Raw genomic sequence first — 144,179 nt, 5'->3', positions numbered from 1 at the left:
TGATGAACGACTGTCCTGCAAATTTTTATCTCCAACCCGCTTCAGCTCACCTGATTTTTCAAGTGATCCTTCAGGAGTGGGTCCACAGAAGACCAATGGTGTAAATCATACATTATGATGCACTTTGCCTCCATTTTCCTAAAAATTACGAAAATTTGTTTCCCGTTGGTGCGGCTAATGATTAATTATAGCAATAAAGTTATTGTGGAAGCATACGGCAGTCCCGCTCAGCCCTGTGAGGGATCAAACTCACCCCATTGAGTCACCAATGCTGCTTTTGCCCTCTCCTTTTTATCTCTGATAATGAACAGGTGTTTGCCCACATGACCAGCCCGTTATATTTCCCTTTTGATGACTCCTGGTTGATTCACAGGCGCTGTACAATATGTCACCAGAGGTTAGCTGGCATCCAAGCATATGTTCATGCTGACATTAGAGGCATGCCGATCCATTACCACTATCAGATGCACCGCTCGCTCATGCTAATGCAGCGTCTATGATGCGTGAGCTAACAAAATGTTTGTTCTGGTTTTGTTGATGTAATGACAGCTGGTTGGAATGATTATGCACTCAACCCCAAATTTCTCAAATAGAGGATCTGATTAGATAAATGAGGCTTCTGGATCAGGGTTTCACAACTTCACAACGCATTAAAATAGCAAGAAAGACTTGTTCACCTGTGGAAGAAACAAGGTCCAGCATAGCAGTTTAACAGCAAGATCCACTCTGAAAACCAGATGTTAAATAAATAGTTCGCCAAATGAAAGTCATGTGGTGCGACCGATACAGTAATGGTCCAACCATGTACAACAGGCCCTTGCAGACCCCAAGGCCATCAAGGTCAGTAAAGGTCTTTAAAAATATTATTTGACAATGAAAGTTTTTTAACATCCTAGCTAATAAAATGTCCTCTGGTGCAACTCTACAAAACTGGTATACTATTTAAACCATTAATAATAATAATATTAATAATGATAAGACAGTTTTAATTTCTTATATTTCTTATATTCAAATAACACACACACACACACTTGGTCTGTCACATACTGTATGTGTAACATTAGTTACCTCTTACATCTACATAATTACAAACTAATTACAGGCTGTTCCATAATTTAGTTACATGACAAGTAGATTTTATTTCATTCCTAATCATGACACCTTAAAATAGTGTTACCCACTTTGTTTTAAAGTGTCTTTGTAACATGTTACATGTACTTACTACTATATTTTAGTAAGTGCATGCAGTTAATTAACATTACTCGGTATTTAAATGTATAATCACACTGTGATAAGAGCGCCTTAAAATAAAGTGCAACCAACGCTGATAGCATTAATTTGCTATTAAAATGCGAAACAAAACAACCAACTGCATACACAAATTTAAATGCAGATGACCACCTTTTTGGTCATTTCAAAACAAGTCATGCACAGTATTTGGCTTACCATGGACTGAGATCCTGCTGGCGTCCCTGTTTGTGGGCATATATTGGCTCGGCTGCATGTTGGCGTAATAAATCCACTTTTTCAGTATAAACACACGCTCATAGCCTAACGTATGGAGGATGTTCAGCAAGCTAATACATAAATGATGAGGCTGACACACACACACAGCTCAACAGGGTCTGTGATTTGCTCAAGTAGGAGTATGGGTTGAGAGTAGGGTCAGTTTGGAAATTTAACACAGCCGTCCACTGTGCTTCACAATGTTTTGATGTGACTCAGATAAGGTTTGGTTATGGCTCAGTGAGCAGAGTTTTATTAGTACAGAGAGAATAGGCCAGTATCCCTGAGGGGTCATGAAAAAGCTTCTCATTGTACTTTAAAATAGCAAAGCTGTCATTCAGTGCAGATCTTCGGCGTCAGCTTTGGTGCGTGAATAAGGGGATCTGGCATTTCTTTCACTTAGCATATATATTTAAAGCATGTTAAGCTCGGTGTCCTTAATACAGTACATTGTGCTGGAGAAGATTCATACATCGATTCAGATGAACGACCGAAGCCGAGCCGAGTGAGCTGTCGGTCTCAGAAGGGCTCTGGGATCACTGCCTTAAAGCTTCTCATCAACACATAGATGAATCCTGAGATGGCACATCTTACGGACCACCCGCAGTCGGTTCACCGATGGTCTTAAAGGCTGTGACACACCGAGCCGACATCAAAGAAGCGGCAGCTTGTGTCTGGGGCCAAAAAGTTGTGCTTGAACACACAACGACAACAGTCAGCGTGCCAAATTAGCACATTCTGTACCTGAATGAGAGGAAATAACTCTCCACGCCAGCAGGTGGCAGTAGCATGTATTCCACGTTCAAAAAGATCGAAAGAGCATGTGCTTACCATTTTCAGTATAATTGATGCTGACACTATTTCTTCACTTTCATGTGAAAATCATTACATTTTGTACGGTGAAGATTAAAAACGTAGCTTACAGATGCTCGGAAATGGTCGACTGACGAGCAAAATCAACATTTGCTGTCCATAGGGTTGCAATATGTGCCATTTAAGGAATGACTGCTTGCCACAGCTGCAGGTTTAAGATAATTTCAATAGCGATTGCATAATTTATTTATTAGTCAACACACATTTTGATCAAGATCAATGTAAGGAGGATGAAGCCCAGATGAAGCAGATTTTTATTATATATATATATATATATATATATATATATATATATATATATATATATATATATATATATATATATATATATATCATTAATTAGTCTGGAAAGAACTGACCTGTTTTTTTTTACTATCTGTTGCAAGGGAATATATTTATTAGTTAATTAAAGTTTAATTCAGTTCAATTAAAACTGAATTTCTTCCACGCACCTGAACCTTAATATATGTTTTACTTGCATCAATAGATAACAGAAACCTTTGGCGAAGGACCTTCAAGGAGCATTAAAACAGTTTTTGGCTGTTTGTTTATTTATTTATTTATTTTTTTATGTGTCACTGCAGTTCATTACAATTCAAATCATTCAAATCCATTATTGAACACTGTTGCAGAAGCCTGTTTTCAAAATGGGCTTGAAAAGCTTATTGACTGTTTACAGACAGACACACACACACACACACACACAAATACAAATAAAATGCTTCAATTTTCCAGATAACATTTAAAATAAGCTGCGCTCATGTGGCATTTTGGCAGTGTCCGTGACTAAAGACCATATTTACAAGAGGCATGCGTGTACTGCCTACTCAGAGATTTGAATGAATACACTTACAGGCACACAACCACATTAAAATATGCTATTCATTTTGAAAAAACAAACACAAAAAAGGGAGGTCAGTGGTAGGTTTTGTCACTACCGGCCTTATTATCGTAAGACTGCAATACTCAGAATGTGTACGAGAAGAAAATCGAAGGAGTACGATATCTGTGAAACTTACTGCATGCATCAAATTAAAACTTGACGAAAACTTCAACATTAGCATTCTGGGTTAACATGAAGCTGTTACTGGAGGGGGGGGGGGTGATCGGGTTTAAAAAGTCTTGTTTAGCATAACCTTAAGTTTATTGATTTGTAGGAATGATATGCAAGCTGAAAAGTCTGATATCCCTTATCACCTGGGTGTCCTTGAGGAAGGCACTTTCCCAGAGTTTCTCCAAGAAAATATCCCATGAATTATAAATCTTTTTTGAGTAAGAATGCAGCTGCTGAACGACTGAGATAACTGTATCTAGCAGATCTCTGCAGACCGCGTACTTGGGTGTAAATGTGCATTTAGAACATTTAGGACAACAGAACATCTTTATTTATCTGTATGCTTTTATACTTCCAATTGTGTTCTCTACAGAGGAACTTTATCGCATTGCACTAGAGCTTTATGTATCGCACAAATTACACCGAACACAACATTTATTGCACTTTAGCCTCTCCGTCTTCGTCTGCGGTAGAAACATCCAACTGCAAGTGACTTGTAGAGTAGTTCTTTTATGATAGACGCGCTTCGGCGGCGAGCGTGATTTCACCAAGTACAGGATGTTCCTGGATCAACGGTCTTGTTGATCCTGGAACGGCATTTTAATCAACCAATCAGATTTGAGGGATAATTATTCAGGAAATATTTGTTTTAGGCTTATGATCAGGGTTAGTTGCATCTACACCCTTGGTAATCTCCACTGATTTTAGGAATTAATTTTGGTTAGGGTTAGGGGTAGAGGGGTAGGGATAAATCTATATTTTTGGATAATTATGTTGATCCAGGATCATGTCTTGGCAAAATCATGCCGACCGTGCTTTGGCACTGCTCTTTTGCATGAACGAATCTGATGGTTTGAGTAAGATATTTCGAGCAAAGAGCATATGAGAAATGATATCTGCTGCTGTGGAGCAGATTTTGTTTTCCTACAGACTTTGTTTTGACAGTGGGTCATTCCCAGAAGTCAACGAGGACTGTTGTTTTGAACATTAAATGCTAGCTAGTTTGAATTTTTGAAACGAGCTACAACTAGTACCCACACACTGAGAATACTGACTTATAAATGGTTATAAACCAACATCTTAAGGTTAAAAGCTGATTTAGGACAAAATCTTAAATAGTGGGCGTGTCAGTCCTAAATTTAGGACTCCTAAATATTTTAGCGCTAAAATCAGCTCCTAAATCTGTGAAACGTTAACGAGTACTTTTAAGTCACTTTAAGTCACTTCTAACTCAAGATTACGTCTTACTATCAGCTATGATTATTCTAATTAAAACGTCTCAAAATATCCAACGTAGTATTTGATATTCCCCGAACTGCTCAGATTCATAGTCTGAAAAAATTAAGTGATTTTCTTTGAAATCTGTCAACTCTGACTGACCAAAATCCAGATTTACTTAAGGCAAATAGTGTTGATGCACCGAGATTGAAAATCGGGCCAATAATTTGCCAGCAGTCTCTGAAAAAAGAGTGTATTCCAGCTTTATTCACAGAAGAAAAGAGAAAAACTAATTCCCACCACTGCAGCTCTTCAATTAGTATTTTCCGTTTGGCGTATTTACATTTTCCTATGCGAAATGCATCGAATCCGGCGAAAAATGGCAAGGTTTTTTTTAGCTGAATGCGAGCGCGAGGGCGGTTTCGAGAGGAAAAAGAGAAAATTACAGCAATGGCATGGCAGGAGAGCTGTGCCCCTAATGATGTGTTTGGCCTTGAACTCAGTGGAGATGAGGAACAAGAGAAACATTCAATTACTCTCAATCAATGCATTAGCGCTAATCAAGGGGAAGAACACAGCTGCGAATACTAGGGAGAAAAAGGTCAGGATGAAAATGTTCCATGTATTACGCATGTCTACATCCGACATTTAAATGAGATTAAACAAATTATGCTGTCTTAACAAAGTCAAATTTACTGTCATTGTAGAAACCTGCTAATGTACACGCTTAGATACGTGTTCCAAATGGATCCAAATTAGTAGAAGAAGTTGAAGGTGAAACGTACAAGCATCTAACCTACACACATTCAAACTCACACTTGAGTTTCACCTCGTGAAATAGTTTTGCTTCCCTGTGATATCATGTTGGTTCAAATTTCGAATCTCTCTTCAACCTGAGTATTTAAATGACGCACAGCCTTCAGACATCAAGCTAAAACATCCAAGGCTTGACTTGACAAACCCCCCTGTTCTAGTTTCTAACTGAAATTTTTATACAAACTACACTGTGCAAGTTTAAAATACATCCGATCCAACCTTCACTGTCTGAAAACAGCATCTTAACAGGATGTTTTCAAAAATACTTTAAAAGTGCTGTACAAATGATGATACAGGACTAGTTTTGCCAACTTTGTGACCCGTGTACAGGAGGCCAGATGGTGCTATATTTCCAGCAGCAGCTGTTCCTTGGAGAACCATAGAAACGGCTTCTGCTAATGAGAGGTTATCCACACATACTGATGCTCTGCTGCTAGTACATTAAGAGACCGGCCTTTGCTTTCATTAACATTTTCCCAGTATGAACATAAATATGAATTTGTCTTCACATTACAACCTTCGCCAAGCAGGTTTATACTTCTCAAGGCTGATGACGGTCCCTAGACCAATTCCATTTGAACTCGGCCTCGGTCTCAAAGGATTCCTGCCTCAGGCAATACGTCCACTGCCTTTTTGCTATATTTAGTGACTTAAGCTCCTTAGTGAATTAATTTTTGATTAATACATTTAGGAACGAAGAACTACTTCTTTTTCAGAACCTTTTCCATTTTGTGCGAGAACCAAACGTTCCAACCACAGAAACAGAAATGAGAATCTTCAGGATGAATCAATCTACGACAATATGAATCAGTTTAGCATGAATCGACCCCACACGGTATGAATCAATGACCGAATCAGCAGATCTTCTAATTGATAAACCAGAATAATTAAGTCCAATGAACACGAAAGGTATTTTAAGATTCTCGTCTCTAACAAGGTTATTAGCTAGAAGCAAATCTGTAGTTTTTCCTGCATTCTTTAGTGCGAATTGTAAAGAGCAAAAAGACTGCAGGGGAAGCTCAGTGCTGCTGTTTCTCTGGGCACATGGCTAAATTGGCAGTACCGGCCCGAGTAGAACACTACTGTCTCTCCATATCAATCCAGTTAGCGGCTCTCTAGGTTTGTTGTCACGCTCAGTGGACGCTGGTTGGCTGCCGCGACGGTTCCTTTCATCTCTAGGTTATCACCAATACACACTGCATTCAGCACGATGAGCTTGAAAGCACATTCTGTAGGAATGCACCGCTTTATGTGGCATCTACGCAGCATAGGCTTCACAGAACCAGTTCAGTTTCTAAAGAGCTTCTAATGGAAAGCGAATAATGAAAGCCTTTTCTAAACATACAAGTCGATTATCGGAGACTGCAGAGCGTTCAGCAATATCTCAGAAACACTGCTGTTACGAATCAGTATTTTGGTAAGCAATCATCGTTTTGATACTAAACTGTTTTACCATCATTTCCATCACCTGTTTTCCAGTTCTGAGTCATTACACATTTATTTTAGTTCTTTTAACTTTATTTTATTGATTATGCTCTCTTGGTTTTGTGCAGGAGTTTTTTTTTTGGATTGTTCTCTGAACCGCATTTTATAATGACTGTAATACTGGATTACAGATTTACTCTATGGAGCCACTGTACGCGGATTCCAGCACACATTACAGTCTGCCTCATTACAAGCTTTTATTCAGATGAAATCCAATTAGCTACAACACAGTCCATGCAATTCCACTTTCACAAGAGGGCCAAAAAGTAATGGCTCGAACATTTCTGACCTTCCTGGAAAGTACATGTATTATTCCAAAAATGGATAATGAATGGAATTGGACATTAAGTCTACTGGCTTCTTTTTTTTTTAAATTAAAAAAAAAAAAAAAAAAAAAAAAAAGATGAGCCCTTCAAAATGTCCTGGCCCAAATTCTTGTTTCAACGGGAAATTAAACTGTCTTTTACAAGTGCTAATTTTGGACCCTTCACATGAACTGAAGCAAGAGTGATCTGTCACGGGCACCGCCACTGCCAAACGCTCGCTATCAACATCATTTTAAATAACAGTTTCTCCTATTGCTCTGAGAGCAATCCTGATGAATTCAATTATACACTGCGCTTTTATTAGAGCCACTGAAGGACGCCCATGGGCTCGGGTTTATTTATCTGTTTTAAACAGTCATTCTTTAGCACGAGTTTCTCTGAGGAACACACACGCATGCAGTCCAGTCTAATAATTCATACATAAACCTTGAAGGCGCCTATCGCCGTTGTCTTTGCGCTGAGAACGACAGATCCATTTGTTTTATTGATGTTTTAGCACTAGCGTGTAGACAGATCTTTATTCTGAGACGGCTGAAAACATTAGCCCTGCTTTCAGAACACTTCAAAATTACGACAGTGTAGGAGGACAGAGAGACGGAATTGTTGAGTTAATGTGATTATGTATTCACGGGATAGTGGAACAAATGAAAGGAATAGTTCTGCCATCATTTACTCACTCTCATGTCGTTCCAAACCCGTATGGCTTTCTTTCTTCTGTGGAGCACAAAAGGAGAAAATCTGAACACATGACGGAAAGCCTACGAAAAGCGAACATGAGTGTAGTTCTTATGGAAGCAGCTCACTATATTCCAGGTCTTCTAATGCCACACGATAACAGTATTCACTGTCAATATTCAGTCGATGTGTACTGACAATCTGTTAACTGCAGTGACTGAACCGTTGACTGTAAGGACCCTGATCATTCAAATGCGTGAAATAATAATTCAGATCAGATCAGATCAGCAATTCTTGAGCTATCGTGTTTCGTAGCGCAAACACACATTTTTAGATACATTTTAAATACATTTCAAAATGAACACAAATATTGTTAACACAGATGTTAAAATACGTATCTTATATTCAGATCTGGAGCTGGGGATGAAGAGGGTTTCAGAGAGATTTTAATTGCATACTGCAGGACCAGCTTTCAGAATCAGCATCGGCCAATGAGCTCAATGATCGTAACAGATTGCATTTAAACAACCATTTAGACTTGCGATCATAAACTATTTGAAAAGACTTAAAATGCACTTTTTGGACCCTTAAATGTAACTAACTAACAAAAAAGAAATAGTTAAAAAAGAAATGCATATGGAATGGCCATTTTATGGGTCGCTCCTATAAAACATAAGATGTTTCTGTGTCCTTTTTGGAGCTTAAAATCTTCTAAATTCCATGCAATTGCACAGAAATGACAGAAACGCGCATTAATGAAGGCATAATTAAAATTTTGTTGACCTATCCAATTAAAATGATTCAAACAAAACCTTACGGCGAAACTAATGGCTCCATATTCAGACTAAACTCACGACACTGGCGCATATAAGCTTAATTAGATCTTAGAATATATCAGCACTATTGATTTGTGAAAAAAAAGATGTAAATGTCAACTCTTATTGTCATTTAGTCATTATTTTATGGCCCGGTCCTGTGTGTGAGGCATATTGAAGATTACTTAGTAGTAATAAGAAAGAAAAAAATCCCTCCTGCCATATTGAACACATCAATCATCATGATGAATATGTTGCTGATTACAAATTCTAATGAAACAAGGATGGGGCTTGCATTGACCCATACAGTGAATCTACCGGAGTAAAAATGAGCACCAGACGGAAGCTAGACTTTCATTACGACATAATAACTGAGAATGAATGATCACAGGGTGGTGGGAAAAGAAATTAGCTTTGACCTTTTGTATGGTCGAGAGGTTCGAAAAGTTTTTTTTTTCTCATCTACAGTCAAACCAAGAACATTCATTTCTTAAAGGTCTGAGGCAGATTGCACGAGGAATTGTAAGATCTCTGTAGAAAGCAAATACTGTTTTTGATTGGCAGGACCAGACTCGCTTGCCTCTTCCAAAAAGTATCTTTTTTAACCATTAACAACTATTCAAAAATACTAGCACAGTGTTTCACATCTCTTTGTAGGTTCTCAAACGTGGCCTTCAATCTCCAGCAGAGTTAACTCACCTGCGTACAGCTTTCCAGAATTCCTGAAGACATTGATTAGCTTTTTCAGATGTGCTTGATTAGAGCTGAACTCTTCAGGACCTCAAGGGCCAGAGTTGAGAAACCCAGTCCTAATCAAACACATCTGATCAACTCATTAACTCAGTGCTTCTGGAGGGCCACTATGCTGCAGAAATTAGCTCATCCCTATCTGAAACAGCTAGTCAAGGCTTTTCTTTTAATGTTTGCCATTTTAAAAACCCAGGGGGATCCTGTAGGCTTGGCTTGCTAGAAACTTCCAGCTAAGTGTGTTGGGACAAGTTGGATCTAAACTCTTCAGGTGCAGATACCTCTACATCAACAAGAAAATCCAATTGTGCATTCTAAATGGCTATATTTAGAAGTCTTTTAAAGCAATGCTGTCTTTAACACAAGCTCAGAATAATTATGGTAAGGATTTGAGACTGTGGTTGTTTTTGTGGTAAGAGTAATAAGTCAAATGGCATTTACAGCTCAGGTAACTGAGTTAAAATGAACTAAATGCCCCTGAGCAAAAAGTGCTTCCATCCTAGCAACACCTCCAGGCAGCTGTTTTATAGGAAATAGATAAATAAATTATCTGTTTATGTCAAGCTCTGCAATATTCGAAAATATAGTCTCAAATATTGGCAGAAATATCTGCTTGTAATTAAAAATGCCCCATAAAATGAGCTCAAGCATGACTGAGAACTCGAGTGAACCCTGAGGTATAATACGTTTAGGTTATTAGAGTTAAGCAAAGCTAAATCAAGCAAATTAATGCATTTAGTTTAACCTGACATACTAACAAATAAAACTAGAAGTAAAATAATAATATAGGTAAATTTTTTTTTTTTAAATAATTAAATAGATTTAAAAAATCTAAAAATAAGAATGCCAAATTATTGCAACTTTTACGTAAATTAATATGAAAGCAGAAAACATTTAGCTTAATACTTAGCTTTGGACAACGGTGAGCCTTGGAGCCCAAAAAAGTTCAAGTTAGCTAGAAAACGAAACTGCAATGGTTTTTCCTTTTATATTGGTATGTACTGTATATCCAAGTCAAACAAAGACAAAATTAAATCAAAAACTAGTTCTGTCTGTATTAATGAACTTATGAGTTGAATCAGGTGTGCTAGATTTAAGAGACATCCTAAATATGCAGTGGTGACTTCCTCAAGATCAGGGTTTGACATTCACTGTTCTAGAGTGAAAAGACAAGGCATTGTATTTCTCAATTATGTGATTAACAAACTTATATAGTATATTTTGTACAACTATTACACACTATTATTTCTCTGTCCTACAAGTCTCATCCTCATTTTGTGTCTGGCTTGTCCAAATATTTAAATAGTCAATAGCTATTAGTTTAAATCACAGCTTGACAGAGCCATTATTCATTACTCGCTATTAGTGAGCTGCAGTAGGTGTCCTAAAAAGAAAAACACCAATTTTGGTGTTTAAATTCAAAAGTGTTCAGTAGAGGCATTCTCGTTGAATACACTGCTTATTGCCTTTTGTTTCTGGTAATGTCACTCTTTTTAATGAGACAGTGGCTTTATTTGCTTTTTTACAGAGTAAGCTTAGTCTAAGAATGCACCTCGCTCTACTTGCAAGGGCTATGGTCCATAACGAATTACAGCTTCAGTCTGATTAGTAATTGTTCTGAAGAGAAAAGCAAGATCTAAAACAGTCTCGGGTGTCGGATCTTCTGAGCTTTCCGAAATAATTAAGACTGATAAAAGCAACACATAACACATGCATTGGATTCCTCATCTGTTTATCTGGATAGAAACCTATTGAAGTTCAAATGTTCACTGCTATTTAATTTAAACTACGGAAGCCCATTTCCGCCACAGAAAAAGTTACTTTATCCCACAATTCAGATTTTTTTTTTCCTCAGAAAAGACTGATACGTTCGTAGAACTGCGACTTTATATCTCACAATTCAGACTTTATGATTCACAATTGCGAGTTTATATTATGCAATTCAATTTTTATATCTCACAAATGTGATTTTATTTCTCAGAAATGTGAGTTTATATCTCACAATTTCTTTGAATTAGCAATTGCAAGAAAAAAAAAAGTCGAAATTGCCGCAATTACCCTTTTTATTTAATTTTCGCATTCAGTGGCGGAAACAGGCTCCAGAAGAAAACCCTTTAAAAATTGTGAGGCAAGCATCATTTTTCGTCCTGTGAGGATTTCCCGTTGTATATTTTGTAAACAAAAACTTTATTAAATCTATGCTTCATTAATGAACCTTTAACAACCGTGGAACATTTCAAATTTCCTTTTAGTGGAATATTAATACTTTAAGATTAAGATCTCACATTTTTACTTTTACATCATAGCTGTTAAAACCCCCTTTGGGTGACTATTTCATTTAAAGGGTGAAGGACATTTTTATTCCAAAAAGCGTTGATTGGACAAAAATTGCAATTATGACTGGAAACATTGCCTCACATTACAACAGAGAATTATACAGATTATGTAATGAACGGAAGCTAATTATTTATTTTCGGAATTATCAGTATAGTTGCCTTCTCTCTCCAACAACAAAGCAGTTCAAAAAGGACATTAGAACATTAGTATTACAACTTGAGAAGATTTGAGATGAAGCTTAAGCTATTAATACAATGCTTATGACATTTTTAATGCTTTTATCTGCAAACGTTAGAAGCGCACTATAGCATATAGTGCTCTATTATTAGCAGGGTAGCGTGACAGGACAGTGCTTCTCAGAGCAGTCCTGGAGACCCCCACCGCCGCACTTTTAGGATGTCTCCCTGATTTAACACACCTGACTCCACTCACCAGCTCATTAGACAAGACTGCAAGGCTTGAATTATGCGTGACATCCATGACATCCAAAACGTTCAGGAGCTCCAGGAGAGCTTTGAGATGCATTGCTTGGGGTTGTCAAACACGTCCTGGAGGCCCTCCAGAGCCGCACAATTTGAATATCCCCCTCATTTAACACACCCCCAGGACAGGTTCGAAAACCCTTGGGGTGCATCATATGATAAGTGCAAATTCATTGGAGAGGATATACTTTATGGTAGTCTCTGGGATATGGAACAAAGCAAATAATGTATGACAAAGACTAGGCTGTTTGTTTCTTATTTAGGCATGATCAAGACAAGAGGTGAGGATAATAAATAATTGACCGAGAACAGAAAACCAGGGAACAAGGAACAGGAACCCACGAAAAAAAGAGACTTAATCAAAGGTGTCAAACTGGAGTGCCACAGACTCATAGATTTTAAGATTCAACCGTAAATAATTAAATTACGTTAAAATGAATCACACCTGATCCAGCTACAAAAGCTCTTTAGGCCTATTTGAAAAATAAAAACTGTGTGTTGGAGCTAAACTCTGCAAGGCTGCAGCCCTCCAGGGATAAAAGGAAATGTGGACACCTGGAGACACAATCAACTCGGGAGACAAGAACCGCAGCATTAGAGGCCAAACACAAGACAGTATTTCTCAGCCATTATGATTCCAAGGCCTGTTTTTGTCCTTAATAATATTTAAAGACCCGAGACTTTCTGTAAATTAAATTTATGGACAGGACGCCATAATGGGTGGGACGTTAGAACGATTCCAATGGCCTTATGAATGAGAGTGGATTTCTACCAGAATGTAATTTCACTCACTGAAATATTTTAGAGCTTAACATATTAGTTCTGGTCTGAAAAGTTTAGCACTTTTATCTAACTCAGGCTCATTCGTAATATGTGCTTCTAAATACATTTCTGCAGCACAGTTATTACGTACCTTACCTGCAGAAAGAGAACCAGTAAGAAAGGGAATAGTCCAGTGAGTGGCGCTAAAATGCTGACCCTGGCACATGTTTGTTGACAATGATATAGGCACGTATTACTGTGTTTGGATAATGTTGCTAGCGCAAGGGTTCATAATTCAAATATTCGAGGAGTTTCACTAAAAAGTAATTCTCTTTCGCATTGGAAATATCTCTTACACCAAATCCAGCCCCTAAACCCTATTAATTTAATTGTTTTTTAATTCATTAGTTTATTTAGCGAATAAGTAAATGTTCAATCATTTAAAGGTAGCAAGCAACAAACTTAAATCTGTCAAACAACATGACAAGGTTAGCATCGTGAAGCTATCAACAGTAAGTTGCAAACAAATAAGGCCCTATTTTCTAACGTCTCTTCGCTGTATTGTCTTCTTTGTTGAGATGTGCGATGGAAAAGATCCATCTCTAGGGGTTTCACTGCTGCGGCGGCTTTTATGAGCTGGAAGTATTATAGAGGCATTTCATGAGCGAGACTTTCTCAGAATGAAGATCAATAAATAAATAGCCTTCAATGTCTTCGGCGTCACCCGAAATAGCTTTCAGCAGCTCATGCTGTACTTGAGCTCATGTGACGAATGTCAGCATTTGTTTGCTTGAAACTATTAAGCCAGACGAAAACCAGCAATGTTGTTTTAGAGAGACGGAATCGATAATTGTAATCCACTCTCAAACTTTAAATCTATCTAGCTGTAAATTAGTCCTGTCAGTCTGATTTCTCAGCCTCATCTTGGATGGAGGGATAGAACGATCAGAGTGACACCGGCGTTTCTTATCAGTATGACCACACAAACACACACCCTCTGCTTAATGTGAGAGAAAGTCTAGACGACACATGAGAAGAGCCCATTGTAATGCTAAGCCGACGCTGTTTTTGTCTCATGCTACTCTAAAATCTGTTAAACTTGTCGAGAAATCTTTTCAGTTGCTTTGAATGGCCGTTAAACTGATTTTAAACTATAGGAAATGGGGAAAAAGCTTTATGATTGAAATATTTTTCTATTCAGTAATTAGTACACTTTTATTCAATTCAGGCTCATTAGAGAACCGTACCTGTGGTGAGATTTCTTCGAAATCGTATCGTGTTTCTTCCATGTTTTGAGACGCTTTCTCGAATAAGAGGTATTAAAAGCACATCCAGCTTTTATCTAAAAGAAATCAACGTAAAACTGTAAATGTCAACGTGCAATTACATGTCAGTTAGCAGTCACATGAGTATGAGTATACTGTCTGCTTAATATCTTCTAAGACTTTATTCTGACTCTAAGAAACTTTGCAAGTATAGCTCAACTTATTCTGCCAACCCTAAACCTACCCTAACGGTCTACTCTGAGAGTTAGTAGTTGCAAATTTATAAGAATCAGTTGACATGTAGAGTTACGTATAGTTAGTAGAATGTCTATTTTTTTATATTGTTGTATGTATTTCAGTTTGAACATGAAATGTTCAGTGAGTAGCGCTAAAGGCAGAGACCCACCGAGCTAACTTCAAAGAACAAGCGACAACAAAAGCCAACAGTCTTGTTACCTCAAGGCGGCTGTATCTGGACCAAAAGCCTGTGTTGAACATACTGCAAAGACTACAGCCAACTGCAAAATAGCAGGTGACATCTGTGCCAGCGTAGAAGCAATTAGCCGTCTCAATCAGTAGGCTATATTCATCGTTAAAACAGAGATACCAAATATTTCAGTTGTTTAGATAACGTTTTTCCATTTTAAGAGACTAAAGTTAACTATATGCTTATGTTGGAATGCTTGGGTGAGATAATGCGACGATAGAAAGTTTATTTTCCTCTTTTCTGTGTCGAACATCCAATCTCGCTGTCACTGACGACGCAAAACAAATTCAAACATGCATAGAATTAAACAAAAAAATATAATGTTTGTAACTTGTGTTTCATGATTGTACCTGACCTCAATGGAATACTGTACCAGGTAGGGTACCAATCAAGTTTACTAGGTTATACTTTATTCGATGGTTCACTTTAGACATTCTAATAACTATTTGTAGCTACTTATGTATGTGTGAAAAGTTGATGGTGTTTTACTGTCACAGCTGGAACTGTACGTAATGATTCGTTTTTATCTTTCTGTATCATTAACAAAAACACTTTCAAGACCAGAGGACTGCATTGCATGTGAAACTAGAGCTTAGATATGACAAAATCACAAATGTGATGCTGGACTTCTACTGGACAAAATGAAAAAAAAAAGATTGGTTACAGAATCGTCACGAATGACAATTGGTGTTAAGCTGCAGAATCTGTGATAAATGAAAATGTTTGGTCCAGATAATTTTTGTTGGGTTGTGGATGACATTACATGTCAAAATGGCTGAAACTATGAATGAAAATGGAAAAATTGTGCATGTGGGAAAATTGGTGGCACTCTAGCTTTAGCAGGCAGCTCGCAAGGCAGCTGACCTTTGCTATTTCCCTTTGTTCCTCACAAATGGGTTTGAGGTTGTGGTGATTATTTGATCCTCTGGGAAGCAGTATAGTATAAAACCGACGAAAGTATTGAAATTAGGTCATGTGGTTGTGTTTTTGAGCCACGCAGGAGCATCTAGACAGTTGCTGTTTGGAAGACACCCAACTTCACTGCTGTTTACGCCAAAATGAAGCATTAGGAAGCATCACCTAAAGCGTGTTCGCTATACGAAACTGGTGCAGAATGCTTCACATACGCACAGTCTAATTCTGCCAGTTGCGCTGGCTCTGTGCCTATAGCCGGCTGGGAGTGTATCTGAGCAATCATAATTGGTGCATGGAGAATTCAGTCACACTCTAAGCAGTGATAAGAAACAATGTTAGTGCCAAATACAGCAAACATAAATAGCCGTTCTTCAGAAATGTGGGTTTTGTCTCTGTGGGAAACATCAGAACGTGCTGGAAATGCAACATCAGCTCAGTTTTGTTTTGTTTTTTAATCCTGGGTCTTTAAATAGTGCAAGTGTATACACATGTATGAAGTATTAGCATTTAACCTTCATGTTTTGTTTGGTGTAGTTTATAGATCGAGGGTCATTTTAATACATTAAAAAAAAAAACCTTGAGTCAGCTTACAGGAAACGTTTTCTGAATTTTAGCTAATGTTCTGGCAAGGTTCTCCCAAAGTTACGAACGAATCGATCCTTCAGTGACAAGTCTTTTGATGATGTTCTTAAAATACCGAAATGTTAATACAAAAACATTTGTTTATAGTTTGTTCATGAAACATTTTCAACATTTTTTTTGGTTATTCAAGCATGTTAGTTTACCTCGAAAATGAAAAAACGCTGTTCATTTACTCACCAAGATGCAGGTGACCTTTTTTTTCTTCTTCTACGGAGCTGGTCCGCGGTGGTTCAAGCTTGTTGGAACCAAACAGACTGAAAACCGACGAGTCAGTGATACGCGCAAACGTGAACCAATCATTGGAATGGAGAGGAGAAATGTACGTTTTTTTATGGTTTCTCATTGTTTATGTGAAAAGCTGAGCTGATGGAAACCAATTTATTCAGTTTTTATGTAAAACATCCACCTTTCACATCGTAATTTCATGCTTTATTAATTAGGAGTTCAGCTCGGTTCAGCGTCTTGCAAAGATTGATTGTTTCACTTCATAAGACTTCATATCATCAGGAGCCACGTCTATTAATTTCGTGTTCCTTGATACGCTTTTTTATTCTCAGATACATGCAGGCACTGACTTGGATTTTATGAATCGCCAAGAATCAGTTTTGTTCTACTCGAGAAAAAAAGTCAGTGACATCTTGGATGGTCTGATTTTTCTTTGAACGTATTTTTGTTAGCTGGGAAAGTATTGAGAAAGACATTTACTACTTTTACTAACTTATAAACAAAACTTGGCAACCCACTTAACGGACATCCTCTATGAAAAATTGATTCGGACTTAAAACAATAAATAGGTGTAGATGACGTCTTCATGCAAAGATTCTAGTGCACACATGCTATTTTTTTTTAAATAATGCTTTTTTTGTTGGATTATGCCAGTCACATTTCGGAAAATGCTTAATGCTTGGTGATAAGAGAGACGGTTTCGTTTAGATCAGATGAACATCGTAAGGGGAAAATGATCACATATTTTTTCACGCAGTCGAAAACTATTTTAAGACATTAACGTAATCTCAACAGAACATGAGCGTTAATTAACTATGGATATGCCATAGATGTAGCCACGCAAAAGCAATTCTCATAAATTATATGGCTAACAGTCTGCATACAGCAGATAAAGTATTATACATGCTTTTACATGTTTTTATGCAGCCACCAAAAGGAATCATAAAATATGGATTTCTGGCTTAATGCATGACACTAAAATCCCCTTTAAAGACAGCAAGAGGAACATTTCCCTTTAGCTCATCACTCATTGATGCAAATTCATGCTAATCAGACTTCTGTAAAGCTACACCCTTTGCTGACCCATTTAACAGTTTCACAAGGGAAGGATATATAGCTCTGTTTCCAGTGAACTGTATGTATATTCATTTTATGGATGTGCGAAGAATGACAATTTGTTTTAGGTGTCACGGTTGAGGCTAATAATCAGAAAGTTGCAGTAGTCGGAGCTCTGCAGACTGAGTGAGTCACTGTGACTTATTAAATGAATGCGTTCAATACAGGTCGAGCCCTATTGACGGCGTTTGTGGCATAACGTTAATGAATACCGCAGAAATGCATTTGTCCCTAGGTTCACATAGTTATTTCCCCTCATTAGCCATTTTTTTTCAATTCTTTCAATTGCTAGAAAACAACTGTACTTAATGAACACAGTCAAAGATTTTTTTTTTTATGCTCGCATTCATTCATTAGCAAAACAATTAGAATCTGCAGGGCATTTGAAATACATTGATACGTTGTTTTATATAACTCGTACTGTACATGTACTGTAACTAATTTAACACTGAGACGTTTGAGTAATTATTTGACACTGAAGAATATCTGCATCTATAGAAGATCTTAAAAAAAGATGTCACAAAAGCATGGTCAGTTAATAATGCACTTGCATCTCAAACGACATCCATGTTAAAGAAATGGAGAGTGGCCCGTAATTTCCTAAAAAGTAACTGAGAGGGTTTCCCTCTGCTTAAGACTTTAATGTCTCAATGTTCTCCACCAGAAATGTATTTTTCCTCAGCCTTGCTCAATAAATCATAAGAACGAGTGGGCAAAGAGAAAGAACTCGGCTACATACTTTGATTGTGCCCCAAAAACTTTCTCCCCATGGGATCACGCTACGGTTTTTGTAGAAAACATTTGTTGTTGTTTAGCTTTAGGCCATCTGGCGCTGTTTTACATTGAACTTTGCTGTTTCGTTGAGACCGAGTCAAACGTCAAAGGCATCGGTCTGTGGGCTGCATGTCACATTAACAAAGACCTCAAACGAAGAGCGCTTTATGGGTCTGAAAAGACTCTCTAGATACAAGAACATCCGCCTATAGCTGTATCTTGCGACCAGGATTCAGTTTCCCACACCTGCCGATGGCATGGATCGAAAATACACTGACAACTGAATTTATAATTTGTTTTGCTGCCTTGCATTTCGATGTCAAACAGACATTGAGTTAATCATCGGCACCTGTCATAAAAAAGTGAAAAACGCCCATTGAGATTTCGTTTTTTACTTTGCTTTGCTGGTTTTATGAGGAATATTCCACAGATGTGCCGCACTTAGGCATTTCATATTTTCTGGGCAAGGTTATTTACTCCCCAAATTCATTTTTACTCACATTTGGCGTGCGCTGATGGTTCATTTTACACCCTGTTTGTGACAGGCATACAGTAAATCCTAGCAAAAACCGAATACAATCAAATTCTTCTACCTTTATAAATTGTATTCTGTCGTTCCAGACACTTTACGCTTGCCTATCTCTCTTTTTTTTTCACTCTCTTGCTCTTTTGTTGCTCTGAAGGTTGTCAGAATGAGTGGCCATCAGCTATACTGCAGTGTCGGGTCAGGTGACAGTCTGCACATAATAATGCTTTTTCTCTGCTTCCTTTTATGCGCACACAGTAATCTCCACATCTCCTACAACTGAAGAAGTCAGATGTTTGGGAGATATTGATCTAAATGCACTGTCTGAAGGGAATGTGAACACGGAGAACCAAATTCAACAATCAAATATAATCCATTTTTTTTTTACATAGTATATGTCATGATTTCAGTCTACGTTCCCCTACCTTGGTTTTTGTGGACTCTTATTTTGAAGTGTTTGTTCCCCATTGTTTCTGTGTTTGTTGCCCGTCTTGTCAGTTTCCTTGATAATTGATTAGCTCCTCCCCCTTGTTAACTTGTTATCCTGTCTATTTAAAATCAACTATTGTCTAGCATTTATCACTCTCCTAGTGATAGCGGCTCTACGAAGCCATGTTTATTTTCCGTTTCACACACTTTAGTCTACGGTATTGTTCTACGTTTGTCATTCTCTTAGTGATAGCTGCTTTATGGGGCCAGTTTTCGCAGCTGGTTTTTAGTTTTCTTAGTCTTGTGTCAGTTCCTAGTTTTCATAGTTTAGTTATTATCTCTCCTTGCCTTGTATTTTGGTTGTATTCTGTTTGTACCTTGTAATAGTAATTAAAAACATACTTACCATGGGGTTAGGTCTTGATTTTGGTTTAATATATGCTAGTTGCTTGCAATTATATACATTTAATTTAATTGAAAGTGTACTTATATGCTTGAGTAGCCTTTTATTTAATTTATGTGTCATCCGCCGGTACAGTTTTTCCATTTTTTAGTTGCACCATTCAATACGATTAATTGCTCTTCTTTTTCACAAGAGAGTGCCGACCTATAATTGTGGCGTCGAGAGAATTTACCAACGCCACAATCCTGTATGTTCACTGCTTCAATCACAAGTACGCATATCAAAGAATTTAAAAGAAGAGGATTTGTCAATTAAAGATAAAAAAAAATAACAGTGACATGGCCGGATCGTGACATAAGCCTCGACCTTCATGGCACTGAATCATATTCAGCGTATCATTAACATTGTTTAACGGTAGTTTGACACCCATCAGAGCGGCGGTCGAGAGCCATTCACAACCCATTAAATTTCCAGCAGCTGCAAGGTCAAGGTCCTTGGCCACGATCCTAGACACAGTCAAGCACAGTGGAAAGCGTAGTGGAGAAATTAATTAGCTCATATAAAATGAAAAAGGATCCATTCCCCTCATTTTGTGATGATGGGTTGAATGACAGACAGTCATTATGCGGATACGCTGGGTGAATACATACAACGGAGAAGATCCGTGCAAAGAGTTTATTGATAGCAATGAACCATCTAATAACAAACAGGTCGTAATACAATCCTGGATGACCTTGACCGAGCTCCTATTCTTTGCAGAATAATTTGGTGTATTTTTGTCCTTAGCAGGCAGGATTGTGTTTACCCATAATATAACTCCTGTATAGACCGGCTAACTGTTCCGGAAAATGCCCCAGATTCATTACTGCTACATCTGCTAAGTTCATAAGGACCAAACAATGTACCATGAGACCCCTAATTCTTTCCAAAATAAAAAAGGTTCATGAACCAACCTACCAAATCTCAGAGTAAATGAGCGTAAATGGTTTACAACTGTTTTTTTTTTTTTAGAGTGCACACCATCTGTTCTTTTGGTTGTATTGAAGTATGAATATGCATATTCGTTTAACACATGGATAAGTAGTATGGGCAAATGTTGAACACAAGTTTGACTAGATTCAACTACAACATAATAAACACCTATGAAAACACTGCCAGTAATATAGAAATTTGAAAATGACATTTCAGTCATACGCAAATAACTGAATCTCAGACGTTATGTTCGCAGTCTGTTCACTGGCTGTCTTGATTTACACTAGCTTTGCCAACCTGGCAATCTGATTGGCTGGCGGCGTGAATAATAACACAAATTTTCTTTAGAGCACTGGTCTGCTGTAGCCACCAATGATACAATCAAAAGTAAGTGAACACCCTACTAAATCATTCAAATGTCTGCATAAATCCATGCATACAGACTTTTAGTGTCGTGCGGTCCAGTTTAGTGGTGAACTGAGAGAGAACAAAACCAGAACTGGGCTGGAAAAAAAAAAAGTTCTACATGGACATATACTTTTGACCATGCGCTTTACCGTCTAAAGCTGTCACGACAGCACTGTAGATACTGACATTGAGACAAGAAGTGCTGATGCCGTGTGCATCAAAGTGTGGCAATGTTTTGATTCTACTCGTTATATTTGGTTCTTGTTAGAGATGCGTCCCGCCAGATAAGAATGTGCTTTCATGGTGAAAAGCATGTGCTGAGCGCTATGAGAAATTTTGCCACTTATCAGACTTCTATCTGTGCGTCTCTGCAACCTCTGTGATGATTTTCAAAACAGCAGGCTGTCGTTTCACCACTTGTTCTGCTGAATGTGAAACGATGTTACAGCCTTTATCGCGAGGGTGTGTGTATCTACTTAACAATGTTTTTTCTCGAATCGAGCCAAACCTCCTCAAAAACTACATTTAGGGGTCATTTGCAGGTCAGGTCGGGGGTTTGGTTACTGTTTTTTTATAACTAACTGAATTGAAAAACAACGTCTTCATTTAGATTAAGCAACGTAAAAGTATGCGCGCTCGCTCGCGTGTGCTACTCAACTGATGATTGATACAACCTCAACTGATATTTCTGAGACCTGCGGTAATAAAATCTAAAAAGAAAAACGGTAAATGATGTCTAGCCGAACGTTTGTAAAACAAAAGGTTAGGTTTAGGCTTAGAGTTGGCTTAGGGGATGAAACATCATTCAGTATTAAACTAATACAAGTCTATGCAATGACCCCACTATTCTCAGAAACAATTTTACTACAATTTAAAACTAAGATATTTAATATACGTGACACCTGTACTTTCACTCCGTTGTTCGAAATGAACTGGTCCAGACTTCACACAGGTATCCGAAAGCCTGTCTGTGTCTAATGTGAACGTGAACATTGGTGCCAATTTTTTTACCCAGCTAGAAAGAATGATTTTTTTTGTGCAAACCAGTCCAGCGAGCGAAAGTAAATTCCACACAACACACTCCTGAATAGTGGCTGAAATAATTCATTGTGACGTCTCGGTGTGATTGAAAAGAATCATTTATCCTTCGATGTTTGTACACAGTGTGACCGTCGGAGTTGTGCGCTATTATAGAATGCTCCAGCCCTAACAGCCCAATTACACTCCCTCCATGCACAATTTACTCTGCCGAGAGTCGCCCCGTCTCCCTCCGCTGAGAGAGGACAGTGAACGAGCCAATTTCACTTCAGACCCTTAACCAATTAGGGCTGAAAACACACATTCGCTGTCACACAGGGGAGAGAGAAAGAGAGAACTAGATAAATGGAAAATAGAGACAGAGAGTCAAAAGGGAGCAAGGTCCGTTCGCGCCGCTTGTTTCGCCGACACCGTGGCTTTTGCGAGATGAGGCGGAAGCGAAAATATTTCAGGAAGAACAGATGCGCGTCTGAAAAACGTTTCGGGTTCCAGCTTTTAAAAAAGCGTAGCTCGCCCCGAAGATGAAAATTCAGTCACCATTTACGTTCGCCCCCAAGCTGCAGAGTTTCTTTATTAAGCAGGACGCAAAAACGTCGGTAGCTATGGAAAAATACTGTGGAAGTCGATGGGAACCTGGCGAATGTTTGGTTGCCAGAGCCTTCGAAGTAATATCTTTGGCAGACGAGTGAAATTGTTATAGAGCTGGAACAGCTTGAGGGTGAGCAAATGATGAAAGAATATTCATTTTTTTGGACGAGCTACCTCCTTTAAATGCTGTGAAATATTACGCCGTCACCTCAGATTCTCATTCTGTGGGCATAATGATGTAGCCCTACATGCTTGATAACACTGATAAACATTTATCAGCTTGTTTGCCGTCTTTTAATAGGCACATTACGCGAGGCAGTGGGAGTATTTGGCCAGGGAAGATTACAGATCGTGTTTTTATTTCTAGTGGATTTTTGTGTTTTCGACTCACCTCCCGCACCTCTCCTGCCTCGTGAATTTAGCATTCGTCTTATGCTACCAATGACAGGGGAACCTTCATCTTTCGCTTTATGCTGAAATGTGTGCAGGACCTGAGTATAATGTTAGCTTGAGGTCATCTGGCTAGAGCAGATTTACCGGCACCCAGCTGAGATAGTGGCACAAGATGAAAGCGTATCGCAGACTTGACTGGAGGATTTTTCTGGTCATCCTAGTTTCTCGATCGCATGACATTTCTCTGAGGAAATGGAAATCTCAAACCACAGTGTTTTTTTTTTATGATTATATGCCACTTCTTGCGTAGTGGAGAACAGTGCCATGTTTGCTCGGCATCCTCAAGAAAGTGGAAACAAGTCTAATTATGTAGATGATAGATAGGTAGATAGAGAGATAATTTTCAAATATTAACATTTAATAATGTGGGAGGATTTATATAAGCCAACAGAAGAGTGGTTTTACTTTGTTAAAGTAAGGAAACTTTTACTTTGTTAAAGTAAGGAAATAATGTTTTTTATCATTTAAACAAACAAAGACATAAATAAATGAACCCCTTAAATAAATGAAACACTTAATAAATAAATAAATCAGTTATATTTTGGTGTGGGGTAATGGATTTCCCTGATGGTTTACTCTAAATAAATAATAAATTAAATCATCTTTGAGGAACGTCTTTGATTTTTCACATCCCTGTGAATCCACGGCAGATAAATTCACACGTTCTGTTCATGTAATATTTAGCTGGAAAAAAATTGCTATGTAGCAAAAATGTTAAACAGCTGCAACTAGCACACAAATCTGCCATTTAGAGGTGCATTCAGTTCAAAGTTGCGAGTGGAATACTTTTGACTATAAGGGCGTTTCACTGCCTGGCAATGCTGTATTTAGTTTTTTTTTTGCGATTTGTCGGCACAGAATTCTCCCATTAACCAAGCTGCAGAACGTAAATGATGCTGTACGACGCCAGCATTTCTTCTGCAGGTGTACGATTATCATCAGAGAGGATCATTTACCGTGTTTTACACACCTGTTCATGCAAATGTTTGCGGATTTCATTATCGCGGAACGTAGGAACTTTGATTCAGTGATGCATTTTATTTGCTCACAATAAATGTGGACGCCACGTTTTGCTCGGAGTCGTCCCATTTAGAGTGGTGTTTTATGGCATTCGTTCTATTAGAAAAAAAACGAGTTGGATGGAACCCAGAATTCATATCAGACGACTACGCTCGTTACAGCTGCAGTAAAAAGAATATACTCTTCACAAGTACCTGAACACAAATGATTCAGGGAGCGATAAAAGCTTAATTTTACATGTTGTTGTGTTTTGAAATGCGTCAATTTACAACCCGGCACAAACTCGTTCTTGCTGTTGCCAGGGGTGCGTTAGTTTAAACTTTTTTTTCTGATCGTTTGCCACAAAAAGAACACCTTAGTTTTACAAATTAGTTCGCATGCTTTTAGCTTGTGTACTGGTCTAATGAATTTTGCTCTTAACCACCCAAACCAGAGGAAGAAAACTGGTTTGATTCGATCCGGTTAGGTTTATAATGGTTCACAATTAGTATGCATGAATGTGAAAGAGGCTAGTCACACAGGTTCTAATAACACTCGGAACTGGTTATTCAATATTTTGCCCATTTCTGTGTGTTCTCGCGTGTTGATCAGTACGCGTCGTCTTTTCAAAATAATTTGAATTTACAACCAATTTTTGGTTTAATTCAACATCTTGACCCAGCGTTATAGCCACTTTCAAGCAAAAGAAAACGGTCCATCGTGTTGAGTCAAGCACTTAACCCAAACCAGTTGGGTCAAAGTAACCCAACACAGAGTTTGTCCTTTTCGACTGAGCACTGGCTTGCAAAAATGATCTAAATTGGCATTTTTTTTAGAGTGTACAGTTCCTCAATAAATATGTTCATTTCCATCTAAGTGATTTATTATGACTGTGGCAGTGCACTTTAAAATGCAGCTCAGATCTACTCTAATCCATTGATTTATTCATCATTTTAACTCCCTGTTATACCAGCGGACTGCTAAAATGTGAAGATGGGACCATGTGTCACTATCAGTCTGTGGCCTGTCAAGGCGGCTTTTAAGGTTATGTCAGACCGTATTAGGACCCAGTGTCACATCACAACACCAGAGCCTCCAAATTATTAAGAGGCGCAGCTCATTTCCTCCAGATGGGACCCTACACTTCTGTCGCGGCTTCTGTGAGTTTATATTCTTGGATGGCCTGTGTGTGGCCACTCAATCTTTATATATTTGATTTGGGATTCAGAGAATGCCTCTCCTTTGGTTTGTGTGCCATTTGCTAAATTAATTTCCCGCTTTTGGACTGATGCCAACTGGAGTTTGATTCAATCGCATGGAAATGGAAGAAAACAATATATAACTCAGTAGTAATTTGTGCGTTTAAACGTAAAAGAAGTATTTCAGTTTTGAAATGTACATCAACGTATATTCAAAAGAGACGTAACGTTCATGAATCATTTATGAATAAAAATGAAAATGTTGAAACGTAGAGAGTGGAATTTTTGTGCTTTTCAATGTATTAAAAAGATATCAAACAGCATTTTTGCTACTTAACTCCTGTGAAATGCGTGGTTTAATAGGCATTATTATTAACTGTCTGGCAGGGCTGTATGGTTTTTTAATGGTCTCTGGAGTGTTTGTCGTTCGAAAAGCCCTCTGGAAATTGCTTTGAAATCTATAGTTGTCTGTGAGGATGAAGATCATAAAGTGCGCAGTAATAATCCAGTCTGAAGTTGGCTTCGCATGTTTACAATGCTTCTTCATCTTTCAGGTTTTAAAGGGATTGTGTTTTTTCTTCATATCATATATGCCAAGACAAATTTTCCTTGATCATTTTAGGATAAAAGAATTGCATGTACTATGAAAACATACTGTAATGTTCAAAACTTTCTATTTATAAAAAGAGCATTTATTAACTAAGCTGCAAAAAATTGCTCTGCTGCTTTCCGACGGATGAATGCATCACTGCAAAAGTTATCAGCACGTAGACCCATTCTCCGTGGACAATCCTCACTTGATGGCTCGTATCCAGTTGGAACTGTCCCTAGAAATGTCCCTGCTTATTCATTTATTACTGTACATTAAAAAAGTAAAATATTATGTAATGTGGCAACAACCAACGACTGCTTAATTGTGCTTGCTTTGACCAACCAGAGGCACATCTCTCAAAAGAAGCTTCAAACCATTTTAGCATTTGTTATTCTCTAAAACCGTAATTACATTCCTTATGCTAGATTTACTGTTGGAAACTGGATCAAAGTTAACGTCTAAAAGAGCAACATCAGATTCTGTGTGGGTGTGAAGGCTGTATGTGAGGAACTTTTTGTTACCCGATGGGACACACTTATAATGTTGTAAAAATGCAAGTAAAGTTTTAACACAGTTGCAAACATTTTGCAAAATACTGTCATCTCTGCTTTTTAACTTGCAGTGGAAAGTTTTCTTTGACAACGTGCAAATTCAGGTCACGTGCGTTCCTGAATATAATGAATAATGGGATACGCTTAGTCAGTCCAAGACTGCAATTGTGGGTTCTGGAACAAGCCCTTAGGAAATGTTTCTTGAAGTTTCAATTAAAGACCAGGCATTGACTTTTTCCAACTATTGGACATTCTTTAATAGAGCTGCCATATTGGATGTTCCCATTTCTGCCATGTATTTTAATACCGGTGGTTTATCTCAGCTATAGGTCTCCATCTAGCTGTGTCTTTTAGAGTTTTTATAGTTAAAGAAATAGTTCAGTTAGGTATTTTATGTGTAGCTAAATCCAAATATTTGAGAAAAGAGGAGTATATAGACCTATATACATGTCATTGGTTGATTTGTACTATATATACTTCAAAATGGTGGACAGGCAAAGTTACAGAGAATGATAACAATTTAAGATATTGTTGGAATCAACAAAACTAAAAAATGCACAGAAAACAGCATTTGGACAATATTGTCAAAATGTATAAATGCTTTGATTAAAGGTTTATATATTTGGAGCGGTAGGTGGAGCTTTCTTCAAACTTCTCTGGTGTAATGTTAATACATATTCATTTTTGTGCAGATCTGTAAAAGTAATAAAAACAAACAAATAAGTGCAGCAAATTTCAAAATGGCATACAGGAAACAAATGACATCCTGGAAAAATGGCATGACCTAAAGGATTCCCAGACACTGAGATAAAAAAGACCATTCACACTGACCTGTAGGTGGTGCTCTCACCAAATTTGGCAGGTACCTCTATAACATGCTGCTAATGAAGCGTACCAATTTAAATTCCAGTAGATTGGAGAGTTGCCGAGATACAACCTTTTTTTACATTTTAAGGTCAAAAATGTAACTGAAATTTGTGTTGCTGTCACTTTTGAGTAAAAAATCTAAATCCTGTCTTGGCAGCATTATGTTGCTGACTGTAATGGTCATCTGAGCCAAATTTCTGGATAATCAAACCAAATTAGAAATATAAGTAGTAAATAAAAACAATACAGTACATTTAGAATGTAGGCCATACTGTAACGGACAGAGTCTTGATTTAAGAAAATGAATGAATAGTAAAGAAGTGGATTTTTAATTAGTGGTGGTGCTATAAAGTTGGTTGGAGAGTAGTAGTTGTAGTAGTAGTAGTAATGAGGTTAATCAGCCTCGTATCGTATCAGTGTTGAAAAGAGGCAAATAACAATGCAGTGAGTATTGTGAACTTATTCACCTCTTTTTCAACACTGTGTTTAATAAGGTAACTCTTCAATACTGATTAATTGGGTTTTGTTGTGTTTCAGCAGTCTGGACAGTGGCTGTAACAGCATAAGCAGACGCTATTATTCAGTGCTCCTACGCGTGTCTGTCTGAGAGATCACTCACTACATTCGATCAGCACAACAGACAGCAGCTCACCACCACACGAGCAGGTAAATCTCAACAGCCGTCAAAAAACAGGCTAAGATTTTACCACAAAGTCACAAGAAAGACTAATCACTATCGACGATAATACATATATCCAGTACCAAAGTAAAACATTTCTGGTCTTTGTTGTACTGCGAACTCTACACACATTACCAGAAAGTGTCTTGCTTTACATTTGGCTATAGAAATGAAGCAAAACAGATCCATTTGTTTAAACAGGCCAGAAACCGCAGGGTTCATTAGCTGTCTCTGCTTCACCGGTGGTGTTTGCTGATTATGCCACTAGACTGGATGCCGACGCAGGCTGATCTGACAATAACGACCTCTAAAAATATTAAAAAGCACTAAAGCTGCCTCCCCTGCTTATTCGGGAAAGGATGTCCTCTAAAGGTCAGAGATTTGTGTTTGTCAGATTAAACCCCACCAATCTGTTACCTGTGGCTCTCTGCTTAATCCAACACCGAGAAACAGACGGTTGAAGGGTCACCGGATATTCACGGCTTCGCCCAGGGACATCTTTTGATGAAAGATTGGAATGTGATACACTCGGAAATCATAATTGAGCTTTTTTAATCTGCTAAACCTCAGATATTCCAAAAATAGTTTTCAAAAGCCCAGCTCTCCAGCACCATGCTGGGAAACCTCGTGCATGGAAAAAAAAAAATAACTGAGCATTTGTCGAACGCAATCGATTCAACCTTAAGACTCTTGCTGCTTCAGCCTGCTGCTCGATTTGCATCTTTTGTTATCTTGCGCAGGGTAATTATGCACATTATGCATATTCTTGCCTGGTGCTCTGATAAGAAACCGTTTATCTGCAAAATAAATATAAATGTAAATGTGGGGGCACCTCCTAATACAATAACGGTGAATTGGCAGACTGGACCCGTTTACTGCATATCTCTCCATTTTAATAAATCGATTCAGCCATTCAGTAGTGTTATCACTCAAAATTGTTTGTGAAAGTCCCAATGTGGCATTTTCCATGCGACCTGAATTCCGGAAACGTTAGTAAAATTTGAATGAAACGAAAACTTTCAAATCACACGAGGCGATATTTTATGAACAACAGAACATAGAGAACATGACAAATGTTTAAATTGATTTTTTTTTTACACTTTTATCCGCTAACTGAATTCATTTCAAATTCGATGCCTGCTACAGGTCTCAAAAAAGTTGGCTCGGGGGCAACAAAGAGCAGAAAAAGCAAGACGTTTTGAAAAGATTCAGCTGGGAGAACATCTAGCAAGTAATTAACCCTTGTATAGTATTTGGATTTGTGGGTTGGATTTCACTTTTCATCAAAAGAAATATATTTATTTTTTTGTAAGCTCACACACACTGGCCTTGAAGAACATATGTCCGAACAAACGTTCAATTCAACGGCCTCTTACTGTTTTCTGTCCCTGCCGTTCCCGCTCAAGGTTGTAGATTTTGACCATATCGTGTCAAAAGGGATGGGGATGTTGCTAAATCTAGCTAGAAAAGAGTTCATTGGCTCAGGCGATTTGAAGTTATAGTTTTCGTTTAAAACATCATCAAAAAATTCCAGAATTCTGGTCGCACAATGTTTCTGTAAAAAATATACATTAGCTAATTATTCCTCTTCATTATGATGCATTGAGATGTAAGTCTTCTTTGCGTTCGTTTTGTGAAAACTTTGTTATAAAGAACTGCATTAACCATGTTTGGCAAAGAAAACATCTTTTCAGAGCGCGAATTAACATATATATTAAATGCCGCTGAAAGGCTGAAAAATATTAAGATAATTTTTTTAGCTGCATCACCCAGCTCGTATCTCGTAGTAGATGAAGCATCACGATAAAAGCAAAATGATATATCCATCAGAATTAAACAGTTCCAGAGAGTTTAGATTGCTTGGTAAATGGACTGTGCAAACGATTTTACACACTGGCGTGATTTAAATGGATTTCATCACAGAATATGCTGATCACTTTGAAAACTCAGAGCCTGATAGAAAACGTTGTTTGTATGTGTATTTTAACATCGACCTGTGATTGCTGATGAAATGTTGCACGATTTGATGCTAGTTTAGTCTAATACAAGCTTGTCGCTTAAATGCACGGACGAACAGTAGAAGGCCATGGTGGAACCACCACTAGAAGATGCCTCGGACTAATGTAATATAATGTTTTGATTGCTGCGGTGTTAGTTGAAGAGATGGAATAATACGTGAGGACTGACGGTGAACGAGTAGAGAAATCAAACCGCAGAAGTTTACCACAACTTGCTGTAAACCGTAATTGCAAAAGGGCATTTCCTCAGAGCACAGCCGAGCAGAAGACATTTGAACCTGCTGCAGTGTTTTGTGTGTAAAGTCTCTGAAGGCCACGGATTTCAAAGCTTTCCTGGAAGCTTTTGAAGTTTTGAGTCCATGGCCGGAACCGCTCTCTGTTCTCTGCAGACATGCGGGTTTCATTCTCTTTTACATATGCCTGTTTTTTTTCAGAAATGCAGAGGCATCGGCTGAGACGGAGCGGCCAGATATACCTGCTGAGAATTGCGAAAAATAAAATCTCGCTAAGGAATAAAAGGCTTGGTTCAATGTGTATGTACTGAGCAAACGTATTAGTCCGTCACCGTTTTTATCTGTTTCTTCGTGTCATTCCAGACAGACCGGATGATGATGAGATCTTGGGTTTGCGTTTCCCAAAAGCATCGTAAGCATAAAGTACATCTCGCGCCTATTCAAACCGTGGGCTTACGAGGCTTTTGGGAGCGCTGGCTGTTGTCAGACTGCAAAAATCTCACTGGATTATTACAATTAACGGAAGAATGAATGGAAATGTAAACTGGACACTTTTTGGCGAGGCGGTACAACTTTGATACCTTTTTATTCCTTTTCACTTCTACTTTTAATAAAGTGTGTACTTTTCACGCAGTCACTTGAAGGTTAATATGACTTCAAAAGTCTTTTAATACGCTGAGAGATTCGGAAACGAATACTGTCGAAGTTAGCATTACATATCCTAGCATTACGTACGTCTGGGTCTTCGCAGGCGGCAGGGTTTGCTCGTGCTCGAGAGACGAGGAGCTCCGCTTCGAATCCCGTGCAACCTCGGGAATTTGGACTCTTTGCCTAAAGCAATGTAATAAGAACACAGCAAAATGGACTTTCGGCAAAGTAATAAAAACGTGCCAGGTTTAACGTATTGAACCTATGTTTTAGTTTCTCTTTATACCTGCAGTATTGCAGAAAAGGACCCAGAGGTACGTATATTTTTGAGACTACTGACACACTACAGAAAAAGATAAGTGATTAAAAAAGCATTTTGATAGATAGATAGATAGATAGATAGATAGATAGATAGATAGATAGATAGATAGATAGATAGATGCTCTGAAACCGATTTAAAGCTGTAAATTAATTACTCTTTTGGAAAACAGCCTTTCTCTGAAAGGTTACTTTCTTGCAGTAAAAAAAAGACCTTATTTCACTCACTAGGGTTTTGGACCGATGCCCTGTAAAGTACCAGTAATGAACATTTTTTTAAAGCAGAACCGGACAGAAATTGACACGTGGAATCAGGAAGGAGAGACGGCTGGAGACAGACGTGTTGTGGGGGTGGCTGATAAATGCATGAGCTTAATTTAGTTGGTAGCTCCTAGACAGACCGAAAGATGCCTCACGGAAGATCATATGAATCATGATGAAACTCTGTTCAACTCTTTCAACGAACTCAACTTTTTGCAGTAGTTATCGTGTCACTTTTGCTAACATATAATGATGTAGTGTCGACATTAATGATAAAATCCATACGCATTTCCATTTAACAAAAGCTGTTTTTGACTCAGTTATGCAAATGAGTATGCTTAGTTATTAATTTTTCATGAGTATTGTTTTTTTTGTTGTTGTTGTTGTTCGTATTAAATCAAGATGCATTACGATCTGAATCTTTTTGTTTTAAATAAAGCACTCACAAAATATATAAATGAATTATGATGAAAAAAATTTATTGTATTTAATTAGCAGTAGCTAATATATATATATATATATATATATATATATATATATATATATATATATATATATATATATATATATATATATATATATATATATATATATATATATATTTTTTTTTTTTTTTTTTTTTTCTCTACTGTTAGCCCAAAAGTGAAATATCTAGACAGGGACCTGAGTTACACTCCAGGATATACTGCACTTCCAGTATTTTTTTTAAGAAAAGCTTTGAAGAACAGAGCATCTCTTCTGTGTCTCAGAGCCAGCATGAATTTCTATTCTCAGCAGGTTTCTCAGATGATGCCGCTGATGGCAAAGCTGCATCATCACTGTCAGATATCCCAGAATTCCTCCCCGCCTTAAGAACGCCAGCCCTGCACGATACAGGAGCGAACGACGAATCTCGCGCACATCTGAGTCAACAATCTTAAAAAGACACGCACGCGTACGCACTCGCACGTCTCTACAGTCCCCATGCTTTTTGAAGTTGTTCGTTTATGAAACGTCCCGCATTAATTTCCATCCCGGCTGGAGCGGCTAAAAATGTAAATACACCCGTTTTAAAAGTATATTTTATTTTGTACAAACAATAGCGCATATGAAATATGTAAAATGCACATATTTACACAATGAAGTTGAGTAAATCAGTAAATATTTCACATCTGTTCTCTGCAAGCAGAGATTGTTTTTTGGTTTTTTTTTCACAGCAGATAATTTCATTCCATATGAACTTAGAAGTCAACATGAAACCAAAAACTGACTCTAATTACATAATATGCACAGCCGGTCTTATAGTACACGTTATTCTCAAGAAAGCGTTCTCTGTAGACCTTCGTCAAAATGTAATAACTCGCTCCGCCTAGGCTGGTACCAGCTAACCCTTCGGGCTCAGGCATTTAGTTTTGCGGTCATGAACATTTTATAAAACCGATCAATAATATCAACGTGAGTTCGATTTATTGGTTTGGCATCGAATGTCTGTGAGGTCTGTTAAGCAGCGCATTTTAGGCTTTGTGACTGATTGATGTAGTTCATTTATTTGTTGGCTGTGATTTCAGAGCATTCAGTGATACGCAAAAAAGATCGCTGGATCTGGAAACGCTTCATTTTAAAGTGACAGTACATGTGATACATGCGATTACTATGTAATAACAATAAAATATGCATAATTACAAGCAACTAACTGCAAAACAGACCCTAACCATAACCCTAGAGTAAGTACATCAGTATTACTCGGTATTAATTTGTGAAGTCACCTTAAAATAAAGAGTTAACGTGGATCTTGATTATGCTGCCATGTTTTACCTTTCCTCTTTAAATCCATCGAACTATTTTACATGCATAGTGATTGATGTGACGGACCACCATGTTTTAAAACGTAATAATTAATTGTATAATTGTATGTTACCTTTTAAAAAGTGTAAAATATCGAGATGGTAGGTAGCAGCAACCATGCGGACCAAAAGTTGCATAGAAACTACATCTAATACATCATATCCAATGTGCAAGCTGCTTTTTCTTCTCCTGATCAAACATACATACACATTTTGGGATGTTTTTGTTGTTGTCATTACTATTAGTAGTGGAGAACACAACAAAGGTTTAAATTTTACTTTTTGTATCCACTAAATGAGCTAATTTCATTTGATGCCTGCAACAGGTCTCAAAATAGTTGGCAAAGGGGCAATAAAAGGGTTAAAAAGGCAAGTTTGAAAAGATTCAGCTGGGAGAACATCTAGGACTTGCTATAAAAGGGAGAGACAGAGTCTCTCAGAAGTAAAGACGGGCAGAGGTTCTGCAATCTGTGAAAGAATGTGTAAAAAGTTTGGAATACTTTGAAAACAATGTTCCTCAATGATAAATTGCAATGGCTTGGCAAATCTCATCGTCTAAATCATCAAAATATTCAAAGAAACTGGAGAAATCTGCATAAGGAACCAGGCCGAAGACCTTTGTTGGATGCCTGTGGTCTTCGGGTTCTCCGACGATACTGCTTCGCTCATCGGCTTGATTCTGTTCTTGACATTACTAAATGGGCCTGGGAATACTTCCAGAAACCACTGTCGGTAAACACAATCTCCTTCTCCATCTGCAGATGCCAACTAAAGCTCTAGCAGGCGCACGTGCATGCGATGTGGGCAGCTTACATGTTTTGGAAGGCACTACGAACGCTGAAAGGTATAGGGTTGAAAGGGTTATATAGGGTTGTAAAGGTTTTATAGGAACATATGCTTCCCTCCAGATGACGTCTATTTCAGAAAAGGCCAAAACCACATACCGCAACTATTACAACAGCAAAACATTTTGTGCACAACAAAAAAAAAACAAATATGACCACTGTTTTGAAAAGAGAAGATGCTACACTTTGGTAAACATGCCCCTGTCCCAAATGAAATGAGCTCATTTTGTGCATAAAACTGTAAAATTTCTCAGTTTAAACATATGTTATCTATGTTTTATTATGAATAAGACATTGGCTAGCGTGATTTGAGGTTCTTTTTAGTTTTCAGTTTATTCAAAAGAAAAAAAGCTTGATTGTACATCACAAAAATGTTCCTACTGGAAACTCTAATGCAAGGCTACACCAATGTGTCTCAAAGGGTTTATGTTAAAAAGTGGCCAAATACATATTAGTCAGGCTGTCTCAGGATACCGTTGTTGGCAAAGCAGGTGAATTCTGGTCAAACATTCTCCTCGAAAGTGCATGATAAAGATGCTTCAAAAGATTTTCTTTTACCAGTGCCAACTCGGCTTCATTGTGTGACTCTAAATCCTGGCAACCGCTTCTAAAGATCTCACTGGCTGTGTCAATCACAGCCTACGCAACTCTGAAACAAATACTAACCTTTAAACCCAATCTAAGCCTTACACCTTAACCTCGGTATACAGCTGGCAGAACATCTGAATAAATAGCAGCACTGTTTGTCGCAATCAGATCCATACATTTTTTGAACTCAATGCCGAATGCATTAGGTCTGAACTTTTCTTTACAGATGAAAGTGTGATTTTGTTTACAGATTAATTCGGCTGCGAGGCAGGGTTTGCAAAAAAAAAAAAAAAAAAAAGAATAAAAACAAATAAAGTAACAGCCATTTCTCACAATCCAGTCACATCCCAATGGACGGAATCACATCTCATTCTATGCTTCTGTGAATCTCCTATTCGTCCAAATCATAATGTCGTTTGCTAATATCTCCCATTCTTTAAAATATAACACATTACAATGGGTTGTGTATAGAGATCTGCAATGGTAATGTATTTCTGTAGGCCAACCTGGAAGCTTGAATCATCTTGATTTGAAAATCGCGAGCGAGTATGATGTATTTTATGTTGTAGAATAAAACATGAAAGTATTTTGAGTTTGTGTTAAGACCTTTAGACCTTTATCAGGCATTTAACCCCAAACCCCATTGACTCCAGGACGGAATCGCTGAGATGCATCTTGTTTCTGGGTTCTGGCCTACAAAAACACATCAGCCCCGCAGCTCTCTATAATCTTTCATGTTGACTTTAAAATTCATGTACAGCTCCGGCACTTTCAGCATTCCCAAAGCTACAGCTTCTAGAGTCTGACCTGCATCACAAAGGAGCTCCAAACTCGAAACCGTATTTTGCATTTATTTTCCGCTCACATCGTCCACTCTTGAAACCCTCAGCAGCCTAGCTCTGTCAGAAAGACTCCATAGATGGTGAACCTCGTGACATCGGGTTACCATCTCGCTTACCATCTCTAGCTCACACGGAGGCAAAGTTTAGCGTTGAATCAAAGTGGCCAAGATTGAGGACACTTCAAGTGACCTCGGTCCGACAATTCCCACCAACCTGCTGCGTTCCAGGGACAGTTTTCACTGTCCAGGACTGGCCTCAGTTTACCACAGACATCTCAGGAGGGCTCTGGTGAAAGCTCAAAGGCAGTCCTTGCATAGCGCCACCTGGCCGTGGAAGTAGTCTCTGCACGGACAAAGCCGCTGGTGTTTGGAGCTGACTCCGGCGCAACTGAACAGCAGCGGCTCTTTTTGCTGGAAACACTCTCTCCTGTCCACATGCACGGCTGGAAACACGTGGTTCTTCTCCGCTTCTAGCGACTCACACTGAGCGTTAAGCCTGAAAAACACGCATTCACGCGATTTATCGGTTTTGAAGAACAGCAGTAGGGGAAAAAGGGGAAAAATGCAATCCGGCACGGGGAATAGAGAACAATGGCTAATGGAAAATGAGAAAAACGCAAAGGAACATGGCAAACAAATATTACAGGTTTTACATAAAGTGCCCCCCCGACAAATGAGTGTAATAACATCATATTAAATGCAATAATGGCGGCACAGTGAACAAATAAATAAATAAAAACAACACATTTGTGCAAAAATGCGCATAATCCAGAAATGCCGTTTGTCTCTTACCCATTGAAGGCCTCCATATTGTTGATGAAAGGAAAGTAAGCTGGCTCGCAGATTAGACCCGCATCCTGGCAGGTTTTCACACAGGAGGAGTCCTCTGGAGACAGGAAGAGCCGGAGGCGCTGAGGGGCGCCAGCAGGCGGAGCACTGATGTTGGGAGCCCAGATCAAAGCTGTGGAGTTGGGCAGCTGGAGAAAAGGACTGGGTGGATTCCCAGGCCACAGTTTGGATTCGTTGGCTGCGGGGAACGGGCCGCTGCGGCTGCAAAAATCCTGCAAAAAAAAAACGAACACCGAATGCGATCTTTGTAAGGGAGCCTTGTAATAATTGTCACCGTTAGAGAACTTAAACAGCGCTATTTTGACGCGGTTCATCCAGTCAGTTTCCGTCAGAATTCATAATCAAATATTTTGCCAGAATGATAACAACAAGCAAAAAAGCAGAGCCCACACAGCTTCCCACACACTATCAATTTAGACTGAATAAATTCACATGATAGCACGCTTAATTAAAAAGAAAGACAAAAAGGGACTGAAAATGAGGCCTATTTTTAGGATCATTAAAAACTGGACTGACATTTTCTTAATAATTAAAATTAAAATGTCATTTTTATGTGTTTCTTCTTCAATTCAATTCAATATTACACTTCAAATGTATACACACACACACATTGATATACTGTATATAATATGAGAGTATTATAACAATTCAAAAACACAATGTTTTCAAACTTTGACAGCTGTATCATATACTTTCAATAATGTCATCTTCACACGATCACATTTTTATATTTCTTATCGCTTTTTAACCGCATTTTCACCTTTAACTAACTAATAATATCCGTAAAAATAAATAAAAATACTTTAAACGGTCTCATTTTAAGGAGGCACAATTATGGCTGTAGTTCAAAGGAGCCGTTTTAGTTATTTTCACGATTGAGCTCAAAAAGGTGCTGTTAGTGTCGAAGGTGCGGAACAAAGCATTCGTGGTTCCTAAAAGTGCGCGTTTCACTTTATGTGCTCACATCAAATCCCCGAGGCAAGTGACTAGCAAGCTCAGCATGTACGTAGTTCACATCATAGGCAAAAATGTGCTTACGCTTATTCTCTTATATTTTTGTCTACGTGTGCATGTGTGTGCAACACAGATCATAGACTCGCACTGCTCTCAAATCACACTCTGTCTGTCCTAAATATCATACAGCGTGAAGAGAAATGTGCCCCGAATCAAAAAGAAAAAAAAGAGATAACATTAAAGGTCCCGGCATGACAGTGTTGCCAGGGTCGCAGTTTTCCAAAACAATTAAGCTATTTTCAAAATGCAGGGTTGCTTTTTTTTGGGCTACTTTATATAACGTACTACAGCTGCCAAAAACTTTATCTGTTGACTATAGGAAAAATAAAAATACATCCTTTTACCAACGCGTGCTGTTCCTTGTACCGTCTAGAAGTTACTCGAGTTTCACCCACTTGGAGGTTAACTGTGTAATTGTGACATTTTAAATTAATCGCACATTGAAGCTTGTGTGCAGACAAAACAGGAGAATGTGAAGGGTAAAGAGCACGTAGGATATTAATAACGGCCTTCACTGATTTTAGAAAATAGCAATCTACAGTACAGCGTTAAAAGTGCACTCACAATACGCACATTTTAAGTCAGAAAAATTCTAATAATGAGCTAAATATATAATCTAAAAAAAGTTATACAATACTGTATGTGCCTTTCTAAAAAAACCTGGATTGACATCTCAATTTTCATTCCCTTTGGGTGAGCTTTGAGTTGATATTTTTGTGGGACCTGGCAACGCTGCTGAATGATATACCGTGCATGTTTTGGGGCTCTTGTCGTGCCACTTTCTCATGATTTCACGCTACCGTGGCTCCAGAGTGATTGGTCACACGGCATTTTTGGTTTGCGTGATTGGCTCAAAAACAGACCTGATATTCCATTAAAAAAAGATGAGAAATGAATTGTGAATTCTGCGAACAACATAAAGGCAAATGGAAACATTAATAGATAATTTTCTCCTTATCTGTTTATGGTTGTTTATATTTGTTCTTTAATGATATTTTGCCCCGAGACGGCCTGCGTACCTGGTGTGTGATGTAAGCGTTCACTCTCTCCAGCATGCCCTCGCAAGTGTACTCATACGGTAATAAGGGCTCCACCTGTGTGAACGGACAAAGACAAAAGACATAAACTTACATAGACAGACATTTCTGCAACTACTGCACCAAATTTTTGTTTACATACATATATTATGTGTACTGTGTATATGTATTATTTATATATAAATACACACATGCAGAATATATTTTGAAAATATTTACATTTTGACTTACATGTGTATATTTATGTTCATATTATTTGTATTATATATAAATATATTTAATATATAAACTTAACATATTTTTCAGAAATATATATACATGCATGTGTAGAGCGACTACAGTGGGGGCTCTAGAAAGAACCGGAGATTCGAGCGGAGGTGGAGGTAGAGCGCTATAATTAAGCGGTTGGCATTGGCAAACGGGGAGCTTGGACCAGATGGGAGAATGCAGAAGCTCGTAACATAACCTGGTCAGAGATCTGGAAAGAGGAACCATTACGCATTAGGTTTTCATCCAATCAGTGTACGATGTTCTTCTCAGCTCAGCCAATCTGCACCGTTGGGGAATGGCAAGTACACCAGAAGAAGGGCACTTTGGAGCACATGAGTGCCGCTGGTGCCATGTTTGGCAGATACTATCACTATAGCAGTTCAAAAAAGTATGAATCAATATGCTCCACGACAATATATCTCCTTTGTTAGAGCTGGGGAGAAGTTGCAGTTAAAGTTTCCAGCCAACACTGCAACCACTAGGTTCTGCCTGGATAACATCTGACTCTACAAAGCAAGTGGTCCACCAGGAATTGAGGAACCTTTTGAACGCAAAAGGCTATATATGCTGATCTTGTTACAGACCGCTGAAGAGGCCTCGTGATGGCTGTAGATCTGGAGGATTAGGATTATATACTGTATATTCTGTAAACGTCTGTTTTGGATTCTATTATTCATTTGAAATCTCTACTATTAATATTACTTCGCTTACTGCTGTACGTGTCCCGATAGCAGGCAACATTTCTTCTCAGATAAAGCAACTGAGTCAGAACTGAAGACTAAACCAACTTAAAAAACACTACATACATAAGAGATTTATACAATAAAAGTTGAAAGCATCTCCAGCTCTTCCTCTTCCAACAACTAGACACTTCTGGATGACCGCATTGCAATCAATCAATCAATCAATCAAATCAAACTGTAATAGAACCGTCACATAGAAAACTAGGTTACCTTCTCTTTGAGAATATCTTGAACAGCTGTCTCGAATTCTTGAGAGTTGTTGAAGTCTACTGTTATGACGTGGGGTTTGCCGATGTACTGTTCAGTGTACGGGTGCTGAGATGACACCTGATGAGAAGGAGAAAACACAAGCGCTATCTATCATGAGTACACTAAACCGAATCTTCACAGCTGTCAAGATCTGAAAAGCCGGATTATATGAACTGGGGTAGCAAACGCATGCATATTGTATTATGCATAGTTTGATTTGGCAGCAGAATTGCAAAATAATACACTTCAGAAATGCGCGCGTTTATACTTTCATATATTGTTTTTTAGGAATAAATGTCAATGCTTTAGAAAGTATTCCATATGTATTCAGACGGCTCTTACCTCTCTGGACGTAGGCTTCCCTCTGAAGAACTCGTGGTTGAGGGAGCTGCGAGGAGGGCTAAACATTGGCTGCAGGAACACGCAGCCATTGGCTATTGCCTCTAAAGGGGCGGGGCCCTCATAGGGAAAGCCAAACCCCAAGAAGAGCTGAGAGGAAATGAATGTTTAAGAGTGTTAGGGTTGTTAACCAATTTTTTCAAAAAGTCCATCGTGCCAACAGTACCTTAGCCTTCCTCAGAAGCTGCTGTAGCTCCTGCTGGGGCAGTAAACCGTGGTTCCTGACAAAAGCGGGCACCTCTGGGGGCCTCTGGGCCTCATAGTACACTGTCCCGTGGATGTCCATGTAGCGGTGTAAGATTGTCAGGAGTTTCTCCTTACCCTGAAGGAGCACAGAAAACAAGAAGCAGATGAGAAAGACAAGAGTTGACAAGAGTTCGTGACGTATAATTACTATGTCATTATCCATATCGAAAATAGTTAGAAAAAATATGAATTTCAGTCACACTAGTCTGTCGACGTTTCTCAACCGGCTAAATGAATGGTGGTTCCTGGCACGCATTATAGTTTCTTAACCAACAGTAGACCAAATGCACACAAATCTCGCATTAAAGATTGGAGATCAGCACCGCGGACAGCGCACACTCGCAAAAACACACAGGCTTCAGACGAGAGCTCACTCACGGCCGCGTACAATTACACAGCAGCAGCACAACCGCTACAGCTTTCCATTAGCGTTTCGGGAAAAGTGTTTAATGCTTTTACCTTTGACAAAAAAAAACAAAGAGTCTGATCCGATGTAGCCAGAACCCCTGCAGCAATAATTCACTCCTGTTGTCGTTCAATAAAGAGCTCAGCAGAGCACAACACTTAATTTCCCTGTCTTTGTGTGTGCATATGCATGCATGCGCTTTTGCATTGTTTCTGTGCATATTTGACCACAGCAGCTGCACTATATATCTAGTATTTACCTGCTCAGTTTTAAATCAGAACTCGCAAGACCACAAATGCTGTGCAAAACCACCCATTTTGGCTCACAAGATGATTCAAGGAAAACATATTCGAAGTAAAAATTCCAAAATAGATCAGATCATCCATTTATCATGCTGGAAAGATAGCTTAAAAATATTACATCTTATAGCTCAAATCTTTAATTACTCATGACTCGAGTCGATTTCACAATCGTCTCCACTCAGATTTTATTACATTTCATACATTAATACAGATCGGACGCTGTCAGAGTCTGACTGAGAAACATGTAATTAAAATGAGCCATAGGCTTTTTTCTTCCTCTTGTGGCTTAATAAGAATCAGGTTAGTGGTATGCAGTATTTATTTCCTCAAGAAGGCTGCTCTTTAATTTATATTGCGCGGTTATCAATTCCAGTACAAGTAGATTGTTTTATTTTATTAATAATAATGCTGTAGCAGTTGTTTTTACTTAATTAATGTACTTATTGGTTTGCAATCCGAAGTTTTATAGGTGAACGTAATGAGGAAATTAGATTTCGTTTAAGCCGATTTCCATTTCTGTACGCATTTAACCTGAAAATTTAGTTTCTATTTTCACCTCATCACGCACCATGTTCGCTGGAAAATAATAAAAGTTCCCCTAGATGTGCAGTAAAAGAGGGGTATGAATTATTTACTTATTTAAATCATTACTCCTTTAATAATTCATACATCTCCTCAGGCAAGTGTTACACCTAATTTCTTATATCGCACCATTAAGAGTTTTGGAGGCGAGCGCCTTCTCTTGAGAATAAAAACACATTCGGCTCTTTTCCTCGCGCAGCCAAAGAACCGCTGCTCGTTCTCTTTGCTCTCTCATGCGTGCTTTAACGGATAGCGCGCTGTTCTTCTTAAAACAAAGTGACTGCGACGGTTCAGAGTTTACCTTCTGGACGTCTACGACCGAATCGTTCTTGCGTGAGGCGAAACCGCTTCTCCTCTTTGCGGCAACGAACGCGCGATTGAAGAATAAGCGTAGCCGTTTGGAACGACGCGGTGACATTCAGAAAATCAATGTAGGGCCTCGTTAAGGTTCGCATTAAAGATTTCTGTCTGTCTTCGGGAAAAGCGGCGCTACCTTAATGACATCTCCTTATCGATCCCTGGAGGCAAACATTAGTTAAACAGCACTGAGGATGAAACATCATTATAGAAATCTGGAACGATCGATCAATCTAAATTAAACAAATTAAAGCTTATTTGTGAGTCAGCAAGTTCATTCATACGAAACTCGTGGACTTAAATGATTCATTCCAGTGCCGCTTGCAGAATCTAAATTGAATTCTTCTATTTAAAAAATAATAATGAAAACCATGCCTCTGCTTGTGCGGACCTGCTACGAAGTTCGCGAAAGTCAAACTAGCCCTCCGATTCACCCACGTATTGACACCGAGCTGTAAAACAACTCATTAGCGCCGAGTAATTCGAAACCTCTGGTCCTAAGTATTAAACTTCACCGCATTCGCCGTTCCCCAAAACCCGAGGCTTGAGTAATCAGGCATTTTTTGGCTCATGTTCGATAAACTGGGTGAACTAATCTCGTAGATTTGCGTTGAAGAAGGCATCTGAGCCTAGAATATAATAGAGCCTTGGGGGTGGGCTTTTCTGTCTGTTTTTTGGCAGAATGGGGATTACCGGCCTTAGTAGAAGAAAATAAAAGAGATTTGCTTTCTTTTATAGACAAATAAAGGATACTGTCCCTTTCTTGACACACATGCTATTTAACAGCTTGGAAACAAAACCTCAAGTGCAGCGATTAATGTAATATTCAGAACTTTTTTTTCATCAAATAGTCTTTTTTTAAATAAAAGTAAACTATACATTTTCAACATTGTTTCAAAGTTTCAAGATTTTAAAAGAATCAATGTTTTTAACCGAATATTGTAGTAATATATTAGCATGTTTGGTAACACGTAGGAAAAGTTTAAATATGACTTTTTCTTCAAAAAAATATTGCTGCTCATTATTAGTTAGTAAGGTAGTTAAGTTTACGTATTGGGTAAGATTAATGATAGTAATAAGGCATTAATATGTGCTTTGTTACTATATGGGCAATATTCTAGTAACATGCATTCTATGCAACTGGTTAATAGATTAGATGTATGAGAACAATATTATAGAAACTATTCTCAAAAAAGAGAAAACCACTCATTACACTGTTTAAGAAACCACTAAAAATGTCGATTTATATGCACAGTAAAAACGTTTCCAGGCCAAGTGGCAGTAAGTCTGTGGTACTTTCAGTTTTTCCAATGACCAGAAGAACCCCTCTCACCCATAAACTGATGAAGTGATTGTCACTCTCTGACTCGGAGCTGTAAGCGAGCCAAGACGGTCGACAAGAGACCAAAAATAAATTAGTAGGGGGAAAACCAGCAGACAAAGGGGCGATGATAGTCTTCCCAATCTCTAAACGTACAGTTGTAGCTCCGGCCTGAGTGACACGAGCACAACGAGAGCGAGCGGGCCGCCGTCCGGCCCGGAGGGAACCGTCAGCGTTTAGCAGATAGCTTTTAAATGGCAACCTGTCAAACAAAGCGTACGCGACAATGCACACCTCGAAGCGGCGCGGAGACACAACGACACGCGGCGTTACAAATGGCAGTCGAAACATTCAGGCTAAACGCGGAGACTTCTTTCTTCAAAGACCCCGAGCTTTCCCCGGCTCCCGAGGTGCATTTTACTCTCATCAAAACCAATCTCTGCTCCCGAACGCCCGGCGGTTTGAACACACTTTCTGATTAAAGTCTGCTGCTTGTCAAGGTTTGTTTATTTATTTATTTATTTATTTCGTCTGAGGACTGGTGGGTGCAGTTTTCCTCCGGCGATGTTCGCAGCCTGTCTCTCTGGATGCGGCGGAATGTTTGCTTTCATCCCGCTTTGAAGCGTGTTAAAGCAGCCTGATGTTATTTGCTGTCAGCACATCCAAACGCCACTTTAGCGCAATCAGTGTGCCCAACAAGCCATGATAGGAGCCAGGCAATCAATCTCTGTATGTTCTGACAGCTACACGGACTGAAAGCGGGTCTACAGCGGCGACCGTGCTTTCTAATGCTGAGCGAGGCTGGCGGCGCTTGCTGTAGAAAAGTGTCAAAATTCTGCTGTTTCTGCCGTTTCTGTTAAACGTTGGGAAAAGCAGGTTTCTTACCTTCCACATGCTGGCCTCTTTGCCGTAAACCACCGCCATGTTGTTGACTTTGTCCCGCTTTATGTTGAACCGTTCGGTTTGGTTCAGTTCCTCGGTCACAAAACCCATGAACGAGTTATCGGGAGTGTGGGCTGTGGAGAATCAAAAAAACGAGATTAGATTCGTTTTCAATTCTGTAAAGAGAAGCAGCAGACAGAATCGTTTCATGAAGGTTTCCGTTTGATTGCTGAACTGCAGAAGAATCGTGACATCTATAAGTATATTACATCTATACATCGCTATCCGTTTCTTTGAAAATGTGTATTAAAAAAGCAAATGGTGTCAATTAAATGCTCGTTTTGAACAGTTCATGGACACGAATTTATATAATCTAATAAAACATTGTAATAAAACAGCTACATTTATCTAGGAAAGAAAATCATATAATAGTTTTTCATTTATTATTTTAGTGAATAAACGGACGAATCAATAGACAAACAAGTTAGATAAAAAGTCATTATTCAATAAATGACACAGCTTTTATCATTTCATCTGTAATTATTGAACAATAATCTACCCAGCTTTATTCATCCATTAATTCATTACACAAACGCTTGGATTATTTTATAGAAAGTATTAAAATGGGTCTGGACACATATTTCAGCATGCATTTAATTTTTTATACCTTTTTAAAAAATGATTCTAATGATTTACACACAAACGCAAAGTGTACAGGAAATAATGTGGTAAGAAAATGAGTTCTGATTCACGCTAATGGCACCGATAAGAGTTCAGGGGGAAAAAAAAAACTATTGTTTTTAATTGTATGAGAAAACCAAAAAAGAGTATTAAAACATTATTAACATCAACTGAAAGCGACTCTTTGTTATTGCTGTCGTTCCGATACGAGCTCCGATTCGTCATCCTGTGGGGCGTCCGGCCAGTTCGATTCGAGCTTGCGCTCGTGAACCCGAAAAGGCAACGGATTGTTAAATTCTGAATCCGGGCCAAGCTCTTGCGGTGTTAATATATTGAAATGAGGAGCGGCGCCTCGGAGTGTGGAGATGCAGATTGGTGCATATGCTGCGCAGACGCAAACGCTCTCCGGCTCTGGCAACATCTGCTGCTCTTCTCCTGCTTACAGATGCTCCGTGTCTGTAGCATCTGCTACCCAAAACACAAAACACTCACCCAGACGTACTCACTGTGCTGTGATTACTAAGAGACGTTTATAATGCGGCCTGATGAATGCATTGGAGAAGCCCTTTCATAAAGAACTTAGCCACGGTGCAAGCAGATGATTAAACTACTCGGTAGAAATAGTTTTGGTAACAGTTCTATGATGTTACATGTTCTTGTCAATTAAGCAAACCCTATTCCTAACACTAATCTTATAGTAAGTGCATTTACTTACTATATAGTTAGGGTTTGGGTTACTATTATGCAAATATATCGCTAATGAATTGTTATACTAATGGTAATGCGATATGCGTAACAAGGACATCCTAATAAATGCAACCTTCAAAACGTAAATGCGCAATTACACTACAACACGGACTTCTTAAAGTGAAGTGTAATCAAATATTTCCTCTACGAGCCGCTATGTAGCACATCACATCAAAAACGAATACGGCGGTGTTTATGCGGAGCAAACACGAAAGCAGCGTCGCTAAACAATCGAGTAAACATTAATTTAACAACGCAAGACGCGACGTGTGCTAACTACAATATACCCAAAACTAATTTTACCTCATGTTTAACCACTACAGAGACGTCAGAGCCTGTTTTTCACACAATAACAGTAATATTTAGAAAATTTTAAGGGCTTTTCCATGCACCAAACAGCGCTCACGGATTGGTGCGAGATACAGTCTTAAGTTTGCACAAGTCATCTCTGGATGCATTTTCTTGATAAAAGGCGCGAAGCAAGAACGCATCCGGGGATTCGAACTGTTCTTGGCAATATGTGAACTTTAAATTGGAACGGTACTTGGGCGACTATTAATGGAGTCTCACAAGTTCGCAAGTCTGCAAGTACAGACATGAACGGATACTGAGAAACCATGCAATGTGTTGGTTTGCAGCTTTAACGGACAGCTTTACTTTTCATTTATTTTCGACATCTGAGGTAAGCTATCTGTTGTTATTTTCAGTACTGCTATAGGGTCACACAAAATGTATTTAAACTTACCTCAGACGCGTTTAACTTTGAACAATGCACATATTCAGTACCTGAATTTTTCATTGTCGTACAGTTTGTATGGTGTTAGAAATATAAATAAAAAATTGCTATCTTGGCTAGTTAAGACAAAAAACATGGAAAAGACCGAGAAATAGCAAATTAGATTATTGAGGCGAAATCTTAGTTAATAGTGATTATGTGTTCTCTAATCCAAAGAGTTGCCAACATTTCAAATATGAACCAAAGCCAAAATCTGCTGTAATGCAGCTCTAACAAGATGGTCGTGTCGTGATGCAGCTCCAGGCAGTAATAAGCAGTCATAGACTCACGGAACATGGTCATGTATTGTTTGCAGTTGAGGTTCCAATATCCCCAGTTGGTCCTGTATCCATGCAGGGTGGCATATTCCTCATTATTGTACGCTGGCTCCGTGCCGAATGTGTCGATCACGCGGATGTGGCACCTAGACAGAAAAACAAGTGTTTTTTTTTTTTCACTCTACCGCCACACATCCCATTCCACCAAATAAAAAAATGTGCGTCGTGTAAATGTGATTATACACATTAGCTGAAAGCTTTCTATTAATTTTCTCATTAAAGACAATAATCTCTGTAGCTTTGTTTTTTTTTTTTTTTTTTTCAATGCAACACATGTGGAGATGTTTTGCTGATTGTTCAAACAGCTCTATATTTTTTTCGTAAACTAAAAGCGAACGGTAACCAGGGGCTGACAGGCTCCAAAATGAAAAGCACCGCAGCAGTATATCATTTGACTTGCAATGCTCAAGTCAAAATGGGCTACCGCTGTGGTGCTTTTCATTTCCAAGACTTCTGAGGCCGTGTGATAGCTTTGTGTGAGGAACGCTGTGAAATTGAAGTCATTAAATCTCTCCATTTTAGATATCCATCTAATTAATGGGATTAAATATGCAATGATATATGACTGAATACACAGTGAACATTTTTATCAGGGCATAATCGGACTACACCTCAAGACTCCTAAAATCAGATTTTAAAATAATAATTTCCTGACTTAAACTGCCGTCAAAAAAAACATCACACATCATATAACTTAAGACCGAGGAAACACTGAAAGAACTTCAACGGCCTTTAATATACTACAACTGAACACAGCATAGCACAAACTCTTTAACATTAAGACATCTACGAGCCGACATACTAAATTCAAATCACAGGGCATATGAGCACACAGGGTAACAAAAGATTAAGGAGGAATTAAGGAGACACAACTGGAATCAAATAAACTCAATCAGGGGCAGAAGCAGGAAAACCAAATATGGGTACATGGAATTAAGTAGGACATAACTCCCCCCTCCCGGAAGGTGCGTCCTTGCACCTCATAGATCCAACGAGGAGCGGGTGGGAGCTCGGGAGGAGGACGGACACCCGGGAAGGGGCTGACAACATAGTCCACGAGGCGACGAAGGAGGGAGGAGCCAGGCGAGAAACAGAAGGGACCCGGAGCAGGAATCCAGCTGGATCCAGGCCAAAGCTGTGATGACGGGCGACAGGAAGAGCCATGGAGGTGGAAGAGGAACCCGATACGGAGAGCCCACAAGCCAGGTGGATGCTGAGGATCCGGAGGCCCAGGGTGGAATAGAGCGCTATGGCGACTGAGATCGAAGAGGAGATCCAGAGATCTGTGGTGGAGCCGGAGGAACGGAGGATTGAGGCAGAACTAAAGGGATTGAGGAGCCTGATAGAGCACAGCCAGAAGAGTGGAGTCCCCAGGCGCAGGATGGTCGACGCGGTCCAAGGCAGAGCCAGAGGGATGAGGGAGAGCTGTAGAGCTGGAGAATCGACTGGAGAGGGTAGAGGCAAAGGAGCTATGAGCTGACGTGGAGCCTCAGGATCAACAGGCCAATGCGGAGTCTGGAGTTAAAGGGGCACTCCGACCACGGCGACGCTGGAGTATGACGGGCCTGCCAGACGACAACGGAGGAGGGTATTCATCTTCTAGGAGCAAGCACTGGAGGCAAGGACACTGTAATGCGCTTTCGAGGAACGGGCACAGGAGGGTGCTCTGTGGCTGGCTGGGACCGGCGGGAAAGCAGGAGGGAGGATAGGGGCAGATTCAACCTCCAGTTCAGACACTCAGTCTATAAGACCCTTCTCTGCTTGCCATTTACCCAGATCTAAATCCAACTCACTCTCAGCCGTAGTACAGGGGTCGTTTTTTTTTTTTTTTTAAATAATGTATTTATTTATTATAATATTTATTTATTTATTTGAAGGTAAATGGTTGCCATCAATTTATATTAGGTGCCTTTAAGCACATTTTGTTGAAACTAAACGTGAAACTATTCAACTAAACGTGTTTATTTAAACACATCTAAAATATACAATTGATTGCAACCGCTTACCTTGAAATAAATGAATAAATTCATGCCTTTTTGTTGGTTTTTGATTTGCTTCTATTGTCCTCCTTTCTCAGCCGCTTTGGAAAAAGGATCTTGTAAACGAATAAATGCAATCAATGTCATTTTAAATAATGCATTTTAGCGCAAACCGAGAGTATTATTTTAAGATTGTTATTTACAATTAATTTAAATGCATTATAGCCTGGTATCAGTTTGAATTGTACTTCACCGTATTTGAGAATTTTACGATGTCTCTGGAGTTTTAGGATAAACTGATTTAACTTAATGGTTTTGGACCACGAAAGGGGAATGTAAAAGGCTAAAAAAAACGTTCATGAATGTTCATGTGAATGTGAAACGTTCAAAAATGTTCATGACCAGTTCAGTGAAGCTGGTCAGCAGTTCCTTGAAGAGCGATCTTCTGCTAAACATCACCTTTGTTATTCCAAAAAAGTTTGTCTGGTGGTGAACTATCGCTTTAAGGCTGGGTTTCTTGATTTGCTTGCTCGTTATGAAAGTGCTGCAGTCTTAACTCACACTGAAACACAGCAGAGGGAATATACAGGCCTCTTTAAAGGGATCCTGCAGCATCCCGACACAGCTTTACACTGATTTTCAGGAGGTAACAACTTTTACGCTTATGATCGCAACAAAATAACTTCCTAAAAGGAGGCATGAGGGGATAGATTACAGCTGTGGACAAGCACTCTTCTCAGAAGCCTTCCTTCTCATCCGTAGACATAAAGACAAAGACATAAAGAAACTAACCAGGGGTGTATTTCCCAAGACCATCCTTAGCTAACTATCATCGTTAGTTCCACTGAACTCTGTCGGTAATGACGGAACTTGAGACCATGCTTGCTTTTGGGAAACGCACCCCGGGATGAATTAAAATACAACCTCATAGAACGAGAAAATGAGAGAGGATGTTAATGTTATGTGTTATATGTATATATATATATATATACAGTATATACGTGTAATAAAGTCATCCTATAGAATGAACTACTTACCCCATGAGGCATTACAAATGAAACAATCAAAGCAGTAATGGCTTTAATAATGGCTTTTTCTAATAAAAAAAAAAATCTTTAAAATAATTAAAGAGAGCATGTTTCCTTTTGTACCCTCAGATTCCTGATATTCAAACAGCTGTATCTCAACTCAATACTGCCATATCCTAACAAACCATAGATCATTGGAAAGTGTGTTTATTCAGTTAAGTTATTCAGAAAAATGACACTTATGGCTGGATCTGTGGTCCAAGGTCATGTACATATTTTTACTTTTATCTCTTTTTAAGTAGGTCAAAAGAAGCACTCTGTTGTGTGTATGTATGTATAAGATATATATATATATATATATATATATATATATATATATATATATATATATATATATATATATATATAAAAGTAAGTGTCCTATTTAGCACAAGTCTAGAGTTTTTGTAATTGTATGAAAATAGCAATGCGACGATTTTCAGATTATTTCCCATTTCGTGACACTTGAAAAGAACAGCATCATTCGGGCTTGGACCGCTGTAAACACCGCAGTGCAATAAAAAATGAGACGGAGCCCTACAGGGTTGATTTATTACACAAAAGACAAATCAGTCTTATTCTCTCCCAGACTCAAATACAGAGACATACTGTATTTTACAAATGACAAATGAGAAATGGCTTCTAATTGAACTTCCAATAATTGTAATACATTATGTATGTGGCGGCCTCGGCGTGAGCGATGAGACGCAAATATTATCCATTATTTATGAGGTAAATTTCGGAAGTATTATGCTGTACTCATCAGTGTTTTATGCATCTGAGTTCATCTCTATTCGTTATCTCGCTGATGGAAGAGACCGAGAGCTCACGGCGAGATTGCTGGCATGACCGAGTCAATAAAGATGCAGAATCTATTACAAAGAATATGATACGGCAGTATAATATATTTTTAACTTATATATTTGTATATTTCTCAAAAAAGTCACCCAAAGATATGTTGTACGGTTGAAAAGCCAGGAGCTCAGTTTTAAGAAGAGCGGCTTAAACTGACCTGTGCTGTCTAAAGGAAAGTCCCATGTGCTGTTTCATCTGCTGCAGGCCGTGGTAGTCTGTATAGATCAGGTCAAAGGGCAACGGGCCAATCAGAGGACAGCTTCCTCTTCCTGGAGGTACGCCAAGTGACCTAAACGTGAAGAGAGAACAAGCCTTTACACACTAAAGCAGTTTCGTCTGAACATTTAGGAGCGCTAATCAAAATCAGCATGGCGAGAACATTTCGTTCTTTGCTTATTTGTGTTTTTAACCCTTTCGTAACATGACATGCAAGATGGCGGTGTCTTCAGAAACCTTGCAGTGTGCTTAATTGTACTCAATGAAAACTTGTAGTGTACTAAAGTAAAGCTGTACTTTACAAGGTGGATAATTCACACAAATTCGCACGACCTCAATTGTACGAATCTATGCAATACGTTGCCAACATTTATGAATTTTTTTTCGAATGACCTACACCTAACCCCGCCCCTAAACCTTCCCGTCATTGTACGAATGAGGTCGAATTATGTTAAGACTACGTTGCCATGATTGGCTTTGTTATAAGGTCAAACTAAAACATATTTTCTTAAGGAATATTTGAAACCAGTATATTTTCATAATGTTTTAATAGCTTTAAAGCACACCAAAATAAAAGTACTCTTAAGCGGTAGTGTCTTATTTGATTTACATTTCACGTTAATGTCCTAAATGTATTAAATTGCCACTTCATCACATTTACAAATGTAAAATTGCGAAAATACAGAAATGCATGACAAGCTTGAATTAATCCCATCTTCCCACTATACTAAATGTAACTTGTTTAAATAAGTTTTAATAGAAATTTCATCACAATATCTTTTAATTTATATGTGTGTGTGTAAATATAATATATATAATATATATATATATATATATATACACACACACACACACACACACACACACACACACTCAGGAGCATATTTCAGACAAGAAAAGTAATTATGAAATTACATGAAAAAGTGCATTAAGAGAAAATGGCTGTAAAAACAACTGCAATTCAATATTAGTCAAACTCTTTTCTTTAACGCTCTTTTATCTAATTATAAAATTCATGAAATTTGGTGTCTGGAGAAAAAGTATATCGTTTTTCTTTAGCGCTAAATTATTTCTATAACAATTACTATTTTTAAAAGTGTTCAAAGTACCACAAGGGTCAGTTCTTCATTTATCCAAATAAAATAAAAACAAATAAAGTAATTTGGGAGAAACCAAGCATGAGACTTCAGAGCTAAATTTAGTGTGAATCATCATCATCATCGTCATCATCACACACACACACACACACACACACACACACACACACACTTGCACACAGCGGGTGACTGTGAGAAGAGCACCTCCTCTCTGCAGGAGATCATTTGTCAGTTGGGAGAGTTTCTCTGGGATTCTCCTCCAGGGATGCTTGAACTGCCAAATGCAAAGCCGCTGGTGTTTGCGAGCAGATGCTTCAGCAGAGAACGTGTAAACCACCAAAGACCTGCTGCTAAACTGGCTTCTGATATTTCATTACGAATTCTGGGCTGGTTTCAGCCACCCACATCTTTCATCTACAGAAAAATTGAAAAAGAGCAATAAACGCATCGCAATCTCACGCAGGTTGTGCTCCGTTAAAATTCATTTCCTAACATCGAAGGTTTTTGATCTTATTTCAATCCGAAATGTCAAAACGCGAGCGCCTTTAACCGTAACACCCGGGGTTTAATAGACAATACTGGAAAGACCTTTTTCCTTAACCAATGCTCAGTTCGTTTATGCAAATCCTCAGGCACAGGTAAAGGTTTTTTTATTCTAGTCTGCAAATCTTTGGTTCTATAAATGTCAGCTCTGTAAGTTAGGTGGTCTCTTGTATAAACCAGGTTACTGGGTCCAAAGCAACTCCTTCAAATTGGTTTGCAAAGGGGCTCAAATACATGTGTGCGGATGTAATATGTGTAGATGAATTTAGAAGATCCATGAACGCAGAAAATCCAAAAAACCGAAAAGCCTTCTTAAAATAATCCACGAGAATTGAATGGCTTAACGGTTCAAAGTCGTGCCAAGAGAGATGCTTTTTTTTGTGATGAAACGATTTAATTGTACCTTTTATCCAAAAAATGAATTCCTTTTTTTTGATGCCTCTGTGTTTTTTTGGGGATTTTTTTACGTTTGGGTTACCTGCACTAGAGATAGAAACCTCTCAGATACGTTCTGTGAATAAATGTTGAAAGAATTTCATTTTTGGGTGAACTGAAAAACATGGTCACGAAAGTCTACTTTCTTCGAAAACACTCAAGTGGCTTTTATTTCAATAATACGGCATGAACTAAAAGTACAGTTTTATATGCTTTTAAGATCTGAAGCACGCTGGAAGAGAATACTGAACGCTATTGATACGATAACGCTATCGGCACACGTTTTTCCACAAGTGTGGGACGCGTTAGCACTTACCCTGCGAATAAAACGTGATAAGGTGGATTTACCAGAGCTTTAATCGCGGTTTGAGTCATCGCTGTATATCTCGGGTCCTATTTACATCTGTGTTTAGCACTGACATGTGAATACCAGGCGTAACAACATCTCGCGTGTGTTCTGGATATCTTCAGAGCTGGCTACGGCATAGAAGAGATCAAAGAGCAGTGCAGACACACATTAACAAGACATACTGCAGAAACAAAGAGCGCAACAGCTATACGGCACACCAGTGACCACCCACTTTCTCAGCGGCCTCGCTCCTCGAACCATCTTTCACATTCACATCGAGTTCTATAGGCGTACAAAAATAGACAAGCTTCCAGATGAAGCGTTCATGGGAGTGCTTTTCCACCATTGAATGATAATAATAAATAAAAGGTAAGTGCAACTTTTTATCTCACAAATTCTATACTGTAAAAAACATTTAAGGTTACAGTAACAGATTGCAGTTACGTTAATTTTGTATTTAAATATCACAACGCTGCTACACGTCACTAGTTGCTACCCGATACTTATACAGTATGTTTCGCAAAATACTTGCATGAAGTGTCAAAATATGCAACTAGTAGTTTGAGATCCGTCAGTCAAAACGCTTCGTGGCCGCTGCGATGTCATCGATGTTTCCATGGGAACAGCAACTTTTGAAACTCTCTAAACTCTGCTGCTCTAATAAGATTATATCAGTACAGTTAATTATGCCATCGGTAATTTCCCGTATGAGTAGCTTGTAGCTTTGCGAGACGCAGTTCCTCAAACTTTTGCCAATTAAACCCTAAAGTCTTCCAACTTCCAACAAAATCTATTACAAGTAGTTGCATTGTCACAAGTAAAATACGTAATATAACTAGCTTAATGCACTCTGTTACTGTTTCCTCACAGTAACTAGAGCGCATCCAAACAGCGGAGAGCCAAAGCTGTGAAGTTTGCAAATGCAGTTTTGTGATTATCTATCTAAAGCAATATTGGCTTTCCTGTTCACGATAGAATAGCTAAAGCTGAATCATCCGCCAGCTCTGCTTTAGCATTAGTCAAATACTATGAGCACACCAGAGCATCTCTTTGGTTTCTGCTGCTTACAGACTGCCAGAAAAAGAAAGCCAGTGGATCCTCGAATGCGCAGCTCAAAGCATATGGGATACTGTTGCAGTATTTCGTTGTGAGGTTTAACCTACTTTGTGCAGATCAAATGACCCTAAGAGGATACGAAAGCTGAAATCGGCTCCTTCGTAGGGACCAGCCAACGGCCCCCGTGAGGGAATAAGATTAATAAACATACTAAATAATTAAAAATGCAAATACCGCTCCTGCGAGGATTAAGTTCAGGGGATAGAAAACATCATTAGCTCAGTAGTGTTTGTGTACAGGTTCAACCTAAATAATCTAGCATCCGATCTAAAACAGCTTCCTGCTTTGTTTTCGTATATTAAATATCAATTTGAGCACGCATGCGATATTTACCATTGAAATATACACTGCATATGTAAACAATCCGTTCACGTAATCAAAGACCCTCAATGTGTGGTTTGACAGATGAAAAACGTATCACTTACTCCCGTGCATGATTTTTAACCATTTTGATACTTTTATTACATTACGAGCTCCATATGTATGGCTTTTCTCACATTGTAAACTTGCTCTGTAGCCCACCTGGTACTGAGCCCTCCTGAGAATCTAAAAGCTAAAATTGCACTGGTGCTTCAAAGTTTTTATTTTTTTTGCTTTTGTTAAACACTATCAGTTCTAGGGTCAGGTTTACTTCACGTGCGACATAGCAATAATAACGTAATAAAACGTTGCCAGATCCATTCATCTGTTTTCGCTAAAACCGAACGAGGCCCTCAAAAGCATCACAAACACGGCGAGAAGCTATATAATATCATTTTGCAGCCATGCTTTTTCCTTGTGGGTCGAGGTATCTCTCCCCCAGTATTTTATGAAAAGTCTTGTTTGTATTTGGTAGCAGCTGGAGTGTTTCTGAGGCCAAAAAATAAAATCGTCCCCACTTAAGGCTGTCACGGTTTCTGTGCTTTCTTTGCAAACCGAGCGAACTAAAACTCCCTCCCTTTCTAAAAAGAGAAATGACTGTGAGCCAAGTGTGAGCTGTGTTTCCACAGGTCACTGGAGCTCAGCAAATGTGACAATTGACAGACACGCAAGCAGTCACAGCGAGCAGCGCACAGAAATACAACACAAAACATCACATTTATGCTCCATTTACAACTAACGTCCGAAGATGACATCTACACCTCGGTAGAAAACGCCGAATGCCTAACATAAACCCAAAGGAATGAAAAATCACAAACGCCATCTTTCAAAATAGAAAAAAGATAGAGAGCAAATGGAGATGTTTGCCTAAAGTCAACATGAATCTCCATAGTTTTTCCGAGCGACAGAAAAACGGACCCAGTAAAAATACATACCGCTTTTTATTTTAATGTAAATTTTAAAGCATATAAGAAGACATATACGGCAGACATTTAATAATCATTAAATCTGAATTGCACAATCCGTTAAGCTTGTTAAAGCGTATGTGTATTGTATAACAACAACTGATAACGATTAAGTATTTTTGTTTCATAGTGTGATACTTAGTTCGTAACATCGAAGTTCCGTGACACATCGAGTCTCACGAGCTATGAAACACACACATAGCAATATAACCAGACTTTACAGAGCAAATGTCCTCGCACGGCTAAAATCAGATACACCCCACTGTTCTGTTTCCTTGTGATACATTTATTTTGCTGCAGTATTTTATTTCAAAGAAGAACGGCTGTCTTGTAAAACACTAGCTAAATAATAAAATCGATAAGACAGTTGTTGTACAGACTAACAGGGCCATTACGAAAGCTGTGGTTATAAAACATAGTTTGTGCTTTAAAATTTGATAGGATAAGATACATTTGAAAATAGTGGGAAAAAACGGCATTTGTGACGCTATTTATTTCTTATAATTGATTTTACAAATTGGATCAATGCAGATAGAGCCATGCAGGTTAGGTCAGATTCGTGTTGAAAAGCTTAAATACTTACTCTGTTAATTAATAAATTACTTTGTACACGTAATGTAAAGGCAGACATTATCTTATTAAGAGTTTGCTGATGCTATTCAGTCAATCTGTCATTTTATTCCAGCTGTTTCCCCTGCAACCGAAGGAGGTTTACTATAAGCTTTCCTTCAAAAAATTATTATTATTATTATTATCAGTAAGGTAGTTGTTATGTTTGATGTATGAGGGATTTATATGATTTAGGAATCTAAAATATGGTCATGCAAAATAAAGCGTCCCGCACCCTGGGAAGATTATCATGTGTAAAATCGCCAGTGTTTTTCGATTTTTTCGAATTTCGAGAGAATGTGCAAATTCACTCCTTGACGTTAGATGCTGCTTATTGGAAAACAGATATACCTCGGTACACAGATATACCTCTCTTGTCACACAGAAGAAGAAGAAGAGCCGGCATTTATGTGCAAAACCGTTTTGCATGTGAGCGCCACAAGTCTGTAACTTCAGCAGCTCCAGGCACGTGAACAAAAGCGATTATTTTATTAGACGGACAGTTTTAATCGCACGTCAAACCTCCCGTGATGCTGTTTTGCAAGTCAATGTTTAGTCACGATCAAAGCGCCAATAATTTCCCAGCTTTAACAAGCTTTAAGGCATTGAGATCCTATGCTGTTTATAAAAACTAATAAACAGCCAATATGTTAATATGCCAGCTAATAAGCAACTAGTTAATAGCGAGAATAGGTTCTTAATGTTAAATTTCAACTAGTTTTCAAATCAAAAATATTGATTCACTCAGAAAATGTTGTGACTTTAGATAAAAAATAAATAAATGTTACTTTTCTTATAATAATTGACTTTGTTGATTTGAAATGTTTTGGGTTTTTTTCTACGAAGGTTCAACTTAACTAACGTGTTGTCTAAACACAAACCATTTATGTTAAGAACAAAAATTCTTACATCCAGAGGGTGGCAGTATAGTGTGACGCCAACTGCCATGAAACCCCGAAGAAGAGCAAGACGTGTCGGGCTACACATACGCAAAGATATCTGACCCCCTGCAAAGTTTTTCTTCGATTGATTTTTGACCAAGGGAAGTCTTACCTTTTCAACGGCTGGTAAAGATAGGAGAATATTTGTTTTAGTATCAATCTTTTTTATAATGAGAGATATGTTCTTTATTTTTGGCCTGCTTTAGTTTTAGAGAGTTCTAGCGTCTTAAACATGCTGACATTAGCATGTTAGCTTAGCTGCGTGGCGCAGGTTGGTCTGCTGCATACGTCCAATGTTCGAGCGAATAGAAAAGTAATAAGATTAAAGTTTTTCGTTGCTGCGATGAATTTCCGTTAACTGGAGCGAGTCTATGACCATCAATTGCAGGGTCTGTCCTTAATGTCTTACATTAACTTTTCATAATTTTAAGGCTGTAAGTAAGATTACATTTCTGAAATAGTATAATAAATATCTTAATTTTAATTTGAAGTGTATTCAGCCTGCTGAGGGGGATTAAAGCTGATTAAAAGCACATTCTTCTCTCTACTCTAAGGGTTCTTTTAATCCACTACAGGTTTTCCATTCCTGTTGCTGGTTGCTTACTCCGTTTCAAAAGTTATACTACCACAGCATTTCTCAGCCCTGGTCCTGAATGCCCCCAACGCTACACTCTTCACGTCCTGGAGTTTCTTCTAATGAGCTCATGAGTTGAATCAGGTGTGTTTGATTAGGGAGACACACAAAAGTCAGTTTGCTGTGATACATAAATCTGCCTCTTAAATCCCACGAAACCCTCTCATGTATGTTCAAAGATTGCTCGTTTACGACTAACATTTATGGGACACTTCAATCGCATAAAAATAGAAAGCATCTTGCTTATTCTTATAGAGATTTTAAACTTGAAATAGTTACAGTAAGAGACAGTCCTGAAAGCTTTCCTTATGAGAATGTAGAAAGTGCAGAATTGGAAGAAGTGCTCTCCACTTTTCAGACAGAAGAAAGAGATGAGAAGACAATAGAGGAGAAATTAGCAGCAGTGCTGCTTGAGCTTCAAAACATACTTCATGTTCTCAGCAGTGCCGTCGACGAGTTCAGCTTCTCTGCTTGCATTACATTCCATAGCTTCAGATTTTTATACCAATCTTAATCTTAATGAGGCAGAAATTGCGGAACTGGCCTCTGCAGCATGTCTCTAACCCCTTGACAAAATCTGTAGGAGATCAGGGATCACTTAGTTGTGCTTTTAAGCAGAAAAAAATACTTCAAAGACAAGTTCCAAGAAGTTGAAGCAGTGAAGCATGTTTTGAATAAGGACAGCAAACATACTTATATGTACCATTACTGTGGACGCTGCAGCATCTCATTAGCAAAGAAGGTATCATTGATGCACTAGTAAACTGTAGTGCTGTAGTGAAAAAAAAAATGTTAATGGCACAGTACAGTCTGTAGTTGCAGACAGTTTGGGTGCCCATGAGCTTGCAGGCTTTGTAGAGAATTTTTCTGGACGGGCATTTCAAGTCTTCATATTGTGCCACAGTCATTTAAAAGCAAAAATACAATTAGTGGCAATGCTGATGAAAATTAGAATCTCTTAAGGTTGTTGCCTTCCATGATTGGAAATCTTATACCTGGAGGGAAATTAATCTGGGAGATTATCTTGGATTTAAAAGAGATAGTGGAACTTGCTGATGTCCAGGTACATACAGAAGAATCCATTGAATATCTTCCATAAAATAATTGATCACAGGCAAAATTGCCTGTGTTGCTTTAACTATGGCAAAGAAACATCAGTTGATAATTGCCACTTACACTCATTGACTCCACATAAACCTGACTTTGAAGTTTTAGGTGCATCAGGAGTTCCTCTTGATGTGCTAAAAGATGAGGAGTCATTGCTTATCCAGCAGATGTTCCCAAACATAAAAGTGTAGATTGCAAATGGATCTGTGAATGATAGTCATCTGATGGTCTGCCTAAATTTGGAAGGTTAATTAGGATGTATGTACTTAAGGATACAGTAAATTTCATAGTCAAGTAGTTATCAGCTTGAATTAGGGAGCATTACTTGGCCTTTGAACTGCAACCATGTCTAACTGGTAAAAATGTTCACATGAGAAGTATCCACTACAAAGCTACTTCGTTGGGCCACTCCGACTCGTTACATTTAAAAGATATCCTTATATCGTTGTTAAAAAACTTTGTTTCTAACCCTTATAAATGTACATTTATCACTCGCTTGAGCACATAACACTCACTTGTGTATACGTATCTGTATAATGACTTGTTTCAGTGTATGCATGAACGTCTTGTCACTGAACCTGAAAGTCTATCATAGTAAACTGTAGTAGCAATAAGTTGGTGATGTTTGGTCACAGTTCAGTTTTGTTGATTATTTCGTCTGAAATTTGGAAAAAGGGGCAAATGGTATTTGAAACATTGGACACTACTTGACCAGAGTATATGCACAAGATAACACATGTAATGTCTTTAATACATCTCAAATAGCAAATAGCAACAAATTTAAAATTCAAAGTCTCACTCAAGCATCATGGTAAAGCAGTTGTATTGAATTGCTTTAATTACAGTGGTCTGAAGCAAACCATATAACGTGGAGATGCAACTTCAAAGTGCAAACCAGGCCTTCGTGTCAAGCAGAGCTCTCCTAAACCCCCGCCACAAACTGAAGTCAGACATATTGGAAAGTCTGGCTGAGCAAATAATTAAGTTCAAGGAGTATCCTTCAAATTTGGAAATAGAATCTGTTGCTGAGGCTTTAATCAAAGCTCACCCATGTTTGAGGGAACAAGGATCTTCTAGGGGTTACTATGAATGGAAAATTAACCTTAAGTACAAGATGGATAACTATAGGACAAAGCTAAGAAACTTGGGTTGCTTAGAGATGAGCATTGATTCCCTCAAGAACAAACCTGCAGATAAATGCAAGCCAGAAAAAAAAGGCACAAGTAAATTTCGCTGTTGTCCGAGGTAAAAAAAGACACAACAGTGCAGTTATCAAGGAGAAGGTGGCCTTTGCGTATAGGAGACAGGGGGTAGTCAGAGACAAAAAAAATTATTGCAGAGTTCAGATGGCAAGGACTGTTCACTGTGCCTGAGGTAAACTGCTTCTTAAAACATCCATAATCAATGTTTTGGTCTATTTTCTAAAACAGAATTTGATAAACAACTGTTGAATTGAACCTGTTGTTAATTCAATCAATCAATCAATCAATCAATCATTTGTATTTATATAGCGCTTTTAACAACACAGGTTGCATCAAAGCACTGTAATTCAACCTAACTAGTAAAAATTAAAGTTAGCAAAATGATTTTAATTGGATTACTTGAGCCTGAATTGAATTGAGTGTCGTTAAGCCATATAACATAACTGACTTTAGTTAAAATCAAACGTCTCTCATTGAATTAGTGAATATAGTTGGCTTGAGTCAAGATTTTTATTTCTCCCTAAAACAGCCCCATTCAGCCCCAATAGTTAGCCTCACAAAAGAAAGTGAAGTCAGGAAAGAGAAAAGATCCTGCAGCATACGAGCACAGACGAGACTTGTACTTCAGTGACATTCAGACATTTTTTAATTGTGAGTTAATTGCCCAAAAAATTCAATCAGAGAACTCGCTTTTGCTATGGAAATGAAATCATGGCAAAACAGCTGAGCAGTGACTGTCCACTTCTACGAAGCAATGAACATTAATCAAGCTGGTCTCCCTGCACACACTCAAGCTATTCTGGCATTTGTGTACATTTGAATAATTGGCAATATACTTGGAGATTATTCTTCAAAAATGCTCATTCAACCTTGTAAGCATGACAGCTGCCTTCCCTCGAATCCTATAAGTTACATGTTCTACCAATCAGTTTGAAACGAAACTGCTCTCATCCTGCTCTCGAATGCGCAAAACGCATCAAGTGGTCAGTGGAGGGACTGTGGATGGCCTGTGGATGAGACTATTGGATTAATAAATTCCCAAACTCCTTTCTGTCTCGCAGTCTATTAACCACTGTGAGCAAGCACTTTTGATACCTCTTAAATTAGCCCACATCTAAGCATCTCTGCCGGTCGCCACCACTGTTTGGGTTCGGCTGCTTTAGAAGTGGACCGATTAAAAATTAAAATGCCCACATTTCTTTTCATTCATTTCAAGCCTCGCTGCTTCAAAACGGTTCGTCCGCTGCCAGCATTTCCCCAATTATAAATAAACTCGACTCTAAAGCTGTCGCCACTCCTAACTCTTAAATTACGTGGAAACAAAACCCACACTCTTTATTTCTTTCAGGATCGTCTCTTTTTTTTCCAAAAATACAAAGGTAAACACCCCTGGTGCTATTCACGTTCTCTCCGAAAAAAAACCCTACCAAAAAAACATAGCCTCATTTCCTATACCACAGTATGTGATTTTTCTGAGCACAATCACAGCAGGACGGGTCTTTATTATGTCTGAAATGTGTTTTTGTAACAAATGCAACAGATTACTCAGATTAGAAGGCGGAGCATTTATGAATAGACGAACAATTGTGACGGGCTGAAAATCAAGAGAAGTGGTAGTGTATCACACAGTGAGAATGAATACGCTGTAATGGAAGAGCACAAGTCTGTATTTAGCAGACTGCAGTTTCATTAACTTAACACTGCTAGGGGCTTTAATTAGATGTATGCAAATTCCAGTACGAACGCGTGGAGCAATCAAAGGGTTTAAATTTGTATTTGTATTTATGTAGCATAGGGTGTGAGCAGTGGTAAAAATTAATACCGTGAGCGCACACACACACACACAGAAAAGTAAGGAATTTAATGATTCTGGTTGTGATTACAAGTCCACTTAATTCCAGTCCTGTAACACTTTTTATTCTTTATATTTTGAGGAAGGAACACTGAAGGAATATTTATTTATTTATTTGGCATTATCTTGTTAAATTGCATTTTAGACTTCGGCATAATAAGAAGTTATTTTTTGTTTGTTTATTTGTTTTAAGTTATGATCCAATTATTAAAAAAACAGCATCAAGATTGTACTGCAACTGAATCGCTCTGATCCTGAAATAACTATGTATTATTTAATTTACATATGTGTCAGAAGTATACGACAAACTGCACTGCAATTATTTCTTTCTTGCATAAGTATTGCTTTTATCTCATAATTAATTGCTCTGAATTATTATGTCGAGCTGACACGAGGTTATTTCTTGTTTACATATAGGCAGAACAACCTTGCCTCAAACCAATACTCCCGTTGAGGTCGTTTGTCCAAATCCCTGAAATACGACCCATCAGAGAACATTCTACAATTGCACCCCTGTAAAACGTAATCATGTAATCATGTGTTCAATCCCAGAGAACACGTGCTTATAAAATATACAGTATATGCATTATTTTGCATGATTTTTGTAAGGGGTGGGATTAGGAGTTGGTTAGGTGTGGTCAATTTGTACGAATCGCGCCTAGTAAAATATGTATGAATTACAATGACATGGGTGTAAAAAGTCTACACATTGCATTTAAAGAAACGCATTTGATATGACAGTCATATGCCATTTCATGACGACAGATGCAACACGACACTGTCATTATTTTTACACCCGCTCAAATGTAAATAAATAGGACATATTAAAATATCATTGATATTTCATCTATCACTATTTGCAAAATGCTATTTGTTTCTTTTTATTATTTATATCCAAACATAATTAATTTGCCTCATGCATTACTTTTCAGTCATTTCAAAGTGTGTGAGTGTGTGTGGTTCAGTTATACACTACACTATGGGGACAAAATGTCCCCACAAACATAGTTATGTCCAAAATCCTTGTCCTTTTGAAAGGTTTTTGAAAATCAAAAAATTCTGAAAGTTGTGTTTGGGGTAGGTTTAGGAAAAGGGACAGAATATAAAGTTTGCACATTGTAAAACCCATTTCGTCTATGTAATGTCCCCAAAAAACATGGAGATCCAATAAGCGCGCGTGTTATTGCATTACAAAGAATCCACAGTATGTGTTAAAAATATTCACCTGCTTAAAAGACTTGTGTCTCCAGCCACAGATTCGATATCAGCTCCTAGGGAGTACTGCAGGGTTCTGTGTTAGGCCCTTTAATCTTTTTTTTTCAGAGTCGCACTGGAAGAAAGACCGTCCAATCTGGATGCAGACACACATTTCCAGGGAGGAGATCATGTTCTGAGTATACACTGCTGAGTACACAGCTCTCGCACACAGTTCCAATTCAATAGAGCCACACTAATCTCTCTCCTGATATGAAAGAAAGCCTGAGGATAGATTCTATAGCGAACGTACCACTTCATTTTGACCCTGGGTCTATAAATATAGCCAAAGACTTCCATTCTTGTCAGACGTTAGGGCTTCACATGGGACCACTGGGGTTCAGATTGAAAAACGGCAGGAAAGTAATGAAGCACTCCGTGTGACCAGCGATTTGTGTCATATGGAAGAGATTTGTCTGTTAGTGTCGGCTCACTGCACTCAAATGAATCAGACACCTAGAGACGCGAGACGGGCACAGACAGAAATCCCAATCGCTACTCACTTATTCTCTCTCTTTAGAAAAAAATCTCTTAGCAAATGAATGCCGCATTAGAAATAAGCCCCCAAAGACACACATTTGCTTTACAGAGTGAATGTAAACCATTGTAATCTTATAACAATTTTAATCCTTTTACAATTCGTAATATTTGTTTGGCTTTAAAAGTTATCGAGCAGTTTCCTAAAGCACTGAAGTGTGCGGTTCACTACGGAATAAAAGCCCTGGGATTTAGATTAACTGACCCTGTTGTGTTTAAGACTATCAGGTTGACACAATCTTGATAAGAGACCATGCTTTATTCTCAAGATGCCGGGTTTGCTTGCTATCTCCAGTAGAACGTGAAATGCTATTGCACTTCTTTTCGACCACAGCGAGCCCCATGTTCCAGTAAATGAATCAATTTAATGTAAAACGGTCATAAATATTCATCCCCTTACTCGCTCGCCACCAGGGGGCCCTTTCAATATGATTCCACCTCAAGCAATGGTTACAAGCTCAGGAAAGATAAAGATCGCTTCCCGGGTTTTGATAATCCGCATTTCCACTTCCATTTACACACAGTTTCAAGTGGAAAGATCTTTTAAATCGCAGTTTATCCATTAAGAGTTGACGCTACATTCAATCGCCATGGATTCCGATGTATAATTCTACATAATCCTACTTTTTATGGACTGGGAAATGTCCAGTATGTTTGGCAATATGATTTAGAAATGTCATTTACCAGAAATGTCTCGTTTAAGCTCCTGTGCGTATTGCAGGTTAATACTCAACCCGATTTTTAACAAATACGGATAACCAAACCCCTCAACTGAACTGATCGCACTCTGATTATCTTCTTTTCAGTAATTCAGTAACCTCGCTCACTTTGATTGGTTCAATGAACAAGCAAACTGATTTATTTTATTCCAATTAGCCGAAGATCAGAGTACATATCAGGAGCTATTGGCACAAAAATAAGAACATTTTCCACGAAGCCAGTCGTATTTAAATCGTATTGCACATTAGTGCATTAAATATTTTATGCCTCCAAAGTCTGCAAAAACCTCTAAAGGGGTCAATTCTTGAGAAAACGTTTCCGTTTGATGAACTGAAAAGCCAACCGATCTCAATCAGCGTTATAATCTAAAAAAAAAAAACACGTAAATAAAACCAACTTTAACAAAACCCTGTTTCTGACCGTGTGTGTAGCACCTTCCACTCTGCATAGGATTCCACTGTTAAGAAAAACAACATTTACGAACTGTTTTTAAAGAACACGAACAACAAACCTCTACAAAATGTGCATGACACGACCCCTTTGGAGCACTTTGTTGTGATGTGAATCAGGCCTGTAAGCGGGAAAGCAATAAGACCGTTCTAGCAATAACTGACATCTCCGGCGCCTCGTATGCGTCGTCGGCAGCACATGTGAACCGTTGGTTTGCTGAATGTTTTACCGAATAGCTTCAGTAATGGAAATCCATTATTCGTACCTCGGGGTACAAATTTGTCTTCCAAGTATTGTAATACGTTGTTATTCTTTTTTTGGTACGACGGCGTTCGTTCGCTTACAGGCAGCCGATAATTTAACGACATGCTTTGTGTCCATAAAAGGTCTCATGTGTGTTAGCGAGATTCTGAAGCGTTATCTTGATTAGGAACCTGACGCTGCTTTCAAACGCAGCGCTGTGGCTGCTCGAGATAGAGCTTCAAAGCAGCCGAACAACAATACAGAGAAACGGTAAGAGAGTAAGTGCCCCGTGGCAATAAAGAAAAAAAAAAGTGCATTCAGGGGTTAGAGAGTGAGTTTAAAGAAAAACTGAAGGGATGATCTGTGAAACACAGTCTGATACAGTACCTTGATACTGACTAGGGTAAAATAATGAGGGCCCTGAACATTACGACTGCATGAGGTATAAACACAAACCATGGAGAAAGTCGTGCCTTATGTTCTGATCATAACATATAAAAGAGCGGCGACGGTCAGGGATTTCTTTGATACATACAGCATGTAGTGAATTAGGAAAATCCTGTTTATATCAAGGGTACTGTTGTTCAGAAATGAAAATATTTTTTTTCTTTCTACATCAGCACAGGAATAGCTGTCTTTGTTGCTCCTTTTTTCGTGCAATGACAACGAAAATGGAGATTGGGGATATCAAGCTGTGAAAAAAATACCTTAAATGATCATAAAACAACGGTCAAAGCATGGGCTTTATTCTAAACGCAACAACTTTGTGTGGGAAAATAAAATAAGACGGAATAAAAATGATTAAAAATAACTATAAATAATTAAATATTTCAAAGCAATACAAATATAGACCAATAAATAAATTAATAAATATAAAAAAACATGTAAATAATATATTTTAAAAATGTATACATTTTAATTGCACATTCAATTCACCAAAAACATTAAATTGCGTCCTTTAAAGATACTTATTTTTTAAATTACAGTTTATAATAAGAAATATAAGAAGATTTGCATATTACAATGACTTCTGAAGGATCATGTAACACTGAAGACTAATAATGATGCTGAAAATGCATTAAAATTAAAAACAGTTATATGAAATTATAATAATATTTCACAATGTTTTTGTACCAAATAAAAGCAGGCTTGTTGATCATAAATATTATTTCAATTGTATTTATTATGATATATATATATATATATATATATATATATATATATATATATATATATATATATATATATATATATATATATATTTCAGGTTGTTGAAAAATGCTTATCTGACGTGTATTTTTTTCATTTGGTCCCAGAAGAAAGAAAGTCATGCAGGTTCAGAACGAGATGAGGGTGAGCAAATGATGACTGAATTTTTATCTCTGGCTGAACTATTCCTTTAAATTATGCACATCATTAACATTCCTCAGAGTGAAAGACAGTGGTGATTTGAGAAGTGAGCCGATGATGCCGCAGTGCTGCGCTGCAGACATATGCTCCTCTAATTCAAAGTGCACTGAATGACAGTTTTTAAACCCGCTGTCCCCTCGCAGCAGGAGAGACCCCATTTTTTTCCCTTCACCGGCTCATTTTCCTTTGAGTGTGACAGGAGTATGGGTTGCTAACAGGGAGAGACATCAGCTAGACACCGCTAACGACAGAATGAAATGTAACAGACGATATTAACACTGCATTAATCTTAATTTTGTTTCTCTCTAGCTTACACTGATGCTGAATAATTACCAGTCTGTTGTACAGGAGATCCCTGATGGGACGTGACAGCTGTCTGTGTTTCTTTTCTCACCTCTGGCGTCTTGTAGCACACAGCTTTACAGCTTGTGTGACAAACTGTATCTGCTAGCTGTGTGTTGCTCTTCCTCTCACTGAACCTGTTCTCCACAAATGCCCGGGACTCCTAGTCATCCGCACAGTGATGGCTATAATATATTCCCATCAAATTCACAGCCATTGTATTCTTGGAGGTTAGCAAGAGGCTGTGCTGAATTGTTGTTATAGACTGATAGACTTTTATGCCTAATGCGCAAATTCTTGCTGCTAAGAATGCATTTATGTATGTATATGTGTGTGTGTGTACATTTACAAAATTTGTACTTAGCTATGATTAAAGTTGAAAATAAAATACTACAGTTTAACTATATCAATTAAAATAAATCTCTAGTGGACAATATGAGAACTATAAAGTCATAGACGGGAGCTCTGAGGTATAAGAGGGCAAAAAAAACAAGAAAAAGTTCTAGGTATTCCCTTTTGGGCAACAGTGGTTACATATGTAACCTGAGAAGTTCCTATTCTAGAGAACTGGAAGTGCTTCTTCTTGCAGACGCCGCTTCCCACCAAGGAAAGCTACAGACACATAACTTTACCTTTAGAAAGAGGCAAGCCACTGAAGCCTGAGGCTATCCATCTCTGAAAAAATGGGGAACGCAGCCAAACAGGAGGGTCATCCCACTAGAAGCTATACTCAACAGCATATGTTAGCCTGCAGGGTCCAGTGGGACCACCTTCTTAAAAAGACCCTGTAGGAAGGGTGGGGAACTACCTCAAGATTAATTGGTAAATGAGGTAGACCATCAACTTAAAGCCCTAACAGCTTAATAAGTGCTCAGGGGGTGGCCTCCTTAAAAAACCCTGATAAGGTGGTTAGTCCACTGCCCACATCACAAGGGAGACCAAATCAGTCAATGGTTCATCAACAAGTGAAACACATACGAATACGAGTCCAGCCTCAGAACACGATGTAAGAAGCGGTGTAAAAACACTCTTAAGGGGGTGAGAAAGCATCAAGAAGTGTTAGAATCACAGCGTGTTTCAGAATAGGAACGCTTTTCATCCAACACCTTCCTGAGATTCACTCTTTCTCTCTTAGCACTCGCCTCTGCGCCCTTCTCCTAAAGGGGGTGTGAGTGGCCAAGATACTTTTCTGATCCTGCCTATGATCCTCAGATCAAAATGGACCAGGCCCCTCAGAAGTTATAGGGAGACTCGGGACAGCAGAGAATGAGTTTGCTAAAGTCAATGGACTTCACCTCCCTGAACTTCTCGACCGCCAACTTAGTTGAGGTGCCGAAAAAACCCAGAAGGTGCCCTCAACATTTGCATAATGTGCATGCTAAAAAGATGCAGCCGAGCTAAATATGGCTCATCCCACAATCTCACAAAGTCCATGTGAAGGTCAGGAAGAAAGGGGAGGCAACTGGGAGTAGGAATGTCACGATTGGCCCAAAAGTGCTGACCAGACTAAACTGAACCTCAAGTACGCCTCAAGAACCTTTAGTTAACACACTTGATTCCAATAACAAGATTGTTAGAAGTGAGCTCCGTGCATGAACTGTGTTACGGTCAACATGGTCCCGACACCTCGCTCATTGCTTCCTACTCTCTAAAAAACAAAAAGGTTCTTCACTTCGAAACACCTAATACAATTTACATTTTAAATTCACGTCTCACACCCTACAATGCCCTTTGAACGGAACGAATACGTCGCTTCGAACTTGATATACGGCAGAATTTACTGATGTCCACTTCGCAGGGCACTTACAAAAACGATAATATTAATATATACACATGAATTAAATGTTTATTGTTAATAAACTCTGAGAACCAGGTAGCTATGGTCATGCAGCTTTGTTTACAGATTAAAACCGTGACCATGAGAAAAATATTTGGTTCCCTCAACACAGCATCTTGAGGCCACGACGGGCCAAAACGTAACTATCCCTTTACAGGTCGCATGAGCTCCTATTGGTAGTCGCCGCATGACCTCACTCCTAATTTGCATAAAGCTGCTTTGTCACTTTTCTAAACACGCCTACGTTGGATCACCAAAATTTTTAAATAAGTCAATTATTTCCACATCAGTTCATTTTCCCTGAATTCTTTCTTGTCTTCTGGGTTTGACATCACAGGAAGCGTATAGCGCGTACTTGTATATGTCAGCAGTGTCTTATAATTATTCATGAGGCTTTATTGCCTCATCCTACAGGAAGATTGTTTTATAATTATTCATAACTCCACGTGACCTTTTCCTCTGACAGGTACTTCAAATGCTTTACACCACGCATAGGCCGCAAGTGTTGGGTTTTCACGGTGAAAACAAAATAGTGCTCTCCCTTCAAGCAAACAGAGCGACAGGCTTTCAATCAACAACTGACACCTTTTGAAATGCTTGCGTAATAATAATTTATTATAGGAGAGTTTCTAGATTTATGGAGAGGTGGACTTCTGCTCGATTGAAACACGGCGCGATCCGACGTTGACGGACACGGCGTCGCAAACACTATCCATCCTCACTGTCAGCGTGCTCGCATATTAGCACCGTTATATCTGGGAATCATCGCGCAATGACAGTTATTTAACAATTCTCCATAAAAAAATGTTTTTTTATAAGCCATTAAAAATGCAAAAGCACATCTCTTCATATTCAGAAGCAGAGGACAAATGCAAACAGCTCTGGTTTTCATCTGTGCGTTAAATTAATGATACGAAAATAAACGTTTATGGGTCTAAAATGTAATGTAACATATTTTTGTAATTTTTGGGAAATAAAATATAACACATTGATGTTTTTTCATCCTTACCAGCATTAAAAAAAGTTGAAAAAATAAACCAAAAAAATACTAATTCTGTAATAGGACACGAATAAAGTGCGGAAATGTTCATATATATTTGTAAATGGTATATTTGCGCGCTTTATTGAAGCATGCATGTAAAAATTTGAACATAAAAAAAAAAACACGTAAAAGGAAACCGAAAAAAATTACTAAAATGGTTTGTTACTGTTTGCGACTGAAGCTGAAATGTAATTAATTTGATATTGTGAAATAAAATACAATTAAAATAGTTCAATTTTAAATAATGGAAATAAAAATAAAAAAAAATATTAAAATATATGCAGTAGCATAGCAATACTACAAATACTAATAGAAAATGATCAATGTCTGTAATACGCTGTGAGCTTACAAACAATATATATTTGTGCGTTCGCTGTGTAGAAATGTGACTCGAAGCATGCATTTGCACATTTTTAACTCTGTTAAAATGCAATAAAACAATAACGGAGGTTTAAAATAATAACCTGTCCTCCCTCCACTCCACAGCTTCAGGCATGCATTTATTTTTTTTTTTTACATTTTCATATCTTCGGCGAGAACTGACCTGTGCCGAATCTGAGCTTTTTCGTGACATTTTAAAACACGAAAGGACGACAAGCTTCTGTCGTGTAGCATGTGCTGGGCTTTTGACAGGAAGCATCAGTGTTTCATGTTTTTGCTGTGGATCTGAGCTCCGCTTTGACACTGACAGCACACAGCCAGCGGGAATAAAGATGAGAATAGAGGGACGGCAGCTGCTGTGGAGGAGAGAGTATCATAAACCTCTCCAACAGCTGGAGAACAGACATCTGCCTATTCCCTGCAGAGAAAACACATGAAGTATGCAGTGAAGAGGGAAAGCCAATCAGAGCGCGCTGCATTAGTGAGAGTCGTCGGAGAGTCAGGAGACACTGAGCTACAATCAGGACTAATTCTGGGCTTTTCTGTGCTGAACAAGGTGGTTGCTAGGGTGCTCTCGGTCGTTACTACGTAGTTGCTAGGTGGAGTCTATCCCGCAAATCTATGCGTCTCTGTCTTATAATCTGCTGAGCTCCATATAGGCAGCACTGTAAAGCGGCATGAGCCCTTCATAGTCCGAAGACTATAGTATGCTGTAGTATGTTTTATGGAGTAAGGAAATAAATAGATAAGGAAACAAATGAATGAATCAAATGTTTGGCAGAATAATTAGAGTAATCAGAAATGCACTGTATTACGTTCTATAAATAAATAAATAGGTAAGTAAATCAATAAATCGAAAAATGAACGAACAGACAAAACAAAATGTTTTGAGAGAAATATAATTTGAAATGAAATCAGTGTCAGAAATGCACTGCTTCACTTTCTGTAAATAAATTGATAAATCCTGGATAAAGCGGAAAAATTTCCCAATCGATAAATTTAGATAAATATCAAATAATGATAATATAATAATTATAATAAAATAAAAATATATATATATAAAAATAAAAATAATTTAGATTTTATTCAATAAATAAGTTATACAAAACAAGTTATTGTAGTTATATATAACTATATAGTATGTGTATCCAAAATTATAAAGAGGAGAATAATCTTAAAATATATTTAGAATTTTTTTAATAAATAATAATAATAATGGATCATCATCATCATCATCATCATCATGCAACAATGGTGTCTAAGGCAGAATTGCCTTAGAAATATATTTCGAATTTCTTCAATAATAAAAGATCTTCCAAAGGAAAATGCGCACACATTCAGACATGTGGAGTACTGCTGAAGACTGTTTATACCAAGACTGTTCACCTATATTACTACTGGATGAACATTCAATGTGCATTGTCAGAAAAAGTCCGGCCTTCTAGATAAAACCAGCCAAAAATGCATTTGTAAATTCAATGCGTCACTACAGCTGCCATCATAAGCTCCATTTCCCCTTTTGAGTATTTTTGAGCAAAAGAAACCACATTACGGGACGGTTCACATCAGATTTTTGTTGCTGATTTTTTATTTGACTGTGAGTTTATATAACTCAGATACATAGGAACTGGTCTTGCGCGCTGCAAATACATTCGTCAAGTCAACCGACATTGGTTAAAAGGGAATTTAAAACTGCGTCATTAGCATGCTAACAACAAACTCTTTTGAAATCGCTTGGATTTAGCCCCGTTCTATTTTAGTTTTGGATGTTGCCTTAGAAGACTTACTGGGTTTTGGAAAACAGCCTGTGATATTTTGGTCCCTATAGATATGGCTCAGGTCCCTGTTAAGCTTAGGGGTTTGTTTGTTGGCAAATGCAAGCGACGAGGAGACATTTATTTGTAGAAATAATTTACTTGAGCGAATCGGAGCAGAGCAGTCTTGAGAAACGGAGAGACAGTTTCCTAGAGTGATTCTATTAGACACCGCAAAGAATTGATAAAGCGCATTAGCGTGTTGGCTCTCATACAGGCGGTTCACTGTTTCGCAGGCCGATTTATAGACGTATCAGATCATAATAGAGGAATTCATTTTGCTTTCTCACGACAAGACTATAGAAATCGCATTTCATCCAACTTCAAAGCGACATATTGAAGTCTGTCAGAGATATGGATCGGCAAGACCATTAACTCCGGCAGCCTCGCATCTTCTGACAAAACAGATTAAAGAAGAATGTCTTCAAGTTAAACGCAAAAACTGTAACTGAAGGCGATTTTCGCACATTTCACTCGGGTTAACAAAAACCGAACGCTGAACTTTTGAAAGCGAAGCGAGAATGGCGTTATCTTTCAGCGTATTGAAGCATTAATCAGAGAAGGGCTGATAGAACTGTCTGCCGAACAGAGACTGGCAGATACTCGTGTAAAGGCCTTTTCGCAACTCGCGTCAGCGTTGCTCGATGCATTAAACTGTCGAGCAAACCGTGAATTGCAACATTACCTCCAGCGCTTGGTTGTCAATCAAGCATTGTTGCGTGGCGTTCAAGCTGTTTCAACTTTGACCCCGTTTGCAGTCCTTTGAGGCATATCCAATGATTACCAGACAGTTTGCGATGACAGATCCCACTTTGCAACCTTGTGGCATTTTACTCGTAATTTTGATTGACTGACCATGCGTTTTAATCCCGGGAAACTGGCAGAGTTTGAAAGTGAAGGTAAAATGAGTCCTATTTCATGCAGCATTTCATATTTTATATCAATCCGTTTTAAAAACAAGAATCAGTTCATTTGATATAGGAGCAATGATATATTTATATTATTTTTTTTAAAATCAATATAAATTTAAACACCTCATAATTGCAGCATTTTGACAACTCAGGAACTATTACAGAAGTTTCAAGCGCTCACTGAGAAACCATGAATTAGGAACAAGGGGGGTGAAAACTTTTGTACAGAATGTAGATGTGCGCATTTTTTCTTATTTTGGCTGAAACTTTTTAATATTATTATTGTCTGTCGTCCATTTAGTGCTGCCCTTTAGAGGCTACCGTCAAACAATCAATCAATACTTTATTTACGTGGCGCTTTTAATGATACAGATCGTTTAAAAGCACCGAAGACAGTTACTTTTATGATATAATTGATATAACTGCAGTCCATCATATCTTTCCATGTAGACGTCCACACTTCTACGTTGTGCGAGAAGAAAAATTGTACCCTTTTTCTCAAGAGAAGGTCAAGCCGGTTGTTGTCCAGCCTAAAGCGAGACAGAAACCTGTTGTCATGGTGCTCCAGTTTTTCAACTAATTTAAATTCACCAGGAGCATCCAGAGATAGTAAAGTTCAATGTTAGATGTTGCCATTTTTCTTCCTGCAATTTATCAAAGCCTTCACCACAACATTCATTCGCTTCCAAGCTCATATACATGATTTAACGGTTTACTTTGTTCACTTACCGCCTTCTCGTCAACAGTTTGACAAAGTCGTACCGATTACATGCTTACATTCAAGCAGGTGTCACCCCTAGGGTATTTCGTAATAGCCTTCTCTTCTGCTCTAATAAAAACTACAGCATTCAAGGCAAGTATAAATGATGCGCTTTAAAATCTTTCAAGGATATTTCGCGTTTAAATAGAGCAAACGCAAACGGACTGTCGTGCGTCTACGGGAGCTGTTCGTAGCGCTAAAAAACACTCTTAGTACTGTACGCAGGAATTTAATGAGGTGACTTAGAAAAGGTAAGAGATGACAAAAACTAAAACCGTGCAAAATACACAGTAGTAGGGTTCGGTTGGGCTTGTTAAGTTTTTGTCTGCAGTTCACTTAATGGCCACCGGTGTCGCTAATAATAAGGGTTTCTGAATTCTATAAATAGGTCCTATGATAATATGTAATAGTGTATCTGATTCAATACGATGCAGCTGAAGTACATCTACACAGGTCATCAGATCGTAAACAGTACCGAAGCTTTTGAATAAAAGCATTATCAAGAGACTCACCCCTGCAGTTCTTTGACTGAGAGTGATATCTTGAGGTTATGTCCCAGCACATGAAGGGTGGTCAGGATGTCTGCCCACTGGACCATCTCTCCGAGCGGGCCACCCTTCAGCACCTTTGGACTGAACACATCACCAGACTCCTCTGTGAGAAAGCCCACGTGCACCAAGATCTGAAAGAAGAGGGAAAAGAGGTCCAGAATGACATGTTTCTACGTGACTAATAACACATTATGCTATTTCTGCATTACTGTGCACATTAGACTTAATTCTATCTCATCTTATTTTATTGGAAACCATTTTAGTTATAGTCCAGTCTATAGGCATGATTGAAAAATGCATATTATTTGGATCTGCAGTTCTTCCAGTCACCACGCAAGGTTGACAACATTTGCCCTTTTCACTAAAAAACACGTTTTTCTACATTTCAAGTGAATAGGTGCACTCAACCTACATATACAAAAGGATAAAAACATACAGCGCTAAGTCTCTTTTCCTGACAGCAGTCTGAGTTTACTTCAGTGTTGCGTTCCCTTTCGGATATAAAGAACGTATACAACCGTCCAAAACGAATGAAAGATTGCGTTAAAGCTGCGTTCTTACATAAGTCTGTATGAATACTACAGCAAAAGGAAAAAAAAAAGCTCCAAATGAAGTATGGGTTTGTACAGAGATGTAGGTGAGGCACTGTGAGACCACGAGAAAGAAGAGGTTTTTTTTAGGAGTAACATCAATCTCGATATAACTGCTCCGATGCACTGAATGTAGCAACAATATCCAGCTAGCGAAGCAAGAAATAGAATGTAACATGCGCTCTCTAGTTTGTTGTTGTGTGTGTGTGTGTGTGTGTGTGTGTGTGTAGTGGACAGTCAAAGTTTAAAATGTGTAATGCTTTTACAATTTCATATTAAAATCGGCAAATCTTATGCATGAAACAATTAAAATAAATTGCTCATACTGCTACTACTACTACTACTACTAATAACAATAACAACAATTGTTTTAATTCATTGATTTCTTTTGGAAACACTTAATTGTGTTGCAAATATAAAGTTGCACTCAATAGTATTTATTTATTTATTTGATTTTGCATAACCGTATTTGGGAATGAATAGGTCTCTGAAAACCTCCACCTCCCCCAGCTCCACCTGTCTAGAGATGTATGCATGCTCTATCATGCGACACTTTACTTCGGCTATCTTCAGTCTTCAGGGTTCTGTCAGCGATGAATCTATGGCGGCTAGGTAGAGTTCTGTCCGAAAGGCTCCTCGTGATCGACTTCTAATGAACGGTCGAGTGCACTATTAGCATTTCCAGGCCGAAACATTTATTCATTTAGCAAACGCTTCAAGTTAAATTGGCTAAATGAAGTGATTTTCAAAGTGATTTTCGGGAGGCGCATTTTCAGCAGAAGCCGCATTATTGTTAGCTCGTCATCTTTGTTCGTCCATGTCACCGACCGTGAAGAAACGAAAATTACATACAGCCGCCCGCCTTAATGTTTAATTGAGGGCAAGTCGCAGACAGGTTTAATGGATCAGCACTAATCGTGGATCGCTGTTTGTTTTCATTTATTCTTATTTCCACCTATTCATCCCTCAACGGACTATCTCAGCATGCGAGACATTTCCGTTGGTTAGTTCGTTATCGAGCGCAATCAGAGGCCGGGCTAAAAGATTCAATCAGAGCACTGATTGCCCAGCATTCGCAATCTCAACCGTCCGACCGAACCGGGGCGCGCTTTTTCATGCATGAAGACAACGATAGCGTATTCTTCGTTTTAAGCAGAAAGCAGTTCATTTAGCGAACTCACAGATGGACTACTTTTATTGAGCGAACGTCACTGAACGCACCTCAGATGAGTAATGCGGCTCTCACATATTTCAAGCTATTTCAGAATGATTCATGAAGCTCATTGTCTTATCCTTTTCTTTTTTTTTTTTTTTCCCCAGCCGTTCACATGGCGCAAACGTATGAAAGAGTTGCATGGCCTTCCCCCGAGATGACGACAGGCTGACACCTCTGAAATATTTGTGTGGGTTTCTTAACATGTTGATATACTACAAATGACACTTTGTCTGAAACTAGACACAGACTGACAGCACCTCAGCATCACAAACCACCCTAACCGCATGCGTGTTATTTTTTAGTGCTTTAAGTGTATCGTAAACCTGTATTCGTCATTTGTTGGTGATGTGGGTATTTGAAGCAACATTTATCGCAAATGCATTGATTAAACGCGCGAAGAGTGTATTCGGAGATGGTGAGCCTTCACTTTTTCTTTTTTTTTACTGCAACTGAATGATGGAATATCACAGAATATCCAGACATGGACTCAATTTCTTTTTCTGCGGTTTCCCAATGAAATCACTCTCAGTGAAAATGAATTGCTGATAAAGTGATAGATGGGAATAGAGGCCGAGTGCATGATCGATACTGGTTTTGCTTCAGCCACTTCATTTGACCTCTCTGCCTAAAATATAATGCTTTCATTAATAAACGACGCATTGATGTTTGATTTGATTATTTATTTCGATTTTATTAATTGCTAATTTTATTTTGATTGCATGGGACATTACTAGCCGGTCTAGTCTACTATATTGTTAATATATTTAAAAAGTATTAATAACTTGTTTAATTAGCTATACTATTATTATTTATCATTTAAAATCACATTATAGTTTAATAATCAATCATTCTGAGTATAATAAGGTTTATTTAATATTTATTTAATATACTACATTAATTACATGAACTCATTATTAACAATACTACCTTTTTTAAAACATTTACAATTTACGTTTTAACATAACATCACATAAAACGTATAATAATTCGTATTATTTTTAAGCTATTGCAAATTGCTATTTAATGTTAGCTGCATGAATGCATTAACCTACTTAAGCATGAGACCTCATTTTTTAATATTTTTCTTACGTTGCCATAATTTGTCTGTCTTATCATTAATGTGTCTGTTTGTGTCTATTTTGTAGATTTTTTATACATATATTTATATACTTATTAATATACTTAACCAAAAGCTTGTTGTTTGGATGTGATCACACTAATTTATATACTCAAATATAATGTAATATAATATAATATTTATTAAACTAAACACTTTAACTGTGAACTATATATTTTATTTCCAAATGTTGATTTTAGCACCTAATCTGTAGTTTATAGAATGGTTTGTGGAGTCATTAAAGATCCAAGAAATTAATTCTAAACCAAAACCATAAGATTCCATTAGATTCTCCTCCTACACACGGTAAACAAAGACATCTGCTAATCCGTGTCTATTACTGGCTTTAACATCACGTTAAATGACTCAATAAGGACATCAAAAGTGCACCCAGCCAAAAGGAAGGTTGAGAAAGCACGAACAAGGACAAATCGACAGCAAAAGTCCATAATTAAAAAGCACCACATGGGAAATCTGTGCAACCAGCCACCACGAACATATTCACAAGCACCCGCAATTACCCTGCCCTCACCGGCCTAACTCACGAGCAGCAGACTTCACCTACAGTAAACAGCTTTTTCACGCTCGCAGTCAACCTCTTCACAGAAAACCACTTCTCTGTGTGACAGAAGCGAGAGTCTGTAACTCGCCGGGAGACTGATTTAATTTAATCCACAGTTTTTCATTCGGGCTTGGCTCTAGGACAGGAAATGAAAATAATTGGTCTGTAAAACAGATAAAAAGGAAATGGCAAAAATAAATATAAAAATAATATAATATAAAATAAATAAATAAATTAAAAATATATTAAATTAAAAATAAATAAATAAATAAACATTATATATATATATATATATATATATATATATATATATATATATATTTTTTATTTATTTTTATTTTTTCAGAGAAGGTTAGGTAAATGTGTGTTCTGTAGGCCTATTTTTGTATTTTAATATCATGCAGATCAATTAAAGCCTCTATAAAAAAGTAAATTCCATACTCTATTGGTCCCTCGGAGAAATCTAATCCCATCCTTATACCGACATCTGTGATTGCGCCGTATGATTGCGCGTCTCGTTTATTTTGACCTTCATCAAATACCATATCTGCAGCTAAACTTCTGGTTTGAAGTCCCAGTCGCATCCGAATCCATACATGACAGACTTCCTGTTAATAACGAACTCAAATGTCACTTCGAAAAACAAATCGCTTCCGTATGGCGTGAAGGAAGTCATTGTTTTGCGAGGAAACCTCGTTGTGTCCCATAAAGCCTTTAATTCACCTTCTTTAGACAGTGTGTGACAGCTCACCCTCTTCTGTTCTCTGTACTGACTGCGCAGACGCTCATCAAGTCTGCGTGCAGCTGCAGCCCACTGCGCAGCCAGCCTGCGCATACGCCTCCTCATGAAGCTTAGAGATTCTTTGCCCGAGCCGACCCGCTCCAACAGTAGAGACAGATCTGAGCGGAAATATGCCTGTAGAAAGAGATAAAGGCCCATTAGTTGCTTGTTAGCATGCATATTAGTAGTATATTAGATATTTATTAGTGCTTATTAAGTACATATTTATTTTACGTTCCTAATCCTACCATATTCTTCAATATATATATATATATAAATAGAAATGTAAACAAGAACACCAATATATTATGTAAAAAAAATGTTTTGACAGCACTATAGTAATTTTAGGATATACAGTAACATACCGTTCTGCCAATCTAGAACATTGCTATTAAACGACTTGCTACTTCTCTCTGAATATCATTTGAATCTAAAACCCGTAAAAATCCAGTGATTAGTTCTCAAAAGCTCCAAAGCAGTGCTTAAACACAACCTAAATGAATGGACTTTAAGCGGTCGGTGGACATGAGGTTGAGGTTAATCAGGCTTTTGCAAATGAAAGAACTGTCATTTTAAAATAAGAGATTGTGGCGTATTTCTAAAAGAGTTCAGACGCGTGCTGGTAATAGCTATGTAGAACTTACAGAGGTAATTTCGCTAGGCAGGAAAACGCTACAGTATTGTATGCCTTAGGGGGGGAAAAAAAGAATAAAATGATATCTCATTTCAGTCTTAGCAGGGCTTAGAGGCGTAGTGAATAACAGTTAAACAGCTGGAACTCTCTCACTTGAAATAACACACTGTGAGAGTAACTAACCAGGTGAGAACACACGTACCGCTCAAACAGTCTCTGCGCTAAAACCCACTGAGCGGCCTTGCTTTCTGTACAGCTTGCTAAATCGGAATTCTGACTAAAATGAGTCCTAATTTGGAGCTGCGCGTTCTGAGATCGTCTTCCTGGTAAAAAGATACCTGTAATACTGCCTTTGTGTTTCCGAGAGCCGTGTGTTCTTAGCCCTAATCGCACTTCACGGACTCCTACACTTCTCTGTTGCAATGAATTCGGTGCAGTGATTGACACTCGCCTGTCTTTTTGGCAGGCTGCCGGTTGTGGGGTGGCTGCTTTGATTCCTCCAGGCCAGCGGGGGGCAGAACCACTCGACTTCACTAAGGTAGATGAGGAAAGAGCAGTCGGAGCCGTCTACTCCATAAAAGGAGTAGCAAGGGTCCGATGTCCACCTGGCTCTCATCCACTAGAAAACAAAGAGATGAGCAACCGTTAAATCAGTCGACATGGCATAGGTGGAATATCTGAAACCATCAAAGGAACTGTTTTCATGTGGGGACGGGGGGTTTCCTTTCGGGTTTTGATCTTGCAAGCCTCACATCACCAATGCAATGCTAATACAACGTGGTCTTCACTCCTGCAACCGAATCTATCGAATCGTACCCATGGACACAATGTCCTTTTTTTGTTTCGTGTCACGATTTTCAGTGTAATGTACCTCAATAGGAATCGTCTCGGTTCAGTGCTTGGTCTCGAGACACTCAAGATCCAATGCCTTTTCAGAAATCCGAACCGACGTAAATGACATTTAACTATCGAATCTGACCTAACGCTTGCTTCTACGGGCGTACATACCCAAGTACATACCCAAGTTTATTAGATTCGCAATGATCTTATAGGATTACTAAAGTTGTGCTGTCTGTGCAGGCACAGGATGCCAGCTCCATATCAATGTCTATGTAATTAGAATGTGTTTGTGGACCTTGACATAGTTCTACGAGTTGAACATGGTGAGAGCACGAGGATCTTTAAAGATAAGGTTGAGTCGATTCAGGTCAAAGGGTCTTATTTATATACTCTTCAGTCCTCACCTCAATGCCTCCGCAAACCTTTACAAGAGCGTAGCAAACCGAACTCTAAGTGCTTTTAGATTTTATTTCAGCTCAAATGTATATGCCTTTCAAGCAAAGATTGGTTTAACTGCTTTCAGGATTTGTTTGGAATGGGACCGCCGAACGAACATTTGACCCAACGCCTACTCTCATCCACACGACAGCCATTTCACGTGGACGATGGATGGTGTCACACTTGTTTGAATCAATTGAGCCTTGAGTGAACAGTCCTTTCACGCCAAATGAGAAGTAAAATCTAAATGTTTCGCATTTTTGCGCGTTGGAATTTAATTAGCGGGCGTTAGCAGCAAAAACATCAGTGAGCGAAGAAAGATAAAGCCCTGTTTTGTGGATTGTTTAATTACTGTTCATAAAGTTCAGTGTTTACGTTCATTTTGAGAAATATTATTTGCTGAAATACACTCCGTTTCGGTTTCTTTTGTGCATCCGCGCGTGTTTCATGCGGTCGTACATTTTAGCAGTAGCATAAAAGTAATGAATGCACGTATAATTAATTGCCAAACAAGCTCTTGCACGTTTTTTTGTTGCTCATCACGAAAAGGAACTTCGCGAGGTAAGGCGAAGTCAGAAAACAAACGCTTTTCTGTGTTTTTCAGCTCTGGAACCGGTTTATTATTCAGCGTTCATGCAAAGTCAAGGTAAAAACGTTTATAATGTTTACAAAAGATAAAAAAATATGTCAGGTTCTGTGGTGGTCTGCCTCCATAATATAGCAATAAAGCACTCCGTGGCAGTTGTGAGATCTGAAGTGTGTAAAATGCGCCCCAGCAGAGATTTTCAGGGTGTTTTTCGAGCTGCTGCCTGATCTGCATAATTAATTTAGTGAATCGGGGGCTAAAGCAGTGCTGACAGCACATGCAAATAAACAGCTTTCAGTGGGAGCAATTCATTCTTAATAAATTCCCCCCTGTATGCATTAACCACAATACAAATCATTAAATGCATCGTAATTATTTTAAACTTTTGACAGCCCGAGATTTTGTTTCATAAAAACCCACTTAATGCAATAGGCGAAATATGCAAATGTAAAAAACGTGTGGTAGAAGAACGTCCGCGTAGAGCCGGGTGAATATGTGCAAAATGGAGACGGAAAAAGATTAATGAGGATAAACCGTGCGTCACGCACGGGGCGAAATGTGAATGATTGCAGATTATTTTATGTAAACAACTTATTTACCACAGGTTATGCGTGTAGTTCAAGAAGACTCAAGAGCTCACGAACTGCAAATATTTTACGTAATAAGGATTTCTCAGGCTTGTGCTTATAAGTACAAAGAAATCAGCAGTTTTAAGTTCTGTGGGGTTTTTTTTTGCACCAGCCTAATCTCACAGCAATTTGTACATATTTTACGAGGTGGCTAATTCGTACAAATTCGTATGACCTCACTCGTACAAATTCATAAGCCTAATCGTCCGTATTCTACGAGTTGTAGTATTCGTATGAATTTGTACGAATGACCTACATTCAACCCGGCCCCAAAACCTACTTCTCAGTTGGGTTTAGACAAATTTACATATTCGTACAAACGAGGTCGAACTGATTTCCACGAATTAGCTACCTCGAAAAAATTTTCATGAGATGATATATATGAAGCCAATTTAGAACATTTTATGAATACACTCTTGAGTCTCTTGTGGTAACTGATTAAAGGCTGAGCACGTTTTGGTAAAGCGTCGTTTGGGATTATTTAATTTTACAAAAATACGGAAAAAATGTATATTCGAACTAAAAAAGGAAAGAGACATCATCTAAACAACAACATCATCAATCAATGAAACAGGTGAGAAAACACTCTGCGAGAAATCCATTTGTTGGATGCCAGTGTTTGCTTCCACCAATCTGTTTTTCTCTAAGGCAACCAAGAAATAAAAAGTCCAGACATAAAGGAGTGTGAGGGTTTGTTGAAAAAATCTCTGTCAACTCACATCCACTTTGCTAGCGCAATCCGGGTACCTGGGATCCTTCGGGACTTCGCACTGGCCTGTAACTCCATCTCGGCCTGCAGATGAAAAGGACAGGCAGTCACAGTCTGACAGCGCTCTTCCACACTACAGTAGCTTCACCGTGGAACACCAGTGGGATCCAAACGCTCTTCGCTTTTAATGAGGCTTTGGGAGAGCCCTCCGTAACTCCTTCCATCTCCTCAACTTTCTTTAGGCTAGCTTTATTAAACATTAAGAAAGCGACCTCTTGCACTCGCACCTCTTAGTTGTCTGAGTAATGCTTGCTCTGGGCTTTGTTAAGAGCTCTGCGCTGCTTTGTGTTCAGTTGGGTAGAAAAAAAGCAACAGAAAATTGCAAACATCCCCTCGCCTTGATTAATAAACTCTCATCTCTCACTGGTAGCCGTTCCCAGTCAGCCTAATTAACAAAGAAAGAGGTTGTTCTTTGTACAACATGCTACTTCAGATCCATCAAGCGAGCTCAAAGAGAAAGGAATTATGGGCTATTCTGCTTGATTATGAAAAGATACTAAGCAGCTGAAAAACACCCTTGAACTTTTCAATCAGAAGACATCCAATGACTCCTGCGTTCTATTCAGATACGGAACATTGATTTAAGAGATTCACTTCAAAATTGAAAAAAAAAATATTTCTAGTAACATATTTCTTATTATAGTATAGTACTTTTGGTTTAAATTTACGCTATTAACCGATTTCTTATCAGCATGGTTATTACTAGCAAATTAACTGTTTATAAGTACTGATAACGCACAAAAAAACAAATGACCCATAACTTTTTTCTTTTAGACGAACAGAGTTTATTTTTTATTTTTTTAATTGTAAGTCATTATAATTAAATTCTTCTCGACATAAGTCGTAGCGTAAGCTCAAAAGAGAACAGATGAGCGAGGACAGAGCAATACTAAATGATGGATATGAATTGAGAAAAATAAAATGTCAGAGAATTTCCCTCATAAGAACGAAAACAGAGGTCAGCCAAGAAGCCCATAACTAAATTTACCAGCTACCAAACTAACTCTTCGTAAGCAGCACATTAAGTTTTTTTAGACAAAAGCTGTAGTTATAGCTAGTTAATAGTGTGAACCGGTCCCAAAACTAAAGAGTGGCAATATATATTCTTATTCTCTGGGATTGCATCACATTTTCACATTTTCATTTTCGATGCGAATACCCGGTCCTTGGAAACCCAGAGCACGGTGTACGACTTTAGATCAAAAGATACTGTAATCGGAAAGTCATTAAAACACAATTGCAAGAGCACAAGTGTTCGCTTTCAACATAAAAGTTCTCATAAAGTAAGCTGAGCATGAGCGGAATCCTCGAGCATTCTGCTCAAAAGGCAGAGCAGAAGTAAGAATTCTGTTTGTCTTACATTAATAGTTTAAATAAACCTCCCACACAGCTTGCACATATGCTCGCTAAAAAACCTGCTGGAATTCCACCAAACTCTGTTGGCAAACTTTAGAGATATCAAACCCTACAGAGGCTCTCGCTGTACAAATAGCGGCAAGAGATGATTGGCATTATAGCGAAGGAGCCCAATCAAGTAGCATTAAATAATAAAGAGCGAATGTGCTGTCCTGAAAAAATGGAACGGAGCCCAGACCTCTTCATGTCTAATTTTAAACAGTGCATTTTAAAGATTTTTTGGTGACTAAAACGAGCTGAGTTATTCAATCTTGTGTGTTACGTGTACCTCTTTAAGGACCTAATTATACTTGATATAACGTTAGACGAAATGAAGTAATTGTTAGTAAATTATAAAATATGGAATAATTGGGAAATAGGAAATACATTTTGCAATCATATCTCAGATCATTGAAGATTTTTGACTGGTGATTCATAACATTCAGATTGGACCACTGATGGCAGATGAAGCACTTTCATGCTCGACATTGTTCAATACTTGGCAGTCAATGGAGCAGTCGCAAGCCTCCCGGTTTTACCTTAAATTGTGTTTCGAAGATTTCGGAAAGTCATGGGGGTACGTGATTAATGACAAAATTTTCATTTTGGGCTGGAGTGACGCTTTAATGCGATTGCTCATTCTTATTTGATTGTATCCAAGTCCTACTTTTGCAACAAGGAAATGTTCCGCAGTTGTCACCCAAAAAGAAATGAGAGATTCACCTCTGGCGGGGATGTTAGTCTTCTTCAGAATCTGCTCCATTCGAACAGCCATGTCAGAGACATTCTGGGCGATGGCCTGGATTCGCTCCACCAGACCCACCGGCTGGAATCTGTTAAAGTGAAGGGAAGTAAGAGAGAGAAATGATGTGCGGCAACAGGACTATTAAAGAAATAGTTCACCCCCAAATGAGGCTGGGCTACTTTGATGATGCTCTTCTGTTTTTTAGGTAAGAATCAGCTTTGATATTTCACCCAAAAATCTCATGCTGTGTTCCATATATATATATATACATAGCAAACCTATAGTACCAGTGTCTAATGGATAATGGATATGATACATTATTAATGGATGATTGTGTGTGTGTGTCTAATTTGAATTAAAATACACCTACACATACCACAGCCTTGAGAAGAACTAAAAGTCTGAAGCACCTGTACTGAAGCAAGTCTTTCTATTCATTTTTGAACTGCATTGCAGCATCCTTGAATGGCACGATTACCCATCGGACATGCTAATTGTTTGAAATATGCTCGGAGCATGAAATAGCAATGCTTCCGTACTGACACCATTCACGTAGATAGATAATGAAAATGACACGCCGGCATGTTTAGGCTTGGCCCTGAGAGAAAAACATGTTACAGCAATTAAGTCGGTAGCAACTTAATTCCCTTGATGTTGACGGCATAAAAAAATGATCTAAAAGATTAAAAAGCTGGGTTAAAATTAAAGGAAAGGCTGCATCATTTAATTGTCCCAGGGTCGACTTTTTTTTTTTTTTTTTTTTTTTTAAATGAAGAGTTTTGTTATTTAAAGATAACATTAAAACAGCTCTGGAAACCCTGTGCTCAATATGTTCAAATGCTTTTTATGTATTCATTATGTATTGATTATAAAAATAATATGTTACCCTGGACCACAAAAGCGGTCTCAGGTAGCATGGGTATATTTGTAGCAATAGCCAAAAATATATTGTATGGGTTGAATTTATATATATATATATATGTTTTGCAAAAATCTGTAGAATAATGAGTAAAGATTATGTAAAATGAACATATTTTGTAAATCCCCTACACTAAATATATCAAAACTTTATAAAAATGTTAATTAGTAATATACATTGCTAAAGACTTCATTGGGACAAGTTTTTGCACTCTCAGATTTTCAAAGTTATGCTTCATTTTTGTCCGTTATATTGTTATTCATTCAGCTTTACGCATGATATATAAATCTCTATATTACAACAAATGGATGCAAACTAGAAACAAGGAAACGGGTGTTTCGAGTGATCTTGGGGGTGTCTCAGCAACTTTTGTACTAGACACAGGAAACCAACAAACTCTAACAGAACTCACGGGCACTCCAGCTGGCAATCATGACACGAACATTTAAGTTTTTAGGCTAGGGTTTGAAAGCATGAGATCCCGCCCTCCCTGCGGGTCACTCCCTAAAGCCACACCTCCTTCAAAACACAAGAACGCGATCCGGCAGACCAGACGAAAACAGAGACACGATGAGAGACAGCGTTGGTGGTTGACTGAATGCCTCACGTCTCATTCACCGCTGAGAAAACATTACGGTAGAAAACGTGTATTATTACAGTAATAACGCCTTCGGTTCTGGAACAGTGCAATGAGCGCGCTGACGATGTATGACATGCGGGCAGGGCAGTCTATCGTAGAAACATTTGGGTGAAGTTTTTATGGTCATATGCCTTCCGCAGATTATATAGAAAATCATTAATCTATTTAGACCACTTAACTTATTGACTGCTATAGGGACGCGAAAAAACAGCATAACAAAAATGTTTTTTAACCAAATCACCTACCCTGGCTTTAAGTAAAACATATTTATGAAAGACAAGGCTGAAGTGAGCTTTACCGGAATTGCGGGTACCGTTTTTTTTTAAGTTGTAAGGCAATAACGGCACAACTATGTGCAATACAGCATGCTGAAATCATTTTCAGTATTTTGGCACAATTCCCCAACAGCCAGTTTGTTAATATTTAATATAAGAATTATCTGCATTACAACCAACTAAAAGATTGAGACATGTGCCCCTTATCCCTAAAAATACAATTGATCAGTTATCAAAAATGTTCAGATCAAGCAGTTTACCATTTCTACCACTTTTACCCTGCACTATAACTTTTGCTATTTTAAATATGCAAAAACTTATTTGTTTAAGTAGTAAAAATAAAAAAACTGGCTGCTGTCTCGGTACCCACTGTACTTTTCAAGCTTTGTGCAATGCGTGACTATATTTTCCTCTCGCATTTGAAACAATTCCAATAAAGCCCCGATAGGTTTTATTTCAGGTATCTCCAGAGACTTGAAAAACCTCTTTCAGAGAGACAGGAAAATGTCTTTCAGCAAGCTTAAGGAGCGCATTGTCGTCTTTGTTTCACACCAAGAGCTTGATTTCTTTATAATACAGCTCACACGAACCGCCTGCAACCCCGTGCCCTGCAGCTACATCAGCAACACGCTGAAGCAAACAGCCCCCCTCTGCGAGCAACTCTGTCACTCCCAATAAATGTCACCTCCGCGCGGCGCAAAGCCGAACGCTCAGAAAAACAGGCCGCCTGAACCCTGACCTTTCTGACTTCACACCCAAAGACAATAAAGTGTTCAGGCGGAGCTGTCACATGCATGTTTGACTTCCGCGATCGCTGCACTTCTGAGATTTCTTTTTAGGTACTGTCAGAGCGTTTTACCTCCTGCGGTCTTTCATCCACACCAATCAAATCAGCTTTGGAAAGAACGTCAGTGGCGATTTTTCAGTTCAACAGACACGCTTCAAAAACGCGAGTTCTGAGGCTTTGCTGATACTACACCCGATTCGATCTGTACTGTATTTCAAACCCGGTCATTAGGACTTGACTTTCACATTTCGAGAGCGATGACATTGGAGCCTTTGTTGGGACGGTGTAGTCAATATCAGTTATATCTACATCGGTTACTGTTGTAATTACTTATGTTGCCAGAGGCTTTCTTACAAGACAATGCACGGTGTTCCTGAGGTACATAGCACTTTGTTTCGTCCACTTTATACATTCTACTAACAGTAAGCAGCTAAATGTCAACTAGCAGTCATTAGAGTATAAGCAAACAGAGTTGATGTTTTTTTATATTAGATTTTAATGTAGTTCTTAATAATTTCATCTGGTTTCATGCTGTTCATTCTACAAAACCAAAATCTGAGTCAAATACGGCTACAGATTATGGCTACCAAAATCCATTGTGTGTCTACACCCAATGCTAATATACTTGCTAATAAACTAATGCAAAATTACTCGTAAATTTCTGTTTAGAAATCATGTGAACGGGCCTTGTAAAAAATGACAATAAATTAGTCCATTTAATACATTTTCCAGAAGATAAAACATTACTAGTAAATTTCCACCGTAGTGAACAAAACATTAGATTACTGCTTTATGAGCATGTACAGGATCTCGTGTATTATTATCGTGTATTATGAGTATTTATAGGCAACTATCTTGGTCAAAAATGAGATGACAAATTGACATATTGATGTTCATCAAGTACTTTCACTTCGATTGTGCTAAATTCATTTGTAGAGTACCAGCACTTGCATCTGAACTCTTCATTACCGCTTCAGCAAGTCAGCTACAAGTTCAAAACTCTTTTTTACTTCCTGTTGTTTTACGTTTAACTATGTAGCTCTGAGATCCTGCGAGACACAATTATATGGTTTTGACAGTGATTATGCCATTTTCACAATTGAACGTATTATACTAATTTCGTTTTTTTTTAATTATTTTTTATAAACATGCTAGCCAGACATGTTTGCAAATGGTGTCTGCTTTGCCTTGACTTACTTTCCATTCAGCAGTGTCTCTGCACTAAATATTATAATAATACACTGCGCAGTGTCTGCCTCTCCGTTTTTATTTATTTTTTTGCGCTCTGTGAGATCGTTCCCTCATGCCTGTCGCTCAGAATTCAAAAAATGTTGTCAAGTTGGACAGATGGTGAAACTAAAGTGCTTCTCCTCATCCGTGCAGATGTAGAAAGCGCTGAAGGCGTTTAAAGGTCATTTCTGTTGATTGACATCATGGAGCTTATTGGTACTGATGCGTGGACAGTATTTTAGCGGTAGTAAGTACCAGAAAACCCGATCTAGTAATTTTACGGTAATTTACCAGGTAAGAATCGGTAGTTATTTTTGCAGTTCCATCGGTGACACCAGCGTGCAAGAATGACACGCTTCAACTTTAAACTATCACTTCCATTGATTACTTTTCAGCGTAACAGAAGACATAGAAAGTTGATATTCATACTTTGATGCGCATCAAAGATTGTAGAGCTTCGGTGTGTGGGTGTTTTTATCCTCTAAGATTTGTTGATGTCTAGAAAAATCACAAAGTAAAGCCATGGCACCAGCGCCCGTTTGAACTTCTGATGTGACAGGCATCTGTTTCCATGGAGACGGCTGAAAACTCTGGGAAGTGTCTAAACTAACTCATCGGCAAGAAGTTGACTGTGTCTGAAACATTCAGACAGCTGCCGCCTTCAAGACCTATTGGGAACTTCCCACTTGCAAACTCTGAACTTGTCACTGCGGTGTGATGCGCGTTCGAGTGCCGTGGCCGGAATAAAACGGATGCGTTGAGCATTTTTGCGAGGGTCAAGTGCAATCTCTAGGTTTTCTCAGTTTGAAATTATGACAGATGCGTTTCGGTCTAGCTGGCCGCTTTTTTTTCCCTTTTACCAGGAGCTAGGCTAATGTTTTCTGGCGAGACTTGGCGCTGCGCAGAAAAAAGTATATGCAAACAAGCGACGAGGCTCTTGGCGCAACGCCCGACGTAAATCCAATCAAATCAATGCGGTGCATCGAGTAAAGTTCTTAAAATGAAAACACCGTTTGTTAGCAGCTGCAAAACCTCATTTGGTTACGTTTTAGTTTCACAGACTTGATTAATTTGTCCTCAAGCCGTGATGAACTGCATTTTCAGTTGAACCGCATGCTAACAGCACAAAGATAAACATGGAGATAACTGGCAATTAAAACATTGCGCGCCGTTCGTGTGCATTCATCTTGTAAATACGATTATCCCTACGTGACTTGAAGGCAGCGAGTGACACCTGACTTGAAGAATGTCACTGCTGCGCGCTGCAATCACGAGTGTGGAGCCGCACCTGTGGAGAGCAGAGCTCAACTCCTCCAGTCTGTGGGACTCGCTGCTGTTGTTCATTTTTGATAGGGTGTCGATCCTCTTCATGATGATCTCAACATATCGCTGATCTTTCTCAGGACCCCGCGAGACTCCAGACCGCCCAGCACTGTCACACAAAGCAACGAGAACACGTCAGTTCAGACAGGTACTATATGTTGCAACGTGTTGTGATTAAACACCTAAAATCAATATTATTTACTCTTTGAAAACCTGTAATTATCAGTATCACGAGAAGAAATGCCACATTAGACTCTCCATTCTAGTTATAAGAAAGATTTTTATAGTGTAGGACTTGGTTTGTATGTTGTCGAAGTCATTTTAGTCTATTTATTCGCGAACAAACATCTGACAATTCTCAATACATAATTAAACACTGTTTTTGGACAAATCCTTGTTTTATTTGTGAATGGAGCCACTTGTAGCCTGAACGTGGAATCTTCTCAGTGAGCAAGGACTCACATTGACTGCAATTTACCTCACAGTCCGCATTTTGAGTTCAGCTAATCAGTTCGGGAGAACGCAAAAGCGATGTGATTATTAATTATGAGTCAGTCGCACAAAAACAATGCAATATGTCTGAGGGAAGACATCTTTCACTATGGCGATTAAAGTGTTTCTAAACAGAGCAAAAATGAGCTTTATTTATTTATTATTTATTTGTTGTATTTTTAAATATAACTTTTAGCTTAAAACTCATTCAAGCATCAAAAGCCAAATATATTAATTTTCATTCATTCAGGCTATGTAGATGCAAAACATTTTAATTCAAACTTATAAGTGCATTTGTGTATATATATATATATATATATATATATATATATATATATATATATATATATATATATATATATATATATATGTTTATATAATAAAGTCACTCCAGCTGCACGCTGATGTTTTCTTGAATTTTCAGAACATTTTCAGAATCATCTTTAAACACATACTGTCTTAATAATAATGCATCATAAAGGCCTGCTTTTATTTGATGTCCATGTTAATGTTTATATACATTCTGTTTTAGAAAATAAAGAAAAGAGATGGTATGTGACTTTCTGTAAACAAATTAAGCAAAAATTAACTGAAACTCAGCATATATATAGGCTACGTTACCTGTAGCACTGTTTTCCCTCTTGTTTATCTGTTAACTAAACTCTTGTACGTATATGCAGATTATTAATAACATTATAATGCAATACAATATTACATATTTTCCTATAATGAATCATAATTTTCCCTTATTTTCTTTTTAGCAACCTTAGCTTTAGTGTTTGCTTTTGAACAGTCACATGACAGGAAACTAGGAAATGCACCAGTATTCACAGATGAGCATGGCAATCAAAATGGCTGTCACCTCACATAATGATAGCTGCTGGGGATACTTTGACTGTGAAGTTCACTATTTGTGGGCTTACCTTCCCAGAGACTGGCTTGAAGGCTTTTGGCTTATCAGTTTGTGTGGATTGCATATACACTGGTGGACACATTTGGACTTTCAGCACACTGAGACTCTTAAAGACTGTTTGAGATATGGTGCCAATGCAATTTAGACAGTCTATTTTATCCAAGCATTCCTTTTTCCTTTTTTTTCTTTGTGTGTGTGTTGCTTTAATTTCAGTGTTTCTGCACTCATAAACTAATATCTGTGATTGGTTACAATTTTGAGCTCCAAATATAACAAAAATCAGTACAATACTTATTGTACACCCTCCATCACGTAACAACATTTGCCAAAAGTGCTATGATTATGAGCCGACTTTTAATCATATTTAGCACACATTTTTAGAGTTTATGTTGTGGGAAGTATTCATAAATCTAATTTCTTAAACATTTCTTATTATCAATAATGAAACCAATTGTTGCAAACATTTGCAATATGAAGGATCTTCTGAACGGAGTTTATTGGAAATAGTATGCACAAATAAGTAGTTGTTTACTGTATTGTCACTTGATCGGTTCATACATCCTTGCTGAATAAAAGGATAAACCTCTACTGCTTTTCAGCAAGCGGATACCTTAAATTTAATATAAATCTACTGCCTTTTTGTCGCTTTTTAAAGCTCAGCAGACCCATTCCCACTTCGCTTTTTATTGTATGTAAAAGATTAGTGTGCTATGAATTTGTAAACATCTTTTGTTCTGCAAAATGAAAGAAAGGTTTGGAATGACATAGGGTTGACACTGGTTCCCCACGTAGCGAGACCGCACCAGTCCGCATGGAAATTTATGTTTCTTTTCAACGGAGGAAAAACACAATACAGAGATAAATATACTCAAGGGCCGCACTCTCTGCTGAGAAAGGCTCAAAAACAAAGTCGTGGCAAAACAAAGAGCCTAAATGGAGACTGAACTCAAATTCGCTGGCATATTAGTTGTATTTACTCATAATACAAACAACAGGCTGAGGGTTTTATTCAACAACATTTCAAAAGCATCTCATTAGCACAGCCTCTCTCTCTCTCTCTCTCTCTCTCTCTCTCTCCAGAGCATCAGCGGTGAGGCAGCCTACTTCAAGTCTTCTAACTGAAGAGAGGACACAAACAGCACAATACAGGAAGGGGACCAATTAGGCTGACAGTCAAGTTTAATTTCAGAGCTTTCCGAACTCCTGCCGTGCAAGTGGATGCCTCTCACCTGGCCAATTAAACAGAACACATCTACGACTGTGAGGTCAGTAGGCCTTCAGAACACTGTGCTCTGACATTCTCTGTTCCCACTCGCCTTGAGATCATCCCAAGTGAATGCATCCTGCTAACGATGAAAGCTATGAAAACATTACAGCCAAGGCGCTTTCAAAACTTTCTTTTCCCACATCTCCTCCTACGTTATTTTGGGGTCAACGCAAATTGGATTTGGTGCACTTAGTTGTAGGTAGCATAATTATGTGACTGTCTAGTCACCCTCTTGTGTGGAAACGCAGGTGAACGATTTGAACGAGCGTTGGGGTCCAGAAGACACTGGAACCCATTGATTTTCATTGTATGGATACTAGGTCGACTACAGTAATTGGACATTAGGAAGACCGCGTGATTAGTCAGTTTACTTGTAAATGTTTATCCAAATGTAGGACAGGGACTTGGGGGCCTCTGTTTATCAAGAAAGCAAATTTAATCTTAGAGTGTGCGTGACGCTTAAATCCACGCCCAACTCTCATTGTAAACCGCCATTTTAAATTATGATGATTGGTGATATTTTTATATGATAATGATAATAGTTAGGAGTCGTTTCATAAGACACAGAGCTGAAACCATTCATTTTCATGTAAATTCATTATTTGCAATTTGTAGTTTTCTACATCTCAAAAAGAGGTTTGTGGGTTTCTGCTGTTTGTACATCCATTTTAGGAGTCAAATGTTTGTATTTTCGAGAAATGATCGTAAGGGCCAATTTAGGATGTTTTCTGGACAACATTTTATAAATGAAGCCCTGAAAGTGAACTTGTAATAATTGTATGAAAGGAACAGCATTTATGAGGGCAAAAATTTGAGAAATCCAGCAAGTATGTCGAAGGTTTTAATTACTTTTAAAAAGTGCATAGATTAATTGTTCAAACAGTACAATCAATATGCAATTAGAATATAGATTGAATTTTCATTTCATGAAATCATCATACTTAATACCAGAAAATCTTCACAAGGTCTGGCTTGAAAGCAATTATGATTAACTTCATGTCAAGCTTTAAATGTATAACAAAACAATGTAATATCTGGTAATCTATATGTCAGCAAAAGTTTAAAAACATTCTGGTCCTGATACTTTGATTTTGCTAATTTAAATAACCACTGAGTGCTTTTGATCTCGCTAAGTTTTGCAGAGAGTGCTCTCATATATCAGGCATATAGCAGTTTCATCCAAATCAATTGGAAGATGTCGTAAAAAGCGATTATTAGGTTGGATTAGGGCCTTGCAGGCGCTAAGCTGACATGATCAGGCAAACATCTGAAAAACTGTTCTGCATTTTAACATGATGCAAAATAAGTAGAAGAATACTGGGTTTGTTTCAATGTTTTTCACTAAAAAAAAACATAATGAAATTTTATTAGCGCTGTCAGTTCTGTGTTCTTTATAGGGTTTTAAAACTAGCATTGTGATACTTTTTTGTTCTCAAAGCACTAAAACTGGCTTTTGTATATTATTTAGGCAAGCAGTGATGATGAGTACGTTTTGTTAAGTATTAAGTGAGACATCATACATTACATTTGTAACAGCATGAAACCTTTTCATGAGTTCCTTTTCACTTACTGTTTACACATTTTTAATGCGAAGGTTTCTTAGAATAATTACTTAATGATTACTTTCAACTTGCAATACTCACTGTAAAACAATATAGCTTTGCAAAAATTCTCTTTAAAGGTTTGTTGGCATTCCTTTAGCCTGAAAGAACACCATACTGCTGGACTTTGCTGGTTTAATTATGTTTTAGCTGGTGTTCAGCTGCCCAAAACAATAACCAGACTGGATTGACTATAAATCAAGCATCGTGGTGACACATTAAGGAGTAGCAAACCACCATAGTTTGGATTTTTATTTTATTTTTATTTATTTTTTCCCCAGAAGGGATATTAACTGAAAGAGCCTGCTCCAGATGCATACTTCAAAACAGTACCATCACAAGTTCTTTGGCATACTATTTTGGCGTGGGTCTACCATTATTTGGGATGCAGAATTTTAATCCGCCATACAATTCAGGACAGATTGTACATGCAAATTAGGATCACAGTCAGTGATTTTTGAATAGTTATGTAACATAAGCACATGTCTACTGCAGAGAAGAAAAAGGTTGGTAAACAACTACCATTCATATGCCAACATCCAATTTTGCACTTTTTAAAAAAAGCTGATTTCTTTTACACTTTTTTTTTTTTTGCGCCAGTGGGTTAAAAATAACCTGGAATATTTCTTTACATCACTGCTTAATTTAAGCAAAATATAAGCAATAAGGTAGGCATAATGACTCAAAGCTTTTCCTTTTGGCATTTCTTAATCAACCTATTATGGAGCCAGGACTTTCCAGATACTTAAAAACCAACGCGCAGTTCAGTCATTACTGTCCACGAGAAAGTCACTATGGCGTTTACCCTAATTACATGATGACATGGTGGTGGGTTTTTAATCCTGATTAGAAGTCATATTTCTGCTTTGAAAAGCGGAAGTGGACTCCACAGTGCTTGATGTTTTAGAATACTAAGTAATCTTCGGACATCTCTGCTGAACCTGAAAACCATCGCCAGTCTGTTTTGGGTTATTCGTAAGGCTTCTTTGTTTGTCTTTATCTTGGTCCGGCCAGCCAGTGCGAGACTGGAGTCCGTCATGAGTCCAAAGATGCATTTTCAGGATTGGTCTTTCATGGACAGAAGAGCATTTGCATCCGTCTGACTTGAACCTGAAGTCAGATTCAACTACTACAACATTGTTTTTGGCCTGTGCTATGGTGTGTGGTCTGTTCACCTCGACAGAAAGAATATTTTCATGGTGTAGAGACATTTTAGACCCCTCTTAAAGCATCTGTCTTGACTTGAACATAGATTCAACCCCTTCTCGACCAATTAAAAGACCACATCTGTGCTGGTCTACCAGCAACAATCAACTACAACCAGCATAAACAAAGCTTGGCAGCATGCAAATTCATTCAAGGTCTCATTCAATGTTTTTACTAGTCTCAGTTTGGCTAAAAGTGTCTACAGGAATTACAGCAGTACACATTTCAAGTATGTATACTATACAGTCTAATCCCAACTGAGATGTAAATCATTATCCCTGTTTCCCAAAACCCTCCTGAACCTTAAGCGATACATTTGATCCTTGTGCTGTTCTAAGGCTGACTTTAATCACGGACACCATTTTCCAAGAAAGCTCTGGATCGATGAGCGATGCGGAGCAACGTGTGCCTACTAATCCCACTAACTTGTATCGCTGCCTCAGCTTCCTGATGTATTTATTAGCTTACACAAGAAAAATCCCCTATTTGTTAAGCAACGAGGGTTGATAGAGTGATTCATGACACCACATGCGGCTGTATAGTGCTGACTGGGCAGATCTTGGAAAAAGAGATGCTTGTGTGTGCGTGTATGCAAAGTGTCTGTGTTAGAAATCCTTAAAGCCATTATAAATATTAATATTATTGGGTGAATGGGTTTAAGTAATACAGTAACACTGTGCCTAGTATTCTCTATCACAGTTTTTTATTATATTCATGACCATTTCTACCCTCACTCCTGACTATTTTAATTGAACAAACCAATAAGTGCAGCTCACCTAGTGTATATCCAAAAATATATGATAACAGGATTGTGTTATGTTGGGTCTACAACCCAACAAAAGTTCTAACTTTTTAGTCATTAATTTGTGGTGCTACGAGGTTTTGAGAATAACATTTGAAGTAAGGGCTGTAGATTATAAAGACCATGCCAATTTTCTGTATAGTCATACTTAATAGTCATATCCTGCTGAAAAAACAGCATTGCTAGAGCTATAGGGTAACTTTGACCAGCATGGAAGCTTAGTACTAGTTTGATGGTTCACTTAACTACAGCATGGCAGAGCTCAGACCAGCTTTGTTTTGCTTGAGAACTGCACTTGACAATATTGGTAAACCAGTTCATCAGCACTAGCTGTCATAAGCCAACCTGGGTCAACAACAATGATTGGTTTATGCTGGATATTCTCATAATTGTGATGACAATTCCTGCCTTGTAGTGAATGTAAATATATGGTTTTGTGGTGGTTTATGGATTAAAATGATTTGGAGTTGTCTTAGTTAGGAGGGCCTTTTTTCACTTGCAAGAAATGTATTTGCATCAAGAGTTTCCTTTTTTTGTCAATACGTTGTTAACCATGGAACAATGAGTCGCCACGCGTACATCCTATTTACTCTGGATTAGTTTAAAGCCCAGGCCAATTCATACAAAGAAATTATCCCTCAACCTCACTGAGCGACTATTTTGACAAATTAACTTACGGTGAATCTCGACATTCTGGATTCTGGAATATGGACGTGGAGTGCCGCTGCATCAGTTTGCCCTCCTAAATCCTTCAGTATTTGTTTGTTCCAAATCCATTTTTGTTTGGACTGATTCTGATTTTCTGTTGTATACAGCCAGTGTGCCTGATAATAATGTTTACCACGCTTCTCCCCTTTTGCTATCACGTTAACGGTATTCTTTTGTTCATGAATAATAAGTACTAAATTGCGTATAGCATACCATGGAAGGCAAGCCAATGGCAACACTTTAATACAACTTTCACAGTTGTGATAGCATAACACAACCTTCAGCAAAGTCAAGTCTATCACATCTTTTGGAGACTCCTGAGATAAACTTCAAGCAGCTCGCTGATAGGTAAACACTCTGAGTCAGTGCAGGCTGTTGGGTAAGCATTCACTTCTGGCTGCAAGCTCCTGAATATGGAAAAGTGTACCGCTGTGATTGACTGTGGCTTGGTATAGTAGCATGCTGTAAGCCCCGTTGTGTAGTGCATGAGACACAGGCATCTGAACCAGGATTGTGGGTTTCCAGTCCCATCTGTGCTGGGTTTAGGCTGCGACCCGATCTTGGTAGATGCATGCAGACACAACACCTAGAGGTCAGGTTAGAAACCTTCCTCTGTTAAGACTGCTCATTACTCCTGGAGCACCTCAGGGGATCAGTACAGCGCACATCTCTGCCTTCTAAGAGTTGAGAGTCTTCTGTTCTACTGCAAGACAGCTGGAAGAAATGTTTCCAGCGTTGTGAAGTGCGGTGTGATGGGTTTCCTCCTGCAGAACAGACAGATGTGTGATAAGCTAATTGGCAGAAAGAATAAAATCGCATCATGTTCATGAAACCCACATATGCAGAATGTTGGGACATGGTTAGAAATCTGTGGCGAATGTGATCTGTAAAACTGAAGTTTGCCAAAACCATTATTGTCATTTTGCCATTTTAGAAAAAGCCTTTTCCAAACTGATGTATAGCCAAGATTTGCTAATTAGTTCTTGTGGCGTTCTGGATTGCTCATTAACTTTTTTCCCTGTTTGGTTAATCTGTCTGTGTAGTTGCTTATGCTAAGGTGTTCATATAGGCAGTTTATAAGGTATTGAAATGAAAAGCTAGGTGTTAAAAATGGGTTCAAGGATTATTTTGGCAGTTGATAGTATGTTTAATGCCAGTTGGTTCAATCCTGCTTCTTGGAGTGTCCTGCAAATTTTTAACTCCAGCCAGCACCAACACTTGCCACAAGTTTCTCTGCGTAGTGAGTCCCCAGAAGACCTTGAGTAAGCTAAATAGAGAGCACTTATTAGTATCCCACAGAAATCGCTACTGGCGCTACAATTTTTTTGTGTCTTTAGGGCTTAGGTAGATGATTAAAGACAACAAAGTGGCTATTACTTTTATAAGTTGGCTGATAACTTCTCATCTGAACAATAAAAGTATGGCTTTGTTAATAATGTAGCTAGAAGCATGCCCACACATCAACGTCTGTGGATTAACAAGCGTTTTATAATGTGTTCCCATTAGGTAAAAATCACCGAACCATGATGATTTGGATAAAATTTTCAAAAAAAAAATAAACAAGAATTAAATTCTATGCCTTGCCTCTCCAACGAACATTGAAGTGATGATGATTAGTCGCAGTCAATGCCCACTTTATGGCGCGGGTGCGGATACATTCAGAACGTCAAAACAAAACTACTACAGTCTTTCCTCGCCAAATGAAGTCCCATATCAGTGAAATTGAAAATAACTGCATATTGCCACTGGATGGAAGTCAGTGAAGGTAAAAGAAATAAATAAAAAATAAGAAGGCACAGGCGCAGGATAGAATAAAAAGTAATGAATTCACAATTTTCTCTTGAAAAATTTTAATCCTTGCTTCAGCACGTTCTAAGATGAAAAATTATATAAATAAATATCAATAAGCATCTCTGTTTTCACCTGCTCACACTTCCACACTCGCAATCTAATAGCAAAAATGCCCCTCTGTCTTGTCTTACAACGTCTCTCATCTGTGTCTCACAACAGCTCAGGGGATGAAAGCAGGTTTAATTCATGTCATAGTGTGTGTTGTGTGTATGTGTGCTTCAATTGCAAGCTCACTCAGGGATATGAAATCGGAGTAAATAGGCTGGGAGGTTAGAGAAAGCATGTGACAGGAAAAGGAAAAGAGCTGTGGAACGATTGGAATAATGGGGAGGCCGAGTGGAATATATTTCCTGAAACCAAGAGAGGGAGGAATGACTCAGGCTACAGCTCTTCATCACACTTCCACTGCTCTTGCGGATTTAAGCGATGACCGCTGCCATGCAGAGAAGAGCATTGAGTGGCTCTCCTTCAGACCACCGTCATAGTATCTCACATTCAGCACAACAGGAAACAAAGGTCCGTTTGAGCATACTGTGAGCATTAACTTTAGTGAACCCGATAAGTGAAACAAATGCTGCAGCGCACTGTAGTTTTACTCACGATGGCTTTGTAGTGTGCTGTAGTATTATAGTTGTATTCTGTATTTTTTTATCTCACACCACAAGAAATGAATTCAGGTAGTACTGTGTGGTTTTCAAAACCATTATAGTATTTACTATGAATTACTAGTATTTTTATTTTTTTATGTGGGTGTGAATGAGTCATTCAGGGTGCGTTTCCAAACAGCAGCTATGCTTGCATTTTCTGTCGTGCAATAGAAGACAGACTACTATAGTTAGGTAATGACGGTTTGTGGGAAGCGAACCCCAGGCTCTTTTAAAGCATTTTTTAGTTTTAGCCTGTAAATACCTCTAACTGCTTTTAGCATATTTTTACTTTATTTTTATGTTGCAGGTTTATGCTCAGTGTTTTAAATGCATCGAGTGAGTCACCCACTTAATCATCAAGAGATTTGTTCAAAATGTTCAATTCTCACTCATCCTACTATCCTTAATAAATAAATAAACCAAGATAAACAAATGTCGATGGATAGATAGCAGGCAGTTGCACGAGCGGTTTAGTCATGTGGAGTTAGTCATCAGGTTTTTCCCCCTTCGAATTAGAAATCCTTCATTTATTTACTTTTTTATTTTATTTTTTTTTATGTAAGTGAGTTACGTAAAAATAACGTGACTAATTACCAGCGACAACTAGCGATTAGCTGGTCAGGCTAGCTCGCGCATTATGACACCTTAAAGCGGCTCTGCTTTATGCAACCGCCCCTAGACTTACTGTAACTATAATCTATAAGACACACGACATCAGAAATGACCCAAATAAATTAATTTGGAATGTCTATAATGTCCTTAATCTCCTTGCAAAAGTCCTGTAGGCTACTTGCAATTAATGTCATGTAAATTGAGTATGGTCATCCAGTCATTTTTACTGTGCCCCTTTGTTCTGTAATTGTCCTCTGTGGGTTTTTTTACATAACGGTAATTACAATATACTGACTAAATGTGTGTGTGTGTGTGTGTGTGTGTGAGACAAAGCATAAGCGCAATATTTGCTCCACTTCCATTAAAACGACCACCATACAACTAAAATACAACGCCATCCCACCCACTGTGAACTAAGTCAGAAATGTCGTTGGAAAGGGTGTATAAATTAATTGCCTGTCAAGAGCATGTCAAACCATCATTAATATGTTTGCTTCCTGTCAGAGCTGAGTCATTTTACGTCTTATCTTGGTCAAACCACATTTTTGTGAGGCCTAATGGATTTTCAGGATTTTAATGGAGTTGGACCAAGAAATCAGCTTGTCTCTCCTGAGCTAAAAATACATCCAGATATCTGAGAATTACCAGCACAGTTTGACTGAGAGGTGAATTCACGCAACGGTTACAGTATATCAATCACACAGAGCATCGTTTTTCAGTCACGATAGGTCCCGAGAGGAAACGGCTCACTTTTCAAGCGTTGTATTTAAAATACTCGAATAGCTTTTAACAATTCAAAGCGTAAACTTGGTCTAGTTCTGTCAACATTATGCATAGCAGATTCATTTTTAATTCTCATCGGTGGACCGAAACGCTGGGCAATCGTAGATGATGAAATATATTGTGATAAAGTTTTGGGCCTGCTATATGCGTGTAAAATAATCCAGTTCACTTCTCCACTAATGGGCTGGTAAGTGTATTCAGGTGTGTCAGATAATGATGACAACCAAAATACGCAGTGGTGGGCCGGTCCAAAACAAGGGTTTGGAAAAACGCTGATCTAGAATGATTTAGTCAGCTCATCCACCTCCCACTGTTGGAGATGTCAGATGAACGCAAGATCTTTCTGTGCAACTAACAGTTCTTCGTGACACATCATTATTGGATATAGGCATTTGTCACATTATCCACACGATGGTAATTGGAATATATATATACGAATCTTCGAAATAAAATTATTATTATATATACTTGTGCGCAATGCACATTTCTTAAAGGGTCATGAACTTGAAATCCCCTTGGTCTTTTGAAATATAAGTCTCAAAACCTTCATCGTTTTTCTAAAAACAGCTTACATTGAAGCCAAACCGCCAAAAGAACATCTTTTGGAACGTTCTACTTTATGGCGTAATAGCGTAGCTGAACTTCTCCTGCTTCTACATCAGCCTAATTGTACCGTTTACCAAATATACAGAAATACAGAAATCAAACTATAAGGATGCTCTGAACGTAAGATGAAGCTGTGGAAAAACAGTATTTGAGCTGCCTTCCTTCTGATCCGATGTTAGAAAAGAGTGAGTGAACTTAATAAAAAAATAGATGAATGAATCAATGTTTCGAGGTACTTACTAATCACTAAACTTACTAATCTTGTACTCACTAATGGTACTGATTACTAATTCAAGCCTAAGTCTTGGAATATATGAGCCAAATAAGACTTTTGACCAAATATTGTCATCTGAACAAGTAGGCAACAAGTCTGCTTTTGCTTTGTTCTTACTACTCTATGGATCTAATGATCGATTAGCTCATATTACATCAAACCCTGCAAATGATTATCATTGTACTTCATTGCCAAATTATTTGTGATATCAACATCAGGATTGTACGCAATAGTGTTTAGATTTCAATTTATTGACGCCTAATCTGTAATTGTCACATCATTCGAATTTCATATCAACCCAAAAAGCAAACTATGCTCCTTCTAACTGGTTATCTTTAAAATACAAATCTTGCGTAATCCCAGGCTATCTGTAATCAAGCACATTCAAATCTGGAATATGTTTCGATTTCCTTCACGTGCTTCATATAATCTCTCCTGGATTAAAATCTTTTTCTAATTATTCTAGTTGCTCTGAGAAAAGGCTATAAAACCTAGCAGCTGGGATTTCATCTTTATGTTTACAGACCTAATGCAGCGACATGCCATTCTCGAATTTCCTCAAAAAACCTACCGTTGCATTATTATGAGCGAACCGCTATGAACTGGGCTAAAGTAAGGCGTTTTTGAACACTGGCTGGTTGATGCAGTTTTCATTGGTTATGATTTTGGATCATTTTTAACTAAAAAAAGCTTTAATATATTTATTTTCCGCCAGGGCACAATTTTTTTTTTCCAAGCACTGACTTCATTAATTCCATCTACTTTCCCCCAGGTGTGCTGGTGTTAAATGTGAAGAAAACAAACACGGATTACGTCTAGTGAGTCAGTCAGAAATTCGGGAGCTCTTTTTCGCCGACTCTGTCTGACAGCAGCTGTGGGTGTTTGCGATAGAAAACAAGAGATTTTGCCACGAAAACCGCATCCGGTTTTCAGATGATTCACTAGCTGCAAATGACCTGAGGGCTTCTAAAGCAGCAGGTCAAACTCGCAGCTCCAAAATCACATGCGCTCTGCATCTGTCCAAGACATTTAGCATGGGGTGGTTTGAAGACCTGCATATACAAAGCATTGTTTACATGAATGTTGTTTCTGCTGTTTAGTTAAAAAAAGGTGTCCGGAAAGCTACCTGTCCACATCCAATTTCAACTACTCATTCACATTTGCATTTACAAAACTTTGAAATGTGAGTTTAGTCAAAGACTTCGCTTATGCTTTTTTATCCATCGCCTCCAAACACTCGTTTCCATTCTTTTAAGCAACTCCTCTCAAGACCCAATCGACTCCCGGTGGAGAAAATCAAGACCGGCGCTACTTTGTTTTTCCTTCCTCATCGATTTTCTTGTTTAAGCTAGGAAATATGTCTGTTTACAGAATTAAAATGGGTTAAGAGCTGCGTTTTGGAGGTCTGCTTTAAATAGTTTGATCTAATCTGGAGTGAATTTGTGTTTTAATTACAGAGAAGTCTTCAGAAAAGCGCAGAAGCAAATATTTACTTGGTACCAAGAACCTAACAGCAGACTCCTTTGAGAGAGAGTGTGTGTGTGTGTGTGTGTGTGTGTGTGTGTGTGTGTGTGTGTGTGAAAGAACACAGCTCCTGTTCCCATTAGACCGTCATTTAGCATTATAAATACACAACAGTGAATGAAGAAAAACATGGATGCCGGTGAAAGTAGGGCACATCCTGTGATAAAAGGACTGGGGATCATTATATCAGTATCTATATTCTTTCTATGCGCAGTGCATTTCAATATCAATTCATTTAATTCGTTTTAATAAAAACAATAATATTACGCAGTCATCGAATCTCCTCAAAGAGCGCTGAACTTTGTTTCTAATACACTTTACACCACTACTACTCTCTCTGCTTCTTCTTTTGGTTCTTGATTAAAACTTAAATCTGAAATCCGAGTCCAGCTTTTAGACATTTGAACCCGTTGTACATAAGAGACAATGAAAAAAAGACATCTCTTATATAGAAGAAGATATAGGCTTTTAATAGAATCTGTGTTTTTATCTCCTGCTGTGCCTGTGTGCCACAGCTGTCAAAGGCCACAGACTTTGAACCCGCGATCGACTGTCTAAAGGAAGGAGAAGCGCTGGTTTTTTTTTTTTTTACCGAGTGGTGCAGATATCTGCCGGAGTGTGATGGAGCACAGGGACGATTCCAGCTGAAATCTAAAGCCCTTCCTAGAGGATGCTATGTCAAAGCCCTGCAATCCGCAGAGATTTATATGCCACTGGCAACCAAACACCAAATGAAGCACACGGGAGACTCGACTAACAGGGTTGTGCAACAGAACAGAACTGAGCTATAGCGAACAAGATAAGGAATCGCTGCTTACTTTATGTACGAATGTAAGGACGCTGAAAGCCATCATGATGCATTTTGATATACCCAGTCCCGTATGTTGACGGCGATCTATTTTACCCCAAATTTTTTATACTGCTAAGATCAGTGTACAGTTTTGATTTTCAGTTATCAGTTCAGTGAACACTAGCTGGAAAAACACTGACAACTTTCTATCTATTTCCAATTGTGATCGCACGGTAGACTTTGGTTCCTTGTACAGTCAACTCAAAACCACTTCGCCATAGTGCATGTTCTGTAACTTGTTCCTTTTTAATGTGATAATCCGCTTTGTATGCATTGCTTTTCAAATATGGTAAACTTGCTCGGTAGCCCACCTGGTAAAGCATTGTATTTTGTGCAATACGGAGTGGTGGAAGAGTCATGGTATATCATTAAACACTTTACACTTTGCATAGAAAACATACGTTCCGAAATTTTACAAAATGTCCATTTGTGTTTAATAGTGAAAATAAAGGATTTAGAAATAACCTGAAAGCCAATCGTTTGTTAGGATAGGGCGATATTTATCTATCGCTACAAATACAGGCAGGCTTTACGGTCCAGGGTCACAAACTACATTCCAGGGGGCTATATTGTAGATCGATTCTATATATTTTTATTTTGAACAGTAACGGCTGAAAATGCGTCCAGTGAAGGGACACATTCCGAGGCCCGTGAATTTATGCGATATCGAGCCCACCCATATTTTGGCACTAACACTCGGCATCCTGTATTTACTGCTAAACTAACACACATCTGCTATTTAAAAGAGACAAAGTGCTCCCTGCATCAACCCACACACAAGCTTTCATTAAAAATGTATAATAACAAACCTCTCTTAGAATAGCCATTAGTATCCATTAGAGGCATAATCCCAGAACATATGCTGCATGGTATTACTCAAGATAGAACATGGCCAGAGTGAGGTGTATAAAAACTGGAAGATCTCTTATGTGGAAGAGGATTAGTGAATCAGCGGGTTTTCTCTCAGGACCCAAAGAGAACAGCCATTGAGATAAGATGTATATTACCAGAGCTCAGGATATCAGCGATCAGTGTTAAAGAGTAACAGAACGCGGATTGCACAAAAACAGCGTATATTCAAAATAGAGATTAGTTATAATCTTGTAACTATATACATTACTGTTCAAAAGCAGAGGATAATTTATTTATCGCTCGCTTAATTGATTGATTGAATGTTTGTCGACCGCCTCGAGGAAATCGCGTACATCCTGGAGACCTATCCTGGCTATCTTAAAAAAATATTTGTCGTCTTCTTTCATAAATTATACTTTTACTCAGCAAGGATGTGATCAGTGGATAAAAAAAGTTGCAGTAAGGAAATCGTATTGATTTCTGAATGCTGTTCATTTCAAGTTTTTTTAATTCATCGAATAATCCTGAAAACGAGTAAAATATTAAATAATAGAGTTAACGATAGATGAAAGTTTAGCATTAACATTTTAAAGTGTATTACGCTATAAACCTAATTAATTTGCAGTTGTTTGTAGTATTTTTGATTGACTGTGAGCGTAAGAGATGACTTTAAAAACATTTTAAAAATCGTATTCATCTAAATGTTTTATAAAAATGGCCCGTAATTTAAAAGCTCATTATACTTTCCACAGACAGACAGACAGATAGAGAGAGAGAGAGAGAGAGAGAGAGAGAGAGAGAGAAATAGATAGATAGATAGATAGATAGATAGACAGAGAAAGATAGATAGAAAGATAGATAGAGAGAGAGAGAGAGAGAGAGAGAGAGAGAGAGAGAGAGAGAAATAGATAGATAGATAGATAGATAGATAGATAGATAGATAGATAGATAGATAGATAGACAGAGAGAGATAGATAGAAAGATAGAGAGAGAGAGAGAGAGAGAGAGAGAGAGAGAAATAGATAGATAGATAGATAGATAGATAGATAGACAGAGAAAGATAGATAGAAAGATAGAGAGAGAGAGAGAGAGAGAGAGAGAGAGAGAGAAATAGATAGATAGATAGATAGATAGATAGATAGATAGATAGACAGAGAGAGATAGATAGAAAGATAGAGAGAGAGAGAGAGAGAGAGAGAGAGATAGACAGATAGACAGATACATAGAGATAGATAGATAGATAGATAGATACATAGATACATAGATACATAGATACATAGATATAGATAGATAGATAGACAGATAGATAGATAAAGATAGATAGATAAATAGATAGACAGATACATAGAGAGAGATAGATAGATAGATAGATAGATAGATAGATAGATAGATAGATAGATAGATAGATAGATAGATAGATAGATAGATTCTTGTGTATTTATTCATTTATGGAAAGGAACTAAAATCCAACAATATGTGTAACATGGACACTGATTACATTTTAAGCAATTCAAAGGTAATTAGTTTGACATAATTAGTGATTTGTAAATCGTAATTCGTTTTAATGTAACCTCACATGTATGTCAGCGCTGGACTCCCAAAGCCCAGTGACGTCCATCTCTGGCTGATCAGCAGGCAGTGTTTAATGAGCGAGAGCCAGATGCTTTCTCAAGGCTTCAGCCTGGGAGTGGTTAATTAATCAGATTGCGCTCCCTCTCTTTCTCTCCCCCCTTTCCTCAACGCGACCTCTCCCACAACATTACAGAACACTAATCCATCATCTTCAGCTTTTTACCGGGCTTTGCTGAACACGCCATGAAGCAGTTTTCCAATTTTCCAGCAACCGAGTGGAGCTCTTAAGATGGCTATTTGCCACATTTGGGTACACCATTTCCTGTTGGGCACAGCGGTGTTGAAACCAGAAAGGAACTGAATATTAAACATATTGGATCCGTTCCAAAACCTCTGCAGTGAGCCCGGGTAGGCAGAATTTTAAAGCGCTATAGGTGCGTTCCCAACATGAAAGCTTTCAGAAAAGGTAGACGGCATAATTACGCCGCCTTCTGAGATACCTTCTTTTGCTGCTAAATGAAGTCAACGTCGCTTGTATCCTTTACAGAGAAGTCAATCCCAACCAGGCCGCTGCGAAAATCTTTCACCACCCTTCTTTCAGAAAATCTCACCGTAACAGGCGAGGAAACAAATACGGAGTATTAATTCGTGGGGCGAATCGTCCTTGTAGACAGGTTCTTCTTGGGATTTGCGGCGAACGAGACCTTTGGCCTCCGGCGCGATCTATTTTCATACGCATAAAAAGCGATGACCGATGACAAATGAGATCTTCTGCATCCAGAAGATGCTATTCGCAGAACACTGACCTCTGGATAATCAAGCCTGTTAAAGGCCAGCGCGAAGCCCTTTATTACTCCCATTAAAAATCCCATAAAGTGACGCTCTCTAAATGCCAACGGATAAATTAGACATGCATACGGTCAGCACAGGTAGACGTGCAGAGCCGCCGGTTAATAATGTACCTTCAGTTCGGATGCTGAATGGGGAATCGCCCAGTCGCTTGGCCGAGAACTGCCCCCCAAGAGAGGTCATTAAGAAGCAGAGACTGAAGAAACCGATCCCAGCCACAAATATCCTGCAACAGACAGACAGAGAGATGTATGAATGCATCGGGGTGGAACAAGGATAAAGCCTGACAATGATGAGGAACCTCCACGAGAAGAAGGATAACTTTTAGAAGAAGCATATTATCCTTCGGAGGAAAAAAATACCTCGTTGTTGCAAACTCCAGTTTTTATTTTTTGGTGAAAAAAGACGTCTTTTATGAAAGAGTAGTACTCGGTGACCACGTCTGCTAAGCTTACATGTAAACATGCGAAGAAATAACCATAAAACTCATTCCCTGTACTGGAAATATTCCATCATACAACATGTCCGTGTAGCAAACAGAGCGAAAACTAATGTTAATTCAATTAACTCCATAATGTTTCGCTCTATCAGGCTCATTGAGTGCTCCAATGATGACAACCGGAAGTTAGCAAACAAATCCGACAGTTGCTTACAGGATAAATAAATTTAAAAAAATGGATCAGGATCTGGATCAGGAGAGAAATATGCTAAGATCGGCCAAAAGTAGTCCAAAAGTATTTAAAACAATTTATTTTGGTTTTGATGTGGAGGAAGCATTATTATGGATTATGGAGATGGTTTAGTAAAAATGGCATAATGACGGATTTGCTTCCTTCTGACGGCACCCATTTACTGCAGAGGATCCACTGATGACCAAGTGATGTAATGCTGTGTATCTTCAAAACTCATTTACATAATAGATAGCTTTTTTGTTGTTGTTGTTTTTTTAAGCTTCCAACAGCTCCTTTTGTCTTTGAAGCACGTAGGAAGAAAGAAATAATAAAAGAAAGAAAGACAGAGAACACGTTTTCCCTGGATGTTTGAGTTGGAAGAGGTTGCGAGAACATCATTATAAACGCGATGTACATTAACTGTAAACATGGGAATGACAAGTTAGAGGTTTATGGACTACTGAGATCAATTTTAGCATGACTTTTGATTTCTTCGACAGCCTGTGCTTCCTTTTAGACACTTGATAGCCTTGTTTAAGACAAGCAAAAGCTTTAAAAAACTAATTAAAAAGTATCTATAACTGATATAACGGACCACTGACTTCCAGAATTATGGAACCAGAAGTGCTAAAATGCTGGTTTCGCCTACAAAAATGTGTCATCCTTGCAGAACATCTCATCTTATGCCTAACTTGTGCACTGACAGCTCACAAGAGTTGGGCTTAGTTTGAGTAATAACGAAGTAAGCGTCTGACAAAGCTATTATACAACTTTAAAAGAGTGTGGCTAGTAATATGGCCTAATATGGCATTAATGTGGCATTAAATGGTGGTTATGAGTTTCCCAGACATGAACACTGTCACTATATTGAAGATAAAAGCATTATCCATGCATTTGGGGTTTTTTTTCCCCTACTTTTTTGGAATGACACAATTTTCGTTTTTTGGGTGAACTGTTTCTTTAAACATCACAGACTTCTCAGACCACCTTAAAACGAGAGTTTTATGCATTGATCCTGAGGCGAGCTGAAATTTGCATCGCAGATTTTTAAACAAAGAAGGTGAAATTCAAAGCGTTGCGCGTGGTCTCAAACAGGAATGTAAATGTACAAGGCCGCTCGTGTTGACTTTGCGCTTTTAAGGAGCTCGCTAAAAATTAAGTGCGCTTTTCATTGCTGTATGCAATTCATGCCGTCGTAAACTAAAGATGAGCCGTGTCTTTTGTCTGGGTTAACCTATAAACTACATCTTCGAGGTTTAAAGAAGATTTACACACTTTCCCATTTTTGCAAACCCACAATCAATTGAGGAACTCCCTCTTTCTGTATAAATTATACATGGAATGAAACAGACGCCATTCCAGACCAGAGGGGCTGCAACTGGACAAAAACTAAAATAATTCGCATTATGATTCGTTGTTTCTATTGTAGTTTGTAGAATGCTCTGAATATAAGAGTAGATCTAAGTTTGAGACACAAGTTTGTAGCAGGACAACCCCAAACAGTCTCTCCAATAAACCACTGTTCCTCAAGACGTCGTCCTCCAGAAAGTGACACCTTTGTTGGTAAAGTAACCGAAAACAACTAACTCTTTATCCATCCATCAGGTAACTTTGGCTCTTTCACTTAAGTAAGGCGTCTCTGTGTGAATAGGCGTTTTCATGGAAACACAAAAGCTTGCTTAAACCACAGCCCAGGCTTTATTTATTTATTAGTTTATTTATTTTAACAGCGGCGCCCGGGAACTGAATGACCCACATCTTCGCGCCGCTGGATTCCCGCCACTGCGAGAAACAGCGCGAAAGCTCACCGACGAGACTCCTGCCCGAAGTCTCCCGACACCATTAACGGAACCTCTCAGGAACCGAGAATAGTACCACCTCCACCACCATGTTGTTTACAGTAACCCGTCACGTGCCTCATTCTTTGTAAATGCGCTTTTATGAGGCAAAAATAGTGATAAAAATAGTTTTTTTCCCAGCTTTGTTCAATTAAAACCTGCAAAAAAAAAAAAAAAAAAAAAAAAAAATAGGCCAACGTTTGCTTGTTTATTATTATTGGCGAACTAAATTAGTACGGTAATTAATAAAATTTCTATTATTATTGCTACTTTAATTAATATTTTACTTTACAAAATAAAATTACCTGGCAACAAACTTAGCAGCGTAACGTCGTAGCGCCGTTTGAAGATCTCACTTTGATTTAAATAACGTTTTACATTTAAAAAAAATACTGCAAATGTAGCATTTGGGCTGAAACTCGTACGTATGAAACTCTCAACGGCTGACACGAAGACCTCGGTAACGATGGCCGAACGCTTCCAGACGAGGTTCGTCTGAACGGCGCACGGCCGACATCCTTCGATAATTTGAACATAAAAGTCGTGTCCGGTCTTACCTGAACGGTTTGAACGTCAGCAGGCATCTTCTCGTCATAGTTATACACTCGCTATTTACAGCGATCATTTTTCGCGCCGGCTGTTTAACGACATGCGAAACGCAAAACGCATGGTTGGCTTTAACTGTCAGCGTTTCTTAAAACGCGAGTTTAAAGTAGCAGCCCTAATTCTGTCTGCGAGCTCTTTGATGAAGTTGCGAGAAGAAAGCGATCCGGAGATCGGCGGGGCGACGTCGAACTCCTTGTTCGCGATAGTTTCCGAATAGCGTCAAGGAGTAATCCAAGTCTGGGTCCGTATCTTAAGTGTCGGCGAGGCTCGCGAGGGGGCAACGGACGCGTCAGGAGTCCCCGCGCAGCGCGCGACGACGCCGGATCGATTCAGCGGCACGACCGGCGTTTTCTGCGAGGGGAGCCATCGCTTTCGGCTCCTTTGGGAATCGCGCCGTCTCTGTGGCTCGACGGGAACGTCGAACGCGGTGCCGCGGCTTCGGGGGAAGAGTCTTAAAAGCTGAAACCGCTCCTCTGTAGTTTCAGGACCGCGGACAGCTCCCGGCGCGCGCGCTGCGAGGCGTCAAGAGCGCCATCCGATGGATTTCTCCCGGTTTGGTCGGATTATCCGATCTGAGATGTGACGAATTGGGTCTGCAGCCCGTTTTTTTTTTTTTTGCGCGAGCGCTTTGAGTTGAACACGAGCGCGCTGATTGGGTATGCAAGTTGCAGAAAAAAGAGAACGTTTCACAAACATGCCCTCAGGTGTTCTTTTGCACTTTGTTTCTTTGCACGCGTTTATGGGACACTTTTAATATCAAAGCCCGTGGTAAAACATACATACGCTGGCACTATTTGTTTCGAATATATGGAAGATTCTTTCTAATACGATTGACTTGATTAGGGTTCACTCATCTTACCCCGCTCCCATCCACTGCCTTTAAAGCATGCTGATAAACACCGCTATCGCTGTCTCTAGAGAGTACGTTTCATACAGTATCAACAGTAATGAGAACCTAACGAGGATCGTTATTCAGAATAACGAGAATTATGGAGAAACCCGAAGGAAGTCGAGCAATCTCGAGCTCTACGTGGATCTGGCCCAGCTGATGGTTTCCTGCCAGCCGTCCCCATCGTTCCGAACCCCGAGGAACCCAGAGGAACCCAGAGGACTATTAGCAGTGCAGCCCACACCTCTGGATGACACACTTCATATCCAGCAGAGAGCCTGACAGATCGGCCGTTAATGAAAGCCTCTCTGTACAGTTTAAGATGCTGAGGATCTGCTTTCAAAAAAAAAAAACGAGAGAGAAGAAAATCGATAGTTCTCTATTTCCTAGACCCGCAGTTTCAGAGTACAGCAGTACAACAGAACACACAAAAAAAGACGGCAGTGTACAAAACTTTCAGGCGCCGAGAATCCATATTGTTTCGGGGCCGCCGAGATGGAGAGACCGAGAACGACAAGAAGATGATCGCCTTGCTTTTTCAAAACAGGCGTGCGTGCGCGCATTGATTGATGCTATTAAGTGCTGCTCATTTCTCTATAAAACAACACAGATGGGAGAAATGGGGTTTTCTTCAGTCTGCAGGGTACTGAATGTCTAGACTCGATAACCCGCAAGCCTGCCTTTGGAACACGAACCCCCAATAATGACCCCAAATAGCTGCAGCTAATGAAGCTTTTGGACCGAGACGAATTGCAAGCAACATACATCACGGATAGTTCATTACATCGCGGAAGGGAAAGAGCGAAACTGACATGTTTTTCTCGGTCCGCTGTGTTTGACGTCATTAGTGAAGAGCTTGATGTTCTTGCGGTGTCATCAAACAATCAGCGTTTTCATTTTCCTCCAGGCACAGAGGTGATTAGTCACATGACATTTATGGCTCAGGAGTTGAGGGCAGCATATTGCAAGTAATGCCAGTTACGTAATCAGATTTTTATTTTTTTATTTTTCCAAGTAAACTAATAAAATTTACTTTGTTTTCCCATTTATTGAGAGAATTCAGGAGGATTCAGCCATACTAATAAGCCCAAATATTTTTTTTTTCGATAATAGTTGTTTTGTCGTCTTATTTCTAATTGCTAAAGAGTCTTATCTTGCTTCTAATTTATTTATTTATTTATTTTCATTATTTAATAATGATTTTTTTCTTTTGTATATTTTCTTCAGACTAAGGTTTATTAATTTCACTTTTGGTGTAAAAGTGACTTTACATTTGTTAAAATTATAAACTTTTTATGTAAAAAACAATCAAGCAAGCACAGTCCAGATGAGAAAAAATGGCAAAGCCATTTAATATATTAGGTACTTTCCAAAAAAAAAAAAAAAAAAAGAATAAATATATATAATTTGTATAAAAAAAAAAAGAAAAAAAAAAATATATATATATATAAAAAAAAAAAAAAAAAAAAAATATATATATATATATATATATATATATATATATCAGCATTTTACAGTGCTTTCGAACATGGCTCATCTAACAATAATATAACAATTTTTTAATAATTTACAAACATATCTAGAGTAGAGTAATTCTTAGGGGATCTAATAAGGATCTTACTGTAAAGTGTACCAAATTAATAACGCAATAAGACAATTGAAAGTGTATGTTCTGCTACGATAGATAACTAGCTATTAGAAAGCTGTAGTAGGCTACCGATCTGATTCTTTGAACGTAGTAGCATCATTTAACCGGTTTATTGTTTGAAATCAAACAGCCAATGATACCAGTGTCCGAAAACTGATACTTTAAATCAAATATCATCGTACAGTGTGTGGGTCACACGTATCATTAAAGCGACACATAGAAATAAACGCTGCTAGCCGCACATTTCAAGACTACTTCAGCCTTCCAGAAATCGAATTTCTCTCAGTCCATTCGTCATAAGCCAGCCAGTCACTTGTGTGTTTAGATGCCAATAAAGCACTTCAGGCTCACAACTCATCAAATTCAATTTACTCGCTGTGTGCTAAAGGCTCTCTATGCACTCTAAATGCTCTCATTCATCCGTGTACATTAAGAGCGATCAGCCCACTGGAACTATTGAGAAACCGAGTGATCTGTTCAATGAAACCGTTAAAATTTGGCGGCAATGAACCCTTCAGAAGCAATATAGCGAGGACAGCTGGACACTCGGATCGACGTTCTCTGACCTCTCAAGTCTTAACTTGATCATCTTGACTCCAGTTTTCTGACACGACAGAAATAACAATGCCAGGCTTCGAGATGCGAAGTCCAGATGATTTTTGATCAAGCCTTCAAGTTGAATTACCGACTTTGAAAGGTGCCGTCGTACTTGATAAACACGTTGCCAATTTAAGACTGACAGGGACGAGGGCCGTGCCCGGAATATCAGAGAAACCGGGAGGTAGACTTTTTTCAATTAATTTAAACAAAGCAATTCATAATACTTTGTCACCGATAAAACAACAATATTAGCACGCCTTCATTACGCCCTTCACCCTTCGTGAGAGAAGAACTTGAGAAATGACACCCACACCATTAGTTTTTGTTTTAAATATTCATGGACTCATGTTGTCTGTGGCTGTTAACAGCTGGTTCATGAAATATTTAAACACCCAAGGTTTTATTGTGTCTCTGGTTTTTCAGAATGCTTTAGATCCAATTAATTTGCTCGCTTGGATAACGGTGAAAAAACCGTCAGTCTCTCTCTAACGATTTCACGAGAGCGTTATAGGCGTGCAACGGCTTTATCTCACCGTCACATTGGTATTAGCTATCGGAAAACCCATTTCTTTCCGGCCCCGATTCGAACCCCGGTACTGACAAGTGATCCCGTCTGGGTCTCGACATCCAAACATCCGCGAGGTGAATTCCTAAAGAAGCCCAACAGCAACAACGCTTGCTTTCACTGTTGTTGTTATTAATTCGTTAATATCATCCAGAATTGAAAAAAGGACACACTTTCTACAACAAAGCCAGAGGCATACGACACAAAACGCACGCAATGCATCTTAAGAGGAACCTTAGGATGCAACAGTACTTTCGGCCCTTTTCCCTTCAGTTTCCTGGTCACGGTTTTTACGTTTTTTTCTTTACGCAATCATTTCTCAATACATACGGCCGGAGAATGGATCTCAGACCCAAGTGAACGTCTTAGCGACCGTGAAAAGCCTCATGTGTTTGTCAGTGTGTGTACACAACCGCCCTAGCGACCAAACCACTCATTAGAGCACACGTTCGCGGAATCTGTCAAATGCGACATTACTGTAAAATCCCCGTCCACGACTGTCGACAGACACCAAAATATTAGACCTCGCGTTAAACACAAACCTTAAAACTAGAACATTCAAATAAGAATGTCTTTTTAATAAAGCTGCTGAACCCGTTCGAAAATGTCTTTAATTGGTTGTCATATTAACAGCTGTTTGCCTTCACAGACCAAACCGACTTTGTTTTTGCAACGCACGCTGGTTTTAAACATATGTATTTGACAGTTTAAGAGCGATAAGTCACGAAGGAGAACTTAGTTTGGTGCTCAAATGCCATGATGAGGCAGCTGCTTTCCGTACGTGCGTTGATGTTTACATTAATGTGGTTTAAAACGCACGATTTGAGTTCAACAGACGTGATAATCAAAAACGAAAAGATATTTTAACAGAGTACTTAGGTACGAGCTGTAAAGGAAGAGCCCTATGCTGGAAAAGGGGGCGGGGAGCAGCAGCTTATTTGCATTTAAAGAGACACGCACAAAGACAGTGTAGTTCGCCTTTCAATCAAAATAAACATTATATAATATGACATGTGGGCTATTTTGAGCTTGAACTTCACAGACACAGCCCGGGGAAACCCGAGACTTATATTACATCTTATACAAAGAAGCATAATAGGTGCCCTTTAAAGTGTTCAGTCTTTTTTCATCAATCTTCATTTTTTCATGCACTTTAGGGAAATGTCAAGTTGTGTAAATGCTACTTGAATGCAGCTTAAATGAAAAAAAAATGCCTTTATGTATTCACAATATGCAATGAGCTAAAAAAAGAACTAATGAATACAGTTCTTGCATGTTATGCGATTGATTGCATGAAAAACGACAACAACGTGTTAATATGCAGTGTCTGGCCATTATCAATTGATAGGTGCGTGTCACTGTACTCTACTGATTTCACTAATGCAGCACGCTCTGATTGGCTTTCCCTCTTCACTGCATACTTCATGTGTTTTCTCTGCAGGGAATAGGCAGATGTCTGTTCTCCAGCTGTTGGAGAGGTTTATGATACTCTCTCCTCCACTGCAGCTGCCGTCCCTCTATTCTCATCTTTATTCCCGCTGGCTGTGTGCTGTCAGTGTCAAAGCGGAGCTCAGATCCACAGCAAATACATGAAACACTGATGCTTCCTGTCAAACCACAATAAATCTAATTTATTATCAATCGCTCCTCTAGGGAATGGGGATTTTGGTGTGGGTTCGCACGTTTAGAGGACAGCTTTTGATAAAAACTGTCACATTTCATAAAATATACATTTCTATCACATGTTAGCGCCCCGTGAAGGGAGTGGTGTAAAGGGAGCAGCGTGCACTGAAACTAATTAATTTCTAAAATAAATAAAGTATACACCCAGTCCTGGCCAAAAGTATTGGCACCCCTGGTAATTATGATCAAAGAAGGCTGCGAAAATGATTCTACATAGTTAATCCTTTTGATCTTATATAAAAGAACCCCCACAAAAATCCAACCTTAGACTGGATAATAAGAACTAAAAATGGGGGAAATGTAATTATGAATTAAAGTGTTCAATGCAGATTCCTTTTTCACGTATTTTTTTAACCAAGGGTGCCAATACTTTTGGCCCTGTCTATATATCTCCAAAACATAAAATATTGTGAAACATTTTTTTTTTTTACAACTGACGGAAGTCAAAAATCTCAAAATATTTACATTTATTAGAATAGCGAGCAGCGTTTGAATCAGAACACAGCTGCAGTCATGCACCACCTTGCGTTACTCTTGCTCCGTCATTAATGCGCTGCGCCTGTTGAACGAGGCTCTGTACAGCTGAGGGAGCTTGTGTTTCACTGACATTTCATTACCGGTGACCCTCTCATTTTCATTACCCTCTGGACAGGAAGACGAATTACAGGTGTGATGACGCTTGTGCGCTGAGACCCGGAGAGACGCGGAAAGAGAGTGAGAGTGCAAGCCTGTGACGGACAGAAATATCCGTACCGCAGGCTCTTATATCAGGAGCTCTTACGTCGCGCTTCTGTCGATGTTCTGTCCAATGCAGATCCTGAAGGAAAGCAGTCGTTCAGTGTACTGTTGCTATGGTTACGTCCTCTGCCGACCACTAGGGTCCCTGGGGCCGCTCACAGGATTCTGACTACTAGGGCCTCGTGGGACCGTGATCTGAAATGCTGTTTAAAAAAACATAGGACATGTGTAAAATTAAAACTGATTTAGACTTCAAAACCATTTTCCTCACAGGAGGGTCCATCTTCATTAGAGTGATAAGACTTACACAGTGTGTGTGTGTGTGTCAGTATATGTGCACTATGTGTTAAAACACAATGTGTCATGCTATGATTCCACCTCATGTGTTCTGTGCTCCAAAAGATCTGTCTCGGTTATACGTGACAAACCAAAGAGAAATTACAGAGCTGCTGAAATCAAAAATGTAGGACACGGTAGGAGAGCGTTATGTTGTCATACAGAATTCATATCGGAGCTGCGGTACAGTAGTGTGTTGTGCTAATGAGACTGTAGACTTGGAGGATGTGATCCAGATAATCAGCTCCATCGCACTTCCGCACAAAGAATCAGCACACGGCGTATGAACAGTGAATTCATGAGCACTGAACATGTTTTGAGCAGAAATGAAAGGAAAAGGACACTGAAACGCGTCATGATATTGCTTAGAAGCTTTCCTTGACTATTAATAGCAATGTGCCACTTATATTACATACATATTACATTTACATCGTGCTTACCTGCGTGTGATTACATCTGTAATGTCTCTAACCTTACCCATATCACGCAAGTGTTTGGCAATATAATATGAACACAATATTGTACTTTATAATAGACGGCCTTAATTACTTACATTAAAAATGGGACCTTCTTTGAATCAAAAAGTACAATTAAATACATATCGAAAAAGAAAATGCAGATAATGTGATATCGGGTAACGTTATCGGGGTACCGCAAGGGCTGGTATGGTCCTCCAACGACGGTCCTCTAGCCAGAGGAGGAGGAAATCCGGCCAATAGAGAGGATCCATGGGAGGGAACTCTATGGAAACCAAAAAACGGAGAGAAAAGATGGAACAAAAACGAGGAGTAGAACCCGACAAAACTAAGAAACTGTTTGTTGGTCGGCAGTTGAGTTCAAACAAGTCTTTTAATCATCCAACACAGTTACACGGCAGACAGGAAGACACGTGGCACAAGAAACACACAGACTAAACCAGGCAATTAACAGACACACCTGGAACTCAATAAAACACTAACGGCAAAACAAGAACAGGAAACGGAAAGCCATAGTTCAATAAGGGCATTTAAATAATTCTTAGAATGAAAGAAAAAAACATTGCCGGTGTGCATCTTGAGGCAAAACAAATCAGTTAGTGCAAGTATTATTTTATTTTTTCAATTGAAAGAGCTCAGACTTACATTTTAGTCTAGGCCCAGGCTTAAGCCTTGTCTGTGAAACCGGGGTATATCTACTAAACTGCAACTTACGCAACGTCTCATTCTGTATTCTGCATTATCGGGGTCAGAACTGGCGCAGAACGCATCTCGGTGCTCCACACGGGCACCTGCAGCAGAGAAGTGAGTAAATGATCACGTAACGCTCATGTCAGGTTGGACTTTTTTTCCACTATTTCCGCCGTCTCCCATTTCACACGCACTTTGTATTTGCAGGACGCAAAGGTCAGCGTAAAACAGCAAGCTTTGAGCTTTAGTCATGTGATAATGCACGGGTCGCTTACATTGTCTACCCTTTTCTGCTTATTTGTTGGTGATGAAGATGGTGTTTGTGAGAGCTCTGAGACCGAATGCGCGCACACACACACACACACACAATGACACATGATTGATAGAGCGAGCAGGGGATGGGAAATTGGTCTCTTATCAGCTCTACTCTGGTGCGCTTTGAACACATTCAGCGCAAGGTCATCTGGGCTCAGGTAACTCTGGTCGGCTCTCGGTCGATAATGGACCACAGAGATGGAAAAGCTGTTCTGCCACACCGCTTCAGGCACATTAATACAACTACAAACAATTTCTCCTGAATTTATTATTCGCGAGTGACCCGTTCCAACGCGCTCTCATAAGAAAACATCTCTCTCAAGACTTTTACCCTGCACCGACAAAATATCACCTTCAAAACTAATTTCGAACATCCCGCTGGGGACGTTTTTCACTTCCTCAGAGGATTCGATCGCTTTATCAAAACTAAACTTTAAAATTTATGGAAGCTCATGCTGGCTTTGACAGTTAACATAGGTCGGTGGGTGCTCTAACTTGCACCATTATGCTGACAAAAATATGTTTTTCTATCAACGTATGGTATTAACTGTCTATAAAATGATGCACGATACAATTACTCTCACAGTCAGGACATATTAGAAGCTTAATTTACAGCTACCGTATGAGGAGCGGGATGCAGGACCAATTAGAAATCGTGGCTACCCAGCATGACACCTCTGAAATAGAAACGAAACGGTCAATAAGATTCTGTTGCTCGTAACTTTATTAGGACTGGTGAGACGCTTAAAGCGGCACGGTGCCACAGTTAAAGCAACAGTTCATTCAAAAGGGAGAATTCTGTTTGAAACCTGTATGATATTCTTTCTTTTGTGGAACACGAATAAAGATATGAAGAACGCCCAAACAACACCCACCGATTTCACAATCCTTTACAGCTTTTATTAAAAAAGGGCTGAATTTAAAAGGAAAAGGAAAGATCACGGCTATAAATGAGTTATAACTCATTTTCTTTTTGACTTAATTTCAACTGCATTTAAACTACACACTTCGTACCCGTTGGTTTAGCACATGTTGGTTTAACATTTAGACGGCATGCTTTTCTTTATTATATGGGTTAGTTCACCCAAAAATGGACATTCTGTCATTAAATGGTCACGTCCATGTCGTTCGAACACCTCCTGTTATCATTGGATCACACCATATTTTTAATGCATCCCATGAGCCCAACGTAAAAAAAAATATCTCTGTTGTAGCTGACACAGAACAGAGTATGCTGTTTACACTCGGTGGATAAAAATAGCACGAGGGTGATGTGAAATTGTTGAATAAAGTCATTCTTTTTTGTTCTTTTCCACACAAAAAGCATTCTCGTAGCTTTGTAAAGTCACGGTCGAGTCCTTGATGTCACACGGTTTATTTGAATGATCTTTTACGCTTCGTTTTTTTGGACCTGCTCGGATGCTCGCTGTCTATGGAGGGTCAGAGGGCTCTCGGGTTTCATCAGAAATGTCTTAATTTGTGCTCTGAAGACGAACGGTGGTGTTACGTGTTTGATACAAAGTGAGGGTGAGTAAATAATGACAGAAGTTTCATTTCGAGTGAACTATTTAAATTTATAATATGGTATTATCACTTATACCGCACATTGAGGCACCCCTAATGTTGTTGGACATCATGTTAACGCTGACTGGGCAAAATTATACGTATATTACTGTAATATCATGACAGCATATCACTGGTAAACATGGTAGCTTTAGCTTAAGATGTTGAAGGATTTCTTAAAATGACTGTCTGCGAAAAGTCAGTTAAAGGAATACAGAGGTTGATCTGTACAAATAAGGTAAAGCACAAACAACAATAAATACATTCATAATGAACAATGTCACATTTTAATCGTTTTCATTGCTGTACAGTAAGGTGGCGCTATTACTTATCTACCGAAATAGTACCGTTATCAACAGATTCAGAAATTGCGCCTTGACTTCTGATACTATATGAGTGAGATAAACGTGAAATCCCCAAGCCTAGAACTTTGTATCACTTCCTTCCGAACCGCACGGCACGTCGCCACAGTCGACGTTTTCGGTTTGGTTTTCACACAGTGTGTCGAGTCCCAGGACTGTTTTGTTGCTGTTGTTGTTTTCCATGCCCCACGCGCTCTTGCCTGTGCCCTAGTTTCTGTCTTCCGTTAATTGTTAATTTGGTTCAGGTGTGTCTTGTTACAGTAATCACCCTCGTTAGCTCCCCTTCATAAGTTCCATTCAGTTCCGTTCGCGATCGTCCGGTTTGCCTGGTCCCTCCTTGATGTGATGCGTGTTTGCCACTCTTCGGTAATTACGTTTTATTAAAGGCTGCCGTTGTACTCTCGTTCTACTCGTGCTTTCACCGTTATGTGACAAAGCGAGGAGAAAAAGCACAGAATTTAGGTCAGTCGGTTCGTCGCTCAGCTTCGGCTATGCAATACCACAACGAGGGCAACCGAAATAGGACATGTCAGACATTCACGCAATTATCGGTCAGGAGAAGCTCATTGTATTCCGTATCAAAAGATGAACGATAGAGCTGAAATTCAGCCCAACTCAGAAAATAGTGTTATGAATCAAACGAAAATCTGATTAAAATTGAAGCGTATGCCCGGCTTAAGCTAACACTATCATCAAAGAGGACCGTGTTTTGTTAGTGTTGATGGACTCCTTCTGCTCGGTCTGTGGTTTGAGGCATCGTTCTGATTCCAATTATATGTTCAGATATTCATACAACAGAATATTCTGTTGTCCGTTGAAAATAATCATTAACGATGGAGCCGGCTGGCGGTTTTTTAAAAGCGCTTGCATGGAAATATTTCAGTTCTGGAATATAATAGCTGCCACTGATTTATGCATACCTCCCTATATAGTACGGATAACAAAACAGAACCTGGATACTATGGAATATTGAAATGTGATTACAAAGGGCACTTTACTATCCCATGAGACCACAGGAAAGATGACGTGAATGGCGTAAAAGTGAATCAACTGATCAACGATGAAGTATAGGTTAAATTCTACGCACATTCATCGATACTCTGAAACAGTTGCAAAGCAATTACGCATAAGAGGGTGTTTTGGATGCATGCGTTGCCATGTTGGTCCAGTGTACTTCCATTTTTACATGAATGACGGCTACATTTTTAACCAACCGGGCCTCAAATGCGACTGATTTCGTTTACTGAAAGCGCGCTGCAGTAAAGCGGCAAAATTTAGTTATTCCGCAGGGATGTATATTCGAGACGACGGGCAAAAAAAGAAAGCGATTTCTCCAGGGTTGACCGGGGCAAAGACAATTCAGAAACTGCCTTTGCTGTTTTGCAGCGCTGACATCCCTAAACACCGCTCTGTTTTTTGTGGAGCAATCAGCAGTCTTACGCAGTGTGATCTGCATTCGGACCTCTCTGCTGAAACAAGCTTTTCTACAATGTGTGTGCGTGTTTAGTCTGACAGAGACGGAGAGAGTGAGATAATAAACAGAGAGAGGCACACTCCAGTAAGCTCGCTGCTGCGTATCGGACTCTTCCTCGCGGTTATAAGTCTTGGGCGGCAGCTTGTGTGTTTCTTATCTGTAATGCATCCAGCAGATGAAGAGAGCAGATACGCGCACCACATACACGCTCATAAGTCACATCACTCTGCTGAGCCGGTCTCGGGTGGGGGACGAGGACAGGAAATGAGACGAATGGACAAACAAACACACATGTAATGAATTGATGTAACCATGGTAGCACTCGGCGGTGGAGCAGCTATTGTATGTGCGCTTGTAGGTATCGCTAAACCTCCCCACACACACACACACACACACACACTTTTTTGGGGGGATAATTGGCATATTTTAATTTGACTTATTTTACATGATTGTTGTGCAAAGACTGGTGCTCGTCTATCAATATCTATTTTATAGATATCCTGGCCAAATATCGCGTAGCTAGCTATTCCGTTTGACCAAAATACAGTGAAAACAGTAATATTGTGAAATAATTTGGCAAAGCTGAATTTTCAGCAATCCTCAGTGTCAGACAATACCTCATTCATTCTCTGTGGTCAGCTCATGGTAGTTAATTTGTTTATTAATTCAATGTGGTAAACTTTTTATTTTAGGGTCTCTCAACTAGTTTCTTATTAGCATGCATATTACTAGAATGTTAGCCATTTATTAGTATTTATTAAGCATATATCAGTGACTTATGACTCTATTCTACATACCCAATCATACCCAATACCTAAACTTAACAAGTATCCAACTAACTATTAGTAAGCAGAAAATTAGGAATTTACTGAGGGAATTCTCACTGTTAACTAACATTTACTCATTTATTAACTTAGCATCCATAGCATTCTTATTGTTAACAATTATTGAAACCATGGCATAAACCTAACTGAAATAATCCTGAACTTCTCCATTTACTGACATTTCTGGAAAGTTTACTTTTTAAACTTCTTTTTATACTATCTCATATAAATGTATCCATAGAAACTAGCCATTTGTAAAGTGATAAGATTTATAATGTTTATTTTAGAGAAGCTGATGAGATTTATAACGCGTCCCCCACTTTTCAGATCATCCCTGCTCGCATTACTCACGTCTTTTATCGAAATGGAAGGGCTTGAATATAATACGGCATTTAGAGATGGATATTACTGTAACAGAGCCCTGCCTGATATTGTGATGCGTTTGTGTCCTTTTTCATTCTCTCATGTGTCTAGATGAAAGATGTGGGTGGATGAAACTATCCCGGAATTCGTAATGAAATATCAGAAGCAAGTTTAGCAGCAGGTCTTTGGTGGTTTACACGTTCTCTGCTGAAGCATCTGCTCACAAACACCAGCGGCTTTGCATTTGGCAGTTCAAGTATCCCTGGAGGAGAATCCCAGAGAAACTCTCCCAACTGACAAATGATCTCCTGCAGAGAGGAGGTGCTCTTCTCACAGTCACCTGCTGAACATGTGAGCCAATAAACTGCGCACCATTTAGCATTTAAAGGCTGAGACTCATCAAATCGACATCAAAGTACTAGCGACAAACAAAGCCAACTGTGTTGTCACCTCGGTGTAGCATGCATCTAAGCCAAAGAAGTAGCTCTTGAATATTCCTAAAACCACAATCAATGGCCAACTAGCATGTAACTTCTGCACCTGAGAAAATAGCTCTCCGAACCAACAGGTGGCAGTAGTCTATATTTGAAGCTTTTTTCACAATCTAGTCTTTTGCTATATCATGTTTTATTATGTTAGTTAGCTGTTTTTTTAAAGCTATTTTAACCTAATTAAAATAACTTTTGAGATTAGAAAATGTGATTTCTGAGAATTGTTAAAAACAGATCTGTTTTTGTAAATTAACTTCATTTGTCATTGAAAATGTTAAGTGAAACGAGGACTGTGGACGAAGACGAAGCAGTGCTTGCTTACCATTTTGTATATGAACCTTGTCGATCACTTGGTGTTCAGTTTCTTCGTTCCAGACAAATTGCTAGAATGCTTATACTAGACGTAATATTAAGGCCAAATTTTTTGGACGTTGAAAAATAAATACCACCTCACATCGTTTCAATCGCATTTACAAAGCGTTTTGAGAGTTTTTTTTATGATTTACAGTCACAAAACAAACGCCAAAATCCAGAATGGCGAATTGTCAAGTTCATTCACTTCATCTCGCAGAACAGAGCACTGCAAAAATCCTTGCACATTGAGTTCACAGAAATGTGTGGTCTTTATATATATGTGTGTGTGTGTGTGTGTGTGTGTGTGTGTGTGTGTGTGTGTGTGTGTGTGTCTCAAGTATTACCAGCAAAGCATCTAACCAACTGCCTGACGTCAACATCAAGAAGTCGCCGATGAGCCCAACTAGTGCAGATAGTGTGGAACATCACAAAATCCGATCTTACAGATGCTCAACAATGTTTTGTTATGTATGATGTTTAAATCATTTGGCTCAGGAAAGTTTTGATGGAATTTTCTTTTCATACCTCTGTATAGTGTTTACTTTATGTAACGCCTATAATGCTGCTGTTCCACAAGCGCCACCTTCTGGCAAAGAGTGAATTGGCGCATTTGCTAATGACTAGAAAAATGTTTAAATTCACTATAGGTAATCAGCAGAAAGCTCAAATGATTTTAGCCCCATTTCCGTTACACTCTTAATCGCGCAAATCAATATAAACCTAATGGAAATGTGTCCGTTTCGCAAAAGCTCACGTATATTGCAAAAAGGAGTTTTGAAAAAAATTCAAAAAGGAATAATTCGCAAAACTGAGATGGAAACGTGTTTGCGTTTACACACGCTTCTGCAGTGGCTGTCCATGCTGCTTCTGTAAAGATGCATGCATACACCTATACAAATAAACAATAAATAAACCAACAATAAATATCCAAAATTCATCAAATCTCAGCAAAACTCCATTGCCATGATTTGTGGAGAGAAACAAAAGATTACGTTTTAGTCGCATAAAACTGATTAACAGAAACAATACATTTTTCAGTATTCGCAAATACTTTTTTATTGACATGAAACTTTTTTGTCGATGCATTATTCTTGTGTTTGCATCTGTATAGTATTTCCTCTCTTCCTACTGCATGCGCAAATCAGTGGGCAAGGCTAAAAATGCAATAATGCAGAAGTAGCTATTGACTTTTCATCTTTCATTGCAATATGATAATGTGACATCATGCAAATATAATGCGACGAACTCAAAAAGATGTCGTTTTTCAGCTCGGTTCCAATAAAAGCTGTTTTTGAACCGACAAGAAAGTATTGCGAGCTGAAATTTGCATGTTGTTTTTTATAGCGCATCTATACACCAAAAGATGAAGGGAAATTTGATCTCTCCGTTCGCGACCCCTTTAACTGACAATGCCATTTAACTGTAAGGCAGAGCTTTCATTCCTTAAAACTTTGTTGCGATTGCTATTTCCAAAGCAAACTAAAAAGAGGCTGGTGTTACAGTTTCTCCCGTTTGCTCTTCATTAGCTCTAACGCGAAATCCTCCCGAGTATCTTAAAATCTAACGGCGTCTCTCTGTGAGTCCTCAGTGACTCTACGAACCTTTCATGAAGTGCCGCTCATCAATCAGCGAGTTCGGTAATGAATAGAGATGAACACAGAGACACATAAAGCACTGATGATCACAGCTACATAATCCTGAAATTTACCTCATAAATAATGGAGAATATTTGCGTCTCATCGCTCACATCAAGATGCCGCATGCATAATATATTATAATTAGAGAAGGATCAATTAGAGGCCATTTTTCATTTGTCAGTTGTACCATTTTTCGTTTGTCAGTTGTCTCTATATTTGACTCTCGTTGAGAATGAGGCTGATTAGTCTTTTTCTGTGATAAATCAACATAGGCTCGAAAGTTCGAGGTCAAGCATAACCATTATTACTCAGAGTTAGTCATTTGAACCAACTTCTAGGCTTAGAGAGGTGTGTTGTTACTTTTCTAAGCAGCCAGGCTTGAGATTTACATCTGAAAGAAACAAAACGGAGACCGAGATATCATAGAGACTTAGGGATGGGTTTGTTACTTGGGCCAACAAGCAAACCCCAAAATAACAATCTCATAGGGTTCACTGTTAATTGAACACACACGCACACAAAAACAAGGTTATATTTATATCTAAATCGCGATTCGGAAACGTGAAAACTGAACTAGGTTGTCTTTCACTTTAGATTTTTGACTGTAACACTGTGAAACTGGATGAAGGGGAAATAATACATTTTGGTTGACAATAAAGAAGAAAGAAAACGTTAACTCTTTGCGAGTTCTAGTTGTAATGTGATATTTTACGGTAAAATACTGCTAAATGTACGCTTTTTGAAAGTGAAAAAGAGCATCGAATTTGATGTTTTTTTCAGAATCTGATTCATTTATTTATTTTTTTATCATTTATGTATATTAGGGTTTTAGTTTGCATCTTGAGCGTCTTACTGTGATGTTGTGTTGTGTCAGTGCGTTTCACACTAATTTTGAGGAACGTTAATGCGATTTCGCTAAGTAAGACACGTTCCTGGATCAACATTACTGTCCAAAAGCAGAGACCCCTTTACCTACCCATAATTTATTAAATCAGTGTGAAATGATAGATGATTAAAGGAATAGTTCACCCTAAAATTTAAATGTACTCACCCTCTAGTAGTTCCAAATCTGCATGAATTTCTTTGTTCTGCCTAACATAAAGGAAGGTACTTTAAAGAAAGCGTGTAACCAGGCTGGTTTGGGTCACCATTGACTTCCATGGAGTTTTAATTTTCCTACTGTGTATGTCGGTGGTGACCCAAAACAGCCTGGTTACAGCCTGGTTTTCTTTAAAACAGCCTGGTTTTCTTTAAAACGCCTTCCTTAAGTTTTACAGTGGACTATTCCTTTAACACTGATCAAAGAGCTCAAAAACATATATTTCCTAAAATGTATCCCACGATTATGATTGGTTGATTGGAATGTTGTTTCCTGGATCGACAAGAAACATGTTGTATTCGGTGAAATCACACTCACCATTGATTTCATTGACGACCTAAATAATCTACAAAAGATAAGAGATTTATATCTGTGAAAAAGAAATTATATACGATATTTGTGAAAAGTGCCAGTGGCAGTGACTCTGTTTGGTCTAATATTGCTGCTGTCACCTTGAGGAGGAAGCACAACGATGGCAGATCTTAAAGGTCTTGGCTAATAACATGAAGGGCAGTGGTTTAAATCCTAGAAGGAATGGTGTGTAAAATGGGACTAGGCTCTGTTAACACTTCTGTGCTCTTCAAAAGGCACTTAACTAAAATACTCGAAAGTCAAGCTGGAGGAATGTACTTTACTTTGAACAAGACCTCATCTGCTAAATTGCATATAAAAGCGGACGTGTGCTGTGAAATCGGTAGAAAAAGCTCAAGCATTATGCTTAAAGGCACAGGAAATCGTATTCGCCTAACGTCACTCCGTCAGTTTTTCCAAATGCTCAAGCTGCTCTTTTCCGTATCACGACCGTTGGCCTTCAGACTCTGAAAAGGACCAATCAAATAACGTCAATGCACGCCCATGACGCTATTTCAAGACTTAAAACCACACGATAGCCGTAAAAGAGTGAAACTTCTAGCTCGGAAAAGACTGGCTTCACAAACTGCAAAATATCTCCTTTTGTCACAACAGAAAGTCAACAGAAAATCGCAAAGCGAAGTAAAGGATGGCATTTTAATTGTTGCGTGCGCTATCACCGCGCTGTTCTCTCTCCGAGTGATTTGAAAGCCTGCGTGATGTTTGCTTGTAAGACAGGCTGTCATGTAGAAACCATCTGTGCAGCGGCGTCCCTAAACTCTTCTGAAGATTTTGCGTCATCCAGACAGTTTAATGTCGCTTTGATCCTGCTCTTTTTCCCCATTCTTGTTAGACAGTAATCGCTTTTTGTTTGCCGTCAATCTGTTGCACAGTTCACGTCGTGATTCAAGCTTCAACGCATTTTCATTTCTGACCTTATCAATCCCAGCATGCGATCGCTCATAACTCATCGCATTCTGATAATGACAAACACGATGCATGTTGTTTACTGTCATTTTAGCACCAAAATGTGAACAAAATATCCTCAGATGGTGAAACAGGTTTTAGTCACAAAGATTTTGTGAGTGACATTTAGCTGTGTGATCGAGCTAGCCTTTTTATAACGGATGACTCAATGTGGTTTTTAGACTAACATGCTAAAGTACACGTATATTGTTTGATTATAATTTTAACTGTACTAAACTGCAACTTCATTATTACAAATACTAACGATTACAAACAAAAAAATTACCTAGTTTTAAAATACAAAACTAATTATAAAATACAAATTTGAAGTTCCAGTTGCTTCTGACAACTGAATATGCTTGAGTTTGTTTTTGGATGAGTTAGAAGAATTTTAACTGCTCTAGCTCTTTCTTTTAAAGTCCCATTACTAATTATTTCAGAAATACTGGTTTTTTTTTCATTGTGATGGATGATTAAAGGTATTTGGGCTTTGTTTGCCCTCCTAATTTACATGTCTGTGAAACAGGAAGCCATGGCTGGATAATTTCATGTTCAAAATGTGAATTTGAATGGGAATATATTAGTTTTACTCATAAGAATCTCTAGGGGTGCCAATAATTGTGAACCAACGCACCATCCCCCAAATAATATTTGAACTGGCACCCTGAACTTTAAACATGGTTTAACACGTGTTGTTAAATTATTAAAATATTCAAAAATATTTCAAGAAGATATTTTGTGTTTGGCCTGGGAATCCCTGCATTTATTTCATTGTTCATTCATTCATTTTTTTCCATCCATCCATTCATTTACGATTAAACACTGTGTCAGCAGGAATATTTCACGCAAAAACAATTCAATTGGTTCATTCGTCCCTGCATTATATGAACAAACATGAAAACAGCAATGACATTACACACCCAAAGTCTAGTTTGATACATTTTTTTGTCCATTCTTCCAAAATAAATAATTATTAAAAGTCATGGTGAAGACATAGTTTCACATTACCAAACTATTTGTCAGATTGCATGTAATCAGTTGCTACCCAGCACTAATATTTGGCAGTCTGATCAAACAATGCATCATAATCACAGCTCATGATATGTTTCGTTCATCGCAGCAGAAAACAGATGGTCAAGTGGACTCAATACGGACTCATGCTACTGACATACTACATACTGCAGATATAGTAAGAGTAGAAGTATGGCAATTTGGTATTCTGAACAGAGCCATTTTCTGTGTTTATGTCCTCCGTCACTATTGTTATTTCATATCGATCCACTGCTGCCACTGCCATAACGACAGCTTTCTAAACAGGGACAAAAATCTTGAGCGCTTTACTAAAAGGCCTTTGCATTGATTTCCCAAATGTCATTTTGCTCGTAATGACAGTTCATTCGTTTTGAAGTGCCTTAACCATTGAGAAAGGGCAATCAGTCTCGTAATTCTGCAACAGGAAGGTCTACTAACATTATGCCCACTAACCTTTACCCTTCTTATGTAACTTGTTTTGAGCCATTTTGTCTGGTCTTTAACTGGGGTTTGACGCGAATATCAAGCAGGACACGTGTGAAGTATAGGAATAAGAGAGCATTGTTATGTTGCTAGTTTTTTCCTTCACAAACCTCTCCGTGGTGTTCTCTTTCATGTTTCTGTTCAACATTAGAATTAATAATTTATTGAGACGAGAGACAATCTCGCCAAAATGTGTCTAGTGCAGTGGTTGATCTGGGAAAGCGATTATTGGTTTGACAAAGAAGTGGGATATAAGGCCTACGAGGGTGGCGACTTCAAAGCAAGCACCCGTGCATCGTTTTTATGGATTTATGGCACGACATACCCAATGTTTCTGAATAAACAAACACTGTTGCTGCTGTTTTGTTTAAAAAATATTTCCAGGGCACCAATTGTCTACTACACATGCCAACAAAGTTAGCATGTACACTGTTGATGTTACAAGAAACAAACCAGCTTTGTCAACGATTGTTTGGTAGAACATCAGTTGTTCTACCAAGTGGGAAAAAGGTCTAAATCTACTAAATATCCAATAGATAAAAAGAAATCACAGATTTCACACCATTTTGAGTTTCAATTATTAACATTGGACATCTCATGGATTTTATGTAGGTTACCAATTCAAACAAGACTAGAAGTACACCCTATTTCACAAAGACCCACCTATCTGGAGATTTTTGGTTTCTCTATATCTATGTAAGTGCAGCAGACAATCTGCACTCCATGAGGAAATCCGAGTTACGTTACTCGACAAAGGTCAGAATAAACCAGGAGAAGCGTTGTGGGAAATAACAACCTAGCGCAATCACTGACATCCCATCTGGACAGAACTGGATTTCCCGAAGGGCTTCTGGGTACGAATGCTGTAAGTAGCTACTGTAGATTCAGCCAAATCGAAACTTGTAACTTGCTCTGTAGTTTTTTCCAGTGTTGTGTGAGGAAATCGTATGATGAAACGCTACATTTCCATCGCTGAGAAACCATTTCTAATTCCGTTGAGCTAAAACATCAAACTTTAATACTCTCATTGCATAAAGGTCCGTTAACACGAGGAACGATAGCTATAAAGATAACGTTGATGGTTAAAATGTTCTCAATACTAAAGGGCTACTCCACCACAATATTAAAATATTGTCATTAATCATATCCCCCATGTCTTTCCAAACCCATAAAAGCTTTATTCGTCTTCGGAACACAATTTAAGACGTTCTGGAATGCAACCAGTCTGTCCCATTAACTGCCAAGCAGTGAACGCTGTCAAGGTGCAGAAAAGTAAAAGTCTGGATACTCCTTTTGCCATCAGTGGTTGGACCGTAATATTAAGAAGCTACAAAAATACTTTTTGTAAGGTAAGAAGACAAAAATAAGGACATTATTCAACGATTTACCACCGCAATGTCACTGTAGCACCACTTTGGACACCAGGTATTCTCGTTGCTTCATAATTTTATGGCCGAACCACTGTTGGCGGAAGGAGCATTCAGACGACGTCTTTCATACTCTCGATGGAAATACAAGCATCTATTATTCATCATTCATACCGGTTCTGATTCAGTGGAGCTCTGGTCATGTGTACTGAACCATCTTTCAAGAGCAAGCGTTTTGTGTATGCTGAACTCCTCAAGATTACAGAAGCAGTCATCAGTAAAATGATGTGTTTGCGGCCGGCCAAAATAGAATACAGGCATCGATTCTTTATTTTGGGAGACAATAACTTTATTTATCGCGCGCTTTCAGAGTTACAACTTCGCAGATCGTTCAAAAACACATACAGCTACATTACGCACTGCATAATAGGAGCGCTAGCGCGCGGTAGTTATTTGTTGACAAGAGTCATTTGCATTCAGTCATGCATGAATATAGAATGTAGCATAGACTTTTAATGCATTTGAATGTGTCTCATGCAATCATAATTTAGAGCTGGAACTCCTTTTTAAAAAAACACATTGCAATTTTATATCCAGTGAGGTCCAAATTTAAATCTTAGCTTTATATATAAAATGACTTTGGTCATACCATAACATTTGTCAGTTGAGAAGATGCTTTTATCCAAAGTAACTCACATTAAGTTACATTACACTTTATAAGTACTTGTTTTACCCACAAACCCACGACCTTAGGATGATTGTAGAATTCCCCCAAAGCTTTTACACTCATTGTTTACTCCTCTAGCATGATGCATTCTGGGATATCTAATAGCGGTGTTGCAGCTTTGCCATCAACACCGTCCTTTAAGAAACCTGCTGAGAACAGAAACTGTGAAATATTAGAGCTGCTCTCCTCATCAGAGCTTTTCTTTATAAAAAAAAAATGCCAGTTAATGCCTTTTTCTGGAATTCCAGTTTTCTGAATAGCCATTGAACTTTAAGGATCAATACGATGTTAACAACTTCTATTGCTCAATCCATAATAATCAAGACAGTTTGCAGGCCTGCTTATTTTGAAAAACGTGTTGATTTTTCTGATGATAATCGCTTAGCTTGACTTCATGCTATCTGCTGAACTGAATGACAATTATGTTTCCAGCTTTGCGCTTCGCTTAATTTTCGTCGCTGTGTTCCATCGGCATTTCTAACGTACTACATGACGCGTTTGCCGTATGAATGTTTCATTAGGTCCAATTATGCAGCTACCCAAGGGAGTCCTATTCGTATTACAAGAAAGATGCCTTAGCTTTGTGAAAGGGAAAAAAGGAAGGGAAAAAGTCTTGAATAATTGCTTGAGCGTTTGTTAGAAAAATAGATTAGGTTTTGCCTCCTCTTTAAAACACGGATGGTTTTGTCAGTTTTCATAACTATTGAATCGTGAGAGATTTGGGAGGCAGCGGCCGCCTGCCTCTTCCTCTGCTCCCTTGCTGTTTTCATCGCCATCTTTATGTATCTGTCTGTGAAGCCAGTAGCAGGTTGTTTATTTCAGCCCTCTGTAGGTGACATAGGGCTCTTGGATCTCCGCAGGGGTAAAATGGATGGATACATAAATAAATGAGAGTGTGAGGAGCTCAAGGCAGAGAAGATCTGTAGCCCTGAGCTCTGACTTCAAATAGTCAATGGTTCCATGTGAAACCTCATGTCTTCCAATAAACCTTTATCTTCCATACTGCAGTCATCTCGGCCTGCCAGACCATGCTGGAGCTGCCTATCGCGCGCCGAGGCTAATGCTGCCGGGAAATGTCTTGTTAAGTCTTGCCAGTAATTCACAAGAGCAGTATCCATTAAACCAGCATTGTGAAGATACTGTTGACATGTGCTTCTAATAGCGTGTATGACTTTTGCATATCGGAAATACAGCACACGTCGGCTTATGGCTGTAAATAGGCTCCACGGGGGGTGCCAATCTTCTTTTTTTCAATTGAAGCCATATTATATGAAATATTTATTCGAGGCCGCTCACACAAAGCTGTCAGGTGACTTCAGAAGACTTGATATTCGCCATTTTTGTTCTTTTGGAGATTGACGTGATCTGTTGTTTCACGGATGCAAGCTCATATTGCTGTATATAGCTTATATTTCGGAGGCAGATCCAGGGTAATGAAAAATGAAGAGTCGATGCGTTTAACAGATAATCGTTATTTAGAATCAGTGTCTGCGTTTCAACTTTTTTCAGCTGAAGTAAATAATGGAAAAAGTTTCTTTCAGTTAAAACAGCTCAGATTTACATTTTAGTCTAGGCCTAGGCTTAAGCCTCGTCTGTGAAACGAGGTATAGAAGCGTTCGCTTCAATTAACTATATACACATTTGAGCGTAATCATAAGCATAAACTAAACTAAATTTAAATAAATTTAAAAAAAAAATCAAATCAGGCAAATACGCCGTAAAAAGAACATCTAGAACTTATTCAGATCCATTATGTATTAGCACTTGAATTATTTAGCATCCTAATTAAGTCCAATAAAAATTATTTAACAGACCAGACCAGCACGCTTCCGTCTAATTGTCCTTATAACCTTCACAAGAACTGAAGTAAACAGCCAATTCATTTCAGAGTTTAATTAAACCTGTTAGGACAAATCCCTTGTGTTACAGACCATGATATTCAATACTTTACTGCCATTTCCCAGCATCCACATCATCCTTGGATAACAAACTGTGAAGATGAGCAAAGTGTCATTGAGTGAGACCTCATCGGAACGACTGACTTTTAAGATTTGGCTCAGAGGTTCATCAAAAGAAATACAAGCAGACTTCGTCCACAAAGAAATCAAATAAATTCTTATTTAATTGTGCTTGGTGTGATTTCATAATCAGTTCATTATTCATTTTAAGCAGGCACTTTTCTTCCAAATCTGATTCGTTAACATGCAACGGGCGGCTTCCCTGGAGCTAAATGTTCTCAAATGAATCCTCAAGAACATAGCCATATTCCCCCAACGAAATCAAAATAAAGGAAAGAAAAATTGTACAATAAAAAAAAACGTGCTTAACTAATTAAAATAAGAGAACGAAACCCTTAAAGGTTAATCTTGATTTTCTTTAAGCAAAATATTATTTATTATATCCTTTCGGTTGCATTGCTAATGAATTATTATACAGTTTTTTAAATTATTTTTTAGTGTTTGCGTGGAACTGGGATGCAGCAGTAAATCTTTGGCATATAAAAACAACAGTGTTGCCAAGTCCACAGTTTTCTCGTGGAATTGAGCTACTCTGACGTTCTTTCTGCTGGATGTCTTTCATGTTTACGGGTTAAAACTAACCCCATTTTTTACCGGCAATGCAACCTGAAAAGCATTTGGGATAGCTTTAAGTAGCAATTTGGTAACAAACATGGCAACCCTGAAAAAAATATATATATATTTATAAAGGAGCTTAGGGTTAAAGCAATTTATACCTCCATGAACTTTCTGTTCCTACAAAATCAATACGTTACATAAGATTTTTGCACAGCCTGTGACCCAATACAAAGGACAAGTGGTTTGGAGAACGGACGGATGGATGGATTGTACACAGAATAAAAAAGATGTGTGTTTAACAGCTACCATAAATTTCACTTTATTCCATTCCGCCTCGCATCCAACAGAATGATCGCGCTGATATATAAGCCTTATCCCAAGGTGGAGGAATTCATTCCACGCTCATTCATACAAGTTAAACAAGCCGTAAGAGCTGCGTTCATTTCCGCTCAGATCAAATGTGTGCTCTCTAGCTTCTCCTGGAGGCAAGGAGCAATTAAATCGAGCTCCGTTCAGCCGCTGAACACTTGAAGAAGTCCACCTAACACAATCTGACTGCCGCTGCAGCACGACTCCGCTGGGAAGAACATGACTTGATGATTTGCAGGACTCGGATGTCATGTGTGTCCAAATTTAGAGTTCTGCGGTCTCTAAAGACACCTTGAAAGGCCGCGGACTATGGCAATAAGCCTCATTCTCGGGGATTCAATCTTCTTTATAATCAAACTGCAAGGCTGTAAATGATAGAAGAGCAGACAGGAAACAGCACATCAGACTGATGAATAAGTTATTAGATTTGCATCCGAATACATTTCAGCTGTACTTTAGAGTATAGAGTGGGGTGTGTAGTCGTATTGAGTGACAAAAAGGGAAATTAACGTCACTATTGAGGAACTGTGGCTGTGGGCGGCTGGATGTGACTGCATTAAACTTCTCTACCCTGCTGAGAACAAAAGCACTTAAGTGCCTTAGCTGTAAATATCCAGTGTCACTTTGTTAAATAGTGGGACATTATTATTAGACTATTGAGGTGATTAGTTCGGCTAATTGCCATGAGGTCAGGCTGGATACCGAGCGTTAAAGTTTCTTCGTCCCATAGACTTTTGTAAATGTAATCTTTTTTTGTGCAGTTTGTACAAAATGTACAGTTTATGAAAGGCAAATCACAAGTAAAAAAGTCACAGGCCGCGTGTTCCTGGATCAACATTGTTGACGTTGTGATTAGCCAATCAGATTTAAAGAACCAGTTTATAGTTCTTGGTAAGTTTAGGCTGACAATCAGTGTTTGTGCTCAGAAAAGCTCAATCATGCCAAAATACACATCATAGAGAATTAAAATAAGTAAATAAATAAATAATAATAATTATAAATCACTGGAACTTGGTCTTCATTACACAAATTTTACTGCTTTAAGTATTTTTGTTCAATGTCCATTGTCATAATTTATTATATTTTGCTAATAGCTGTTGTTTAAACACATTCTGTTTTTAAAAAAAAAAAAAGAAATATATATACCAGGCAGACAGAGGGGTAAAAATTATACTACATAAAAATATACATACAAATATATTATAAATACAAATTATTATCATTTATATCTAGCTACTTAGAATGATAGGTTTAATAACATACTAATATTAATACAAACAAACTATGATTAAAAAGGCTATTATAACATAGGATGTATCCAAAATTTGAAAACTGCTGCCTTCTGAGACGCATTTCAAAGTAGGAAAGCTTCACTTCCTGTCTCATAAGATACCTTCATCTGGCCGATTTGTGAACACAGCATCGATGTATCTTCATAATCATGTGTTTCATTCCATGGTTGAGCCAAAAAAAAACTAAGATGGTGTCTAAAAGTTGAGTTTCATGGTGAGTTTGTGTGTAAATGTACATTTCTGACTAGCTTTTTGCACTTTGCGCTATTTCTAGTGAGAAATCTGTATTATAGTGATTGAATATTTGTTTGTTAACATGAAAACCTGCAAAAACGTTTCTTGCAAAGTCTTTGGTGTGGAAGCAAAACAGTTGCCTATAGGTTTTTGGCTGTAGTCACCATTAAGGTCCTATGTAGATTTTCAAAGCAAGTTCTTTATGGTACCCAATAGAAAGTTCATATTTGGCACCAAAAAGAGTCTTGTTGTTTATACAAGGTTCTAAACAGTACCATTGTTTGTTTAATCACTATATATGAGACAAAAAAGTACAAGAACAAAGTACAGTTTCAACAGATATGTTTTAATGAAAGGTTTTAGGAAAATCAAAGGAAATACAGACAAGAAGTATATTTCAAAATCAGCAATTATTGACGATAATGGTATGGTAAAGTAGCTTCACTGTTGTTCTTCATTGTAACGATGATGATGATGACAGTAAGTACACTGATGCAACCAATAATGACTGCAGCGATGTTTAATCGGCGAGCTCGAGCGCCATACTGACGTGCCTTTGAAAAGTCTCCAAGATATCTGCTGTCCCTGGCCTGATACGCGCAAAAAGTATGTAAGTTACTTGTGAAGCAGCAGGACGATTGTATAATTGCATACATTCATAATGCTTACCTTTATCGAGTTGTAGAAGGCCCCGAACCCCAGACAGCAAGGGTTAAAGAAGTGAAGGTTGAATGTAGAGAAGATGATATCATCACTGACTCTTTGGTCAGGCATGGACACCACAACTTGCTGGGCGATCGGGGCTCCCTGGTCCTTCATCGGGATCCCCCCATGCACTGAGTAGCTCTGCATCGCTGAGTCAATTCTCTACCAAGAAGTTGCTCTCTGTGAGGTCTTCAAGCGTTCAGCCCTCTTTTATAGAGAAGATTGACTGGCGTGTGTGTGTGGTTTTTTGCAATCGAATACTGGGTGGAGTTAAAATAGCAGCTCACTGAGAAAACTTTGAATTTGAACAGTCTACGGCTAGCTGAAAAAGAGTCAGGGTTTGATTGTAATTTATTTTGATAATTCTCGTTCATTTGCAGCTACGTGCTAATTTTCAGAGCAGATTGTTAGGTTGGGTTTAGGGTGAGTAAAGTGTACGTGCATGCAAAGTTTCTCACAGTCGGTATGCTGTATGTTGTGGAGCCATCAAAAGAAAGTGTTAGAAGATATTGAATGGTTAGTTCACCCCCAAATCGAAAATTGTGTGATTAATCGATCAGCCTCATGTCGTTCCAAACCCATAAGACCCTCACGCTTTTTTTTACAAAGTGTTTGCCTCGTGACTCTCTCTAAAATGGCGGAAGATATAACTTGGGGGAGAAGAATGGAGTAAATTATGTTATTTTTGTTTTCTTTGCACAAAAAAAACAGTATTCAGAAGCTGAGCTACTGATGTCACATCCTGTTTTACCGATGTATTTACTACGTTTCTGGACCTGGATCGTTTCAGCTGTGGCGCTGTCTGTGGAGGGTCAGATAACTCTCCAATTTCATCGAAAATATCTTGTTTTGTGTTCCGAAGGGGAACGAAGGTCTCAGAACAACATAATGTTGAGATATTGAAAAATTGTCGTTTTGAACTAACCTCACAAGAATGAGATGAAAAGAGAAAAATTGCATGATACAAACTTGCAATAGTGAGTTGTAAAGACAGAATTGTGAGCTATTACTGTAAGTCACAATTCTGTGAAAATATCTAAATGTCTTTTTCATTTTCTCTCACAGTTTTTCAAAACAGGACTCGAAAAAAAAAAAAACGACAGAATTGTGAGTTTATATGCGAGACACAAGGTCAAGGAACCCATGGTCCTTGGTGATTTGGCAACGTTATGATATATAACGGCCTACAGTAAAATTCTGAGACTAATTTTGTCACATAAAAGATTTAAAATGCAACTTATGATAGAATTCGAATTGATATTGATCAAAGTTGCGGTATCATTTGTTGAGCTTCTTAGGAAATGGAAGGTTAGACACTTACTTTCCCAGAAAAAGACAGATGCATTTACAGAGTAAGCTTTTTTTTCAATTTCTTTCTATTTGGCGAAGCTAAATATATCAGCTTCTCTTTCCTTTGAAAGTTGCCCAACCTGGGCACAACGTTGCACAATTTCAACTTCACGTCAGTAGATTCACGTCAATGAAAGGTTGTCAGTTTTACCAATTCAGAAGAGAGCAGTGTTTAGGTTAGTTTAGTTAGTTTTTTTTTAGTTCAGTTCAGTATCTTTCAGTCCAGCAGGAAGCAGCTCTGCAAAAAGGAAATACTGCAGAATATTCTGCAGTTAGCTAGCGTGTTGGTGAAAGCTGCGCACTTTGATTCTGATTCATGCCATACCATTTTTTCCAACCAAGAGGTTTCCCACACTAGCAGAAAATCCTACACAATATCCTGTTTACGTCATGGACACGTCAGCATATGTCGCACATGACCGTGACCACAGCATTACTGCTCAACTCCATTAGATGATAATAACAAAAAAAAATTGTAACCCCAAAGCGATGTACCACAAAGCGCTTTAGTGTTTTTCTGCTGTTAATCATGAACAAAACAGCACATAGGCATTTTTTTGTCTTTCCTTTTTAACAGAGAAAACATTTTTTTTAATGCAATTGGAAACATAGTATTACGTATTAGCTGTAACAATTTGTCAGGTATAAAATAGTCACAATGTGAGATGCATCCATAGTAAAAAATCTGTTTGGAGAGTTGTCATAAAGACACATTTTAGAACATATTTTCTCCAGAAGCATAATTATTGAGGTGATTGTTGATGTCCACTGTGTAAAGTAAACCTATGCATGTATCCAGCAATATACCTCACAAGATTTATTAATTTATTTATATATTTTCTAATAGTGAAGGAGCGACTCTAATAAAAATCAAATAAAAATGCTTTACTTCTTTTATATGCTACCATTTAGTACACTACAAAAATACAAAATTACCACAGAAATGTAAAATTGTTTTATTAATAACAATAAAAATAACAATCAATGATCAGTGTTCTTGAAAAAAAAATACATATGTTTACAAATAAAAGTCCCTTTAAATTTACATGTAGATGTACAAGGTAGTTTGCAATATTTTATATTGAAAGTGGGTGAGCACAATAACGAAACTGATATGTAAAATATATACAATAAAGAAAAAAAACTAAGAGACATGACAAAGAACGATTAACCAGCATTAATGCAGTTATACAGAACAGAAGGCAATGATAATGTTAATAATTAATAAGGGTTACTCCACCCCAAAATAAACATTTTGTCATTAATCACTTACTCCCACGTCGTTTCAAACCTGTAAAATTTGAACTTGTCTTCAGAACAAATTAAAATATTATAGATGAAAACTGAGAGGCCTGTCGTCCATCAAAAAACCACGCTATAGGTCATTTGTTCAAGTGCAGCCTTTTTAAGTTAAGCGTAAAAGTAATGTTGTCGCAGCAAAAAAAAATGCGTGTTTTGTTCAAATTCAGTGTGTTTTTTACTGGGTGTAATTCGTGCGAATGACCGCACTTAACTTCACACCCTATCCATTACAAAAGTCCTGCAAAATCGTGAATTATACCACATTTATGTTTTATGAGCATGTAGGTCTTTGGGGTTTGCTCTACAGACTGAGCTACGTAAGACCCGAATTGCAACGCAGATAGTACAAAACGGTACCTGAATGCTCCACCTAACATCAGGGGTTCAATCGAGAAGCTACAATAATATATTTTTTGTACGGAAATAAAGCAAAAATGACAACTTGACGCACCAATGTACCAAAGTGCTCTCTGCTCACCTTTATTTATTTGATGTAAAATACAGCAAACACAGTTTGTCAAACATTTTGTTATTGTAAATAGATGCCACGAAACAGTTTGGTTTCATCTTCAGTGGTTTCAACACTAGCAGGAAAAAACAAATGCTATGTATGTCATGGATACGAATATGTAACACATGACTGTGACCACAGAGGTACTACTGATTTCCGTTAGATGAAGAAAAAAAACTTGTACCTCTGTAGATTATAGGCACAGTTGTACCTTCAAGTTCTACCACAAAGCTAGCATCAGCAAAAATGTGCATTGGTGTTTTTTCTGCTGTTAAACATGTTAAACATCGCATATGCACTTTTTTATACAATTGGAAACATCAGTAGCTATCATAATTTGTCAGGTTGCATGAGAAGTTAACATTGCTCTTGTCGCTCTTGGGAACACTGAATCTTTGAGAAAAGGCTATTGAAATTGGGTGTGCAGAATTTGCATAGCTAGACACGCTTGGATATCCGGGTATAAATAGCCTAGCTTAGCATCAAGTCAAGTCAAGTTTTATTGTCATTCCTTGCTACATGTGTGGACATACACTGAAATGACATGTCGTGTCTTGCAGGACCACTGTGCTACATACTGGTTAACATAGGTAAACATAGCAACAATGCAAAGGAAAACAATAGAGCTATACAACAGTTAACCATCTATACATACACTATAATTACCATACCTAGTTGAGATACTATAATTACAATACCTAGTTAAGTACACATACACAAACGGAGACTTTACATAAATACTGTATACGAGATTGTGCAAAAGATATATTTGCACATAAAATTGAGGGAAAAATGGGGAGCAGCCCATAGTGCAAAAGGATTTTTTAGTGCAAAGCTCAAGTAGACATGTTATCTTTGTTGAGACTTTGTAGTAGAAAGTGTTTACATGTGTCTAGTGTGCATATAGTGGGATGAATGCCTTACTAGTGTAGTAAACTCAGAATGTTCATGATTTCAGGCGAGGAAAGGGAGATTGCAGTTAAGAGCTCTTACAGCCTGGGGGAAAAAAAGCTGTTGCGCAGTCTGACAGTGTGAGTTTTGATAGCCCAGTATCTTCTACCTAATGGCAGGAGCCGGAAGAGATCGTAAGAGGTGTGGGTGGGGTTCTTCATGATGCTGGAGGCCTTGCTGGAACATTGTGCAAGCACAATGTCCAGGATGGAGGGGAGAGGTGCACCAGTGATCTTTGCAGTATGCAGCATTGCAGTTTCCATACCAGACACTATTGAAGATGGGCGGAGGGAGACTTGCCCTTTTCATCTGGCGGAAAAAGTGTAGGCGCTGTTGTTCCTTCTTGTTGATTGATGTGATGTTTGTGGACCAGGTGAGATTCTCTGTGATGTTGAATTTAGCGCTGCCGACTCTCTCCACGGTTGAGCCGTCGATGGTCAGGTTTGATGGTCGATGGTTTGATGGTTGATGGTCATTTTTCCTGAAGTCCATTACAACCACTTTTGTTTTACTCACATTAAGGGACAGGTTATTGGCGCTACTCCATTCAGCAAGCTGTGCCACTTCCTCTCTTTAATGTGTTTCATCATTGTTGCTGATGAGGTCTACCACAGTCCTGTCATCAGCGGACTTGATGATGCGGTTGGAGCTGGACTTGACAGTTCAGTCGTGGGTCAGCAGAGTGAAGAGCAGCGGGGTGAGCACACAGCCTTGAGGGGCGCCTGTGCTGAGTGTGGTAGTGCTGGAGGTTTTGAGGCCGACATGGACTGACTGAGGTCTTGCAGTTAAGAAGTCCAGGATCCGGTTGCAGAGGGAGGTGTTAAGCTCAGCAGGTTTAGTTTGTGCATGAGTTGTTGTGGGATTACTGTGTTGAATGCTGTGTTGAAAGATTCTTTCTATTCCAGAGCTAGGTGGAGAGTGGTGGATATTGCATTGTCCATGAAGCGGTTTGGACGGTATGTAAACTGGAACAGGTCTAGCGTGTGTGGAAGACTTGATGTGATGCATGACTAACCTCTCAAAGCACTTCATCATGATTGGGGTCAGTGCTATGGGATGATAGTCATTCAGACAGGATACAGATGACTTATTTGGGACTGGAATTATTGGATTCGAGACAAGTTGGGATGATTGCCTGGCTCAGAGAGGTGTTGAAGGGAATCCATAAGGGAATCCATCAGCTGTGCAGCACAGTCTCTCAGCACATGTCCAGGTATGTTGTCAGGGCCCGCAGCCTTACGTAGGTTAATCCTGGATAGGGTCTTCCTTACATCGACTCAAGAGAGACAGAATACCTGGTCGTTTGAAGATGTGTGTAGTTCCTGTGCAGGTTTGTCATTCTGTATCTCAAATCGTGAGTAGAAGTGGTTAAGTGCATACTGATGTTTTGCCTTCTTGATCCCATGTGAGATTGGAGATTGGCTCTTGCTATCTGCTCACTTGTTCTGTTTTTCAGAGCTGAATGCAATGTTTCAGATGCTCTAAACCGCTCCTTATTTGCTTTAGAGGACGACAGAGAGGGAATGCCGTCTCCAAACAGAAAATCTCCCTCCAACTGGTTAATGGATGCGATTCTCATGGCCTATCAGGCTAGAGGCCTACCATGCCCTCTGGGAGTGAGAGCTCATTACACCAGGGGGCATGGTTGCCTGCACTGCCCTGGCAACTGAGGCCTCTCTAGTGGATATTTGTAGAGCTGCAGGATGGGCTACATCTAACACCTAGGATGGGCTACACCTAGAACTTGTGACACAATTCTAGAGTTGTGGCATTTAGTATAGGGACCCCTAGTATTGTACACTCGACACAATGTCGAAGTGATAGACAGAAAGGGAATGTCTAGGATACGTACAATAATCCTCCTACCCTGATGGAGGCCTTTTTTTTGAAAAGATTCAGAGGTCCCAAGAGTGACCCCTAGTGTTGTACATTCAACATGCTCACATGCATTTATTTGATCCAAAATAAAGCAAAAACAGTAATTAAAATAACTGATTTCTATTTAAATATATTTACAGCATGACTCCAGTCACATGATCCTTCAGAAATCATACAAAAAGTATTCTCATTGCTTTATATATTCGATAGTGTGCTTTTTAATAACTATTCCTTTCCCAAACTGCCACAAGTCAATCTGATTTCATATTTTTTATGCTATAGGATCTTGTTTTTTTAGATTGTCTGTGAAAGGCCAAAGGTAAAGAAATTGCATTTTCATTTGCTGCCACTCTACTGTCTCAAGATATCCTCAGCTTAAGTCCTGCTATTAATGTTATCCAAAATATAAATTAAAAAACAACATTTGTAATAATGAAAACTATATGAACTAATTTAAACAATGGCTCTTCCTGTTTTAGTAACATATTGCACTATTCACCAACAATCCATATTACAAAGGTTTTAAAATGATGTAAAGTTTTAACAGTTTTTTTTTTTATATTTGGTTTAAAAAACTTTCAAAGAATTATTAAACTTAACAATAGCCTTTATACTCAATTATTATATGCATGTGGTTGTTAAGAAACAACAATGTTGTTTACAAAATTAATTGTTAACAAATATATATATATATTTTTTAAATGTTCATTTTCTGCATTTGTGTTAAATACACCAGTAAGTTTATTTCGGTAGCCCACTTTAGACATTCTGCTAACATTAAGTAACTTTGCATCTAAATGTCAACTAATAGTCATTAGTACACTGTCTACTTAATATCTTCTAACACTTTATTTTGATGAGTCAACAATATACTGACTATGAGAAACTTTTAAAGTATATATCAACTTATTCTTCTAACCCTAAACCTACTCTAACAGTCTGTTCTCAGAGTTAGTAGTTGCAAAGTAATCAGAATTAGTTGAAAAGTAGTTATTATACTTATAATTAGTGGAATGTCAGATGGAGATGCCAGTCTCTAATTAGAAGCAAAAAAAAGAAAAACATATTATATATATATATATATATATATATATATATATATATATATATATATATATATATATATATATATAAAACATACATAAGAAAATATTTTATAATCCATCTGTAAATACTGAATAAACTTTCTAAAAAAATAAAAATCTTGAAAGTTTTGGTGAAATGGACTTTCAGTGGAGGAACAGAAACCTAATTTAATTAAACATCTACATATCTTCAAGCACAGTGTTTTCAAATAATGTGAGGGTGAATAAATGATGAAAGAAAGTTGCTGTTTGCATGAACTACCCTTTGAAATACCTTCCAACTTCATGGTCCTTTTAACCACTTACTATTTTTACTT

General features: G+C 38.4%; 2 protein-coding genes across 2 annotated transcripts; both read right to left on the bottom strand.

Annotated features, from left to right (window-relative positions):
• Positions 1–32,749: 32,749 nt before the first annotated feature.
• LOC122334820 (alpha-1,6-mannosylglycoprotein 6-beta-N-acetylglucosaminyltransferase B) lies at positions 32,750–111,172 on the bottom strand. The gene is given in 18 exon segments (XM_043232716.1): positions 32,750–36,295; positions 36,592–36,860; positions 38,682–38,756; positions 39,923–40,039; positions 40,304–40,450; positions 40,527–40,682; positions 44,460–44,590; positions 46,950–47,083; positions 51,056–51,187; positions 74,538–74,707; positions 78,813–78,977; positions 79,928–80,095; positions 82,689–82,762; positions 84,857–84,966; positions 90,018–90,111; positions 90,114–90,161; positions 107,575–107,687; positions 110,528–111,172. Coding segments are annotated over 18 exon segments (2,370 nt in total). The 5' UTR covers positions 110,596–111,172; the 3' UTR covers positions 32,750–36,096.
• A 25,233-nt stretch (positions 111,173–136,405) lies between these two features.
• On the bottom strand, positions 136,406–136,985 carry LOC122335546 (interferon-induced transmembrane protein 1-like). The gene is made up of 2 exons (XM_043233411.1): positions 136,750–136,985; positions 136,406–136,670 (listed from the first exon to the last, which is right to left on the bottom strand). The coding sequence occupies exons 1-2, from the start codon at positions 136,930–136,932 to the stop codon at positions 136,491–136,493; spliced, it is 363 nt and encodes a 120-aa protein (XP_043089346.1). The 5' UTR covers positions 136,933–136,985; the 3' UTR covers positions 136,406–136,490.
• Between the last annotated feature and the right edge of the window lie 7,194 nt (positions 136,986–144,179).

This window comes from Puntigrus tetrazona, chromosome 3 (assembly GCF_018831695.1).
Source record: "Puntigrus tetrazona isolate hp1 chromosome 3, ASM1883169v1, whole genome shotgun sequence".
NCBI classification, from domain to species: Eukaryota; Metazoa; Chordata; class Actinopteri; order Cypriniformes; family Cyprinidae; genus Puntigrus; species Puntigrus tetrazona.
This window is presented reverse-complemented; position numbering and strand designations above follow the sequence as displayed.

Coding starts and splice junctions, on each gene's coding strand:
- LOC122335546 (XM_043233411.1), bottom strand. CDS start 136,932: ATGCAGAGCTACTCAGTGCATGGGGGGATCCCGATGAAGGACCAGGGA. Junction 136,671..136,749: donor CCTTCTACAACTCGATAAAG/GTAAGCATTATG, acceptor TGCGCGTATCAG/GCCAGGGACAGCAGATATCT.